This window comes from Dipteris shenzhenensis, chromosome 22, assembly GCF_047967505.1.
Source record: "Dipteris shenzhenensis isolate YYH24624 ecotype China chromosome 22, Dip_SZ_1.0, whole genome shotgun sequence".
Classification (NCBI taxonomy): domain Eukaryota; kingdom Viridiplantae; phylum Streptophyta; class Polypodiopsida; order Gleicheniales; family Dipteridaceae; genus Dipteris; species Dipteris shenzhenensis.
In genome coordinates, this window is record NC_141617.1 from 37,143,136 (window position 1) to 37,287,314 (window position 144,179).

At 41.5% G+C, this 144,179-nt stretch overlaps 3 protein-coding genes across 4 annotated transcripts; 2 read left to right on the forward strand and 1 right to left on the reverse strand.

Moving 5' to 3' along the window:
• Positions 1 to 27,201: 27,201 nt before the first annotated feature.
• LOC147888065 (uncharacterized) lies at positions 27,202 to 73,764 on the forward strand. 2 transcript variants are annotated; one of them, XM_087393744.1, is made up of 16 exons: positions 27,202 to 27,391; positions 27,566 to 30,234; positions 30,378 to 30,506; positions 30,632 to 30,823; positions 30,947 to 30,996; positions 67,475 to 68,376; positions 68,509 to 68,577; positions 69,853 to 69,948; positions 70,029 to 70,195; positions 71,005 to 71,220; positions 71,345 to 71,617; positions 71,725 to 71,872; positions 71,990 to 72,123; positions 72,216 to 72,302; positions 72,385 to 73,672; positions 73,737 to 73,764. In XM_087393744.1, exons 1-15 carry the CDS (start codon positions 27,247 to 27,249, stop codon positions 72,475 to 72,477), a joined length of 5,370 nt encoding a protein of 1,789 aa, XP_087249870.1. In that variant the 5' UTR covers positions 27,202 to 27,246; the 3' UTR covers positions 72,478 to 73,672; positions 73,737 to 73,764. The 2 variants fall into 2 exon arrangements, with proteins under 2 accessions (XP_087249870.1, XP_087249872.1); XM_087393746.1 differs by lacking the exon at positions 73,737 to 73,764 and having other exon boundaries at positions 29,429 to 30,234.
• A 35,981-nt stretch (positions 73,765 to 109,745) lies between these two features.
• LOC147888066 (histone H2A-III-like) lies at positions 109,746 to 110,839 on the forward strand. Its single transcript, XM_087393804.1, has 2 exons — positions 109,746 to 110,002; positions 110,270 to 110,839. The coding sequence occupies exons 1-2, from the start codon at positions 109,808 to 109,810 to the stop codon at positions 110,492 to 110,494; spliced, it is 420 nt and encodes a 139-aa protein (XP_087249930.1). The 5' UTR covers positions 109,746 to 109,807; the 3' UTR covers positions 110,495 to 110,839.
• A 9,511-nt stretch (positions 110,840 to 120,350) lies between these two features.
• Positions 120,351 to 121,159, reverse strand: LOC147888067 (uncharacterized). Its single transcript, XM_087393947.1, has 3 exons — positions 120,960 to 121,159; positions 120,718 to 120,819; positions 120,351 to 120,561 (listed from the first exon to the last, which is right to left on the reverse strand). The coding sequence occupies exons 1-3, from the start codon at positions 121,062 to 121,064 to the stop codon at positions 120,508 to 120,510; spliced, it is 261 nt and encodes an 86-aa protein (XP_087250073.1). The 5' UTR covers positions 121,065 to 121,159; the 3' UTR covers positions 120,351 to 120,507.
• Positions 121,160 to 144,179: the final 23,020 nt, after the last annotated feature.

Genomic DNA, 144,179 nt, shown 5'->3' on the forward strand with positions numbered 1-144,179 from the left:
TGACCTTCGTGAATATTGCTGAGGAGGGAAGAATCAAATCCTGTGTCAAAGAAGAAAGGTGAGGACAGAGAACTGAGGAGCATCCGTTTCCTACGTCGTTCTTATTTTACTGCTGATTTACATGTATCGTCAAACATTGAAAGCCAAGAAAGCGACTGTCTATGCATGCAGCTGGCCTGGTGTCGTGTTTAGCGAGTTGCATGATAGAGACCTGATTACTTGTTGGCCGAATCTGTGTTCTTGTCGATGCGTCACGCATGAAGAGGTCTCAAAAGGAGGGTCCATCCGTTGAGAAGAAGGGCACCAAAATGCTGAAAATGGGTTTTAAAGCAGTGGCTTCTCAAGCTTGCTTCAAAGGTGAATTTTGTGCTGGTTTTCTGGCATACTCTTTGGTTCACTCTTTCGATTTTCCGCTTGCTTCACGTTCGACCGTCGAATCTGTTTCTAATACAGATTGCACATATTTCCCAATGCTAGTGCTGAAGGTCCTACGACACCAAGGTGCACCTGCATGACTCAAATGCAAGATTACCTTTTATGTGGGCCCTCCCCTGTAACAGCACGTGGCATAGTGCATGTCACGCTCACAGCAATCTCAATAAAACGACGTTGTAATTTGCAAATCCGTGCGTGTTTGATTGTTCAGACTCCAACGCAGTAGGAAATGTACTCACAGCTTTGATTTCTGCAGCATGCTTCTCCCAATGCACACCTACATTCGCGCCTTCCTGTTTTCCTTCCACACTCTAAATGCTCCATGCTTTCATACTTCTGTCGCATGCTTCTGTCTCGAGTGAAATCTTTAATTCCTCTGCAACCTTCTCCCAATGCGTGCCCTGTTTGTTTCTCCACTCTTCTCTGCATCGAAATCTGACTCATGCTGTCCTACAAAACCTCTGCCCACTTTTGCTTGTTGCAGCATGCACAGGAACTTCGTGGCTGTGGGTAGTGGATACATGGTCCCTGACTCCCTGTGTCAATTCATGCAGGTGCCTTTGCACAAACACTCTTGGATCCCTTAAAAAAAAACCTTCCCCGCAACACCTCAATGCTCACCCACACATGCCTGTAGTGTAGAACTGCACTTGCGTAGTGGTAGACTCGTGCAAACTTTGATAAGCCCGATTCTATTCCCCCCCCTTCCAATTAATGGATTAAACAAACAATAAATTGATGTTCCCCTACAAATATCCCCCTCCCCAATAAGAACGAATTTACCAAAAAACCGAAACACTATACCTCATAAACACCCTCACAACATTGTGCAAACGGACATATCTCACTTTTCTCTCGATGCAATTGAATGTGGATGTGAATCAAACAATAAAACCATGCTACATCTTAGGATAATGCGTTGTAGACATAAAGGCATGCACACGTGTATTGATGTTTGCCCCTAATTCCGGCCACAGGAAAGGAAGTTGTTGAAAACATGGACATCCAAGATAACGCTACGAATGCGGTAGACACTACGCAGCACGATATACCAACCAATTCTCGAGCATTGGTGCCATCCACTCATAAAGTTGGACACTCCAACGCACTCCTAGTCCTGAAAATAGTTGAGCTATCGGAGTTGTGAATCATCGATTCGATTCGAGGGCCGTGTGTTGGCAAAATATGGAACATACAAAGCGAGGGATGCTCCCTATGCCACATACATGCATGTAGACCTCACTGATTCAGAATGCGATGAGACCATCATGCTCCATGTACCCCACAATTTTGTTTTCCAGTTGAAGGATTTTTTGGAGGTTGATGAGTTTTACCGTATAGAAGGACTGACCATAGCAAAGAAAAACAATGGTGAAGGCGGAACATGCAATGTAACCCTGCGTGTGGACGCAACAACTAGTGTGGTCAAAGAAGAACCATTCGACGGAATCCTTCACCTTGTGCCAGAGAAGACTATCAGCGCTTATGTGCCATGGGTCGTGCAACAAATGCAAACTGGGAGGGTCCCATTTACATCGGTGATGGAAACCCTTGCCTTTGTTGTGGTCAAGATAGACCTGGATATGTTCGCATTTGAGCAAATCATAATAGCAGATGGACCTAATCCAAAGGACCGTGCCGCGGTACTTTCCTTCCATGTAAAGTTTTTTTAGTTTATGCTAGAAAGACAATGCGGCTTACAATGTGTGCTTGAATGTTGTGTAGCTGATCGTCGCTTTATCTTTTTGTGGCTGATCCAAGAGTTTGCTGATGGGGGGGTTGTGATGTACATTGCCCGAAATATCTCATACATGCGTGCACGGCATGCTCTTTGATTTCACTATACTTACAGAAGTACTTGAGGGTAGACTCCACACAAGGCTCCTCTCCGCATTTGGCCGCCAGGTTTCTGACTTGGGCTATGACTAGAAGGTGAAAATGACTTGAAGAATCTGCTTTCTCCTCATTGCTAAGATATTAGTGCTACCAGTTTCTTTTTCCATCCTAATCCAAGCATGCATGTTACCCTCTGGTGCAGGTCAATGGTGTGCTACAGTTTCTCGACCTAAACTGACCTTTGGTGGAGTTCCAGTGTGCTGAATGTGCTGGGTCCCGTGTCAGCCATGAACCCACACACCCATCTTGCTACTTGTGCGGAATCCCGCAAGAAATCATACGAATTCCCTCACTAAAAGGTCATGTGCTCCTCCGTGGCGGGACCTTTGTCGATGTGAAGATCCGTGGGGGGTGTGTGGATGATGTGCTTTAGATGTGGCTCCCCTTATCGAGTACTACACACGCAGTGCTACTGCCACAAGGAACTTGCTTCTCACCCATCTGGCGATTTTACCATTAGCTGTGCTGGGTTCATTACAGCATTTGACTTCGGTGCTTAAGCGATCCGATTGCTCAAGTGCTACCTATTGTACTCACCAAATGCACATAAATAGTCGTCAATAAAACATGGTGAAATAATGTACCTACTGTCGCAGCAATGATGCAACATATTGAGCTTGCAATACTAAACTTTCGTTTGCCTATCTTCTGCTACAACGACTGAGAAATCAATCTAATGTGTGCATGTGTGAGAGAGATAATGTGTATGGCTTGAGCAAGATAGCACTGCATGTGTACAATCTGAGCGAGATAGCACTGCGCATGTGTACAATCTGTCCATGGCGCACTCGATGGATTTGTTTGGTGGTTGTGCGAACATCTGGTCCCTGTGAAGCATTGCATCCCACAAGAATCACCCTTGCATGCCACACAAACTTAGTGGGACCACCTCCACTACTAACCCTTTTGTTGCAGCCTTCCACCATCGCAGCTCGGCTGAGGTACACATTCAGGCAATGGCTAGCAATTCCCACGAAGTGGATAACAAGTTTGACATCAGCAAGTACAACCTTGCCTGGGATAATGAGTTCATCAATGAAAATGAATGTTGCACAGACATGATGCTATGCCTTGCACACATATTGAAAGGGCAATTGCATGAAACATTAAATCGGCATTGGCATGAGTACCTCACGCAAAATGAATTACGCACACAACTAGCCCACAAACAAGTCAACTCCATGGCATCCTATTCTAAGAGACTTGCTTGCAGCCATCTGGAATTGCAATTGCACATTGGTTTTCAGCAAGCTCTAAAGAGTTGTTCCACGCTAGCATAGCTCAGATCACTGGACTGAAACGATGCCTCCTGAGGTGGTGGACATTGGGCAGTGCACAACAAAGCCCATGCATGGACTATTCATAAATTATTGCCACTGCTCCCCGTCATGAGGAAAAGGAGATACACACCTTGGACCAAAAAAGATGAGTCTGAACTGCTTGCAACACTTCATGAAACCATTGGATTGACAGCGGGAGAGGTTGCAAACCATTTAGGTATTCTACTCATGCAGTTCGTGACAAGATCTATAGAATGTGGGCTTCAATGTCAGCAGCAACCACTACTACAAAAACTTTGATTGAGCTCTGCGCCTCGACAACAAAGGCGCCCCTCTCGATTGCACCGCAGAACATGGCACGCATAATTATTGACAATCAGCTAGCACGAAGGCCCAAAAGGAAAAGAAGAACAGCTGATCCACGCTCCATATACATGGAAAAGATCAAAGACACACCAAGTTTCCCCTATAGGTGTTGCAATAACTTGGAATTCTATGAGAAGCTGCAAAAGCTCACCCTAGCAAAATTATCTCTGTTCCAAAGTGTGGGTATTGAGCTCAGCGAGAACTTTGTTGACCAGCGTTGCGTCTGCTCCAATTGCTATGCCCAAGTTCCTCGACAGCTGACGTTTGGATCAACCCATATGTCCCTTGTGCCCAAGAGTCCGTACACATTTGTACTGAATCGAGTTGAGGAGCTATCCGCATACCTTTTGCACAGATCAGGGAGCTGACTTATGAAGGCCGATACGGTTTGCATGGGAGCATCGTAAATGTTTTTGTTGATACTGACAGGGCCCAACGTGTGCTACCAGGATTCCTTTCAAAAAATGCTACAGTCCTGGTGGCAATAAAAAGGAGGATGCAACCACTACATGAGTGGACTGGTGCGGCCAAGTACAACCATGTATGAGCTTGCAGAAACCTCTCTACCAAGAGAAAAAGATTAAAATGAACCCACTATGGTTGTCACATGCTCTCATGTTACAGGCAAAGCAAGCATGAGCAGGAAAAAGAGCATGAAAATCCAACTGGCCCGATCGAGCCGAAGTGTGAGACAGCAACGGACACCCTCATACATGAGATATACACCGGCCAACAGGTTGTCGACTTCCAAGACAAACCAATATGTGTAGCCCCCTCAGAAGTCTTCTCACCTCTTAGCCTTCTCAAGGACAAGCACTGCGAGGAGCTCGCTTTTCCAACACTGTTCTACGGGCAGCCTCGTGCGTATAGCATCCCGGAAAGAACAAGCTACCAAGAGATTGCAAAGTGGGAGTTGCAACATGTGGACAGACGATTTGCTACATGCATTGACAATCTTTTCTTCAAAACAATGAAGGTTCTTGTTTGGCAAGTTCTTTCTTCCACATGGGTGCACATGCGAAAAGGGCAACTACGAGGGTCAGTCCTGGGATGCAATTGTCGATACCAACATAGAGAGGCTACTCCAATAAAAAATTGGGTTCCGTGACTTTACATGCCTACGAACATCAGCTGACTACAAGCATCGCCTGAAGAGAGAATTGTTTGCAATGGTGAGGCAACTTGGGCCACCCACATTCTCTGTCACATTTTCGGTAGCGGAGCGGCTGTGGGAGCCTCTTCTTGAATGTTTGGCGAAGCTTCAAGGTACTATGCATAGCAGCTTGCATGAATGCTTAGCTAATGAAATACGCAACATGATATGATTTGACCCCATCACCACAACGCAATACTACGTGCACAAGTTTCAAGCTATGAAAGGTTTGATTAAGAAAGACCCTAGCATACTAGGTCACGTTGTAGATTTTTTATTTGTCACGGAGTTCCAAAACAAGGGAAGCCAACATGACCATGGTTTGCTATGGGTAGAGGATGCACCGATCTATTGGTCAGACGACAACAAATCGATTGAGGAGTTCATTAACAAGCACATCACTACAGACTCGTCACTTCTCGACCCTCTACAAAAATACATACAGAGCCACAGACATAGGAAAACATGTAAAAAAAGAGGAAAGCTATGCATATTCGGTGTCCCACGCCCACCAATGAGTGTAACAAGGATTCTCGAACCAGCGAGAATCGATGCGACTTGACAACACATAAGCCCAAAATGAAGGAAATATTAGAGATCCTTTTGCTACCATCCACTCTTGCGATGGACTTTGAGACATTCCTTTGCACGTTGCAAATTTCAAACGATGACTACTTAATGGCACTGCGTAGCAAGATTTTCGAGCCAACTATATTCTTGTGCAGGAAGCCCATCGACATTTACACAAACAAATAACAGCCATGGTTTTTGACGAGGGAAGCTACAATTCCAAATCCTAAGAAGCACAAGGGATCTCTCAAAAAAGAAGAGGATCTACTTGGACACTGCATGCAGCTCGAGGCACAAGCCTTGGCCTTTACAGCGAGTCATACTAGCTACTTGTTCACTTTTTTCTCTAGAACAAGTAGCTGCAAGGCTGATGGCACTCGCACAGGTTTGGGAGTTGTGCCTATAGTTTCACCTCATTAGAAGTTTCATTATAGCCCTTCCACATTCTGGACTATCTCTTCACATAGATTTCAAAATGGGTTGCTCATTTGAGACTGCTTAGCGTGTGGCTCGAGGGACCAATTGCATGCAGAGTGTGCAGCTCTAGCTCTTCTCTAGGGAGCACAAAACTGAGAGAAGCGGGAAGCCTCAATGGCCTGGTAGTATAGCTTTATGGAGGAGCACTATGTTCAAGCTCGCCTTATTCCATGATTCGCTCACACCCATTACAATTTGATACGCTCATGCCCAATAGACTCTAGTGCATCTATCCCCATGAGCCTCAATAGAATTACTCGAATGAGCCTTGTCCAATGTATCTCCTTCTCTCACTCAAGGCTGTCGAAAGTCTTGCTGGGAGCCCCTCTCGGAGGGTGGAGCAGGACTATTCAATGCTTTCTCATATGGGTTGTCCAAAATGTCCATATTGTGTAATGCTCTCTTTCATATGATAAGCTGAATATTTTCACTAAGATAACCCTTTTTTGTGTATTATGTCCCCTAGTACAAATGTATCACAGTAGGTCTTGTGATTTTGATCTCCGTTTGCTCTTATGTGATAGCGAAAATGAGAGAGGGAGAGAGACAGAGGAGTGCACAGGATATAGCTACCTGTACACTAAGTTGTATTGAACATGAACATGTAGATATATATGTGAACCCCTTAGGGTTAGGGTTAGGGTTAGGGTTAGGATTAGGGCTTGCCACAAGTATGGTGCAATTTACACCATCCTCAACACCTCTTAAATTGCACTGGGTAAGTAGAGGGTGCATGTACAAGACCTTTTTGTGTTTTGTTTGGTGCATATGATAGCATCCAAAACTGAAAAGACAATTGAAAGAAATTAGAGTAGTATGTGCATGTGTGCACACACTGACTACATAGCGGAAGCATGTACAATGAGTACAAATTAGGTGATCATGTACATAACGTGCATTTCCCCCTCTTAAGTTGTGGGTCATCCTTTGCCTTTAGGAACAAAACCTAGAAAATAGGCCAAAGGGGAGAGGAAGGAAATATGCAGAAAGTGAAGTCCACCTAGATTAAAGACTAGTCGATCGAAAGATGACTGCATGAAGAACGATGTGTATGGCTACATGATGAACATGTCAAAGCTGAACATGTCATAAGTCGCCGTGGACTATGCAGCTACTCTGTAAAAGAGGCATTTGGATGTGAAGCTAGTCAATGTAGCAATGGAGAAAGAATTCGGTAGGTTGTGACATATGAGGGTGTCACCACCAACCCAAAAGAACTGACAGCAATGGTGGAGGTATGCTGCAGTAGTGTAACCTCTATCAAATGATGTAGGATCATAAAATACTGCATAACTGGTGTGGACAAAGTGATCCAGGGTCTGCATAAAAGCTGGGGCCGAAGGTGCAGGTATGATACACCTCTACTGATGAAGAGACCCGTGAAATTGATAAGGTATGGCAACCTCTCGAACCTGTATGCTCAATTGTCATGAGCTGAAGGTCGTCTGATGTGTGCATAGCTAAACATCCATTGGCATGGGATGTAGCATTTGTTGTAGGCTCAAAGTGGAGCTCACAATGTAAAGGCCTATAAGCCTGAAATACATCTGAGAATGCATAAGATGTCCCTGCGGCATATGCGGTGCCGAATGCTAATGTAGGGATTGATCTGAAGTCATGGATCCAACCACAAATCTACATCAAGTATGGACTATATATAAAGCCATAAGTACATGATGAAACACTGAGTCTCCCCAGGTTGCGCCATGGCTATGAACCTGATGATGTCTATTGCACTGGGCCAGCACCGCACTGATGCATAAATATCCTCATGCTGAGGAATGATCTGCTAATCGAAAGAGGTGGTGATCATTGGAGGGCGGTGCAATGCAACATGATTGAGCCAATGCTGGAATGTCCTAAAGACTAATCTGTTGATCTGTACTACTAAAGGGAAGTGAGCCCAAGGTATGCTCTATGTTAGGGGTGAAGGCATTAGTGATGGATGCTAGAATGAAGTCACCTGAAGAGTTGAATGCACCGTGGCATATATCTCCGCATGCGGCTAGAGAAGTGAGTGCCTCATACTGAGGACTTACCTGCTGAATAACTGCATGATCACTGGTGAACTCCTGTTGAGTATCTACAAATGTGGTGGTAATAGATGGAGTTGGATCCATGCATGAAAGTGATGGTTGTGCATCACTGGAATCAGACTGTGCTGATGTAGATGAGACTCATACTAAGGACTTATCATCAACGATAAATGGTTGAAGAAGGTTCTCTTTCCACTCACAGATCTCGTCCATAGTCATGACTAACTAGTATATCATCAACTTGTGATGTGGATAACTGCATGCTAGAGGCCGGGTCTGCTAGTGCTCTATTCAAGAGGCTTACCCATGTACCGACGACGAGAATGTCTACCCATGAGAACACTATGTCAGAGCTACCACTAGGGGGCTTACGCTAAACGGTCAAAACCAAGTCATGTGAGAACTACTATGTGCCAAGGGTCAAGCCCATAGTGAAATGATGACAACTGCATGTTGGGAGTAGCCAAGAGGATGTACAAGGCTTATGTGTGTGTGCAGGAACCAATGCCAAAAAATAGTCTACAAATGTGGTTGTACATGGGTGGCATATGTGCGTGCAAGATATGTGTAACAATCCTAAATCTGAGGAAGATAAGTTTGCCAAGTGTCACACTAAGTGATGAACTGCTGAATGCCAAGAGACTAAGCTGGTATTAGTGTGTGAATGTGTATGCCGATGATAGATCTGATGGGACTGACCACAGTGGGAACTAATCAGGTAATGTAGCAATGGCTTACTTGGCTTGGTGGAGTTGTATCTCCTCTATGGCGGTGCTAGTCTACAGCTAGACTACACGTCAAATCACAAAATATAGCAAATGAATTTTATCTTGATTCACTTTATGTGCTGGGTATGCTGCAGTGCATCAAAAGGTGGTTCCAATGAAGAGGATTTGATGATGCTGACCTATGGAAAAATCATATGATAGATCTGAGATGCTCAACGCATAGAGCATGACCTAATGAGCAATTTTGCCCTTTGGAGCAGTGTGAAATTTCTTTTGTTTAAAAGATACGGCCCCCGAAATAATAGCTAGATTTTGATCGCAAGAGAGGGCAAAAATGATGATGGTGGCACAATGATGATGTGGCACTGTGGGTCACATGTTGATAAAGGATTGTGACTATGGAGAGGCAAGGGTGCCTAGCTGGCACTCTGCCACGTGGTAGTGTTGACTATGCAAGCTGAGTTGGCATGCTCACTAGGTAGGCTGACTGGGCATGCTACTGATTAGACAAGCTTACTAGACAGTCAGGGATGATGTGGTAATTGTGGTGATGTATCACTACTAAACTGGTAGATGATGTGGCAGCAGACTGTGAGTGCTGATGTGGCAAGATAAGGTTAGCTACCACATGGCACTTCACTGACCACTTTGGCTAACCTAACTAAACCATGGTGACATGGGTATGCTCTAGTGATGATGTGGCTGACTTTGATCCTAGACCCTTGTTGCACTAACTAACCCTATCTACCACATGGCATTGCTAGATGGCCCAAGGTGTCAAGATGAAGGTTCTGAGTTCTGAGGTGATGGTGACAAGAAAAGAAATGGTGTCGGCGTCATTGGCAAGGCGTCGAAGCGACGTGGCAAACTAGAGTGGCATGTAGCCATCGTGCATTGCAAGAGAATTCTTTAAGGGCATGGTCTGCTTCATCAGTTGTGTGCAGCCATTGGGGGTTAAGGAGGTTGTGAGAGAAGTCGACTATGGAGGCACGTTGTTACTGAGTGGTTGGAGGAGCTCGTGCGTGTAGCCCGCTACTGTTGGTCATTGTTGCATGCTCATCATTGAAAGGCTTGCATTTGACAAGGCATGGCGAGTCATTGAGCCTCTAGAAGTATGGCAGAGCCATTTGTTTTTGTAGAGCGAAGGTTACTGTAAACGTCAGTTTTGTTGAGCCAAAACCTAGGCTGGCAAGTTCTATGTCTTCGTCTACAACAGCCGCTCATGGAAGCGGATGGATTGATAGGTTGAGGCACCGTTGCCGAACTAGGAGCCTGTGCTGTGGATGTCGATAGCACATTGTGGTGGTTGGGAGAGTCACTGAGGCCACAGAGGCTGGGAGGTTCCATTTGGACATGGGAGCTAGTGGAGATGCCCGTTGTGCATGGTCTATCAGTGAAGCAGCTCCTTAGATGTGGAACCTAAAGGAGCCGTGATGGCCGAGAAGTTGTTCGTGGTCTCTGTATGCAAATCACATTGCTTGGCGGCCTTTGTTGAGGTTGGAAAGCCGTTTGTGGAGCCGGGCTCACAGAGTTTGGAGCTTTGTTGTTGGAGTCACCTTGTCAATACTTGCCTAGTAGATAACGTCACTGAATGTGGCTTGCAAGACGTTTGAGTAGCGTTCGCCGAAGCTACCAAGTGTAAGAGAGTCTCTTTCTCAAAGCTCTATCTCTGTCTCTCTAGAAAACTGAAGATGGCAACAAGATATTCGAAGGAGGCTCTCAAAACCTTACTATTTAAGAACTCTCAGAGAAAAGGTTATAGAAACCTCTGAAGCTTAAAACTTTGGAAATCTCTAAAATAGAATGAGAATGAACCACTCAAAAGATATAAGAAGCTCCGAATGACGGAAACTCTCAAATGGAAATGAACATATCTTAAGTTCTAGAAATTAGAATCACTGAAGAGCACGATGATGAGAGCTAGGGAAGTGATGAAGGTGCCTCACGGAGAGGGCTTGTGCCTTGACTGAAGCAAGGACTTGATGCCTTGACATAAGCAAGGGCTTGACTCTCTCTCGATGGAAAACTCTCTCAATGGAAGATGTCGAGGGTTTAACACTCACAAAGGGAGTGGGAGTACTAGTGCTCTAATACTATGATAGCGGAAGTGAGAGAGGGAGAGAGAGAGGAGTGCACACGATATAGCTACATATACACTATTTGTATTGAACACGAACATGAAGACATACATGTGAACAAGTTAGGGTTTGCCCCTATGTATGGTGCAATTTACACCATCCTCAACATTATGCATGTAGCTAGCTCAGCAAACTTTGGATTTTCTTAGTACAATGCACTGTCATAGTGAAGACTGCAAGAATGGAAGCATGAGCTAATAGTGATAACGAGGAATCGGTTGGTTGGCACCTTCTAGTAGTTACTATTTGCTTGTGTCACGTATTAGGAGATCAAATGCCAATTTGCTAGAGAAAACCATGTCAATACAGTCGGTATCCATTGATAGACAGCTAGTCTTGGATAATACAACACAGGGAAGTTTGGTAGCAAGGCCACACCCTACAATCGCATATGTGACTCCTCATACACTCTACGACCTCTGCATATTGCCACATATAACTTTGAACCTAACAAGCTCACATATAGTAATGAGTTATAGAGTTCTTGATTCTATCTCCCCTTCAACAATAAATGTCATTTGAAAACTCTTTCCACTTGCATACATTATGTGATGAAAAAGGAGTAGCTATGATCGACCAGGTGAGATGGTAATGGTACATAGGGATCCAACTAGGCATAGACATTTATAGTACCTCTACACAATCATAGTATGGTATCAACAGCTATGACAATGACATGCTTTAGCTAACCATAGGCAGCCGAGCAAGCATGACGCGTAGCTATATGAATAAGCAGCAAGACAAGATATCAATTGCGGAGCTACTCGACTTGGATCTAGCTAGTCTTGCATACTATTTGCCTCTAGCTCCATACATTAGGAATCATGCTTCATTAGCTACTGTAGTCAAATCCAGTTTGATGTTACTATTGGAAAAACTGCTTTATGCTACTGTTGCTCTCTAGTTCGATGCACTGAACTAAAGGGAGATTAAACCCAAGCAGACGCCTTGGATTGTATTTGCTTTTCCTTTGGAATAAAAAAGTGATTGTGCCTCTCTCTCTCTCTGTTCGGTTATTTTTTACAAACTAGAAATAATTTCTCTTTCCCCCCAAAGACTCGAGCTATGCACCTACACTACAAGGGTGGGGAAAGAGCCCATGACTATTAGGTGAACGGAGAGATTAATAGCAGAGGCTATGAACTGGAAAAAGTTTTTTGGAAAGAACATACTACAACACATGGATACTTTAAGTACTTTTGTTCTCTCATCTACACTCTTATGTGAGACATTTTATAGGTGGCATGCTCATAGAGGAAATTCAATTGCTATAGACTGGAAATTGTTTGTATCCCTGTTATTGCATAGTATTATTGCAAAACTTTCATCTTTTTGTTGTAGATATATTGCTTACTATTTTTTAGCCTTTGAACTGAAAAAAGGGATGTAAACATGTGGATGATATCTTGCCATATGTAAGCCTTAAAGGGCATGAGTTTTAGTGTAGGATACTTCTGGAAGCTACTGGCAAGTCCCATTCAAGGTTATTGAGGTAGCCCTTGCCTTACATTGAAGGTTAAAGAGTTCCATTAGTCAATACCCTCCATTGTTTGCAAAAATTTTTGCACTTTGGAAGGATCTCAGACTCTTTCTAATCCTCAATTAGATCAAGCACGAGTAAACAGAAGGATCTCTAACTTTCTCTCTTACATTTGATTGGTCTGCTCATATGCTCTTTTACTTTTAATGCTATGTTTTATATTTGACTTTCCATAAACCTTGAGTTAATTTTGAATAGTTATAAATGCCAACCTTGTTCATTTCTATGATGTTAGAATGCCAAGATTTTTATTAATGCTAGTCTAGATAGAATGATATGGATAACAATTGTGTGCCAGCATTGAAGCCTCGCTTTCATAGCTTAAATGAATTGTTCTAACTTTCATTTGGTTGTGATGGTGCTAGGTGAGTTGGCACACCTCTCTATCAGGTTTGGAAGTGGAGTCTTGGGCATGATGTTACGAAAAAGGATGTTGGCAACCTTAAAGAATATACTTGAGGGACTTAAGATGAGATATATAGTACTCTCAACCCTGTTGTGCACACTTACATAAATGTATCCATTTGCAGAGCAGTGAAAATTGAAATATGAACTGCTTTGAATCTTGCTTGATTTAGAAATTGTCTCATGGTTTTTACCATTGCAGAAACTGACAACAAACTGTTTTCTTGGATTCTCATTTTTTTCAAATGCAGCTAGAGTAAGCAAATGCATTTCTCTTTGCTTGTTGATTCTCTTTGCTACACCCTTTAAGCAATAACTTAATTGCGAACATAGTCTTGATGAAGCAATGGCCACGAGGGGCCTTCCAAGGCTTTGACTAAGAATGTGGAATAGTGGAGATGTAGATTCATTGAAGGAATAAGTCACACACACACACACACACACACACACAAGCACGCACACGCAAAAAACTATGGAATGGTGGCTCTTTTTCTAAGATGCACCCAATGCCCCTATAATAATTCCCACAAGTACTTCTTTCCTATGTATACATTATCATAAGTCAGGGAAGGCTATGGACGACAAGTACCTGAATGGCTAAAATTATGGATTGCACACCATCAAAAATCTCAAGCCCTCAAAATTGTTTGGCGAATCTTCCTAGCACAACATGCATCGAAGCTCCGCTTAGGGTGTTTAATAAGGCTTGTTGGAAATGGCAAGATGTGTTTCCCTTACATGTGGGTCTATGGGACAAGGCCTTGAATTCATGTGGTTGCTAAGTACTTACACCTACTAATGTGGAGATTTGTTGTTGTGGGTATGTGATGCGATCATAGGGCATATGCAACACATACCACTTGAGCACTATATAAAATTTTGATATGTGAATACTCTCCCATTTCTTGCTGCATTTTTATATCTCTTCTATCGACATCATGGCTACTAATCAGATCTATTTGTATCTTGCTTGCAGTGGCTTTTTTTTCTCTCCCAAGAATATTCTCTCTTTTTTTGTTAATATACATTTGCTTTTAGTCATTACCCCTCAGCTATGATGTATTCTTAGTTCTCTATTCTTATAATGTTTTGGAGTCCTCTATTGTATGCTTTATGGTCGTGTAGGTTTTTTACTTTCTTTTGTCATCTTCTTAACCAATATAAAGTAGGCCTTGCTAATATGGAAGCTCTATGTTAATCTTATGATATTTAATCATTTCATATTGATGATTGTACGTTACTGAAAATCATAATGTTGGTACAATGTAACTCAGTGTATTTTGTCTTGATAATTTATAATGGTCAAAACAAACTACTTGCAATCATTTCTCAACTGCAACCTCTCATATATCTTGTTATGGCAACCTCTAACTCTCTTAAGTATATGTTTTTAGATGATTGTTATCCCGTTTTTGAAGTTATGGCTGAGTTTATATTGGACAGGTTGAATCTACCACTTTAAGTTTCTTACTTGGCAGCATATATGTGGATAGATGATGTGCAATTGGAGCATATCATTTGAGCTTTAGATACATGTAGTGCGTGATTGTATTTGGATTTTTAAATGATAGGTTGGGAAATCAACTTATATGTCTCTACTCAAATTATAATATATGCTATGAAGTCTTGTTGACACTTTATTAGCCATCTTATTGACTTCCATAGGCATCCTCTACAAGACTGTTTATGATGTATTATTTACAATTGATCCATTGAGGACTCTTTTCTTTCATCTTGCGCTCCAATGGACAAAGATGTCTTTATTGGCAAGATGATTTAAATGTGGCAAACATTTTTTCAACTCTTGGTAATCAAGATTGTATTGCCGTATGTCCATGGGAGTACATCCAATCCTCTACAAGATTGTTTATGATGTATTATTTACAATTGATCCGTTGAGGACTCTTTTCTTTCATCTTGGGCTCCAATGGACAAAGATGTCTTTTTTGGCAAGATGATTTAAATGTGGCAAACATTTGTTCAGCTCTTGGTAATCAAGATTGTATTGCCGTATGTCCATGGGAGTACATCCAATTTGGAGAGTCCATTTGACTTGAAGGAAGATGAGTATGTTCACACTCTCATTTTACCTAGTTTAGAAAATCTATTGGTTCATGATTTTGGTGAGGTCTCAATGGCAAAATATTTATGGGATCTATAGAGAAGTCACTACTATTGTGGTTTAGTTTTTTTGCTCTAATTATGATCGTATGCCCATACACATGATATCTCTCTTGTAAAGGATTAGGTGTCACTATGTCACAATAAATCAGATTGGTAAGACCTTCCTATTTTCATAAATTCATATACCAACCTATGTATGTGATGAGAAAGAGACATTGATGTTTAAGATGTATTACAATCATGGAGTCATCTACTTTGATCAATACACTTCTCTATGTATGTGTTGTGTTCAGTTAAGACCATGTCTGCTAGTATATCCAAATCCTTTTAATACGCTTGATTACTAAAGGCTTCTCCTATTTTTCATACCACTTGATGTAGTGCAATACTGCTCTCTAAGATGATTGGATGATTGTATCTTGGATAGGATATGGATAGGTTCGTGGAGGACATCATTGCCTATTTTTTAGGTGGAACCAATCTATACTGTGTGGAGCACCTAGGAGCCTTATCATTACAAGGCTGATGATCAATACCGTCCTTATGTGATGATCCTTATCCTCTTTGAATTTTCTCCTTCATCTTCTCTTCTCTTCTCCCACATGAGATTTCTTCCAAGCACTCTCTCGTCCCCCCTTTTCTAACAATGATAAGGTTCCTAGGTGCTCCACACAATACACCAAGGTTCCACCTATAATATAGGCAAACAAGTCTCCACAATCCTATCTAAATCATATCCAAGGTGTATGAATCTCCAACCACCTTGATGATAAAATCTAAATAGCTCCATCATCACATACTACTATGTATGAAAGAAAACTCTTAAATTTTCCATAGAACTGTTGAATTTTTAAAAGAGGAATTCTAGATAGAAAAGTACATATGGTAACATATCTTTAAAAAATTATATATGGTAAAATATCTACAAAAAGAATAACTATAAAGAAAACTAAAAGATATAAGCTAACCATCCAATAGACAGGCTTTCATAATGCAAGAGTAGAGATCTCATAGTTATCGAGGGTTTGGAAGTCGTGGCCATCACGCTAGAGAGGATAAACGGTTGCAAGGTTGATAAATATTCCCTCTCCTACCTTTACTTAAGAACTCTAGGATTATATTGCTACCATATCCACTATTACATATTGATAATGATCCAAAATACTAGCTTCATGAAAGCTGTCACAATAGAGAGTATCTAGGAATATATATTGATGATAATTCAAAATACTAGCTTCAAAATACTAGATTCAAAATGCCATAGTAGAGAGAGTATGTACAATGTATGAGACTCAATAGTAGAGACTATCTACAATGCCATAGTAGAGAGAGTAACTACAATGTATGAGACTCAATAGCAGGAGTGAAGTTATAAGAAGACAAGTTGTATTGCGATAGCATATAATAAGAAGCATGTTGGACAGCTTTGAAAGAAGGCTTCAAGTCCTTGAGCTCTATACCAACACCAATGATTGATATGATAGCATGTATTGATGCCAGCACTAATGATTGATATGACTGTGCATATGTTGATGCCACAAAGATCATAGAGAAGTGCAGTAGGGAGAGGCGATGACAACAAGGCACAAGTGTAAGGGATATTTTTGAATGATAGGAATGATCCAAGAGTTGAAGCAAATGTGGCACAATTAAAGGGATGTGAAGAAAGATGATTTTTGCATTGGAGTTAAAGGTGAACACATTTTATCCCTATAACTATTGTGAGGGAGTCAAGAATTGGATTGAAAAATACGAAGGGGAAAAACAAGATGAGAGATGATTTTTGCATTAGAGTTAAAGGTGAACACATTTTATCCCTATAACTGTTGTGAGGGAGTCAAGAATTGGATTGAAAGATACGAAGGGGAAAAACAAGATGAGAGGAAGACAGAAGAGCTTTTAGAAGGGAGCAAAAGAGAGTTTAGGGATCCAAAAATATTTGTGTCTGGTGTGAAACTAAATGTCTCCAAGAAGCAATTTAAGAGGCCTATCAAAGAGGAGAGATTGTGAGTAATAGTGAATGAGAAATTGCCAAGGGTTGTGATCTTCATGTAAGTAATGATCTCTCCTTTTATAGTTCCTCATGATGAGGAGTTGGAAATGGCATGAAATGGCATTGATTTCTCTGAAATACTAACGTTTCTATTGACTTGATGTTTAGTATATTTTGTTCAATGTAGTATGGTCACATGGTGTCACTTTCGAGTAGGGAAGGTTGATGTGAAGCATAACATATTCGAGCATGGACTCACAACAAATGTCTCCTAAGAGAGTCAAGCTAGTGTAAGGGATATCCAAATAGTGGAAATTGAGCTGGATTATGTTGGTACTATGTACTACACAAGCTATCATGAAAGTGAGCTTTTGAGAATTAGAGTTTGACATGTTTAGAATGGATGTGAAATGATTCAAAGAAAATGTGAGAAAAGATTCAAATGGTCTTTTTGCTATTGACTCAACCAAATCTTGGGATGACCTTACATGGTCTTTTTGCTATTGACTCAACCAAATCTTGGGATGACCTTACAGATACATTTGTGCAACCTTATCATTGTGTGAATAGGTGTGTATATTTTTGTACTATTCTTATTGGATAGTTGGATTGGTGTCAACATTTTAAAAAAAAGATTCTAGCCAACCAAAGTTGCCAAAGTTCTTGAGCTTTGTTTTAATTCAATCTCCTTGATGATGGAGGCACATTTTCCAACTGCATCTTATTCTCATGTATTCTCGAGTAGTTTTCCACATTTTTCTAGTAGGAGAACACACCATGAGCAAGTGGATGTGAAATGGTTCAAAGCTGTATAGAGGAGCTCAAGCAACTGCGAGAAAATATTTGGCTGATTTTTTGCCATCAACTCAACCAAAATTTGTGATGACCTTATGGATATGTTTGTGCAACCTCATTATTGTGTGAATAAGCAAGTAAATTCTTCTACTATTCTTAATGGATAGTTGGATTGGTGTCAACATTTTGAAAACAAAAAGATTCTAGCCAACCAAACCTGCCACAGTGCTTGAGCTTGGTTTTAGTCCAATCCCTCTTTAGCATCCTTGAGAGTCACCAAGGAGGCACACTTTCCGATTACATCTTATTCTTGTGCATTCTCTAGAAAATTTCCACATTTTGTCTAGTAGGAAAACACACCATGAACAAGTGGAAAATATCTTCATCCATGTTAGGACAGCTCTTATAGCAACCATTCTTCTACTATTCTTAATGGATAGTTGGATTGGTGTCAACATTTTGAAAAGGAATACCACAGTGCTTGAGTTTGGTTTTAGTCCAATCCCTCTTTAGCATTCTTGAGAGTCACCAAGGAGGCACACTTTCCAATTGCATCTTATTCTTGTCCACACTCTAGCAATTTTCCACATTTTTTCTAGTAGGCAAACACACCCTTAACAAGTGGAAAATATCTTCATCCATGTTAGGATAGCTCTTATAGCAACCATTAGACCTTCCAATCAAAATAACTCTTGCATTTATCCTCAGCCTTGAGGAAAGACAAGCCATTGAGAGATCCTACAATTTATGTGATCATAAGCCTCTTTGAATCCAACTTCACTAACATGAACCTTTGATTTTGTATCAAAGCATAATTTTTATACAGAAGCAAATTGAGGATGGCTTCATGGATATTGCGGCATGCGAGAATTTGTACTACCGAGGATGCATGGATCTAGCAAAATAAACCTAACCTTGAGCGCCATGTTTTTATATGCCCCATTCAACATGGTCAAAGGATCCCAATCACTCGAAGAAAGCTTATTGGCTTGTTTAGGAATCAATTTAATTAAGACTAAGTTAACAAAATGAGGGAGCTAACCATTCGCAAGTGATTGAGAAGAGATTTCAAATCATCGTCACATAGCTCCCAATAGATCTTATATATATCCAAAGGGATTCCATCTAGCCATGTTTTTTGCCGCCATCGCCTTGGCAACATATTTGAGTTCATGTTAGTGAAAGGTCTTTGATGGTCAATAGCTTCAATGGAGGCAAACTTACAATGGAAGAAATATGACAAATAATTACACATGCAATTGCATCATCCCCATGCTATGGGTAGTTTTCCAATTGCTCTCAAAATTTGTATCTTAAGGAATTAATCAAATCTTTGTTATCCTTAATGAAAAGTGGATTTTTTGAAGGGTATAGTCAAGTATCCACCAAATTCCTTAATGGGGTTAAAAGCATTGCGACCCTTCTTCCCACAAAGTTCTTGATCCAAACCAAGTCATGAGCTAGATTGTCAAAAGGGAAAACCCCCTCCTCATATACCTCCACTACTTCCACCTAAGTTTTCTAGTGTTCTAGAGGTCACCCTAAATAGTATCCCCTTTTTGCTAAGCTTAAAGGCTAAAGTAAGATGATCGTCCCTTATAGGGTTCTCTCTATGCAAAATAGAGATCTAGATTGAGTCCACCCCCATGAAGTGACCCTCGCTTTTTAGACAATATGACTTCTGATGGCCTCCCAAGCAATTCACAAAGATTTTCGCAAATTTTTGCCCCTAGCAGAGCACACTTCAAGACTAAAAAGAGTAGCTATTCCACTTAGGAAAAAAATTTAGGCTTTTGTTTGTCAAGTTTCTTAGAAGAAGAATGAAAAAAGTTGAATACAAGGAGTTTAGAGCATGAAATATCCATTTTCAATCAACATTATGAGCCACCTACTAAATCCATGATACCCAAGCCACCTTTGCATTTTGGGAGGATGCAAAAGTCCCAATTCACTTGAGATATCTTATGTTTATTCTCATTCCCTCCCCATAAAAGTTATGATATAGTGGAGGAGGGCTTTAGGGCCCTTCATTAGGTAAGGTAATAAATGGCTACAAGATATAGGAGGGATATAGGTAGCAGTTCAACACCATCTTCATCCTAGTAGCTAAGTTTATTGATGGCCTTTCCATCCCTCAATTTCTATTTTTGATGTTACCAAGAACCTAGCTCCATTGCTCAGAGAGTTTGATCTTAATCGCATTGGGATTACCAATGGATTTGTCTCCTTGTAAGTTTGCAATAACCCACGCCTCAAAGAGTAGGGATGTCTTATCCAACAATGAGGCAAGTCCTATTTTGGAATGATTGATAATAGAACCAAATGTTGAGCAAACACAATTAAGATAGTCTAAGTTGCACTCCAAATCTTTGACTGAGTTCCTCAAACTAAGATTGGCATCTTAAGCATTGTTAATTTACCATTTTAGCACCATAAAGTGATTCCATCCCAGGCAAATGGTCAATTGAGATCTTGTGGTATATGAGCCAACCTAGATTATCTGTAGCAATTGTAAATAGTTGGGGAAGCCATACCTAATAGATCCTATGAGAAATGAACAAGGAAATAAACTTAATGGAACCCTTACTTGTAGAACCTTCAATGATGTCCGACCTCTAGTGTTGAACCCTTGCATTACATAAGAGATTCATTGAATTAATCGACAAGGATGGAGGTAACAAGCTTAACCAAAAGAACTAATAATAAAGCACAAAACACACACGCGCACACACACACACACACACACACACACAAACAAAAAGAAAAACAACATGACACGAAACATGAGCAAGGCCACTCAAACAACACACAAAAAAATGCACGACACACAAAGAAAAAGCACATAATGGGAATTCAAATGGTCATGTGGATGACCAAATTGTTATTAAACTTATTGACGATGATATTAGAATGAAACATGAGCAAGGCCATGCAAACAACGCAAAAGCAAATGCATGACACACAAAGAAAAAGCACATAATGTGAATTTAGATGGTCATGTAGATGATCAATGTGTTTTTAAACTTATTGACGATGATATTAGTTTATAGGAACCCAAGAGAGAGCCAATATTTTATGATATAAACTTATCAATATCTCTAATGTTGGTTGATGGAAATAAATTGCATACTATGTCATTGAGGGTTGTGAATAAAGACTCTTACTTTCCAACTCTATTGCAATAATAATGGAATGCATAGGTGGATGTCTCAAACCAATTTGAAGCCATTGTGAGTCATAACCCACTCCTTGAAGAATGCAATTCATTTGCTCCCTAGGAAGAGCAATTATTGACATGTCAAGGGCATCTTCAATGTCTCCTCCAAACACTCATAGGTCAAAGTCCAATACCTACTCTAATGGCATGGTCCATATCATAGAAAAAGCACTCCACATCATCCACCCTCCACCTGAGCCATACTGAGTAAATCATCCATGATATTGCCCTCCAAGTCTATAGTGACCATATGACAAAATCTCTTAATGAAAATCGTTGTTATAAACTTTTAAATTTGTCTTAGATCAACACTCCTTGTGAGTAATTATCAAGCTTTAATCCTAAGTCTTGCAAGCTCACATACGTATTCTATTCATGCTCTCCCATCTTTAACACGAAGCCTTTGGCAAGGCCTGCTTTGTAAATCTCTAGTATCATACAATTAGAACTACTTGGGAAGATCTTTAACAACTAACATTGTTAGCTTCATCTCCGCACGCCAGGAATTTCACATCACCAAAACCTCAATCACATGGCATTGCATGCCTTTTCTGTAAAGCTACCTCATCTAGCTATTCAATGTGTCTCTCCATGGTTGGAACTCTACGCGAATCAAATATTTCAAAACATCTTCTTGAACTCATAAAATAATATTGAAAATATATACCCTAAATTAGTATCCTAATGTTGTTACCTATTATTATAGCAAGTACGGTATACCTTTTGATGCGATCCTCTTGTGATTCAAGAGCTATGCAATAGTCCTGATCATTTTGCTCTTAAAAGTTGCAATTCATGTGCATATCTTTATCTTCCCGTTGGTGTCACCATAATTTGGTGAGGCTAAGCTCCCTTAAATAATAGTACCATAGCTTCCCTCAATATCACCAGATTTCAATAAGGTTAAGCTCCCAAAATAACAATACCACCATTAAAACTTTTACACGCTTTAAAATCTTTGAAAGGCCAAATAATAAAAATCATAATGGCAAGACAGGAAGAATGAAAATAACAAAACTTCCAAACCCTTTATACAATATACTCATTACAATAAGAAAATTTCCAAACCCTTTATACAATATACTCATTACAAGGACAAAGAAAAATGATGGATGCAAACCAATTAGTGAAAAACTATGTGCCAAGTCCTGTATTGCAATGCAAAATAGAGAATAACTTTCATAAGAGAGAAGAACATAAGCCACGTGATTAAGGCTTGAAGGACAACTAATAAAGCAGGTCAATGTAGAACAAGAACTGGTCCTCTTGAAGGGGAAAAGTTCATAAGCCTCCCATCATATCAAGGGGGGGCAAGGCATTTTTGACTAGGAAAAATAAGTGGAGTGTTGACAAGTTTGACAAATAAATAGAAAAGGCAATCAAACCAAACATACAAGTTAAGTAGAAGATCAATGATAAGATATAGGGAGTTGAGAATGAAGAAGAGAAAAGGAATGAGCGGAAATAAGAAGGTAATGTGCTACCTCGGAGTGTAGTGACACCATCAGCAAGATATGTTGAATTCGAGGCGAGTTATACAAAGAAGTGGAGAGCGCTTGATCTACAAGCAATAAAGAAGTCTCTCAAAGAAAAGTAGGAATGTCATTTTTTCTCCATCTTATAAAGGGCCTCAAGCCTACAATATGTCTACTTTGAAGCATGAAAAGGTCAAGGTGAAGGAGAGAACAAGCAGAGTCGACTCAAGGCATATAAATGATTTATGTGCCACTCAATCTCGTATCATCAATATTGCCTCATAGTTCAAAATCAATGCAAGTGGTGAAACTGGGCAAGCTACATGCCTTGTAAGACATAGTTCAAAGACTAGTTGTCCACTTACTCTTCATAATAGCCTAGTTTTCTTCTAGCCATCATTAAGGCAAATTCTACTTCTAGGACAAAAAATATTGTGGGGCTCCAAGTCTCATTTTCAAATGTCCACGTGGGGTGCTAAAGCCCATTATAACACCACCCCTTTGAAAACATTTAAATAAAAAATAAGATATTTTTTGTTAATATTAGTAAAATTGATTAAGGCAAAACATACAAATGCCACAATGACACAAACTAGGGCTTAGTTTGCTACAATGCCAAGGCTAGGCTTAAGATTAGTCAAATAGAGCAAGAAGATTAGAAGGACTCTCATCCCCTATAGAAGTAGACAAGGCATACGAGGTAAACAAAAGGACTACACACTTTTATATGTCATGTTGTCAAATACCACTTCACATAAACTAGGAACTAACATCTACAACATTCAATTTAGCAATATTGTCAAGCCATATACCAACTAAAGAGGGAATAATGTTTCTTAGTCCTACCAAATGGATTCACAAATCCAACAAATTCATTAGTATTGAAGTATTAAAAGGCCACATAAACTCCTAAGAGTTCATGATATAATGGTGTAGTCAAATCTTAAAATTTTAATTAGTTAGAGTCAAGGTGAAGGAAACAGTAAGTAGATAGGGGGAACGAGCTTCACAAAGATGACCAAGGGAAGAACTTTCGTTAATCATACCTATTAGTGGAGAGAGAGAGAGAGAGAGAGAGAGAGAGAGAGAGAGCATGTGGCTCTTAACTTTGAGTAGAGTAATCAAATATGGGTTATGTACTATAGCACATGGCCCGTACATTTTTTTGAAGATGCCATATCACTCTTTATTTTGCGTAGGATGATCAAATTATGGATTATCCACACCTACTTTTGCTACAAGGAAACATCATATGTTAGTAAGAGGAAATTTGGGAAAATCCCATCCATGCTTTCTTTGACACATGATATCAAGCTCACAAAATCTATGAAGTCTAACATTCTATGAAGTATTGACTCTTTGATATAGGTGTGCTATTAGTGGGTGATGGCTATGAGCTACGAAAGAGTTGATTAGAAGTGATCCATGAGTTCAAAGTAACTTTCTTCTAGAATATGCACATGATCACGTTGAACTCACATTTGGTAGAGCTTTGAGACTACTTGATCATATGTTAGATTTGGCTTATCATAGCTAAATTTATATGATATCTAATACTTAGAAGCCTCAGGTGATGATTGTATTGTGTTTGGCAATGTGTCATAAATAAGTATCGTATATATCGATTAGATTCATTAGATATATGTTAATTATATTATTTTGCAATACAATCATAGTAGTGCTTCTTATAACCTTCTTGAACCTTAAAAAAATCTTGTACTCCACACTACGTCTTCTTGTTCTGAACACCGTCAAATGTCGGCTTGATCTCTTTTAAACAAATCAAATCGAACAAACATCTTATGACCATATTAAGTGCGTTTAATCGAATGAACAATGCAATTCCCTGAAGATCTAATGTTAAATAGGATCAAATTTTCTTAGGGTTAAATGGATAGGTTCTTCAATCATTGGGAGATCAATAAAACTTCTAAATAATTGTAGAGCTACCTGCCTACCAGGGCAGCCCCCCTCGTACAAATCCCAGTAGCTTGTTACGTAGGCACTGGGTAGGGTGCCCCTCGATAGCACCATCGGGTGTGTGAGTGGGTGTGTGTGTGAAGAAAAGAAAAGAGTTGAAAGCTTTTAACATGTTTAACCTATTAACCATGAACACCAAAAAAATAAAAGAGGACATGTGGCAGCTTGGAAGAGCCTCCCTTGTGTCATAAAGAGGGAGCTCTTGGATGGAGGCTTGGAGGGGGGAGGAGGTGGAAAGATAAGAGGCAGCTTTAGGGGCAAGGAGGAGATAAAAGGTCAATGGAATGGAGGAGATGGAAGGTCACCTTCGAGGGAAGGAGGAGATTGAAAGTTAATGGAATGAAAGGAGGAGATGGAAGGTCTTAGAGCCATGGGTTAAGACTTAGCCAAAATTTAAGAATCAAAGATCGTGGCTGAGGATGGTCACGCATCTTTGCCTGTGCAAAGCACGGGTTCAGTACTCGTAATTTATCGTGTGGTTGAAAGAAGGCAAGAAACGCATATACGTGCAAAAAGCAAAATAATAGGTTGATGAACTCTAAATTCGACTACTTTGTACTATTCCTACATAGGACCAAAGATTGTAACATACACATTTTAGGTGACTTCAATCACTACACAACAAGGGAAATGTGAGCTTTCTTATCATGGCAAGATGCTAATATTAAATATCAGCATGTATAGAACTTGTGTGTTGTGGACCTAGGGAGAATTTATGAGGGCTTGTGGGTTGTGGACATAGAGAGAATTCATGAGACATGAAGAGAATTCATGACACCTGACTTTGGGGTAAAGAACGTTGGGTGCAAAGCAATGTGGCAAACTTAAGTCAATTTTTTTTGAAAGTAGGTAAGTGTATTCACAAAGTCATGACATGACTTTGCAACTCATGGTCTTCAATCACTAGTAGCTACCAATGAGCTTTGGTAATGGGCATTTTAGCTATTTGCTCGACTTGAAAATTTATATACACTCTTGACTTGCTCATCTAGCTTTCATAGAAGTGGTAAAGGGAAGTGATGTAGCTATGAACTTCTTGTAGAATGTATGATACTGGACAAAGAAAGAAACACATAATCTAAGTTGCTATCCCCTCCCCCCACCCCTTCCAGGCCCCTAGCCCATGTTGCCTGCCCCACCTCCTCTTCATACCCCCTTGTTTCCTCATCCTTCCAACCGATATATCCCCTTTTGGGTAGCCCTATTGCTTACATTTTGTTGTTCGTCCTTCTAACAAAAAAGAAGATTAATAAGCTCGCTATTTGGTGAATGACTAGGCAAGAGCCCATTTTTCAGATGGTTGGTTGTTATTTTTTAATCATTTAAGGACTTATGCACTACTCATTTGCACATATGAATAAAGATTACTTGGTTCTAAATAAAGCTAGAGTCTTGTATCATAACATGTGATTTTATTTTTTTGCACAATTTTTTTGGAACTAGATGTGTTGACGTTGCTAATTGGCGTGGTGTGTGCTAATGCAAGGTATGAATTCTTTTGTTAGCTAGTTTTATGATTTTTGGAATGGCATTTTAAAGTTGCATGCACATGGGCACGCATGCACATGCACATGCACACGCACACACACACTAGGTGAATATCCCCCCCCGCCCGCCCAAAACACACACACACACACACACACACATTTTTGGGTGGAAACGCACACCTTTTTGGGTGAAAACACACACATGCTTCTTCTTCTTTTTTGGTTTCTCACACTCATCGACCTATGACCCATTATGAGGGGCACATTTGCTTGGGGCCTATGCTACTAAGCAGTAGAATTTCGAACGCGAGTAGCCCGTAGGATTTGAACGTGGGTATCTAGCTCCGATAGGCAAATGCCATACTGCTTGAGCTATTACTACTTCGCGTGCGTGCAAACACACACACACACACACACACACACACACACACACACACACACACACACACACTTGCAATACGTAGAGCCAACATGTAATCCCGAGTGCTAAAGCAGGGTTTACTGTAAAGCCCGATGATCAACACACAACACAAAGGGAAAGCTTGATGATAAGTGCAGGACACAAAGGGAAAGCTGGGTATTGGGGATACGGTAAAGCTCGATGATGAACAAAGAACACAAGGGGAAAGGGTGTAAGACGAGACACCAGATACTGTAAAGCTTGAAGATCAACACAAAGATGAGATACGAGAAACGTGAAAGCCCCCAAGATGAACCGAGGCGATTGGTGTCAATATTGTGAAACTAGAAGGGGTAGGGGGGATTGAACCGGGGTTAAGAAGGGGATGTGGTTGGGTAAGCAAAATGTTTTATTTCATCTTCATCTTCATCTTCATCTTCATCTTCCACTTTGCTACCTTCTCTTCTTCTTCATCTTCATCTTCTTCATCTTCGTTGATTTTGCTACTGTTGCTTGTGTAGCTATATTTATTGCTCGATGCTTCCGTAGCAAGCTTCGCAAACGCCATAGCCACAAATCGTATCCCCCAGCTCCATCCCTAAGCTCTTCCCTTGCTTCATCCCCCCCCCCCCCCCCTTTCATGGCTTCCCCCCCCCCTTCTCCCTCTTCCACTGTCCCCCCCCCCCGCCTTTCAGCTCTTCTCTGATACGAATGGGCAGCACTCCCCTCTCTCTCCTGCACCGCCTCGTGGATGGGGCAGAAGAAGCGCTCCTTGGCTCCCCGCCACTCCCCCCCCTCCCACATCGGCTCCCTCTCCCCTGCTCCGGCTCCCGCTGCCCCCGACAATGCCGGATCGCCTCTCCCCACCGATGTCGAACAATGTCTGAATGGCTCAGGTTTGTGGCTCCTCCCTGCTGTCGATCTTGTGTAAAATTTCCGGGTATTGCGTGCATAGGAGGTCAGTGTCCTGCTGCAATTTTCGTTCGTCGTTATCCGATTGTTGAGCTCGAGATTTTAAGCTGCCTGATCGTGGGGGTTTCGTCGGTGAATTTTGCTGCTGGGGAATCCAGGAATTGCATGTTATGTGGACGGAGGTTGTCTGACGAATGGAGGACCAGTTGCCAATGGAGGAGGGGGGCTAGAAGCACGGAAAGGAGGAGTTGAAGAACTCTCAACTGTTAAGGGCGATTGCGAAAAGGCCCTTGTTGCTTTAAGGAGAGGGAACAGCACAAAATCCCTTAAACTCATACGAGATGCTTGCAATCGCTTCGACGGCAATGCTTTGGTGCAGCGTGTTCGCGGTCATATTTGCATGCGACTGGCCTCTCTTATAGAGGACTCGACGACCAAGCAACGACATCTTAAAGAGGCCATTGACGCTGCAAAAAAGGCCGTGGTACTGTCACCGGAGTCTGTTGAATACGCACATTTTCACGCACAGCTTCTGTTCGAAGCAGCTTCAGATAGCAAAGGCTACGACGAAGTCGTTCAAGAGTGCCAGAGAGCTCTTGCCATCGAGGATCCTGTCGATCCAGCCAAAGAGAGTCTCCATGAAGAAGGCCAACACAAGCTTCCAACCCCTGAGGCGAGGATTGCACACGCGCAACAGGAGCTACGAAGCCTTGTTCAGAAGGCCAATATCGCTTCCATTTCAAATTGGATGAAGACTCTAGGGAATGGCGCAAGTGAGGAGAAGCTGCGGTTTATACAAATGCGAAAGATGGTGGAGGACCCGATGGAGCAGCGAGTCTCACAGCCTAAGCGACCTCATGAAGTTAAGAAAAGTGTCAAAACTCCAGAGGAGAGAAGGAAGGAAATCGAGGTCCGAGTGGCTGCTGCCCGGTTGCTTCAGCAAAAGAGAGAATGCTCTCCTCCTCATTCGGAAGATGGAACAAGTGCATCTCCAAAGGGCGGTCCACGACTTGAACGTAGAAAGTCAGGCGGTTCAAATTCTAGAAAATCAGGTCTGGCTTTATCTACTGAGGAAAGGATCCAACGCCTGAAGCCATTCTGGAGTGCTGTTGGCTCTCACGAAAGAGAAACGATGCTAGACGTTCCAATAGATAGTTTGAAAAGTTATTTAGGGTCATCTAAACCCAGTTTGGCAACAGATTTACTTTCCGAGGCTTTAGAATTTGCACAAGAGAAAAAAACTTGGAGATTTTGGATGTGCTGCACTTGTGGGGAGAGATTTATTGACGGCCAAGAGCATGCTCAGCATATAACGCAGGAGCACATAGACAGCCTTCCTCCAAAACTGAGGAGAGTTATACCTCATGAAATTGAACAGGATATGGCAGATCAGATCATGGATGAAGACTGCAGGCCTTTCGATGGTCGGGCTGCTATTAAAATGCTTATCGAGTCATCTCGTGCAGTTATCCATGAAGAATCTGCACAGGAACAGCTTTGTTCTGCGATGAGCAATCCTGGGTTTGATTGCTCAAGTGATGGAAGTGATGCAAGTACCTCCTCAAGGGAGAGTCGACCAGATGATTTAGGGATTAATAATGGTGCAGTTGTCTGTGAGGCATCCTCCAACACAACGCTGAATGAGGACACAGAACAGGTTACTGACCGCAGAAATTCTCATATGTGCAATGGAGAATGTCAGAGACCAAAGACAGTACAACGAACCGTGAGGGAGATGCCTACGCATGAACTCCCTTATGCTGATGATGAAGAGCGGACAAAGCTATTGCAAAAAGTGTATGGCTTATTTCGGGTGTTGATAAGGAACAAATGTTTGGCATCTGATCATATGGAGAAAATTGTGCATTATGCTATTGACGAACTTCAATGCTTCATCCCAGACACGTCTGTCCAATATGAGTTCAATCAATCACCCCTCTATGTTCGATTTTTACCTGCACAGCAGCTCCGAAGGATTCTCAGATATTTACAGGAATTGGTTAATGTGTGTGGTTTGGCAGGGCACAGTATCCAATCAGCATGCTTTCAAGATGAGGATGATGATGTTATCCAGGACAGACTTTTTTTGAATGAGGACTTCACAACTCTAGCATTGGACGAGAGATTGTTGAAAGAGACATCAACAAAGCCTGTTGAAGCTAATGACAGCGATAATCCCAGGAAAAAACAGGTTCTTGGCAAGGAGATGGATGCACTTTGTGCTCAGCCTCTTCCTCTCATGGCCATGAAAGATGGCAAGAGCATGCCTCATGCAGACCTACAATTGTCATGGATTTATGGGACGGCTGAATATGAGTATCAGCCAGTAGGTTGGAAACAATTTAGGGAAGAGCGTGTTCAACAAGGTAGAGATGTGTTTAGGGCTCTTGAAAAGGAATTCCTAACACTTCAAAGCTTGTGTGAGAGAAAACGTGAGCATGTCCACTATGAAGAGGCTATAAGTGTGGTAGAAAGGCTTTGTATTGAAGAGCTAAATAAAAGGGAACAGAAAGTTGATGGGAGCTGTCAGAGTTATGAAGTAGTGCTGAAGAAACGACAGCAGGAACTTTTGGAAGATCGAGCAAATGGCCTGTCATCCCAGCGGAAGCTTGAGCTAGATATGATTGCAACTATACTACGAGAGGCACAGAATGTTAACTTGCCCCAGTTCCCATATGATGGCACTTTATCATCTGTCACGTCCTCCCGTTTGATTGACTCAGATGAAGAGGATGAAGATGCTTGGAAGGTACAAGAATTCATACACCGCACAGATTCTTGTATCGAGGTGGCCATACAGAAACAGAAGGAACATTTTACATCTGAGGTCTGTATACCATCTGTATCCTTCAGGTAGTCACTTTGTGGTTGTCTTTATCCATGCTCTTATCTTGATTTCGGGTAGGTCAACAAGCCGAACTTCTGTGTTTCCTTATCCATACTCTAGCCTCTTATCTTGATTTTGGGCAGGTGAACAAGCTGGATGCAAGGATATTGAGGGCCATGGATAATGTGCAAAGATTGGAGCGTAAGCTTGGGAATATTTCTGTCCTCGATTACAGATCAGTTGTTCTTCCTCTCGTAAAATATTTTTTAAAGGTCTCGACATAGTTTCATGACAGCATTGACCAATTAATTTGTATGATGTTCTTGATTTCTTTTTTGTATTCTAATCCATGGCGAAGTTGACTACTCACTTTTAGGATGGATTTGACACTTAGCAGGCTAGGCTGGAGAATGCAGCAGAGAAGGATGCTATGCAGAAGTCTGATGCTGTTCGAGAGGCCTTTTTAGCTGAACTTTCACGCGATGGAAAGGCTACTGCAGAAAGGATGTCTGATTCATTAAAACAATCAAAAGATAAATCTAAGGACAAAAGGAAGAGCAAAGATCAACGGAAGTCAAAGGATGGGAAGGTTAGAACTTCTGTTCTAGGATGGATGTAAGCTCAGTTCATTGGTGTACTATGTTGCTTTACCAGAATAATGGTAGCATCACACAAGGATTAATTCAGTACACCTTGCCTGTCTTGTTTGCAGCGGATCTCTGGGTCTGGGTTGAACCTTCAGCAGAGGAATGATATAGATGGGTGAGTCCATATAAGGGATGTGTCTTGGAAGTTGGAAATAACAGGGAATCTGTATTGCACGCTAGTGAGTAGTAATCTAGTTCTGCAGAAGTGCCTTTTGCAATAAGCTTATGTTGTTGCTTGATTTACTTCTAACGGTGTACTTCAAATAGACTACCAGGTTGTACTTGCTTTTGTTGGTGGGATGATGCAAGTGTGAGTACTGGACATTCTCCTTTGAGTTTGTCATCTGAATGTTGTGACCTTGTTTGGCAGTTTAATATTGTCATTCAGTGCTCACTGAATTGCAAATTGTTCATTCTTCATGCGATTGCATTAGGCTGTGCTCCATTTGCCAACAAGCCACCCTCTTGGATCATAGTTAAACACTGTTTGGAACTTTTCTTGTAGCATGCATGGAAGCTATTGGCAATTCTTCCATGCATGTCTAACTGATTAGATTGTGTAAGGCTGCTTATAAAAGCTGAAAGATATTGAGATGAATGCATGAACCTCCCACTCTCCCTTGCTGCCTTTTCCTTACACCTCCCTTTTCCCTCCTTGCTTGAAGGCAGTATTTACTTGTACAGCAGATGATTCCCAAAGGTTTAAATACAATGGCCCCATCCTGAATTGCTCCAGACCAAGGAGCGTCTTCTGTACTTTTTATGATTCTTTATACATCTTCTTGCTTCCTGGAAGAAAACACTTCTCGCCTGCTGGTGAGGATTACTCCATTGCCTAGTTGCTGCTCGTGCTCTAGAGCCAACAGATTTAGCTGTCCAGTCAGAGCAGCGATCGTGAGAGATACACAGTTAGTTTTACTACAGCAGGACTTAGAGCAGTCGGCCACATGAAAAGGAGGATGTGGTTGGACTAGTAAACGACTCTCTCTTTGTCAGGACCTGGAGAGCGGCGATCGTGAGGGATACACAGTTCGTTTTACTACAGCAGGACTTAGAGCAGTTGGCACATGGTTGGACTAGTAAACGACTTTCTCTTCGTTAGGACCTGGAGAGCAATACAAGTTCCTTTCATCATAGGAGCCCCATTCAGAAGAAGGAGTCTCTTCATTAAGAGGAGTCCTCAATCAGTAAGAGCACAGGCTCATTATGGATTCCTTAATCAGAACAGAGCAATGATCCACACGACTCACCGTTCTGACAATGGCGATAAGTACACATCTTAAGGATACATTGCTCAGAGGGTTCCAGCAGTCCGTTGGCAGTGGAGTGATCTTCAACTTTAGGGTAGTGTAACATGCGGGGACTTACTGTCATGGCATGCAAATATAGAAGTCAAGCACCAAGGACACACAAGATCTTTATAGTACACATGCTTACTTAGAATTTACAAATGCTGAAAAATTGCCTAAATCACTGACTGTACATGACTGCAATGGGATATAAAATGGATATAAAATGTATCATGCAGGCCACTGTTGATGCTAGATGAGTACTGAGCAGGAGACGCCCTGATCTCCATGCTCATGCTGTGATATGTTGGCTAGAATGGAGCAGCGAACTGTAGGTGATGGGGCTGATGCGGATGGCTGAATGTACATGAGGTGGAACTGATGGCCAAATGCCCAAAATGGGAGGGCTGAGACCCTTTTTATAGGGCCTGGACGAGCCGACTGGGTGAGCAGGTTGGCTGACCTGGTCAACTGACCAGCTGACCTGGTCAGCCCGACTAGGCCGACCTGGTCCGGCCTGATTTGGTTAGCCCAGGCTAGCCATATGGCCTGGCTACTTACCTACACTTAGATCTAACTTGGACAGACCCTGAGGACATACGTAGCTCGTGCCTGACTCGTCCTTGGACAAGGGCTCACATTGGGGCAACGGCATACAACAAAATATCCTGATTCGGGAAGTAATGCTGTACATTATGCAATTGATGATGAGCTTCGTGTGTCACAATGCACCCTAGTGCAGGGGTGCATGTGACGAGCCCTCGTCCTTGAACGAGTGCTCACAATGGGGCAACGGCATACAACGAAATATCCTGATTCGGGAATTAATGCTGTACATTATGTACTTGATGATGAGCTTAGTGTGTCACAATGCAACCTAGTGCAGGGGTGCATGTGACAAGCAGAGGGAGCACAGAGCAGTTTTGTCACTAAACTAATCCCTCATAGAACTGCAGGAAGTAGGAAAGTCATAGGCATCCACTGCCAACAAAGGGATGCAAATGACATGATTGACACTAGCCACCTTGTAGGTGCGGTGAGCGTGGGAGCAAGCACAAGATTCAAGAGTGATAAGCCGTCACGCCAACTGTTTTTGAGAAAAGAAAGTACAAGGTACTTGAAGGTAGACCCTAGGACTAAGTGTTCTAGGTGTCACATAGGACTAAATGTCCTATGTGGCATAAAAGGCACTAAAACACTAGAGTGCCTATAACTATGCCTACAAGGCACATACCAAGGCCCATAGGGCATCACTAGAACAGGGAGAAGATGGCCTACAAACCCCCCTCCATGGTATGGGCTGAAACGTCTCAGAATGCCTGGTATTTTCTGGTCATGGTGGTACATGTTCATCCAAAAGGATATAGCCACCTATGAATGTACAAGGTATGTCAGATCATGTAACAAAGGGAACCAAGTGTAAAGCATGTCGGAAGACTTCGAACTTGGGACGAGGAAGTGCCTTTGTAAACATATCTGCTATGTTGTCCTCTGTGGGAAGATAGGACAACTCTATGTCTCCTGCTGACAACCGCTCTCGAACATAATGATAGTGAACTTCAATGTGCTTGGTACACGCAATGGCCAAAGCACTTTGGCTGTCAGTGTAGACCATAGTGGAGGATGTGTGGCGAATACCAAGATCTGTAAGTAACTGTCGAAGCCAGACACACTCTACTGTAGTAGTAAAGGCTGCCCTGTACTCAGCCTCACAGTTAGATGTGGCAACTGTTGGTCGCTTCTTGCTGAGCCAAGAGATACATGAACTGCCAAGCAAAAAACAATTGCCGGTATGTGACACTCTGGCGTTGGAACAACGTGCCTAGTCACTATCCGTGTAAGCATGCATGGTAAGTGAACCTTGGTCACCATAGAAGAGGCCTAAATCATGAGTGCCTCTGAGATATTTGAAGACTCTCTTCATTGCCTGCCAATGCTATGAACTGGACATGTGCATGAACCTGTTGAGCTGGGATACTGCATACTGTAAGTCAGGTCTGGTGTGGCATAAGTAAATGAGACATCCAACAGCCTGCTGGTAAATAGTGATATCACATGGTGGTCTCCCATATCATGAGCTGAAAATTTGAAGCCAGGGTCCACTGGAGTAGAGATTGGCTTGCAATCCTCAAACTGAAAACGATCAAGGAGCTGTCCAATATACTTGCACTGTGACATCATGATACCCCCCTCAACATGAGCAAACTGAATGCCCAAATAATAGTGTAGCTGTCCCATGTCTGACATGTCAAAAACTTGCTGCAAATCAGCCTTGAAAGCTGCAATATGCTGAGTATCTGGGCCCGTGATTAGCATATCATCCACATGTAAAATCAGCACTAAAAAATCAGATCCACTCCCACGGACATAAAGAATGGGCTCTGTTGGGCTATTCTGAAAACCAAGGGATAGTAAGTGTGCATGAATTTTGGCATACCATGCCATGGGTGCCTGCTTCAAACCATAAAGGGCTTTTCTAAGCCGGCATACCTTGTTTTCAGAACCAACAACCTCGATGCCAGGAGGTTGTGTCACATAAACTTCTTCCTGCAGATCCCCATGAAGAAAGGTAGTCTTGATGTCAAGCTGGTGCACTTGCCAATGGTGATGAGCTGCAATGGCAATGACACATCTAATAGTAGTAATCCTGGAAGTGGGAGCAAAGGTCTTCTCAAAGTCAATGCCTTGTTGTTGGGCATACCCTTTTGCAACAAGACGGGCTTTGTGTCGATCTATGCTGCCATCAGATTTCCTTTTTAATTTGTAGACCCACCGGGTACCAATGGCATGCTTGCCGGGAGGGAGATGTACTAATTCCCATGTGTCATTTTTGGCAATGGATTGTAACTCAGCTCTCATTGCATCCATCCACTCTTTGCTGTCAAAAGCATCTTTATGGCACAAAGGCTCTTCATTGCAAGCTGTAGCAAGGAGTGCAAACTCCAGAAAGTGACCATGCATCTGTCTATTCCCTGATCTTGTCCGGGCAGCAAAAGGTTGATCTTGTTTGCTGTCCCTCAATGTATCAAGAAGCCATCTGGGAACTTGCCTTTGCCGTCTATTGACAGCTCTTTCTTCAATCACTGCATCATGAATAGTGGGATCATTTTGTGCTAGATGAGAAACCTGCAAATCAGCATGGGGTACTGGCTGATCATTACAGGTTGGAGGGCCTGCCGGAGGCTCATGTTGCTGGTCAAAGTCCCCCTCTGAGGAATGCAGAGGTAACCAAGAGTCAAAGGCATCAAACATTTCAACTTCTGGCTTAGCTTTGCAGTCCACAAGAGGAGAAGCCGAATGTTCAGCAAAGATTACATCTCTACTGACAATAATCTTCCGAGTATTTGGTTGGTATAACCGATACCCTCTGCTCTCCTGGCTGTAACCAATAAATATGCATTTGATTGCCTTGTAATCAAGCTTATGTCTCAGCTGAGATGGTACATGAACATATGCAAGAGACCCAAAAACTCTCATGTGTGAAAGTGAAGGCTTCCTACCTTTCCATGCTTCATAAGGTGTAACAGTCCTCAATGTCCTTGTAGGTGATCTATTCAGCACATAGTTGGCACACATCACTGCATCAAGCCAAAATTTATTGGGCAAGGACTTGGCCTTAAGCATGCATCTCGCCATCTCCATAGTGGACCTGTTCTTCCTTTCAGGAATAGGATTATGCTGAGGAGTGTAAGGAGTAGTGCACGAGTGAACAATGCCCCGTGAAGACAAAAATGCATCAAACTCCTTTGACATATACTCTATCTGTGTTGAGGGTGACAAGCTTGCATCCTGATTCATTCTCAACCATATTCAGCCACCTCTGAAAGCATGAGAACACTTCAGATTTGGCTTTTAAAGCATATACCCAGCAATATCTTGTGAAGTCATCAATGAGAGTCATGAAATATTTGTACCTCCCAATGGCATTTGTCCTCATTGGGCCACAGACATCACTGTGCACTAGCTGCAATTTCCTTTGTGAGAGTTTTGGACAAATCTTTTGAAAAGGAAACCGATGCATCTTACCCAAAAGACAACCCTCACATACATGTTTGGAAACTGTGTGAGTTTGAGGTACATCATTTGCCATGTCCTATGAATGTAACTTGGCAAGAGCTCTATAATTGAGATGACCCATTCTCTCATGCCAAAGATGAGTTTCAGCAAGCTGTGAATTTGAAATAGCAAATGCTTCAATAGAGAGTGCAACTGAGTGATCATCAAGGTGATAAAGCCCCTTTTTCAAAGTGCCAATGAGAACTATGGCATTGTCATCACGAAGATCATCTGTATCCATCAAAAATCACTGTGAAACCTGAAGTGGCAATTGCTGAAATTGAAATCAAGTTTACTTCAATTCTAGGCACGAAAAGAACATTAGTCAGAGTGACAGGATGGCTTGAAATGGATGTGAGTTGCACATCTCCAATTCCTTTTACAGCATAGGAGGCATTATTCGCACATGTGACAGTTCCCCCACGAGGTGCATTAGCTAAGGAATGAAACAACTGTCTGGAAGATGTGACGTGCTTGGAAGCACCACTATCAAAATACCAAGACTGAGCATCATTAGCAGTGAAGAATGCATCAACTTGGGAGGGATCAAAGGAGCAATGGACAGCCCATGCCCAATCATCCTGGAGAGCATGTGCACGTGAGGCATCTGCTGGCTCGTGGGATTCAATTGCATGTGAGGCATTAACTGTCAATCCTGCTTTCTTTTTCTCCAAAGCAATGCGCTTCTTGCATTCTGAAATTTCATGCCTAGGCTTGCGACAATAGTTGCATCTTTTCTTCTTTGACTTATCTTCTGTATTTTTAGATGCATTGGAGGAATTGCCATTGTTAGGTGCATATTTAGGCTTGCCCATAGGCTTGGAAGCCTCGCCTCTTTCTGTTTGCTGTGAAGCAAATGCATGATCAGGAATAAAATATTGTCTATTAGCACGACTTTGCTCTCCCTACAAAAGCAAAGTTACTAGCTGATCAAAAGAGTAGTGGTCTGGATTACCCATTGCCACTAATCGAAGGGTTGTAGCAAACCCTTGATATGTATCTGGCAGTCCATATGTGGTACCGACAAGCTGAGAATTGGCACTACCTCATCAATATTGGCAAGTTGTTCCATGAGGTCCTTGACCTTTGTTAGGTATGCATCCATAGAGTCACCTTCATTCATATTGACTTCCTGCAATTGCCTTCTTAAATATGCAACACGTGCCTCATTGCGAATCTGATACAGAGAAGCCAATTTGTCCCAAGCATCCTTTGCTGTCCTGCAAGACCGGATGTGTGGAATAATGATTCTCTTGCATGATAAAGCAATACAGGAATGTGCATTTGCATCTCTTGCATCCCATCTTGATTGTTCTTGAGTTGGGGAAGCAGCAGCAGGGGTGCTAGAGGATAAGGCATCAGGAGGAGTACCCTCTGCAGAGGGACCAGCAGTAGGGGCACCCACTGTAGCATTGGCTGGCCTCAGATCAACCCCAAAAACAATATTCCAAAAGTGCCTTGCAACAAGAATATGTTTCATGAGATAAGACTACATCGGATAGTTGGTCCCATCCAACTTATCATCTTCACGAAGAATGCCAAATAGTTCGTGATTGTTTCGAGCCATTGTAAATAGTACATATAGAAATGCACTGACAAAGTGACCAAAGGATAGCCTCAAGGCTTTAAACTGCAAAAATATGTCTTAATGTTCCAAATACCTGTGAGACAACAATAGATATTTCCAGGAGGCTGCACTGGGCCTCAAGGCAACACGGTGCCTTTTCTTGCTCAGATGATAAAATAGAGAGAGCAAATAGACTGAAAATATGAGCAGCAAGGTATAGGAACAGAGTTACCAGCTGAAATTGAGCTCCCAACACAAAAGCCTCAAATTTGGAAGGCCTGAGTGATGATGTGGCACAATGTGACAGTCCTGAACTTGAGTTTGACTGAAAATTTCAATTTTTGGAAGGATTTCAGTTGTCAACCTTGTCCAAAGTGTTGTATTGACAAGTTGAAGGTCCAAATGTCAAAAGCCCTAAATTTTCGTGTTGGAAATTAGGGTTTGACAGTCAAATACTGTCAAAATGCAGTAGGTTCAGCAAAGGGGGGCTGAAACTGAGGGTATCCTGTTGAGAACAGGCTGGACAACCCGAGAGAGGCTCTTGGATAACTCGCGTGGAGTAGGCGCCTGCTGTAGATGAGCATTCGCCACTTGGAGGTGCCTCGAATTAGAGCCTTGTGCAGATTGCGAGCTGGAAAAGTGTATCCAGCTAGTCGCCTAGCTAGTAGAGGTACCTAGGATGGAGATAGAGTCTCCAGCAGGGCAGCAGCAGCAAGTCGAGGTGAAGGAGCAGCTACAGGGTGGCTGGAACTGCCTCAAAAGGCTTCGAACTGAAGATGTAGCTGCGGAGGTCCCTGGAGAGTGCACTAGACAGGTCGCGATCTGCATACACTCGCTGTAGAAGTGACGCGAGGTGAAAGGACAGCCGTACAAGGCCTAAGCCAGCTGATGGAGATTAGTGCTGTAAACAGCCGCTTGTGAAGTCGCCTACCAAGAGAAAGCTGGAGAAGCCAAGTTACTGCGATGAAAAGCTCCTGGAAGTTCCTAGAACTGCTCACAATCCAAAAAATGAGCTGTTGAAACAGTCGACCAGCAAGTGACTAGCTCCCAAAGAGCAATGGAGGGGCTCGGGGATGTTGGAGAAGGTTGGGGGAGTGAGTAATGCCCGCTCTGATACCACTTTAGGTGCGGTGAGCGTGGCAGCAAGCACAAGATTCAAGAGTGATAAGCCGTCACGTCAACTGTTTTTGAGAAAAGAAAGTACAAGGTACTTTTGTTCAACCCCCGAACCCACCCCGTCCCAGGTTGACCATCCAAGAGGTGGTGAGATCAGAAGCTGATGTTCCACAAGGTACTGAGGAAGAGCAGGATGTTCCAGAAGCAGTTCCAGTTCCTCCTCCCACTAAGAAGCAGAAGAGGTTGCCCCAATGGTACCTACGGACATTGGAAGACTCTTGGGTCACCGAAATACCTGAGAGTAGTAGTTCTGGATTGCGACGGTCCCAACGTCTTCAGAAGACCCCATCCGTGAATTTTGCGTTGGTGGCTCAGCTTGAAGAGCCAAGGACCTTTGAGGAGGCGAAGGACCATCCAGAATGGCAGGCTGCCATGCAGGCAGAGATGGATGCTATCCTGAAGAACAATACCTGGGACTTAGTGGCCAGGCCCCCGCGACGGAAAGTCATCGGCACTAAGTGGGTATACAAACTTAAACACAAATTAGACGGCAGCTTGGATTAAGTATAAAGCAAGGTTAGTGGTCAAAGGTTTTGCTCAAACTAAAGGCATGGATTTTGATGAAACTTTTGCTCCCACAGCTCGCATGGTTACTATCCGGACAGTGATTGCCCTTGCTGCCCAACTCCAGTGGCCTATTTTTCAAATGGACGTGAAGTCCGCATTCCTTAATGGAACCGTGGAGGAGGAGATATACGTAGAGCAGCCACCGGGCTTTCAAGATCTAGGGTCCCCATTAAAGGTTTACAGGTTGAAGAAGGCACTATACGGGCTGAAACAGGCCCCAGAGCTTGGTACCAAAGGATTGATGTATTCTTTCAGAAGATAGGGCTAAGTCGAAGCCCTTCTGAGGCAAACCTCTACTTGTTCATTAAGAAGGGGTTGCGATTGGTACTCATTCTCTATGTTGATGATCTTATCTTGACAGGTGACCATGTCAAGAAGATTTCTCAGGTCAAGGAGCTACTCATGTCTGAGTTTGAGATGATTGACCTTGGGTTATTACACTACTTCCTTGGGATAGAAGTAAAGCAGGCCAAAGACAGGATCTTCATTTCACACGAGAAATATTGCAGAGAACTTCTCAAGAGATTTCAGATGGAGGATTGCAGGACAGTAGTAACTCCCATGGAGGTCGGGCTCAAGCTAAGTGTTCACGACACATCTCAGCCAGTCGATACTCCTTTGTATCGACGATTGGAAGTTTGCTTTACCTTACCAATACTCGACGTGATATTTGTTATGTAGTTGGGCTATTATGCCAGTTCTCTGCTTCTCCCAGGAAGAGTCATTGGGATGCAGGTTTACGGGTGCTGAGGTATCTAAAGGGTACTTGCACCTACGGGATCACCTATACCAAAGGCATCGAACTAGGCGGGTTCTGTGACAGTGATTGGGCGGGTGATGGTGACACCAAGAGATCAACAACAGGGTATTGTTTCTTACTTGCATCTGGTGCCATCTCTTGGCTGAGTAAGAAGCAACCCATAGTGGCCCTTTCATCTACAGAGGTAGAGTACCGAGCCGCGTGTACAGCAAGTTGTGAGACGAGGTGGGTTCTGGAGGACATGGACGTATGTCAGGAGGACGCAATAGTGCTGATGTGCGACAATCAGAGTTGCATAGCCATTGCCAAGAATCCAGTGTACCATGCACGGACCAAGCACATCGAAGTTCATTACCACTTTGTTCGAGAGCTCATCATCGACGACGTGATCGAGCTTATGTACTGCCCGACCACTGACAACTTGTCCGACCTCTTCACGAAGGCACTTCCTCGAGAACAGATGGAGCACCTCATCAAACAAATGGGGATTGGCCCACAATTGTGATATTGAGGGGGGGTGTTAGAAACTCACTGTGCCCACCTGTGAGCCCCCGATTTGAGGCGACAAGGGGCAGTGAGAGGTAGGAGGGCTGGAGAGAGAGAGACTCAGGTCGGCATCATAGGCAACCAGCACACGGGCTGGTTGCAGCCTGCAACAGCAGGTAAAACAGGTCTTTAGGCCCCACATGGAGGCTCCTGCAGCAGCGTAGACTGGCTGCACAGGGCACCCTTATATAGGGGCCTGTGGCAGGCCAAGTCGGCCCAACCAGGGCCACCGGCCAGGGCCAACCCTGGTCAGTTTTCTAGGGCCCATGTCGTCGGCCACCAGACAGGGTACCGACCCTGCTGGTCGGTCAACTCAAGGGGCCTGGGCAGTGCCTATAAAAGGCCTACTCCTCCATTCATTCCAGAATCCAGTGCAAGACTGAAAGCCTCTCTCCAAGGCTGTGTTCAGCACTCAGATCTGGAGTAGGTTGTGAGAGAGAGAGTCCATCAGCTTTCTCCAGCAGTCTGCTGTGTTTTGTACTGCTCCCTTGGAGCTATTTTTCTGCCCACCATCTGGTGGATGAATATACTCTCTTTCTCTCTCCGTCCATATTTATTTCTGAGAGAGTGTTTGTTGCATCTGTGATCATCTATCTGAGTTGAGTGTGTGTAAGAGTTGGAGAGATCTTGGGTGGAGGTTTGAGTGATTCATTCCCTCTTGATTTTTTTTATCAGACGAGGCCTCAGACCTAGAAGTTGAGAAAAGGGGCCATTTGCCTCAATCTGCTCCGTAGGAGCTATGTCCAGTGCCGCGAGAAGGCTGGGCTGGGATTGCGAGGAAGAAGCCGCAGCCTTGCCCTTGGCTCACCTCTTACTGTTCTTTGCAACTGTCTTACCAGGCTTTTTTCTCTCCAGATGGATGATTGATTGACTATAGACGGACAGAGGATTCTCCTTGGTGTTTTCTTCCCTTTTTGGGGTTTCTCTCGCAACAATATCATGATGTATTACTTCTTTCTCATTACAAACATCAGCCTTGGTAGGGTTGTCCACTTTAGTGGCCCCACCCTTATGTTTCATTGTGTTCGATTTTTTTGTCTCATAGACTCTTTGGTTTTTCATAGACCTTAATATTGCTTTCTTTCTTTCTTTCCACCTTGCACCAAGGCCCCTCAAAAGGCTTCACCCAAGGGGTCTGGGAGTCTTGTTGCTGCCTGGATGGATGCTAGCCTTTGTTTGTGTCAAACTCCCTCTACTACCCTTGTCGAGCCTGAGAAGGACGGTGGAGCCCAACCTTGCTCCTTGGGACAGCCCTGTTCCCATCTACGTGCAACAAAGACATTGGCAGAAACCTTAACCTCTGTCGAAGCTCCCCCCTTCCCGTTGAAGAGTCTCAAGAAGGATCTCCTCTAGAGGAGTCTCTGGGTCATCCTCAATCTCGAGGAGACGAGAGATGCCATCATCTGCCACAACCAAAGCTTCAGTTCTAGTTTCGAATGTAGAAAGGCAAGAGACTCCTAGGCTAGACGTGATCAATCGACAACATCTCAAGTTGAGGCGCGAACAACTGGGTAGCCCAAAGAAGGCAGTGGCACGAAAAAAAACGAACAACAAGCAAGGGAAAGGCAAGGTGAGGATGCTGGAAGAGGCCAGGAGAGGGCGGCCAGAAATGGGGGCAAGAGTGGCTATGGCTAAGTAAAGGAGCAGCGCGTGGACAGGGAGAGCAGCTGCCTTTTTTATTTTGCTTCTTGGGAATGCGCAGAATTGCAATCTCAACTCGATTTTCAATGGATATCTTTCGTTTCCTGCTGATACAAATCCATAATTTACTCCTTCTATCTCTTTTTGGTTTGAATCTTCCTTCCCAATCCGAAACGGTCATGCTGGTGTTATTTGGTGGGGTGGGGGAACCCACCTGTGAGGGTAATGATCTTCATATTGAAGCGAAGGAATCAAAAGTTACTAATGAACTAGATATATCAGAATTGAAGTGGCTTCAGTTCATGGTCAAATTAACGAGCCACCACCATTTTTGTATGTATAGCATCCTTATTTTCCTCTTATTCTTCCCCATTATAAATTGGTGGTAAGATATTTGAGCTTTTGTGCACCAACAACCTCAACAGTCAGTCTTTGGCCAGTTTACTCAATGCGAAATACAAAATGCTAATCAAACCTTACTTCAAAGTTCACACATCATATAGATTTAAGTTGACTGATGTTCGCCAAGTCATAGAAGGTCATGCTACATTCTTCCTAGAACGTAATAATCTTGTCCATCAAATGGCCAAACACGATGATCAAGTAGTTACTTGCATCTATGGAATCTTCTACCTTGTGAATGGGTAAAAATGTTTCCGGTCCAAGAAATAGAAAGGCCTTTGCAAAATCTTCATTAAACAGGTTGGCTGGGATTGGAGCAAGCCCTCTTGATCCTTAGGTTTGCCATTTTGTAGCTTCTTGATGGCGTCGTTTAGGCAGGCGTTTAGGCAGGCTATACTATGATATCCCATGGATGTCATTGTTGGAATATTGTAAGTTTTAAGGCAGTGGCCAATGTATTAAGTAGTTAGGAGGGTTAAGGACATTTTCCTTATAAACCCCCCCCCCCCCCCCCCCCAAAAAAAAAAAAAAAAAGGGTCCCACAGTTAGCGGTTCAGTGAGTTTTAACTCACCCTAGGGTTTTAGGATGTTTGTCATGTTGACCACCCCTTTGTACTTAATTCTTTCAATGTCAATCGAGCTCAGCTCCACGTTTTCTTGCTCTCTCCATCTTCCAACCTCACATTTGGTATCAGAGCAGGTTGCCCCTTGCTCCCCTGCACCTCCCTCCCCTTCTCTACCCTCAACAATGTCGTCGGTTGCAAGGCACTGCATTTTCATCGTGAAAACCTTCGCATCAGCCACCACCTTCTATAGGTGTTCTATAGCTAGGTGCCACTTCTAGAGCAATGCTATTGGTGTTTCCTGCCTGGGCAACCACTTTTTGGAAGATAAATCTCTGATTTCGACCTGCTACTACTGTGTTTATTTCAGCCAACCAGTTTCTGAGTCTTGGCTTAGATGAACATTCTTTTGATCTTGAGACCTCCTTCCATGACTTTGTTTGGATTGTCCAACGCTCAAATTGTGCAGCCAAACTGATTGAAGACTAACTTCATTTCTCTTTCAATCATTTGACCAACTGATAAGAGGTTTTGTGTTAGGGGAACAAAAAAAATCATTGTGTGTATTGTATTAAAAAAAACCCCTCCTGGCTGTAATCCACAACCTCTGTTATGTGTTTTACAGAGTTACCACCTCGGGTAGTGATCTAGGCAAAGACTATGATTAGTTTGTGACAGTAATGATCACCAAAGATACACTCCATCTTTTGAAATTATGTCGGACATGCTTATGCAAGACCATTAACAAACCTACTATGTTATATGTCTTATAGAGTGACCACCTGCAGTAATGGTCTAGGCAAAGACTATGGTTAGTTTGTGACAGTAATGTTCACTAGAGATACACCACCAACTTAGCCTTTGGATGTCAACCTTCAGCATGCATAAGATCACTGCATGCCCAATAAGCAGGGAGATGTAGAGACAACCTTTTTTTATTGTCTTGAGATTTCTGCTTGTCGCTCCCCCCCCTCCCTTTCTCTTCCCACAGAAATTTGAAAATATTCTATCTGGTTTGCTCACATTTTTCTGGTTGTCCGGCATCATGTTGTTTTAAGCAGTCTCTCTATCCAAGATATTTCATGCCTTTGAAAGTTCAATTGGCAGCTTATGCTTGGTACTGATGAGATTATAACTATATGGTTTCTTTAGAAAGGGGCATTATAACTATTGGTTGCTTAGTAGGTAGATTCCCTCTCTGATTTTGATTTTGGCATGCTTGTGTGTGTGTGCGCTGTGTGTGTGCGCGCGTGCATGCGTGTGTTCTCATGGAGTGGTGTGAGAGAGAGGTGCACAGAGAGAGAGAGAGAGAGAGAGAGAGAGAGAGAGAGAGAGAGAGGTTGAACTATCCTTCTTGTGCCCCTCCTGGGGTACCTTGCCGCCCGTCTATCTCCCCACCTTTTTTTATTGTCTTGAGATTTCTGCTTGTCGCTCCCCCCCCACCCCTTCTCTTCCCACAGAAATTTGAAAATATTCTATCTGGTACTGATGAGATTATAACTATATGGTTTCTTTAAAAAGGGGCATTGTAACTATTGGTTGTGAGCATATATAGTTGTGGCTGAGGGCTTTTCTGTGTCAACATGGCTGCCACTCAGATTGACAAGATCTATACTAGAGATGTAGTATCTCAGAACAAAAAGCCTAAATATGCAGTGGGCCAGGGTGGCCTTGTTCATGCCTCGAATGAGGTGCAGCTGGTTTTTAAGGTTATGCATGAGGGCTTTGAAGTATAAGGAAACCCTGCCCCTACAATGGGCAGAACTGTGGAGGTTGATGAAATTGTGCCGTTATTATCTTTTCCCAGGTCAAATGCCTGTAGCAGCTAATGTGGAAAATTGGTTGACAAGGACTTTAGGGGGAGGCTTTGTGCAAAAACTGCATTCTGCAGCCAAGGGGTTGTTTGAAGTAATTATTGCATATGAGCATATAAGCAAATGCTACAGGAACACTCTCCTTTTTATTATGGGCAGCAGATGGTCCATGTTTTGCCTTGGTCCCTACACGAGGCTATCCTTCGCTAATTAGGCATCGCTGTCAATGCTTGGAGAAACTCTTGCCAAAAGTTGTATCATCGTTGGGTAAGGTGGTGCGTCCACCCCGGCAAAATGGGAAATCTAATAGATTTTTCATATTGTGGGACATAGGTGTCCCCACGTCGGAATCTTATTCTGTCACTGTGAATAATGTTGCAATGGGCAGTGCTTTTTGTAAGCTTAAATGGGGTCTTTTTGTAGGTGTTTGTTTTGAATGCCACAAATTTGGCTACGTGGCCTCACAATGTCCCCTACCTTGGCACAAGATGCCCCAAGAAGCAATCTCCGCACCAGTGCGAAATAAGGATGCCCGTGGGATTTTTGGGCTTAAAATATTCTTGCTAGTAATGATAATGGGCAAATGCTCTCTGCAGCTCAAGTAAAAGCCATGGACAAAAATTTCAATTGAAGGTGGTAGACCGTGAGGAAAATAGTCTTAGCTAGAAGGACTCTTCCGTTTCATACATGGACTGGTGCATCATTTAATGGGCCCCTTCTGAGAATTCTGGCATGGGTATTACTTGGGCTGTAGTGAACATGAGTCGTACTCTTTTCCTGGAAGATGAAGTGCCTTGTTATTGCCTAGCCCATAAAATCTATTGTGACATGAGGATCATTCTGAGGTCGATATGCAGTCTTGATTTCACTTTTGGGTGTGACAATAGAGTTTGTACATATCGGTAAATATGCAAGCACAAGCGACCATGAAATTTTTTTGGGCATACTAGTCAAGAGATTGCAGCCTGATAGTTGCCTAACAATTGCATAATCAGCATGGTGATGCAGGCCGGACAGGGGTATTTTGCAGGATATGACATTTTCTATGTGGATGACAACTCATTTTCTCGAGTGGTAGTTCTTGTGAAACATGCTCTTCAGCTTGTTGTGGCCTTCAACGACTGAGAAGGTCGAAGGATTGTTATGCAATGTGAGAAATATTTCAGTTTGCCTCCGCCTATGTCCCGCAATCATCGCATCGTAGAACATTAATCAAGCAGGCCATGCAGTAGTTTCCTTGGAGGCAAAATGCTTTTCGTTATAGAGATTTTAATAATGCTATGCAGCCATGGTCATATGCATATGCTAGCCTCAGAGTCAGTGCAGTGGACTTAACTACTCCTTCAATTTGGTCTTGCTGAGCTTTGGAAAGAGACATGGGCTTTGTTTGTGCATTAATCTGGTGCATTCACTTGTGATTTGTGCCCTGATTATGCTTTCCCGCATTTGGTGGATCATACTGCACTTTTGTTGCAGCTATCTTTTTATGACATGCAACATAACATATTACCGGATAAAAGGATGAATAATAGCTATGTACATCAGCTCAGCCAGGGGGGTCGCAGGATTGCAGCAAAGAATGGCCCAGCCTACCCTCCTCTTCAAAATCACCCTCTACTCCAGCAACCTCCAATAGTAGAGCCCGATACGCCACATGTGCAGCCACGATGCCTTCTCCGTATGCACATATCTATGAACGAGGTGGTCTTTTTGACTGACCCATTATTGGGTATCATGAACAGATTTGCTACCTACAGGAACAAGTGAGAGAGCTGAGGATGCAACTAGCGGATGCCATAACTAGAATTCAATTTTTGGAAGGACCTGGTAAGAAGGAAGTCATTGACAAGGTTGTAAAGTCTTGTAATGCTTCCCCCCTACCCCCCAACTAGTCTTTGCAGTCAAGAACCTAGTTCAAACTGAAGTGCAGACAACCAAGCAAGAAGTGATTGTGGAGTTTGATACAAAGGTCAACAAAGTTGATATTTAGGAAGAGATTAAAAAACATGCTGCTAGAAAGGATAATGCTTTGAAAATCAGAATTGGTGGGCTTCTAGATGAATGGTATAAAGAAGAGGAATGTGTTCCGTCGCATCATCCTTAGCAAAATCAACATCAGCAAAGAGGAAATCATTCCAACTGAGGAAGATTCCAAGGACGAGGGAATGTCTCCACCAACATTTCAAACATTCAGTGCAACTAATGTCACAAGTTTGGATACTATGAAAGAGATTGCTGCAAGAAGCAGTACGACTGACAAGAGGTTCTTGCTGAGCTTCGGAACGTAGAGTACATGTTTTACCAATCCTTTTGTACCAGTGAATTTGTTCATAGGGATAATGTCCTCCCTTGAACTGGATTCGGTGTATTATATGTTGTGTAGATGACATTCTTTTGACCTTCTAATGGATTCAACTCTGTGAACCATTCCTGATGATGTGTCATGTAATATGATGCACCGCTGTCGATGTACCAAGGATCTTGATCTGCTGGGTCGACTTGATAGCTGAAATCCTCTTTTGGATTGCAATCAGTGTCTAGGTACACTGTATCAGTCTTCTGCATTTCCTCATTTGCAAGAAACATATTCCCATGTTTATTTGGAAAATGACTGTGACTCGAATGTCCACCACGATTATTTCCTCTTCCGTGCAAATTCACTCGATTGTTATTGCTGGATTGACCACCTTGGCACAAACTTATGACAGTAGTTGTATTGGATGTTTGACACATTGGTGGATGCATTTCCTCGTCCTTGGAACTTCCTCGATTGGAATTATTTCCTCTTTGCTAATTTTGATGTAGTTGAGGATGATGCTGATGTTAATTCTGATTAATGCTGATGATGACCACTTCGCTGGAATGATCTATCTTTGCCTCTGCCTCCGATTCTGTCTAAAGTAGAGACATGATGTGTGATGCTATTACTCCTCTTTGGCCACACTGCCTTACATGCACACTGTTGTGGAGGATGTTGCTAAGGCTAAAAGCACATGCCAAGACTTGACAGGAATTAGTCAGCTCCAGGAATCTCTTGCCGAGGCTACTTGCCCATGTCAGGCTACACATTTTTTACAATGTAATGATCGTAGGAAGGTTGAGAAACAGGAGCTGCAGGAGAGGCTATTCTGAAGCAGAGGAAAGGGGGCACAAGGAGGCTGCAGAAGGGGCTGAGCTGAAGCAGAAGAAAGGGGCACAAGAAGGCTGCAGCCTGAGAGCACGGAGGCAGGAGAAGCCTGAAGCGAAGAGGCAGGGGCCTGGGAGCGAAGAGGCTAGAGGAGCCTGAACCGAGGAGGCAGGAGCCTAGAAAAGAGGAGGCTGAAGGAGCCTGGGCGAAGAGGCAGGAACCTTGGAACAAAGGGAACTGTAGAAGCCTGGAGCGAGGAGGCAGGAGCCCCGAAGAGGGAAGATCTGCTGCGGGAGCGTGGGCAGCCAACTGAGCAGTTGAGAGGAGGCTCTGATGGGGATGGTCAGGAGCAGGCTGTAGACATGAGCCTTGAGGAGCTGCAGGGAGAAGTGGCGATGAGAAAGGGAGGGAGTCCCTTTTATAGGGAAGGCCAGGGGGGGTCGGCCAGATGGCCTAGACCGACCAGCCTGGTCGGTCAGCCAACTGGGCCGACCAGCTGGTCGGCCAGAGGCTGGTCGGCCAGCCTACCCCCTCTGGCCCCCCTGCTGCGTGGGAGCTGGTCGGCCAGCCCACCCTGGAGATGCCAGTCTCAACACCCCCTCTCAGCTCCAGGGTGTGGCACAAGACCTAGAGAGCTGGTATGACGTTGGAGAAGGGGAGGGAAAACATGTTTGGTAAAAATGTTGGCGACATTGTCGGAAGTGGTGCTGAAGAGGAGCAAGATGGTACCGTCAAGAACCTTCTCTCGCGTGTAGTGGTACTGAATTTCAATGTGTTTTGTCCGAACATGGAAAACCGGATTGCGAGCAAGGGCAATACAGCTTTGATTGTCACAAAAAAGTGTGGTAGGAGCGGGTTGCTGAAAACCACAATCGAGAAGAAGGCGCCGAAGCCACACAGCCTCACAGGTGGCACTACACATAGCCTGATACTCAGCCTCGGTGGAAGATAGGGCGACCGTGGGTTGGCGTTTACTGGACCAGGAGATAGCCGTAGAGCCAAAGGAGAAAACATAGCCCGTGGTAGAGCGGCGAGAATCGGGGTCGCCAGCCCAATCGGAGTCACTCCATCCTCGGAGAGTGAGCGGGGAAGGAGAGGAACCACCGGCAGTATAGAGGAGCCCGAAAGTAGAGGTCCCTTGAAGATAGCGGAGGAGACGTCGAGCAGCCTGCCAATGAGAAAGCGAAGGGGTTTGCATGAAGGTACTGAGGGTGCCGACAGAGAAGCCGAGATCCAGTCGAGTGTTAAGTAGCCAGAGAAGAGAACCAACAAGCTGGCGGTAGAGGGAGGCATCAGGATAAGCAGTGGACCCAGAAGCAGAGAGTTTAGAGTTGGGATCCATGGGAGAAGTGATGCCGACAGTCAGCCATGTGGAAAGTTTCGAGGAGCTCGTGAACATAGCGTTGCTGAGAGACAAAATACCCCCTCTTAGTCTGCCAAATCTCAAGACCCAAGAAAAAATGGAGAAGGTCCATATCCGTCATCTCAAATTCAGTTTGAAGAGCAACTTTAATGGCAAGGATATGATTGGTATGACTCCCAGTAAGGATTAGATCATCCACATAAAGAATGATGAAGGTATGAAGCTGTCCTTCATGAAAGAGATAAAGATTGGGATCAGCCAGAGAGCGATGAAGTCCTTGGCGGCAGAAGAAGGTATCAATACGCTGATTCCAGGCCCGAGGAGCTTGCTTGAGACCGTAGAGGGCCTTGCGAAGGCGACAGACCATGGAAGAAGAACGAGAATTAATGAAGCCGGGTGGCTGATCCACATATACCTCTTCATGAAGATCACCATTCAAAAATGCAAATTTGACGTCCATTTGAAAGATGGGCCACTGATGGTGGGCTGCAAGAGCAAGGATCGTACGGATGGTGCTCATCCGGGCGGTAGGTGCAAAGGTCTCCCCATAGTCGATGCCGGGTCGTTGGGCATAGCCTTTAGCCACAAGCCGAGCTTTATACTTGTCGACAGAACCATCAGAGGCGTATTTTGTTTTGAATATCCACCGGACACCGATTACGGAACGATGTGAGGGACGAGGAACAAGGTCCCAGGTGTGGTTCCGAAGAAGAGCATGAATTTCCGCTTCCATAGCCTGTTTCCAATGAGGCTGGGCCAGAGCCTAAGGAACGGTAGTGGGCTCGTGAGTGGCGAGGATGCGAGACATAAGGGCGTAATTGACATGGAGGGGATCAGAAGAGGATGGCGGGGGGTGGCGATGAGAGCGACGAGGCCCATCATCAGGGTGTGGTTCGGAGTAGGGATCCTCAAGACCGGAGGAGCGGAGAGTATCAATGAGCCATCGCGGAACACGTACCGTGCGGGGTTCCAAAGGAGGAGCAGACGAGGGTGGAGCCGGAGAAGGAGGCGGAGGAGAGAGAATAGGAGGTGATGTAACGGGGGACGAGGCAAGTGGAGGGAGAGAGGGCTCCGGGGCATCGGACGGATCTCCAAGAACAGGAGGAGAGTCGGAGGATGGCGGAAGGACCTGCTCGTTGAAAAGGACATCCCTGCTCACGGAAATAATGCGGCGGCGAGGATCATATAGGCGATATCCAGTGGAGACGGAGTTGTAGCCTACGACGTGGGACTTAGGATCAAGCTTTCCACGATCAGATTTAGGAATATGAACATAAGCATCACAGCCAAATACCCGAAAATGGGAAACATCGGGCTTAGATCCATAGTAAGCCTGATAAGGGGTCATGCCTGGGACTGCTGATGTCGGAGAGCGGTTAAGAGTATGGATTGCGGTCATCATGGCCTCGGCCCAGAGAGACTGAGGGAGTTGACTGTGAGTTAGCATGGTCCGAGCCATTTCAACGCCGGTACGATGTTTACGTTCAACCACGCCATTATCAGAAGGGGTACGTGTGTTGGCAAATTCCCGTTTGACACCATGACTACTCAAGAACCGATCAAACTCGAGAGAGGTGAACTCACCACCCTTATCAGCACGAAGAATTTTGAGGGAGTGGTTGGATTCTTTTTTCACCATGGCTAGCCAGGTCTGGAAACGACTGAAAGCCAGATCCTTGTGGGAAAGAAAATAGATCCAAGAATAGCGACTGAGGTCATCAACAAGGAGCATGTAGTACGAGGCTCCCCCCAGTGACATAATCTGCATAGGGCCACATAGGTCGAGGTGAACAAGACCAAGCGGAACGGTGGCACGGCGAGAGGCATGATGGGCGAACGGCTCGCGATGTTGTTTGCCCAATATACAAGAGGGACAGAGACCTTGGCGAGTGCCGACGTTAGGGAGGCCGAGGACAAGCTGATCACGGAAAGCACGATGGAGAGCATCAATGTGTAGATGACCAAACCGATAATGCCAAAGGTCGCCAAGAGAGGTTCCTGTAAGGGAGGGAAGGGCGACAAGCTTGTAGATACCATTAGTAGAATGGCCGGTCCAAACCGGCTGTCCGGTAGCACGATCGCGGATGGTAACAGAGGCCGCTTCAAACTCAACCTTCATATTGTTTTGACAAATCTGATGAACCGAAAGGAGATGAAAGCCGAGAGACGGAACATAAAGAACACGAGAAGAGTGTTTACCCCCTTTGCCATCAGGAATAATATCAAGAGAGCCCTCTGAATGAACAGGAATAGAGTGCTTATCGCCGATGCAGACACGACCAGAATGAGGGGTGAGATCCTGGAGCAGCGAGGAGGAGGGGGTCATATGCCGAGAGGCCCCACTATCAACAATCCATTCACGAGCATCGGAGCTATGGAGAGCCAATGACTCTACTACAGGAAGGGGTACCGAATTCAAGAGCTCAAGGTGAACAAATGCAGGAGTGGGGGTAAGGGAGGCATCAGCTGCAGCGGCCAGGGGTGCGTCAGCTCGTTTGTGTTTGCGGTAGGGACAATTGCGCCAATAATGGCCAGGAGTGCCACAGTGATTGCAATTACCTTTGGGAGCAGGACGGTCACTGGAGGGATCTGAAGGAGATGAGTTATTGGCAGAGGACGGGGCATTCTTGGATCGAGATTTGGGAGGGTGGGCCACAAGAGCCTCAGAAGAACCATCAGAGGTTTTAATGAGCTGTTCCTCCTGATCCATCATCATGGGGACAAGTTCCTCCCAAGTGATGGTGCTGAGGCGGCCAGAGGTAATAAGAGAAGAATAGAATGCTGCATATCGACTGTCAGTAATAACATGAGATAAGAGAGTAATAGCCATATCTTCGGAGGAGATAGCCTTGCCTGCATGGAGGATGTCCTGATGCATGCTCTGCATTTTATTGATGTGGTCCCGTATGGAAGGGGAAGTAGCCGGATCGAGGCGACGAAGCTGAACTTCCAAGGAGATACGTTTCATGGGAGTGACGCGAAGATACATGCCATCAAGAAATTCCCAAATAGCACGTGCAGAAGTAAGGTGCTTGATATGATTGAGAACCCCTGGTTGACAATTGAGAAAGATGAACGAGCGTACACGAGCATTCAATTTATCCCAGATAAGAGAAGCATGTGGCTCCTCCTCAGGTGACGGACGAGGGATCCCGGGATCAACAAACTCAGCAAGATCATAAGATTCCAATACAGACGCCATCTGAATTTTCCAAAGAGAATAGTTGGTCCCATCTAACTGCCGAGCATTTGGAAATGTAGGAAGAGTGGGAATACGTACAGGCTTGTCAGACTCTTGAAAGAAACTGGACATAGGGGGAACGCGAAGATCCGGAGTAGAATCCTTTGTTTCATCACCCATAACTGAAACCAGGGAGTGGACAGCAACCAAGGGCTGAAGAGAACGGGGCTGGTGAACAGATCAAAGTCTAGAACAGGGCTGCCGACAGGCAGCAAAAAAAAATATATATAGGGGGGAAGAAGAGAGCTCTGTAGTCAGTGGGAAAGAGAGTTGTGGACGAGGACAAGCTTCTTCAACTTCATCAATACAGGAGTTCCAAGATCAGAGAGTATTCTGGTGCTCTGATACCATATTAAAAATGGCAGCGGAAGATGCAAACAAACTGAAGCTATAGAACCACACAGAGAACACTAGAGATAACAAAATGTGCCACAACTCATCTGCTCTAACTCAGCCCCTAAACCAGGGCAGCAACTGAAATACAAGGTATCTTGAACAAGATAAGAAACAGGAGCTGCAGGAGAGGCTGTACTGAAGCAGAGGAAAGGGGGCACAAGGAGGCTGCAGAAGGGGCTGAGCTGAAGCAGAAGAAAGGGGCACAAGAAGGCTGCAGCCTGAGAGCACGGAGGCAGGAGAAGCCTGAAGCGAAGAGGCAGGGGCCTGGGAGCGAAGAGGCTAGAGGAGCCTGAACCGAGGAGGCTGGAGCCTAGAAAAGAGGAGGCTGAAGGAGCCTGGGCGAAGAGGCAGGAACCTTGGAACAAAGGGAAATGTAGAAGCCTGGAGCGAGGAGGCAGGAGCCCCGAAGAGGGAAGATCTGCTGCGGGAGCGTGGGCAGCCAACTGAGCAGCTGAGAGGAGGCTCTGATGGGGATGGTCAGGAGCAGGCTGTAGACATGAGCCTTGAGGAGCTGCAGGGAGAAGTGGTGATGAGAAAGGGAGGGAGTCCCTTTTATAGGGAAGGCCAGGGGGGGTCGGCCAGATGGCCTAGACCGACCAGCCTGGTCGGTCAGCCAACTGGGCCGACCAGCTACTGGGCCGACCAGCTGGTCGGCCAGAGGCTGGTCGGCCAGCCTACCCCCTCTGGCCCCCCTGCTGCGTGGGAGCTGGTCGGCCAGCCCACCCTGGAGATGCCAGTCTCAACAGACCAAGGCTAGGCATAGGGCATTCATTGATAAGGGCTGCTCCTCCTAGGAAATTTTTAAAAGGCTTGCAACATAAGAGGCAAAGTGAAAATATTTGCAGGGAGTGTGGGTGGTAACTGGACCAATTCACGAGCACGACTTGGTAAAGCATGTGTTAGCAGTCACTTTGCTAAACAGTTTGAGCATATTTTTTCTTTGTCACATGATATGATCTTTGCAAGGTAGAAACATCTTCAGCATATTAGGTCATGAAAATTAAAGTTCCTTTCAAGGATAGAGAATTGAAAGATGTCATCAGATCATGTGGCAAATGAAAATCCTGGGTTTGGATGGTGTTCTTTCTCCAATATCGAGATGCCATTTCTCTTGCACTATTATTTATGGTTATTCATGCTTGTGAAACACAACAAATGCTAGCTAGCTGGAAGAAAGAGTTGATTAATAATTTCCCAAGAAACATTTGTGTAAGTTTTTTGCAGATTGGAGGCCCATTACACTCATGCTTGTCATCTATAAGTTGGTTGCTAAGATGATAATGAGCTGTATCAAACGTTTCTTGCATGATGGGTTACACCCTTGTCATTTCTGGTCGAAATATTACAGATAATATTGTCAATGCTTATGTAGGGATTGAATATGCAAAGTAAGCTGAGAAGGCCGTTCTCTTATTGCAAGTGGATATTGCAAAAGCATTTGATACAGTACAATGGGATTTCATGTCGTGGACTATGCGATCTTTAAGATTTGGGAAAAAAATGCAGCATCTCATTTATTGGTTGTATCAAGATAGTAATGCTATTGGCACTGGCGGGTGATCTTATTGATGAATGGACTCTTTGTTTCTTAGCATGTCAAGGCTGCCCGTTTATTGCATGATTTTATGCAATAGCTACTCATCCAATGCTTCAGTACATGGGTCACTTAGTAGCTACAGGTGCATTGCATGGGTTGGAGATACAGGGAAGGTCGCTGATTGCGCAAGCGTATGCTGAATATCAAACGGGATCTTCACTCCACAGAATATTGAACGGGATCTTTTGCGCCTCATGCTTGCATTCTCTTTATATGGTTTGGCAGCTGGTCTGCAAGTGAATTTTCGCAAGTCTAAGCTTCTTCCATTTCATGTGAAAGATTGACATCATATTTTAAGGCCTTGGGGAAAGTGTCTTACCTATGCAGCTTGTGTGTCACCTTGGTTACCCTTTGGGGTGGACAATTACTCACCGCCAACAAATAGACTGGGTGCCTGACAAGCTGAAAAAGTAGTAATACTGAAAGTTGGTTACCTGGCCATTACACGATGTTATCGCTTAGTCCAATAAATCCTGGTTGCCTGAATATATTTATTTGCCCATTATGATGTTTGCTAAGCAGATATCTCATGTTTCATGTTTGTTATCATGGAGCTTTTCTGGTAGTCACATCATCAACGTAGAGCCCTCAAGATACTTTCTGTTGATCATCTTTACTCGCGAATATGCATGGGGGATTGAATATTCTAAATATTCATATGCATGTTCTAGCTCATAAGGAGAAAATGATGTTTCAGTTTATGCAGGGTGATCAGCCATGGGTGTACGTGATGTGACGCTTGCTTTTGCATTTATCTACTGCAGCATTTGGTCACTGGTAGGTTACTCAATGGGATTTTCTCTTGGGTCACAATGATGGCAAGATTAAGGGATGCCCTTTTGTCATTGGCTTGCTTTGTAATTGGAAGCACATACTCCCTCATCTTAGATGGAATGGTGTAGGGATTCTTATGTTGGAAACTCTTTGCGTGCTAAGTGCCTTCATTGGTCAAAGGTGTTTGCACATCTGTTGGCATTGTAGGATCCCCGCTGCTCTTACTTTATTTGGTCTAAGGGCATATGCCTTGTGGGCAATGTGCTTGATGATACTGGTATGGTGTTATCTTTTCCTGCAACAGTCAGAGAGTTTGGCTTGGGTCAGCATTAGAAATCCCTATGACACTTGTCAGAGATGCTTCATGACTTTCAGCCTTTGCCTCGTCTTAAGATATGGAGCGCCTCAAAGATTGAGCTCTTCCCCTCATGCATGATGAAATTATGACTTGCACCTAGATCAATCAACGCATTTGTTGTCGTCAATGTTCACTTGGATGATCTTACTTGTTGTTCGTTGCTGTTAGATGTGTTAGAAATTACCCAACAGAGGGTAAGCACAGCGGAAGACTTATAGTAATGCCCAGGAGCTCACACAGTGTGTGTGTGGGATGTGGAATCACAAACTTCTTAACTTAATGTGCATAATATAAATGTGCAGACTCATCAATAGACAATGAACCAGCCAGATAGAGAAACCACCAAAATAATATGTTTTCGTCCAAATCTATGGACACAATACAAAAGAGATAGATCGAGAGTCCCACCAATGGTGTGGTCCTCTGATCTAACCACAAGGTCCTCCTACTATCTGCTGGCTATCTCTAGACTCGAGCCCGCGTGCTCCACCTCGAGCGTCTGTAGACTTTCCATCCAGTGTGTTCTTCTCCACCTTACTGCCTGTGAATCAGCCTAGGTGGGCAGCCCCTGCCAAGCTTTGTATGCAGCACACAGGTCCCTGTTCCACTGCTCCAACCTGCTTGTGAATGGCTGCTCCAGAAGGTATCATGATCTCAGCACCTTGCTGCCCTAGAAGACAGCCAAGGTCCAGCCTCTCCCTAGAGCTAAGTCTGCAGCACCTGTTGCACTCTCTCACCTCCTGTAGATAGGCCCAGAGAGTAGGCTTCCTGCTGCTCCTTTCTGCCCTGGAACTGCTGGTTGCTGGATGATAAATGAGGCCACAAGCCTCTCCTTTTATAGGCCCCAAGGGCCCCTTGAACTAACCGACCAGCCAGCCCTAAATGGGCCAACTGGCTGGTCTGTTTGGGCCGACCAGTCTGCCCCAAAACAGCCCTTTAAGGGCTCACAAAACTAGGGCCCTTTGGCCCACACTTCTAGGGCTTTTGGCCCTCCAATCAAGGCAGGGGCCCAGCCTATATAAGGCATGCCACTGCCCACTGGCAGCCCCATTTGCTGCTCTACCAGGCCCCATGCACCTGCGCTCCTGACCTGCCATGTCAGCGCCTGTTTACCATGTTCTCCCGTGTGCGCCTCAGCTCTGTACTATTCCGTATTATTGCTGACGTCATCCGTGGTCTCTTCTCTTGGGTCCCTACTGCTGTCCTCTGCTCCGCCTTATGCTCCTGCAGATCAGCCAGGTACCCGCCTCTCTTCTTTTGGGGCACATCCTGCCCTAGGTCTCCCTCCCCCACGCTCTCCTCATTTGGGGGCTTACAGATGGGGAGGTGACCTTTCCAACAAGATGATGTCACGGTTTTTATCCTTGTATAAGGTTTTACTGCCTCTTCCTTGGTTTCTATTCATGTGAATCGCATGGGGTCCATGACACGTGGTTGTCGGTGGTTTGCAAAACCCTCATCGTCAACATATTTTCTTATGGGGAGTTTTGCTTTGAGTTCTTCCTTTTGAACAGATCTTGGCTCACTGACTGTCATGTGCATGGTGTACCTAGGGTTGGATAGCAGGTGAACGTGGGTTACAGGATAGCATAGGACTGGATGGCTATATTTAGCCGAGATTGCTATATATAGAGATTGATTCATATATAGTGCTCGCTTTATATGGAGGGAGCTATTCATAGCATTGTGCTATCTATAGTGGGTTTCCTTCTATATAGAGGGAGGGCCAATGCTATTGTGTAGATCAGTTGAGCGCTACTCAACTGATGGATGGGGCTTGGACCCAAGCCGGGACTCTGGCCATCTGCATGGCGGATCATAGGTGTGTATCGAAGGTCCTATGGACGGGCTTAGGTGGTATGGGACGCTTGGGTTAGATACGAGCCTATGGATGAGTCGAGCTGTAGCCCGCGTGCTCTGGGGTGGTTGGGAGGATTGAGGTGCCTACGCTATGATTCTGGTTGGATTGAGGACGGGATTCTAGGTCAGTGATAGGGTTAGATCCTGTGGGGTTGTGTCATTTGGTATCAGAGCTGTCCTTTCACGACAGGTAGAGAGGTGAAGTAGCGCAGGAGATTTCCAAGTACGGTTTTGAAGTAGCGCAGGAGATTTTCAGGTACGGTTCTCATATTTACGTAGGATTTTCCATATTCTCTTTTGTTCTAGACGAATATATGGGTTCGGTAGTTGCGCTGGTAACTAGTGAAATCGTTGGATTTCTTTGACTAGTTGGGATTCCTCTGTGGCTCGCCTTTAGAGAAGGAATTTTGTAGGATCGTTTGAAAAGAGAGTGCAGGTTGCAAAAGAGTCGATGCATTAGCCGTCACGTCAATCTAGGATAGTAGAAAAGAAAGAGTACAAAGTACTTGTACCTGGACCTAGGACTAAGTGTCCTAGGTGTCACATAGGACTAAGTGTCCTATGTGGCCTAAAAGGCACTAACACTACAAGTGCCTATATTTATGCCTACAAGGCACATACCATGGCCTATAGGGCATCACTAGAACCACCAGGAGATGGCCTACAAACCCCCCGCCATGGGATGGGCTGAAGTACTCTGGAAACGTCTCAGAATACCTGGTATTTTCTGGTCTGTTCATCCAAAAGGATATAGCCACCTATGAATGTACAAGGGATGTCAGATCATGTAACAAAGGGAACCAAGTGTAAAGCCTGTCGAAAGACTTCGAACTTGGGACGAGGAAGTACCTTTGTAAACATATCAGCTATGTTGTCCTCTGTGGGAAGATAGGATAACTCTATGTCTCTTGCTGACAACCGCTCCCGAACATAATGATAATGAACTTCAATATGCTTGGTACGCGCATGAAACACTGGGTTACGCGCAATGGCCAAAGCACTTTGGCTGTCAGTGTAGACAATAGTGGAGGATGTCTGGCGAATACCAAGATCTGTAAGTAACTGTCGAAGCCAAACACACTCTACTGTACTCAGCCTCACAGCTAGATGTAGCAACTGTTGGTTGCTTCTTGCTGAGCCAAGAGATACATGAATTGCCAAGCAAAAAACAATTGCCAGTATGTGACACTCTGGTGTCGGAACATCCTGCCCAGTCACTATCCGTGTAAGCATGCATGGTAAGTGAACCCTGATCACCATAGAAGAGGGCTAAATCCTGAGTGCCTCTGAGATATCGGAAGACTCTCTTCACTGCCTACCAATGCTGTGAATTAGGCATGTGCATGAATCTGCTGAGCTGAGATACTGCATACTGCAAGTCAGGTTTGGTGTGACATAAATAAATAAGGCATCCAACAGCGTGCTGATAAAGAGTGATATCACATGGTGGGCTCCCATCATGAGCTGAGAATTTGAAGCCAGGGTCTACTGGAGTAGAGATTGGCTTGCAATCCTCAAACTGAAAACGATCAAGGAGCTGTCCAATGAACTTGGACTGAGACATCATGATACCCCCCTCAACATGAGCAAACTGAATGCCCAAATAATAATGGAGCTGTCCCATGTCTGACATGTCAAAAATCTGCTGCAAATCAGCCTTGAAAGCTGCAATTTGCTGAGTATCTGGGCTCGTGATGAGCATATCATCCACGTATAAAATCAGCACTAAAAAGTCAGATCCACTCCCACAGACAAAAAGAGTGGGTTCTGTGGGACTATTCTGAAAACCAAGGGATAGTAAGTGTGCATGAATTTTGGCATACCATGCCCTAGGTGCCTGCTTCAAACCATAAAGGGCTTTTCTAAGCTGGCATACCTTTTTTTCAGAATTAACGACCTCATAGCCAGGAGGTTGTGTGACATATACTTCTTCCTTCAGATCTCCATGAAGAAAAGCAGTCTTGATGTCAAGTTGGTGCACTTGCCAATGATGATGGGCTGCAATGGCAATGACACATCTAATGGTAGTAATCCTGGATGTGGGAGCAAATGTCTCCTCAAAGTCAATGCCTTGTGGTTGGGCATACCCTTTCGCAACAAGACGGGCTTTGTATCTATCTATGCTGCCATCGGATTTCCTTTTTAATTTGTAGACCCACCGGGTTCCAATGGCATGCTTGCCGGGGGGGAGATCTACTAATTCCCATGTGTCATTTTTAGCAATGGAATGTAACTCAGCTCTCATTGCATCCATCCACGCTTTGCTGTCAAAAGCATCTTTGTGGCACAAGGGCTCTTCATTGCAAGCTGTAGCAAGGAGTGCAAATTCAAGAAAGTGACCATGCATCTGTCTATTCCCTGATCTTGTCCGGGCAGCACAAGGCTGATCTTGTTTGCTGTCCCTCAATGTATCAAGAAGCCATCTGGGAACTTGCCTTTGCTATCTATTGACAGCTCTTTCTTCAATCACTGCATCATGAATAGTGGGATCATTTTGTGCTGGAAGAGAAACCTGCAAATCAGGATGGGGTTGTGTCTGATTATTGCTTGGTGGAGGGCCTGTAGGAGGCTCATATTGCTGGTCGAAGTCCTCTTCTGAGGGCGGCAGAGGTAACCAAGATTCAAAGGCATCAAACATGTCAACATCTGGCTTAGCTTTGCAGTCCACAAGAGGAGAAGCTGAATGTTCAGCAAAGATTACATCTCTACTGACAATAATCTTCCCAGTATTTGGTTGATATAACCGATACCCTTTGCTCTCGTGGCTGTAACCAATAAATATGCATTTGATTGCCTTGTCATCAAGCTTATTTCTCAGCTGAGATGGTACATGAACATATGCAAGAGACCCACAAACTCTCATGTGTGAAAGTGAAGGCTTCCTGCCTTTCCATGCTTCATAAGGTGTAACAGTCTTCAATGCCTGTGTGGGTGAACTATTCAGCACATAGTTGGCACAAATCACTGCATTAAGCCAGAATTTATTGGGCAAAGACTTGGCCTTAAGCATGCATCTGGCCATCTCCATTGTGGACCTGTTTTTCCTTTCAGAAACAGGATTCTTCTGAGAAGTGTAAGGAGTACTGCATGAGTGAATAATGCCCCGCGCAAATGCATGATCAGTAATAATGGCTTGTCTATTAGCTCTACTTTGCTCTTCTTGCAAAAGCAAAGTAACTAGCTGATCAAAAGAATAGTGGTCTGGATTACCCATGGTCACTAATCGAAGGGTTGTAGCAAACCCTTGATATGTATCTGGCAGTCCATTCAATGTGGTATTGACAAGCTGTGAATTTGGCACCACCTCATCAATGTTGGGAAGTTGTTCCATGAGGTCCTTGACCTTTGTCAGGTATGCATCCATAGAGTCACCTTCATTCATGCTGACTTCCTGTAATTGCCTTCTCAAATATGCAACACGTGCCTCATTGCGAATCTGATAGAGAGAAGCTAATTTATCCCAAGCATCCTTTGCTGTCCTGCAAGACCGGATGTGTGGAATAATGATTCTCTTGCATGATAAAGCAATACATGAATGTGCATTTGCATCTCTTGCATCCCATCTTGTTTGTTCTTGAGTTGGAAGAGTAGTAGCAGGAGTGCTAGAAGATGAGGCATCAGGAGTAGTACCCCCTGCAGAGGGACCAGCAGTAGAGGCAATCACTGTAGCATTGGCTGGGCTCAGATCAACCCCAGAAACAATATTCCACAAATGCTTTGCAACAAGAATATGTTTCATGAGATAAGACCACATCGGATAGTTGGTGCCATCCAACTTATCATCTTCACGAAGAACGCCAAATAGATCTTGATTGTTCCCAGCCATAGCAAATGTGATACCCTGAAAGAGACCTGAAAACTCAAAAGCCTCAAGGCTATCACTGCAAAAGCTGGTTGTCCAAAAAATGACAGCAAATATTTGCAAATTTCCAACTCAAATCAAAGGGCAAATGTAGATCTGACCCAAATGTGACTGTGGCAGGCAATGTTCACTGCAAAAACAGCAAATCTAGCAAAAGCCCCAAATTTAATGAGGGCAAATAGGCCAAAAAGAGGGCAAATGCAGAAAAACCTCAAATTTTGCTGAAATTTTGCAAATGTGACCCAATGTATGCAAATCTGACTCAATGTCTTGCAGAAAAGACTCAATGTTCTGCAGATGTGACTCAATGTTCTCCAATCTGTCCCAATGTATTGCAATCAAAAGGGAAATTGCTGATAAAATCCAAAAAAAAATATAGCCTCAAGGCTTGCAATTGCAGAATTAGGACTTGCTGTCCACAAAATGACTGCAAAAGTGCACATGTCCCAAGGTATGGACCTAAAAAATATAGGCTTTCCAATTTGTTGAAATGTCTTGAAATGATTTCAAACAGTAGAAGGAAGATAAGGATAACAAAAATCCTTAAAAGCCTCAAATTTTGATAATGTATTGTAAAGTACAAGCTGTACGGACTGCAGGTACAACATGCTGAGCAAGTGCGGACTGCAGTGTACGGAACAAGTACCTGCAGTGTACAGATGCAGGTACCTGACTGTACGGATGTAGGGTGTACGGCGATGTAGATTCAAATCTGTACGGTTGCTCAAGTATGTTGTAAGGTTGTGCGAAATGCAGATTCGAATCTGTACGGTGGTTGAAGTACAAAACTGTACGGAGTAGGTATGACGGTCAGTACGGATAGTACGGTGATGCAAGTATTGATCTATACGATAGCGTAGGTACGGTGGCTTTGGTACGGGGCAGACAAGTACGGTGCAGGGACGTAAACAAGTACTGTGTACGGAGTCCAATGTACGGTGGCACAGATACGAAAGTTGTACTACGTAAGTACGATGGCAGGTACGGATCTGTACGATGCAAGTATGGGATCTGTACGACGCAGGTACAAAACCCAGAACAGACAGGTATAGCAGGGAGTCCAGGGGCAGGAAGACGAGTCAAGACTAGCTCTGATACCACTGTAGGATCGTTTGAAAAGAGAGAGTGCAGGTTGCAAATGAGTCGATGGATTAGCCGTCACGTCAAACTAGGATAGTAGAAAAGAAAGAGTACTAAGTACTTGTACCTAGACCTAGGACTAAGTGTCCTATGTGGCCTAAAAGGCACTAACACTACAAGTGCCCATATTTATGCCTACAAGGTACATACCATGGCCTATAGGGCATCACTAGAACCACCAGGAGATGGCCTACAAATTTGACGCTGGATTATTGTATGAGAATTTGGAATCGTTGATCAGCTAGTTGTTTGAGGAAGGTACCTAACGTAGGAGATTCGATGTGAGCGCTAGGTAAGCTCTTGCGATGGGGATGATAAAAGGGGAGGATTAGGCCATATAGGATTGGAGAAGCCGGGTGCGATTATCCAGGGCTGGATTGGGCTTATGAATTGGGATGAAGGAGAAATTCGCTGCTGATTGTTACGGGCTGCGATGCTTTTCTGATGATCTACCACAGCATAGCTGTGATTTCCTTGTTTGGGCTAAACGCAAGGATTGGGTACGAAAAGCAACGTTTTCCAACAATAACTGCACGGTGCAAATCTCGTCCAAATGCCTTGTTTTGATCGTCTCTATTTGATGCACCAGAAGCACCTTTCTTCTTCGGGGTATTAGCGCAACAGCATGGACATGCCATGTGTGTTGCGTGGACTACTGCATAGGAGATGGGCGAGGTGAGCTTGGCGTTTAGGGGACCATGGTCTTTGAGATCATCGCTTAGTGCCTCACTACTTTTTTTTTTTTGGGATTCGGCCAAGAATAGAAAAGCAACGCTGTTTTTGGCAGCATGCTTTTGGAAAAGTGTGAATGAGCTTTTCCTAAAAGCCCTTGTGTTTTTTGATTCAAACCATTAGGCTTTTGGGATTCAAGACTCCCACCCTTGCTCTGTTTATCCCGATCTCCCCTTCACCCTCTTCGTTATCTTTCCTCATTCGTTGCTCTTCACACCTAGTTCGCTATTCCTATGGAAGGCCATCAAAGCAATCAAACTCCATCGCTAGACTATTTCTTTATTGAGATGGAGGATGAGGCTACATGGAAGATTATTCCTCGTAGACCTCTTGACCTGCCACAGAGATGGATTCCTTGATGGATGAACTCTGGGCAGCTCTTCACTACTGTAAAAGCCCTCAGTACTAGAAATATATTGAAGAAGGCTCATGCTGTTCTAAATATAGATAGCTTGTTTTAGAGTCTTTATACCGCTTTCGAGTTATCGAGAAGCGATGAAGAAGTTGAAATCCTCAGTTTTGACTGACACCTAATTATTTTTTGCTCGACTGGATCTTTTGAACCACTCTTGGTTAAAGAAGCGTCCCAATTTTGTATGAATTATGTTTAAGTTGTCTTGTTATTAAATTGACCAGGTTTTGGTTAATTTGGTTTTGATTTGTAACTAGGTGGCATTAATAATTTGATTGGTTTTTTCAAATTATATAACGTGTACTTTTGTTCCATATATCTTGAAGTTTTTTTAGGTATATGGTACATTGAGGATGCCTGAGACTTTGTTACATCTTAAACTGGACTTAACTAAGACAATTGGATTTCCCTTTCTCGAATTTTGGTGAATAGATTCCTGTTTGGTTTCTATTTGAAGTTTTGATCTTGATGTGATTGTGAGTTATGACGTTCCTTCGAGTTACCGTTGGACATATGAAGGTTCTTATTGATTAGACCACGATGCGTCTTGTCGGATACCTTCTTTGAATCATGTCCAAAGGCGGGGTCATTGTGATTCTTACTCTTTTGGCTCGAGGTCATGGATGGTCAAAGATTCAAGAGTTGTTAGGGATGCTACCTGCTTGTTTTCTTCTTTGACCTATTGGTTGGGATATTGTAGCACAAGGGGATGATATAATCACATTAAGAAAAGGATTGAGAACGGATTTGCCACCCTGACTCAATCTGGGATGGTCTGAGTAAAGAGGGACGATTCACTCATATTGTCCATTGAGTTTTTTATTTGCAGTATACTTTGGTGGTATGGGACACTAAGGTATGTTACATTTAAGATTCTTTGATGTGGTGGTATAGTCCAGTGTGAAACAATACCCAAGGACCTCTAGGGTGAAGTACAAGTAAGCTGAATTGAATTGGGGGCAAACTGACTATATTTTTTACGAGGGCTGACTAAGATTCTTTACCTCGAGAGAAGCCATGTATTTTTTTTGGGTTCAACCCTGGAGCTCCATAGTCTAGACTCAATCTCAGGGAGGGTTACCACATCTCTTCTGATGATGGTCAGTCAGTGCCTTGTTTGGAACTTGATGTTCCTAGATAAGAGATCCTAAGAACTGGATGATCTTGTGATCGGAGCGGTTTATTGTGCACAAGTTTATACAAGATATTTGATAGTGGATCTTGTTTTAAGATATTTCGGATTGTATGTTTCCGTAGTCTTTGGATCACATAGGATGTTATTCCTATGATGGTTGACTATATACATATCTAGAACAGTATCATTGACTGGATATAGCCAATTGAATTTTTATTGATTATCCTCATGTAGAGGCATTTCGAGGATAGATAAGGGGGACCATATCTTCGGTCAGGATTTTGCTCATATCTTTGGTCAGGATTTTGCCCATTGATACTTCCATGTAGATTCTTCCATCATGAGTAATGAACTGATAGCTAATTGTTATGCGATGGAAATTCTATCATGTATTTCAACCCAAGAATTTTAAATACTAGTAATTTTAGAAATTAGGGTTGCTATAAATTGCAACCCAGAAATTGACCTCGAGGGGCTCAATTGATGGGGTTGTTTGAACAATGATTCCTCGATCTCAGCCTAAGAATTTTGAGTTAAAGGGTATTCAACATGATGAATTTTTTTTGTGAATTCCGAGTTAGAACTCAATAGATAAGGTTGATAGAATCATTTACCTTTAGGTACGGATTTTACCATGCTTGTGTATGGCAATGTCAACGGAACTAACTCTGTGGATTCAAGAGTTACTTGATTTCTCGAGGAGAATACTCGACGATACGTAACCTTGTTTAGATTGAGAGATTTACTTTCCTTGGGTTGGTTATCAAAGATTGTGGCTTTGGCCTTAGATTCTCTTTGATTTGATTCTGTTGGGAAGTAAAGCACACTCAAACTAATAGTCAGAGTATAATTATTGGCATTGACTCATCTTCACAGAGAGTCTTCTCGTGAACTCAGGAGTGAGTTCTTAGAGGAAGGGGAGTATGTTAGGTGCATGGTGTACCTAGGGTTGGATAGCAAGTGAACGTGGGTTACGGGATAGCATAGGGCTGGATGGCTATATTTAGACGAGATTGCTATATGTAGAGATTGATTCATATATAGTCTTGCTTTATATGGAGGGAGCTATTCATAGCATTGTGCTATCTATAGCAGGTTTCCTTCTATATAGAGGGAGGGCCAGTGCTATTGTGTAGATGAGTTGAGTGCTCCTCAACTGATGGATGGGGCTTGGACCAAGGCTAGGACTCTCGCCATCTACATGGCGGATCATAGGTGTGTATCGAAGGTCCTCTGGATGGGCTCAGGTGGTATGGGACGCTTGGGTTAGATACGGGCCTATGGATGAGTCGAGTTGTAGCCCGAGTTGTAGCCCACGTGCTTGGGGGTGGTCGGGAGGATCGAGGCGCCTGCGCTATGATTCCTTGTTGGATTGAGGACGAGATTCTAGGTCAGTGATAGGGTTAGATCCTGGGTCGTGTCACTGACATAATGCTCTTGCTACTTGTTGCCGATGTTTGTCCTGGCAAGAGTCTATGCCTGGCGGTGCCCTGATTCTCGCTGGCTTTTTTTTTGCTACTGCAGCATTTTCAGGCCCATTTTCCTGTTGCTTGTAAGCTCTTCTGGTTCATCCTGTTAGGGCAGGGTATGAACTTTTCTAAGCACTAGGAAGGACCGAAACCATAGTGTCTTTGGTGATCCGTCCCTGGCTAAGTATCACTTCTTATGGGCATCTCTATGGCAATCCTTCTCTGACTGCCTGTATGCGCGGGATCTTGATTATCCTGCTTTCTTGTCATATAATGAGACCTTCTGATGTTGTAGCTGCATGTCTTTTTCTTGGGGACTGTTTTTGTAATATAAGAACACATAAATTTCACCCAAAAAAAGAAATGTGTGTGAGTGTGTGCTGCCGCCCCCCCCCCCCCCTTTCTCTCTCTCTCTCTCCATTTTTATCTTTCAATAATTCTTACCACTAAGGTCTGTTAGTTTTTTCTCAATGTAATGGTAAAAAAGAGCAAACAAATAAAAAACGATGTACATATTTGTGGGAATGGATCTGTGTGTGTTTATATATGCCACATGTATTTTTGCATGCATGCATGCACACACAATAGCGGAAGCAAGTTAAGGATCAGTGTAAGTGTATATGCTAATGATGTTAAGCTTGTATGTCTTCAAAACTTTAGGTTTCTGGTGCTTTGGGGTTCAGAAACAATGGTGTCGAATGCTTCTAGAGTATAATGATTCTGATATGACAGTAGTTGGTGAGCAGGTCTCTCGTGGATCAAGGGAGTGAAGAAATTCTCGATGATGAAGACGGACTAGACTGGGAGGTTGGTGAGGAGACCAGGCAGGAGCAGGAGGCAGAAATGAGGATGCAGGCAGAACTCGAAGCTGAAGAAAGGAAGCTTGCCGAGACTTTGGAGTTGCAACGGAGAGTAGAAGAAGAAGCAAAGGAAAAGCTCATTGCAGAGCTTAAAAAGAAACAAGCTCAAAAAGAGGCTCGAGGGCATAGCCCTACCCTAGAAAATAGTTTGACTCTTCATAACAGCAATGCTTCATCTCAAGCTAACAGTAGCTTGTTCTATGAGAACTCTCCATTGGGTTCACTTCCACAATTTGCAGCACTTAATATATCAGAGGTCACCCACCCATCCTCCCATGCATTGGAAGGACCGTTTCTTTGTACCGTAAACACTAGTGACAATGTAGTCTTTGGTAGCACAAACTTCAGCAACGTTGAAGCTGTTGAAAGTCTTCCATCATCTTCATTGCAACTTACTGCAGCCCTACCTATTGAAGAACAATCACATGCTGTGTGTCTTACAGACGTCAAGGATGATAAATATTATGATATGGACGTCAGGCAATTTAATAGTGAATTGGCAGTTTATATAGAAAACTCTTCTTGTAAATCACTTACTTCACCTGATTCTGAAAACCATGGCTTGAATCCTTCAAGATCTAAAAAAAGTGGAAAGAATAGGAGGAAAAAGTTAACTCAGACTCAAGGAGACAGCAATCACAGCATGCCCAAAGAAGAGCAAATATTAAGTGCTCATTCTTTGGAACGGCGCAAAAATGCTGCTTTGGATAGTAAAAATGTGGCGTCCTCAGCTGATGAAGAAATAAAATTGCCTCATCTGAGAGCATCCATGCAAACAGGCACTTCAAGTGAGTGAACAATTGACGAAGCTTTGAACATCGCTTTGTGTTTGTTCCCTGTAGTTTTCTTATCTTGTTCTCATCATTTTCATGCTTCTTTGCCACTTCCTAGTGTACAAACTGATATCACAGGTTTTGCAGGTAGTACTTCAAAAAGGGATAGCAATGACACTGACAACATTTTTCTGGAAAAGTCTGGACACACAGCACGTAAGAAGTTTATCCTTTCTGCTTGTAATGCATGCTTACGTTAGCTGTTGGAATGCTTGTGTCGTCTGTCAGAATTCAATCCTTGGAACTGTATTCTTTCTAGTCAATCCCTTTTTACTTAGGTGTTTCAAATTAGGTGCAGTTTCATTTTTTCCCGACCTGGTTTTATTACATAAGTCTCACCTCTGACAGTGTATATCATGTGTCTTTGATGCACCTTGTAAATCTCAAACATGGATCGACTTTAAGAGATCGGTTTTTAGGTTGGACAGCATATTCAGAAAAGAAGCAATCGTGTTCCATAACCTTTTTTTAATTAGCAATGGACATAGACATTTGTATAGCAGTTTTGGTCCTCTTGGAGTGCTGATAGTTCTCTGTTTTCTGGTTGCTGTTCTAATAACCAAGCATTTACTCCAGTCATCTGCTGTAGTGACTAGCCTTTCTACATTGGTGAAGCTGACCATCTAGCATGCATGCTTACAACTTCCACCCTCCATGTTGTGGTGATGAGTCTATCTTATGTTTTCTATCTCATCCACATGCAACAGTGTTAAGACATTAGGCATCCTCTGTGCAATGATGTCTTGGCCACGGATTTCCTGGATTTCTGTGTCCATCATGGTCACAATACCTCCAATGTGAGCCTTCATGTGGAAAGGGATACAGAATTGATGAGCTAGACTAGAAGTCACCTAGATACTTTGGTGCATATAGTCAATGCAAGTTGTGAGACAAATTAATTTGTTCATCTTTTGTAGATGTGTTTGACTGTCAACAAGAAAATCCCCCCCCCCCCCCCCCCCCCCTACCCCACACACACATTATTTTAAAAAAAAAAAACCCATGGGGTTTCAGGGAAGGGACTTCACAGTGGCTGTCCGAGTATTTGGAATGTCATTCATAGGAAAATTATGAAGCCTGGGTTTGAGAGCAGTATCTGTTTGAATGTTAGGAGGATGCTGTTTGGTTTTTGGTCTTTTGTCTTTTTATAACTAAAATTGTGAAATAACATGAAGATATTAATTACGATTTCTTTATTGTTTTTTCTTCTTTTCGAATTTAGATTACCATCAACTTTATTGTAAACATAAAGCTTAAGAGTGTGGGCTCTGTCCCAGGGAGAAAGTGTTTGCTTTAGTAATTTGTTGCTGCTGCTCAGTTTTTTGCTGTGGCTGAATATTTCGTCATTTGTGTAGCTTTGTTAGTGCCTATGAGTCCACTAAGAGAAGTGAGGTGCTTATGCTAGTGGTCTGAATCAACTTTTAATTGCAGAGAATTCAAGCAAGACATTGAGGCAGCTGAAGGCTGAGCAAGATGCTGAAGAGCGTTTTCAAGCAGACCTTGAGCAAGCAATGCGGCAGAGCTTAGGTAATCATGGAGCTACAAGATTCAACTTTTATAAAAGAAATGGCAACACAGCCCCTCTAATTTTGATGTGTTTGTTTCAGCTAATGTTGCAGACCCTCTGTCCGACAATTCTCAAGGAGAATCTATAAAGGACGAGTCTCTTGCATTAATTGTGTCAGAAAACCTGAGAAATCGATCAGAGGAGGTTGGCAAGGGTTTGCAAAATGAAAGTGGCCAATACAACTGTTTCTTGAATGTGGTGATACAGGTATGGTTTCTTTACAAAAAAGAAGGGCTGTTGGTGAGAAGCATTGGTCTTAAGGTCTTGAGTAGTACTCAATACAGCTGAATTTGAGCAGCTTCTTTGCAGACATTTCGTTGTTGTCACGAGTAAGTTTTGTATTTGGATGCATGTATGTTAACTGTACACAGCATGCACATAGTTGTTTTTGTGGATACATGTATGTGTACTGGTACAGAGCATGCACACAATTGTAGATGCCAGGCATGAATAGGGATAGCTTATTGTCATACACTTTGGAAAGCATACAATGATTCTGTATAGAATTACACTCATGTGTGAGTAAGTGGGGGACATGTGTGCTTGTGTAGCATATCATTTTTATAGAATTATCTACACCCACCTAATGGTGCTTGTTGACAGTGGTGAGGATTTCATCAAAGTATGGTGAGGTTAACTATCAGGAGGCTAAAGCCTGCACTTCTATTTTCTTTTTAATAGTGTGGGGCATAATTTTTATTCATCTAGATGTACATAGTCTATACTGTGCATGGTTGTATCATTGTTTGCATCACTGTCTCAGAACCCTTCATCACGAGTGCACACTGTATTGAGTTGGTGCACACTTTTACCATGAAAAGTGTCAGTAACCATGAAATTGAAAGCTTGCTTCTCAAGGTGGTGGCGGGAAAGAAGATTATAAAGTACAATACTTCTTGAAGATATATTCAAAGTACAGCAAACTATATTATTTGCATGGTGACGGTTTCAGATTCTTTCTTTCTACACAAATAGGTGATATGAATTTTTAATTTAGAAAGTTGTTTCATTTTCAGTCTCTTTGGCATTTGCGAAAATTCCGGGAGGAGCTTCTTTCTGCTTCAAGCATACGTCATTTTCACGTTGGTGATCCATGTGTTGTGTGCGCTCTTCGTGATATTTTTGTGGGTTTAAGTCTCCCGTTATCAGAAACAAGCAAGGAAGCCATCTCTCCGACCACCTTAAGAGTTGCTCTCAGCGCTCTTTATTCCCAAAGGAATTTTTTCCAAGAGGTGCTTTTCATACTATTATTCTTCTTGTGCAGATGCGATGGTTATGTTTCTTGTGTGTGGGTGTAGTTGATGCTTCTGGTGGTGCACATCTGCTTTCACCTGACACAGAAAGGCTGCTATGCAGGCTCAGATGAATGATGCGTCTGAGGTGCTATCAGTCGTCTTTGACTGCCTTCATAAGGCATTCTCCTTGAATGCTGTTCCATCAGATGGTGACTCTGAGACTAGCAGTGGAATTGGTTGCTGGGAATGTCATACACCTTGTATTGTACACAGTCTCTTTGGGCTTGATATCACTATGCAGATGAACTGCCGGGGGTGTGGATTAGAGTCGAGGCATTTAAAATACACCTCATTCTTCCACAATATCAATGCCAGCTCCCTACGCACTGCAAAGGTAAGATTTCCCATGTGAAGCATTCTGATCATGAAGTAGTGTTTCTACGGATGCCTGTTTTTGAATTTCCCTTCAATGCGCTATAATTCATGACTTCTTTCCTTCAGATCATGTACCAAGAAAGCTCTCTTGATGAGTTGCTTAAGCTTGTAGACATGAACCATCATTTACCTTGCGATGTGGATACTGGTGGCTGTGGCCGTCAGAACTACATCCATTACTTACTTCGTGCAGCACCGCAGGTTTTCACCACAGGTTGAGTACAGAGGCTCCTCTTCAAAGCAGGGATATTCACCTTTAATCATTCTCATTTCTTAGATCTGCTAGTTAAACAAGAAGCACTGTTGTAATAGGTAGTGGTATCTTTTGCAGTTTTAGGTTGGCAGAATAATCGAGAGAGTTTGGAAGACATTTCTGCAACTGTGGATGCCATTGAAGTAATTATGGATGTTGGTGTGGTGTATCGTGGACTTGATGAGGGGTTCAAGCATCACTTAGTCTCTGTGGTTTGTATTGCATTCAACTCACATTATCCTGCCTAGATGCGATTTATGTTTCTAGGTTTTCAAATGGCTCCTTGGTGGTGATTGTTGTACAGGTTTGTTACTACGGACAACATTACCATTGTTTTGCTTTCAATTATGATGTTGGAAAATGGGTGATGTTCGATGATACAACTGTCAAGGTACTCTTTTAGTTAAGTCATCTGAAATCGATCTGTAAAATTCTCTCCCTTGGAAGTTTCATAATGTTCTAGTTTTGAGCAGGTAGTAGGCAATTGGGAGGACGTGGCAGACACTTGTCGGAGGGGCCATCTGCAGCCACAAGTTCTGTTTTATGAAGCAGATCCCAGTCTATGACGCAGGAAAGTTGTATTTTGGATTCTGGATGGAGTCTTAGTCTGGCTGTCTTGATGATGACGAGATCCATTGTTTTGAGTAAAGCATGAATTTCCTTCTGATCCTGGGGAAGAAAGTTTTGGATTCATCCACAGCAAGAATGCTGCAAGGATATGGGTAGTCATGCCCTCTGTGAAACATGGAATTTTTCTTGTGCGAACTTAGTCCTGGGATATACTGAAAGAAGCAGAGGTAGAGAGCATCCTGCATTTCCCCAGATGGTGCTAGCTAAGGTTCTGTTCTATGAAGTCTTATAGAGTTTCCCTCCCACTGGTGGAGTGGACACCAAGAGGCCTAGCGCTCTTGTGAGCACGTGAAGTTCATGGGAGCATTTTTTACTGCGAGGCCAACGCGACTTGAGATCTCAACCTGACATCTGAATTGTAAATTGTGCAAGGCCTGTGTCTTTAGTGCACGGAGGAATGTTGGGGAGTTCTATAGAGTAGGGACTTCTTAAGAGGGTACGACCTTGAAAATTGTGGTTGTAAATGTATAATTCCATTTGCCTGGTGTGGCAATGTCTCAATGTATCAATATCGACAGTCAAAAAACTTGTGAACCATGATGGAAGCTTAGCTGCTGCGAAAGGTGTGGAGACGGGTTAAGGATCAAGATACGTTGGTGGAGTTGGTGGAAGCGATGGTACATCTTAAGTATCCATTGTTAGATTAAAGGTGTTCATGAGATACGGTGGACTTCAAACAGGTCATGAATAATAAATCACGAGAGGTCACATATATGACCCCTTCTTTACTATGTATTTTAGAACAAAGCAAATAGTGGAGAGCAGCCCAATTGGGGAGCCGTGTTGTACTGGTCAAAGTAGTATCCTGTTTCATTCTATTGTGTTCAACGTGGAGTTATTATCTGGGTTGCTTCTGTGCAGCAAGGCTTTTGTTGAGATTCATATAGCTAGCTCTGAAGGCTCATAGGATGGGGCCTGCTGTTTCAAATTGAGCTCATGCTCGAACCCTAGGAGTTAACAATTGCTGACTTGGTGGTTTTCACAAGAACCACTTATGAGCGGATGGCTACTTGTAAGGAGCTAGTTGGCCATAATGCTAATTGGCTAAACTGGTAACTTAATCTATACAGGCAACCAACCTGGTTTTGAACCTTACCTGAAGAGGTTCAGGCTTTCCTTTTTGTTCGGTTGGTCTCTCTTCTGTATGAAATTAAATATTATCTTTTTATGGATAGTTGATTTTTATGGAGAGTAGATGCATTGTGATAATGCATTAGCCTAATGTTGTGAATTCATAACCGTTTGTCTTTTGTGAGTGCATGTATCATAATAATGTACAGATGCAATCCATATACCATTTGCGGTTCCAGTCTCACCTAGATTTAGTGAATCCATTCATGCTGAAGACTCTTTAAATGGACGTTCTACTTGGATAATGTAGTCATGTCATTGGCACTATTATTATTATTCTTGATGTGTGTGGGGGCTTTGGGTGTGGGGGTTTTGGGGCATGGGCGGCATCTAATACGCTAGATACAGCTTGCAACATGTACTGTCACATCGGCATATTTATTGGAGGATTCATGATTTCGACCATGGGAGTTGACCATAGAGATTGCAAATGTCTTGATTTTTGCATTTACAAACAAGCTCTTACAAAAACCTGTGTATTTTTTATAGTATCTCTTTCGCACCATGATTGGCTATAATGAGGACTATGGTTCCTTCTGTTTAAATGCCATATTTCCTTGTATTGCAAGCTGTACTATATATTTATTTATATTATCAGAATCCAATTTCATGGAAGGATTTCCTTCTTTGAAAAAAAAAAAGCCTGAGTATGTGTTCCAATCAAAGCCGTTAAGTGATAAATGTGTGTTTCATTTGGTTTTGGTAAATATTCGCACAAAGTAACTAACATGTAGGTGTTTACTGATCTATATGTAAGTGTTGTTTAATTGATATGTACTATATATTAATTGATATATAATATAATCCTATTTGATTTAAGTAGTTTCTTCTCGAAGGTGAGCATGTGTTCCAATCAAAGTCCTTATGTGATCAATGAGAGTCTTGGTAAATATTTGTATATGTGATTAACACTAGTTCGGTAACAGGACATCAAAGCGTTCTAAGACATAAAAATGTCCTACTAAGTGGCCATGTTTGAGGGATTTTCACGATTTGCACGCAATGTTTTTTCATATCTTACATTCATGATGTCCTTTCTTATGGTCCAAATTTTATTTAAAAAATAGTTTAAGTCAAAGCAACATCCTAAAACAACAGCTTGAGGTTTTGTGAAAAGTGGGTAGGATTTAATTGCAATTTTCTCTTATTTTTGTTGTCAAACAAGCTAAAAAATGACTCATAATCAATGATTTTTTTCTCAAAAATAGGTATTTATATTTTGAGGTTTCTATACATGGATGGAGAATTCTTTGTATATCAAAGATAATGTTACATTTTTCAAGTCCTTAAATTGGTTGAATGTGAGGATTATCTCATTTAAGAAAAGTTTCATGTCGGGCATCGTTATACATAGTAATATGGGTTATATAAAATACATTTTCACACTTTTATAGTAATATAAGGCCATTAGATGAGATATAGAAGGTTTCAATGGCACATAAACTCCATTGTAATAGACTGTGAGCTTTTGAAACCTAATTGAGTGGTCAGAATATGATTTCTCGTGAATTGATGTTATATTATATCATGTAAAACAAAATTTTAAGGTTTAAACTTTGTGTGTGTAAGATGGAGGTTTCATATGTATATAGCTTTGAGTATAATGTAGCAAACGATGAAACACATATTTTTAAAATTTTAAATACCATAATATGTATTTAGTATTGAAGGTTACATCCAAATTTATTTTCTCAACTAAAACTATGTTCCAAAAAATTAATATCACTAGAAGGAGATTTCTTTTAAGAGATATATGCTTGAATTTCGTTCATTCAATAGTTTGGACGAGTCAAAACAACCACACAAGTTTTGCAAATAAAATGGAGGCTTTGTCATAGCTTTTTCTCTATGGATGTATTTTTACCATGTTCTTGAATAGGTCAAAAATATATTTCTTGAATTGTGTAGTCTCAACAGTGACTCACGTGTCGTAGGGATCTTGAAGGAATGCTGATGGAGCCTCCACTACAAGCTACTCCTTGTGAGAGCACGCGTCGTTCGCATGTGTCGCTTAAGCGACTCTCGGACTGTTGCAATGTGTTTCCACGAAAGAAAGGGAGGTACTTACATTGGATAGAGATTAAAACTACAAAAAATAAATTTGGAACCCTAAAAAGGACACTTTTATGCCCTGTTGAGCTACCAAACTAGTGTTAATATGTAGATGTTAATGGATCTATATGTAACATTATTTGTTTACTATGTTTTGAGTGAAACTCATACAAGTTGGTGATGGACACGTGTGTGCACGCACACGCATGTGCACACGCAGACACAAATCACCTTGACATGCACAAATCACTTGACATTGAAAATTTCCTAATATCTTCTCTTCTAATTTAATAGCAGTAGATGTTAATGGATCTATACGTAACATTATTTCTTTACTATGTTTTGAGTGGAACTCATGCAATTTGGTGATGGACACGTGTGTGCACGCACACGCATGTGCACACACATGCAGACACAAATCACCTTGACATGCACAAATCACTTGACACTGAAAATTTCCTAATATCTTCTCTTCTAATTTAATAGCAGTTGTTAATGCTAATATTCTTTTTTGAATTTATTAATGGCTTATAATTTTTTACAAGATTAGGTTAGCTACTCTTTTTGGACAAGTAGACTTGAAAGATTTTGATGTTTTGGGTCATGTAAGTCATATTTGGATAGATTTGTGTAAAATAGTCTTACAAAATGTCTCAGCCATGTAAGCAGCTTATTTAGGCCATCTAAGTAATGAAGAGGCGAGATGTACTGAAAAAATGGAGCGAGAGAAGCTTTGAAAAAACAAGCTGTGATAGATTAACACTGTGAAACTTTGCTCAAATATCTGAAAGCACCAAGTGGTCACAGTCAATATGACGCACATAAATAGGATAGAATAGTTGATGGGCCAAGTCTTGATGACGCGACTTGCATGGGGCAATCATTAGAGGTGGACAATAGGGGTGCCATGCTACATTTGAATTATGAAAATGATGTCGCTTATGAACCATTGGTAGCTAAATGGACACAAGTGGATTTCCTTATATAATGCCTATGAATCAATTATAAGCCACTAGACCTTTCCCTCCTTGAGAATCCAAACTACCTTTTAAGTGTTTAGGATAAGTTTTGCGTCGCTTGCTTTTTGGATCTTGAAAAACCCAAAGTCTTTGAGGAGATGAACAAAATTAATGACTTATAATTTGTGCCTTGTATGACTAAGGGATTACAAGTATATACCCTTATGGCTTGGGAAATAGTTTCTTTAAGTGGTGCACAAAATATCTCATTAAGACGTGCTTGAAATAGGTTCTCAAAAGCATTTGGGCTTTTAGAATATGTGAGATAAATAGCCATAAATATGCTCTTAGCAAAACAAACATTCATGGAGAGAGGCGTGTGTATGGAAAAGGCCAAAATTTCCTCTTATGGTCAACCGACCAAGCCAGTTTCTTTACCCAAATGCTACACATTGCTATAAAATTTTCCTCTTATCTGGCCAAAAGCATTGCCTCTACATCATGCCTTTACATACAGGCTTTGCAGATGCTATACCACATCTCAGCACGACCAAGTTATGTAAAGGTTTGGAGGGACCATGACCTTGAAAGTTGTCTTGGCGGCTATTTCGTTACCATTGCCAGAATTTCTCTGTATTGCTACTGCTGCAAAGGTCTTCAAAGGAGGCTACTGGTTTTTTCTCTATGGGAGGACGGCTACTTTGCTGCCTTTTTCTTCATGAAGTGGCAGCTCATCAGTTCATTTGCCAGGCTACTATTTCTCAATGTTCATTGTCGCAGTTGTTCCTATGTTATCACGTTTTATGATTTACTACGTCAACATTTTTTGAATTTTTCCATTTCACTGGGAATGATTGACTGCTAGTCATCTGTTCTGTTGCCAAGTAAAAGTCATGATACCCTTGATGCAATTGGGTTATTTCATTAAATCTGCTCAACGCCTAGTGCTCTGAAGGGCCGTGCCGTGCCGTGCCATATTGTATTCTCTGCTCGGCTAAGAGTAATTCATTGTGACAACGAGCTGATGCATATATATACTCCTTCCACTACTGTTTGAGCAATTTAAGCAAAGATTCGCAACCCCAGAAGTATTCAAGCATAAGCAGCAGAGGAGCGAATCCAAGCGTAAGGCGTAGAAGAGCTGAATCGTTGTGTATTGAAACCAATAGCCAGAGGCTATGGTTCTCACATTTGACTATTCCACTGGCTCAGGAAGGCTCTAAAACTCGTCACTCCAAGATCGAATCTCTTGTTTGTCAAGATTCGGGTGTGGAGCTCTCTTTACAAATTCGCGACGTCGACCACGTTTCTCTGCAAGTTTTTCTCAAAGGTTTCCTTCAAAGGTTCAAGGATGGCTCTAGTGCGGACAGAGTTTCCAAAGGCTCTATTTGTAAGTCAGCTGTAAGGTTGACTTGAGCCAATATTTGACGTTGGGAGTTGCTTTTGAGGAGCTAGCTGTTGTTGCCTTCATTATCTGCATATTTTTCTCTTCAACAATTGTATTTTCTTTTTTTGAAAAATGGTGACAATTTTTTTTAATTTTGGTCATATCAAGCCATTTGATGGAGAGGGGTTCCAAGTCAAGTATTTGTTGATGTCCAAAGGTTTGTGGCCTTATGCAAAAGGCACGAAGCAGATAGACATCACCACATATAATGAGGATATTGAACAGCAAGCATTGGCGTTCATTGCACTTAACCTTAATCTAAAACTTATTCACTTGGTGGCGGGAGCCATGTCATCGAAGACAGCTTGGAATGAGTTGGATCGAATCTATGGAGCAAGTGGAAAGCATTCTCACATTGCACTCAAGGTCAAGTTGTTTGGTTTACACTTTTCTGAAAATGAAAAGTTAAGCGTCTTTATAAGTGAGCTCCATAGTATTACAACACAATTAGCCACTATTGATGCTAAGGTGGAAGAGGAGGACGTGATTGTTGTGCCTTGAAGAGCATGCTTTAGCCATATGAGCACCTTCACAACCTTAAAGCATCTCCCCGACCCTAATTTGGAAAGCATTATTAGTGCTTTACTTGATGTAGAGTGCAACATCAAGACAAAGAAAGGAGAGGGTGTACCTACATGAACTCAAGGGCAGGCCCTATCGATGGATCATGGCAAAAAGAAAAAATTGAGCCTGCGAGGCCATCTTGGGAGGGATTTATGCGGACTTCGGATGGAGAGTCAGTGTTCAGCGGATTTGATTACTGCAATGAAAGTTTGTCGGAGGTGAGGGAGGATGCAGAGCTGGAATGCATGGGGCTAGACGATCTGGTGGGATTCACTGCCGGAGACTGGGGCAACAATTTTCGAGCAATTGGGGGAACCAGAAGAGCTGCAGATCGGAATTCATGGAGGTCCAAGGAGCTTGTGAGCAAGACACCACCAATTGCTGAAAAAGAGAGGTGCGATCTGCATCTTTGTGCGTTAAATAAGGCATCTCTCTATAAAATTATTCTTAAATAAAGAGATTTTCAAATTTCACTTTCATTAGTGATATATCTTTATGAGCTCTGTTACACTAAGGCATTCATAAAATTTATGAATAAAGTGGACATCTAAGGATATATGTTGCCCCTTGTTAGAGAGGTTACATTCTTTACAACATACAATTTAGTCCTCAAACATGTATCTCTTATCAAGGTGTGCCTTGCTAAAGTGGTAATATTATTAGATTTTTGTAATTCATAGATTATAGGTTCCTTTAATATAACTTTCTTTTTTTCATAATTATTTTAATATAGATGAGTATAATGACATTTGATCCCTCATATAGTTGTTGAACTAGTCATGTAGTTCTCTTAGGCCCTCATAGGACTATTACGTCCTTGTGTGACTGTTGTTGTTTTTTGATGATGTGTCACCCTATTGCTTTGGTGGTCAATAGGTCTTCCTTTTGTTTTTGGCCCTGCAAGGGTCCAGAAGGGTTAACCAACTTTCATGACCCTAATGTGGCTCATCCGTGTTTTTCGATTTGGTTTGGTCAAGTTGAGTTGACTAACCTTGATCTCTCTTAGAATCTAAAGTTTAGGATATTTGACGGCATTTAGGTTCTCTTTTTACGATAGGCAGCCTCAAGACATGTTTTGGTTTTGAGATCCCTCCTTGAACCACGTGTCCAAGGTCTTAGGTGTTGATCTTAAAAATCGAATTGCATTATTTTTTACTACGATGGCTTTTCTCTTCGCTTTATTTTTATGGGAAAGTTGAAAGATCTCATCATCGGCCCTGCAAGCACTCCCTTATAAAATGGCATCTAGAGACATCGAAACAGTTTACTGCTTTTACTCAAAGTGAAGCCAGTATGGACCTCTTCCGGTGTGAGATCGCGTGATCCAACGCGGGTTGATTAGGAGGATGAGTACAGTGTTGAGGTAGACAGAGAGGCATAACAAGAGATTTGGTGCCAGTTGGGATGTGGAGGACGCACGCAAAGAGGCATGAGGGGGGTTGAGGCATGAGAGGAGTTTTAGTGCGAGTCCGGTTGTCGAGGATGTAGATAGAGAGGCATGAGCGAGGTTTTCGTAAGGCATAAAGGAGCAGGGAGTAAAGTGGGTACGAAGAGAGAGGAAGCGTGCAACTGCAAGGGTTGAAGACATCGTGGCACGAGTTATTTTGTAGTGTTTCTGTGCAAATCATTAGTCTACATTTGTGTGAAGTGTCCGTGGTGTTTTTTCCGTGTGAAAGAAAGGAGGGGATGTTTGTAATTCTGTGATTCCTGTGTGCATTTGTGTGTTGGTTTGTAGTGCAATCGTTTGATGGCAGGCTGTAGCATGGGTTTGTTTGCTTCTGTTGGAACTTGGAGATTTGGTTGCATTGTATGTGATGAGTGCATGTGTGAGATTGTCATGAGTAGATTGGCATATAGGTTACATGTCCCCACATTTTAATTTGTAGTATCCCATATTGGAGACACAAATCCAAACCAATAAAGATAATGTAATTGCATGAAGAAAAAGAGAGTACAGACAAACCGATGGAATGGAATGTACTTTGATGGAATGCCCCCTAAATTTTTGTTTGCATGAACGTGTAGTACATGATTCATGTCTATTGATTTAAAAATGATAAAAGAGGCTTTAAATCGAAGTTAAGAAAACTAAAGAGATTCGTAATAAATCTTATTCTACTTCAACAAATACACAGAAAAGCTGGTTCTCAAAACAAAATAATGTAGATGTACCCTTCTCTTTAACTTGCCTTTACACTCCACTGAAAGCAAACAAGAAAGAACGATAGTAGCAGAACTTGCGCTCTTGCATTTGAAGTACATTCCGATAGCTTGGTTGTGTAGGTAATTGAGTTGTGAGTTGTTTGATTCAAAATAAATTGCAAGTATCGATATGAAATTCTGATAGTGTAAACTTTTGTGAAACAAATGTTGCTCCTCGACCAAAGAGAGATCACATCTTTGTAGTTGAGGTGTCTCCTTTGAGTGTCAATGTCATTAGTCCATCTCTCATAAGCAGTGTTGCATCTCTTTTGAACTGGCTGCCCCTCCTAGCTGTTAAACAACCCGTGACTACAAAAGTATCTCCGAAGAGGAAGCTGTGTGATGAAAATCACCTTGATGAGAAGAAAACCAAAGTAGTGGAATTGAAAGAGGAATACCCCCCTTATGTAGAGGATGTCAATGTGTGATATTGATCACCTTGATGAGAAGAAAACCAAAGTAGTGGAATTGAAAGAAGAATGCCCCTGTTATGTAGAGGATGTCAATGTGCCTGCCTTGCATGAAGCCCATAATTGGTGTGGCTAGAAAATAGAGCCCATGGTTAAAGTGGTTTAATTTTTGATACATCTAGTTCCTCTTGTGTATAACCCACTTTCATAAATTTAAGCCTCTCTTGAAAGGTAAGTGGTATCCTAAGAGGATCCCGAGGTAGTTACCCTATACTAACTGGATGCTCAAGTTGGGATATTGTTCAAGGAAGTCGAGGAGGAGTTGAACATGCTCTTCGGCCAAGACATGGTCAAAGACATGGCCAGTTAGGTCCAAATCTAAGAGCCTATATTTTTTTTCCCCAAAAAATAAAAATAAAAGCCTACATTTGTGCCAGTCCTCAGTGCTTCGATCAAGCTCTCTAAGCCAACCTGTGACACTCCCCCCCACAAAACTAGACACCTCAAATTGCCATTCCATTTTAAAAGAGCCCCTGCCAACCCATCCAAACCTTCAGTTTCATGATGCCAAGATTGCCAGATAGCAAAGCCTTCAAGTGGGCAATTTGGACTCTCTAGACACTCTGCAAAGTATCTCCATTGATTGCCACCTCCAATGCAATCCCAAAATCCAAGGTTGTGCGAGTTCAACTTCCTACTCGTGCGATTTGCCTTCAACCAACATGTCACCTCTTCTACCTCGCCTTCTCTCAATGGGATGTCCTAAAAAACTATGGTTGAAATGCTAGAGTCAAGACTCTCCAATGTTCTCCATATGGTATCCCACCAATCTATCAGAACTTCCCTACCCTGAACCTAGAATGTTGTGAGGCTACAGGCTTGGCTAGTGATGTAATCATGGATTATTTTCCAATCACTCTCTTTGGTAATTTTACGCATCACACTAGACATATAATTTGATGGAAGCTCTTCTATTGACTCAAGCACTCTTTTATCCACAAGACCAGAAGTATCAAGAAGAATTGTATAATAAGTTTTCTATTAAGGGTTTTACAAATCAGAATTTGGAGAATAAGTGTCACATTTAGTAATTGTCTAAGTGTGCATAGGAGTAGGTGTAATAGAAGAATTGTGCTTTACTTCAACAGCTTGGCATACTCTATTAATGAGGTCATCTGGCAATGTTTCAACAAATCCATACAAAGGCACATTCCCTTTTACCTTTGCCTAGGGAGGTGATTGATTTGAAGCATGTAATAAAATCTTTGCAGTAGCTTTCTCCCTTGTCAAGGCATCTTACTCTAGGTTATCTGTAAAAGGAAATAAACAAGAGACTTTATTCTTTGGAGAAAATTGGTTAAAGATGTGGGGGGGGGGGGTGGTGAGAAATAAAAATTTAGAGCTTTAAGAAAAAAAAAAAGGAGGAATCAAGAAAAATTAGGGAGTGTTTGTGAAAAAGAATTGGAAAAATAGGAAAAGGTAAAATTAAGAAATCAAATGCATGCAAAAGGAAAAGGAGAGTAGTGTGTGTGTGTGTGTGTGTTTTAAAAAAAGAAACCTCTAAACAACATGGCACACGATGCTTAGAAAAGGGTGGAAAAATCTTTATTTTCAAAATTATTTGACATATGGATACTAATAAGTATAAAGCATCGAATCAATACTCTCCACTCTGAGGTTGGGGTCCACTTACCTGCCACCATCCACACAAAACAATGTGTTAGAACATTATAGTTTCGTGAGGGAACACAGGTAATGCCTGTAAACCCCAGCTTGTTATCGCTTATACCAAAGAGCAAGATACCTACTAGGATTCTGAAATGAAAACATATTGTCATCAAATTATAAAGTATAAGAAGGGGGATCCTGCATCTTTACACGAGATGATTAGCTTCCTCTCTTTAGAAGGAGGAACTGGGGGGGCATCTCATCCATATTACTAGAACATATTTAATAAAAAATGATTTGAAAAAGAATATCTTGATACTAGGAGGAACATATATCTAATATATGAAAAATAGATTAAGCAAGGATATGATTGCATTGGTAAATAGTGTTTACGATACTCGGCCAAAATCATCCTTTGAAAAAAATGCTGGTACCTTGAAAAAATCCCTTCATAGGCACCTGAAATGAAATAGAAAAGATTAAATTGAAAAGAAGAATCTCTAACACTAATAATTAAGTAATGAAAACTAGGCTATAGTCTATGGTAATTATTGTTTTTTATGTTCTAGTGAGCCATGGGGTATATTCCAAGGCCACTATGTCCATAAAAGCAAAAATTTTCCATAGAAACGATGTAGAGAATAAGGCATAACCATGATATTTCCAAGAAATTAATCATTAAGCTCAGGTATATACTTAAAAAGAAAAAAATTCAAACGAAAACACACTATTCAAAATTTTTGGACTTTCTCTCTTGGTTTGGACTTTTTTTTGGAGCATATCCTCTCCACTCACTTCACTTAGTGAGCTAAAAAATTGGGTTTTTTGAGCACTTAATCGGTCACTTATATACAAATATGGCCTTATTAAGCTAGTAAAAAGTCAAGTGGTAACCTCTAATTTTTTTAAAAATGGCTCGCTGAAGCCATAATTCCCAAACTCATGCATGGTGCCCCCATCCAATAACTATAATAATAATAATAGTAGTCTCCTAACTCAAGTTCAATTTTAACACTATGAAGTGAAAATATGACACCATATGAAAAGAGTTTGTTGAATTCAACATATAAGTGGTGTATAGATACACCATTTTTTTGAAAAAAAAGAGCTTGTTGAATTCAATACATAAGTGGTGTATAGATACACCCTTTTTTAAAAAACAAACCATACAATAAATTATCTTATTGGTGGTGTATAGATACACTATTTGTATGGAAAAAAGCATACAAAACATTATCTTATGCATCTGAATCTCGTTCAGAGTCATCAGATTCATGTAATGTATTTGAGCTTGATGGGTCAAGTCTTGCCAAATGATGTTTAATATGGACACGACTTGGATTAGGGATTGTGATACATTTTTCAACATTGTATCCATGCTTCTTTTTAAAACTTCGTGTCCTCGATTTCCAGCAATGAATAATGCTACTGACTTCCACCTCTGTTAATCCCTCATTATTTGGAACCCATTCACGTTTCTTTTGCAAGCATCCCTCATAGAGTTGTTTTATTGTATATCTTCTCGGGAGATTTTTTAATGGCTTTGGTTCATACCATAAAGCTGTAAATGTTATAGGAGTTCCCTTGTCATCCCTTTCTATCTTAGTAACCTTTGCAACCCAAATTGGGCCACCTTGGTCATCCAACTCTGAACCCGGATCAGATGCCCAAACTGCAACAAATAGACCCTCTTCAATCTCATTACATGGTATAAACTCTGGTAAGGGTTTGTCTCCCTTCTTGCCACAATATTTTCGAGGTAAAAGGCATTCCTCTACTTCCTCCATATCTACTAACATATTTATATCCAAAGGAAAACTTGGTGACATAGCTTGTTCCGGCCAAAAGGATTTAGAGTATTCAATGCTCATTAAGTTTTCTTGTCTTTCTAAAGATTGGATAAGTGCTTTAGTTGATTTAATTGTCTCCAAATTCTTAGTTGATTGCTCAGGATATTTCTGCATCATACTTTGAAGATGTTTAATGAAGGCTTTCAAGCCTTTCATTTCATCTATGTCAAGTGATTTGTTTTTTGCAAGAACAAATCTAGTTTCCTCCAATGGAATTATTCGTTGTAATAAAACATATGACTCACTCCATAAATGATCTCCATCTACTAAGTAGTGCTTCCATTGCATCACTGGAATATTGTTATATGCATGTGAAACCGAAAGTAGTGTGGATTTGTGTGTCCTATTAGGGCATCATCTCCCGTTTGTAAATGTGGCTCTATAAATGCTCTCCAATCTACCATCCTCTCTAAGATAGCCACTTCTGATTCTTCCTTTCAAGAACCTCCAATTTTTTTCCCAATTCGAAATAGCATATCCTCCATTGTCAAAACATCCACTGCCTTCAACTCACCAGAGATAACACTGAAGATTTGATCTATGTCTTCATGTGTATGGCCGACAAGAAGAAAGCCAACTTCCACTTCTTCAAATATTTTCAAACCAACAAACATAGAGCATAAAGCAAATATATATTTATTCTTGTTCTCTCTCCAACAATTATCAGCTTGTATTCGCAATGTGTTAGGCAAACATCCGCGAGCATCACTGACCTTTCTTATTGCTTTCATGATTGATGTAACAACGTGGTTACTATCATGGTCATGCAAACTATCAATCCATACATCACAAAAGATTCGGTATCCATGTACTAATACTCCATACAAGTGTGTTTTTAGTCCACGTTTGCCCTCCAATGCCGGTGGGATACGTCTATATCGTGGCAAAGTGGTTGTATTCTGGTCCATGCCATCAATGGTGATGCACATGGACTTATCGACATGTGAAATAGCTTCCTCTCTCCAAGAAGCATACAACTTTTGAGCATCCTGCACATGACGTAAATGGATTGATCGCCATTTAATATATCTTCCTCGCTGCTGCTTACATTTACTATGTTCAATGGCATTTTTTAATTCATCACATGTCTTACATTTTGACATCCTTTGCTTTGATGGTGTCTTGACATGGCAAAAATCTCTACGCCAAATTTTGTACAAGGTTGATTGTGAAATCATGCTCTCGTCTCTGTCTTGTAAAGTTTTATTGACAATCTCTAGGACGACCTTCTTTGTCATTCCCAAAGGAAGATGTTGTTGGCATTCGACACGTCCATCTAGCATTGTTTGTTGAAGATGAGGCTGCGGTAATGCATGGTCTTCGAGAACTTGCTTTAATGCGGTTGCATTTATAGTGCTTCCATGGCATTTAAGCTTGTAGGTATTTCCATGAATTGTATGAATAACTTTTTCTTTCACCTCTGCCAAGATGGTCCAATATGTGCCATGTGATAGTCCACTTAACCATTGATATCCTCGATTGCAAATGGGTCTCCCATTAACCATGGGTTTCAATCTAGGTTTACAGTGTCCTGTGCTCAAATCTTGATTAGTGCCTTGATGAAGAAAGCATGAAAACTCTTGAAGAAGATAGTTATGTCTATTAGGCGCTGTCTTACTCCAAATACCAAGGCGTATGGCTGCACAATCATCTTTCCCAACTTTTCTAATGCAAAGTCTCTTGCAACAAACTCGCATAAGCATCCTTTCCATATTCTCCTCGGATAGCATCACATGTCTCTTTGGTTCTGGAATTGATGCCATGATTCTTCGCCTCTTCACACTCACATACTTTCTTTTTGTAAATAGTGTCTTGCGTTTTCTAGTTGTAAGACCATCAAACCTCGAATCCATTTCCCTTGAATCTTCATCTTTATAATCAAATGCTGTGTAGGCTTGAGAATTATTTGATACCTTATAATATCTTGGAAATGGCAATCTGGTCGACATGTTCATTGATGTCAATTTGTTGCCAATGCCTCTTGAATTTTGTGGTTGAACTGTTTCTCGTTCGTAACTCAAGATTCTCCCATCTATATTCTCTGGCATGCTAGCAACAATATTCTCAGATTCTCTGCCCCTTTTGCCTTGTATTCGAGTGGTAACATCATGATCATTGTCACTAATATCATCAATTCCTGTTATTGCATCACTTATCCCATTGATCTTTGCGTGTATTTTTCTTTGTGGTCCCATCTTATTATTCTCAACACATCTTTTGTCTTTTATATTAATAAGCATGTTTGAGTCACTTGCAGCACAAGACAAGTCTTCTATACCAGTGAGCCTGTTCGAGTCACTTGCAACACAGGATAAATCTTCTATACCAGTGAGCCTGTTTGAGTCACTTGCAACACATGACAAGTCTTCTATACCAGTGAGCCTGTTCGAGTCACTTGCAACACAAGGCAAGTCTTCTATACCAGTGAGTATATTTGAGTCACTTGCAACACAAGAAACCTTTTCTACATCAACATCTGTTACTATAATGTCCTCGATACCTGTGAGCATGCCACTATGATACTCTTGATTACTACTATAGCTTCTTATCAATTTGGATCCCATTTGTGTTATAGTCTTTTTCTTCTGATAATATTCTGTTGTGTATTCCATGACATTGAAGGAAACTGTCTTGGGCAAACTTGATTTCAAGAAAGCTAACCCCCATTTACAAGTACTATGAACTTGTAGTTGAGACGTAGTATTATGGATGTCTAATTGTGAAGTACTATCCATTGCATTTTGAATGACACCTGCACTAGTCAACTTAATTATCTCCACTATACAGAGAAAACTCTGAGCATAGCCCTTAAAGTTGCCAATTGCTAAAACTTCTCCGGAGCGAGATAACATCTGCACTTTTTCCCCCTGGATATAAGTTTTCTTGATATCTTGAAAGTATGCCTTTGGAACAATTTCGTCTTGGTCCCAGAGTGTTCTGTGTGCTTGCATATCAAATATGTCACATTGTAAGATATCTCCCAATGTTTCAAAGTCTCCATGTGGATATTTTAAATGTACTTCACGATTTACAACGTTGGTGATTATCACTACACATCTTCTCTCACCACAACGTTGAAAATGACACACATTCATAGGATCAAAACTATGAATTCATCCAAAAGCCACCACTTCATTCTTCTTATATAACACCACATCCATACCCTCTGTTAGGGTGAATACCTGTTTTATGTATAAAAGTAAATTAGCAACTCAAAATGAACATTTAATAAATAATCATTGAGCTTATTATTACTTAATAACTTCTATATCAAAACTAGCAGAGAAGGCATTAACCTAAACCCTACATCCTAAACTTTAAATAATTAATACCAAAACATCTTAACCACCGTAAATCCTAAACTTTAAACATTTAATTCCTAAACCCTAAATCCTAAACTCCTAAACAATAAATCCTAAACCTTAAGCCCTAAACTCTAAATCCTAAACCCTAAATCTTAAATCCTAAACCCTAAATCTTAAATCTTAAACCCTAAACCTTAACCCTAAAATACAACCAAAATTTAATGAATTTTTTTAATTTGTGCAATAGGTTGGATATGTCCCCCAACTTGTTGCTTGAGCAACCGGTTGGATATATCAAGTAAGAGGTTGGGGGATATATCCAACTTATTGCACAAATCAAGAATTTTTCTTGTTTGTGCAACAATTTGATATACAATTGGGGAATATATCCAACCTACAACTGAAAAATCTTGATTTGTGCAAGGTTGAGCAGTAGTTGGATATATCCCCCAAGCAACAGGTTCAACAGTTGGATATATCCCCCAAGCAACAGGTTGGAGGCCTGTTGTTGGATATATCCCCCAACCTGTTGCTTGAGCAACAGGTTGGGTGGTATATCCAATTTGTTACACAAATCAAGAAAATTCTCAATTTGTGCAACAGGTTGCATATACCCCCCAACCTGGAGGCCTGTTGTTGGATATATCCCCCAAGCAACAGGTTGGAGGCCTATTGTTGGATATATCTCCCAACCTGTTGCTTGAGCAACAGGTTGGCGGTATATCCAACCTGTTGCACAAATCTAGAAATATCTCCCAACCTGTTGCTTGAGCAACAGGTTGGCGGTATATCCAACCTGTTGCACAAATCTAGAAAATTCTAGATTTGTGCAACCTATTGCACAAATCTAGAATATATCTCCCAACCTGTTGCTTGAGCAATAGGTTGGCGGTATATCCAACCTGTACCCCCAACCTGTTGCTCAAGCAACACGTTGGGGGGTATATCCAACATGTTGCACAAATCTAGAATTTTCTTGATTTGTGCAACATGTTGGATATACCCCCCAACCTGTTGCTTGAGCAACAGGTTGGGGGTATATCTGACCTATTGCACAAATCTAGAATTTTCTCGATTTGTGCAACAGGTCAGATATACCCCCCAACCTGTTGCTCAAGCAACAGGTTGGGGGTATATCTAACATGTGCACAAATCGAGAAAAATCATAAAATTTTGATTGTATTTTAGGGTTAGGGTTTAGTATTTAGGGCTTAGGATTTAAGATTTAGTGTGGCTTAGGATTTAAGATTTAGTGTTTAGGGTTTAGTGTTTATGATTATATTTTAAAGGTTTAGGGTTTAGGATTTAGGGTTTAGGGTTAAAAATATAGGGTTTAGGGTTTAGCTTTTAGGGTTTATGATTATTGTTTTAGGGTTTAGGATTTAGGTTTTAAGGTTTAGTATATAAGATCATGAGCTTAGAGTGTAGAATCTAGGGTTTAGAATTGAAAATTAGGTTTTAGAATTTAAGTTATAGGGATTAGGATTTAAGGTTTAGGGATTATAACTATTATATAAGTTTAAGAGCTTAGATTATATAACCTAAGATTTAGGAAACTTTAGGATTTAAGATTTAGGGGGTAAGATTTAAGATATATAGAGTATATAAAATATGCATTCTAAAGTATTTAGTTTAGATATATATAGACTATATGTTATATGCTTTCCAAAGTGTTTTGTTTATAGGTACGATACATTGGAAAGGCTTTACTTTAAGTAAGTATAAGTCTACCTAGTCAAAGTATCCTACTGATTGGGGATAAGCACATAGGCTAAAAGCACACCGATTCATATTTTTTTACATTCATGCTGCATGGTGTATCAAAAGGTATGATCCTTTGCAAAGGCTTTACTTTAAGTAGTTACAAGCCTACCTACTCAAAGTATCCTACTGATTAGGAACAAGTACATAGGCTAAAAGCACACCGATTCGAAGAAGTGATGTATGCACACTGATTAGGAACAAGTGCATGGTGTATGAGAAGAAATGAAAAAGTATTTGATAAGAAATATTCGAAGAAATATATATTCCATATCATGGACATTCTAAGAAATATGTATTCCATATCATGGATACCATGGATATCTGGTGCTTGCTAAAGTAAAAAAAATGATATGGATGCAATGATACTGTAGTCTTCTAGATTCTATGGTTTTAAATACCTACCTTACAAATACATTATCTAGTTTTGCATTCTTTTGACTAACTAACAAGTATTATACACATGGAATCATGGATATCTGATGGTTACTCCTTTGAGTGTCAATGTCATTAGTCCATCTCTCATAAGTAGTGTTGCATCTCTTTTGAACTGGCTGCCCCTCCTAGCTGTTAAACAACCCGTGACTACAAAAGTATCTCCGAAGAGGAAGCTGTGTGATGAAAATCACCTTGATGAGAAGAAAACCAAAGTAGTGGAATTGAAAGAGGAATACCCCCCTTATGTAGAGGATGTCAAATGTGTGATGTTGATCACCTTGATGAGAAGAAAACCAAAGTAGTGGAATTGAAAGAAGAATGGCCCTGTTATGTAGAGGATGTCAATGTGCCTACCTTGCATGAAGCCCATAATTGGTGTGGCTAGAAAATAGAGCCCATGGTTAAAGTGGTTTAATTTTTGATACATCTAGTTCCTCTTGTGTATAACCCACTTTCATAAATTTAAGCCTCTCTTGAAAGGTAAGTGGTATCCTAAGTGGATCCCGAGGTAGTTACCCTATACTAACTGGATGCTCAAGTTGGGATATTGTTCAAGGAAGTCGAGGAAGAGTTGAACATGCTCTTCGGCCAAGACATGGTCAAAGACATGGCCAGTTAGGTCCAAATCTAAGAGCCTATATTTTTTTTCCCCAAAAAATAAAAATAAAAGCCTACATTTGCCAGTCCTCAGTGCTTCGATCAAGCTCTCCAAGCCAACCTGTGACACTCCCCCCCACAAAACTAGACACCTCAAATTGCCATTCCATTTTAAAAGAGTCCCTGCCAACCCATCCAAACCTTCAGTTTCATGATGCCAAGATTGCCAGATAGCAAAGCCTTCAAGTGGGCAATTTGGACTCTCTAGACACTGTGCAAAGTATCTCCATTGATTGCCACCTCCAATGCAATCCCAAAATCCAAGGTTGTGCGAGTTCAACTTCCTACTCGTGCGATTTGCCTTCAACCAACATGTCACCTCTTCTACCTCGCCTTCTCTCAATGGGATGTCCTCAAAAACTATGGTCGAAATGCTAGAGTCAGGACTCTCCAATGTTCTACATATGGTATCCCACCAATCTATCAGAACTTCCCTGCGAATGTTGTGAGGCTACAGGCTTGGCTAGTGATGTAATCATGGATTATTTTCCAATCACTCTCTTTGGTAATTTTACACATCACACTAGACATAGAATTTGATGGAAGCTCTTCTATTGACTCAAGCACTCTTTTATCCACAGGACCAGAAGTATCAAGAAGAATTGTATAATAAGTTTTCTATTAAGGGTTTTACAAATCAGAATTTGGAGAATGTCACATTTAGTAATTGTCTAAGTGTGCATAGGAGTAGGTGTAATAGAAGAACTGTGCTTTACTTCAACAGCTTGGCATACTCTATTAATGAGGTGATCTGGCAATGTTTCAACAAATCTATACAAAGGCACATTCCCTTTTACCTTTGCCTAGGGAGGTGATTGATTTGAAGCATGTAATAAAATCTTTGCAGTAGCTTTCTCCCTTGTCAAGGCATCTTACTCTAGGTTATCTGTAAAAGGAAATAAACAAGAGACTTTATTCTTTGGAGAAAATTGGTTAAAGATGTGGGGGGGGGGGTGAGAAATAAAAATTTAGAGCTTTAAGAAAAAAAAAAGGAGGAATCAAGAAAAATTAGGGAGTGTTTGTGAAAAAGAATTGGAAAACTAGGAAAAGGTAAAATTAAGAAATTAAATGCATGCAAAAGGAAAAGGAGAGTAGTGTGTGTGTGTGTGTGTGTTTTAAAAAAAGAAACCTCTAAACAACATGGCACACGATGCTCAGAAGAGGGTGGAAAAATCTTTATTTTCAAAATTATTTGACATATGGATACTAATAAGTATAAAGCATTGAATCCATCCAATACTCTCCACTCTGAGGTTGGGATCCATTTACCTGCCACCATCCACACAAAACAATGTGTTAGAACATCATAGTTTCGTGAGGGAACACAGGTAATGCTTGTAAACCCCAGCTTGTTATCGCTTATACCAAAGAGCAAGATACCTACTAGGATTCTGAAATGAAAACATATTGTCATCAAATTATAAAGTATAAGAAGGGGGATCCTGCATCTTTACACGAGATGATTAGCTTCCTCTCTTTAGAAGGAGGAACTGGGGGGGCATCTCATCCATATTACTAGAACATATTTAATAAAAAATGATTTGAAAAAGAATATCTTGATACTAGGAGGAACATATATCTAATATATGAAAAATAGATTAAGCAAGGATATGATTGCATTGGTAAATAGTGTTTACGATACTCGGCCAAAATCATCCTTTGAAAAAAATGCTGGTACCTTGAAAAAATCCCTTCATAGGCACCTGAAATGAAATAGAAAAGATTAAATTGAAAAGAAGAATCTCTAACACTAATAATTAAGTAACGAAAACTAGGCTATAGTCTACGGTAATTATTGTTTTTTATGTTCTAGTGAGCCATGGGGTGTATTCCAAGGCCACTATGTCCATAAAAACAAAAATTTTCCATAGAAACAATGTAGAGAATAAGGCGTAACCATGATATTTCCAAGAAATTAATCATTAAGCTCAGGTATATACTTAAAAAGAAAAAAATTCAAAGGAAGAAGTATTAAATTATCTCCCTTAAGAGATAGCTGCTGTTAACTTCAAAGAAAATAACAGGGGGGAGAAAAGAAAAGAAACAAGAGAGGGGGGTAAAAAGGATTTTTAAAAAAAGGGGTTTTTTTTCCATGTATAGAGGGGGGAATGAAAATAAAGAATGGGATAGGGGGGGCGTCAGGGTGGGGGCAAGCACTGTCAGTGGACTAGGGAGCAAAGGGTGGAAGAGGAGAGGGGGTAAGCATAATTAAAAATTAGAAGGTGGTTAAAGAAGTAGTTAAAGGATACTTGAGTATCCATGTGGGCCAACAGTCGAGGCACAGACACAAAATCAATGGGCAACCATGTTCAATCAAGAGTCGTGAGCAGTGGGTCGTAGTGCGAATTCATGAGCCGTGAGTAGTCGTAGGCCAGTCGTGGCGACGTGAACTCCTACCGCGAGGTTATGTCAAGAGAAGAGGGTAGAGGCTCTAGTATACGTACGGGGAGGGAGGGAGGCGAGGTCACATGGGAGAAGTGATTGAGGATTATTACGGACTGTGGCAGAGAGCAGGAGCAGCGCGTATTGACTAGGAGCAGCGAGCAGGACATACGATCACAGGAGTAGTAAGCAGGGCATATAATCATAGGAGCAGCGAGCAGTGGGAGATCTCGATGGGAGCGGTTACGCCATACAAGGTACGGGAGGGAAGCATAATGATCAAGGATATGGGACTCTTAATGGGCATTTGGCTGCTACAAACATGCAGAGCCGTGGGCACTGGGCAGAGTACAGTGAGATTAGTGCAAGGGGTCTAGTACAGTAGGCTACTGTGGGAGCGTAGTGTGAGGGCAGTAGCTGGTGAGGTGAGAGGAGGGTAGTTTAGTTACTTTTATAGGCTCCATCGTCGGGTAGTCGAGTATGTAGGTATGATCTAGGTAGTTAGGTTGCATCATCTTTTTTTAGGGGAGGGGGTTCCATAATTCTTCTAGAGAGGCGGGCCAATAAAAACCTTTAAACTAAGTGCCACTTGTTAAAAATGCGGTAGGTTGGCGGGGGGGGGGGGTTTAGGATTTTTTCTCTTCTATAGTAATCAATTTAAAAGAAGGGGAGAGTAAAGGGTAGATAAATAATGACATGCCTTTTTTAATTTTATATATATATATATATATATAAAGGGGGAGGTTTTTAATTTCTAAAGGAAAGTATGGGGGGGTTTGTTTTTTGTTTTATTGACTATCATATGGTAATGAAAATTGGAGAAAAAGGAAGAATTAGGAGGGGTTTTTTCCTTAAGAAGGACAATGTGTGAGTGTGTGTGTACCTAAAGGGGGTATAAAAATTTTTAAAAAAAAGAGAAATTTATATTTTTCATCATAATTATGTTTATCACCATAATTGTGATAGGGACGTCTTGGGATTTTTTCAAAGGAAGTACAAGGCAAACTTAGGGGTCTTTTCTTAACAAAAAGAAGGGAAATGTGTGTGTGCGTGTGTGTAATTTTTATTTTCCAAAGACAAGCAGGGAAGTGTGTGTGTGTGTGTTTTTAGCCGGAAAAGTTTTCGAGATCAAAGGCTAGAGACTAAGTATGGCTACGCTCAAAGGCCATAGAGAAAAGGAGATCACGAGGGCGAAGGGATGTCATAGGGGTGAACAAGGAATTAGAAGTGGAGGGAAGGAAAAGGGAGACTATGACACAAGGGGAAAGGGAGAGGGGGAAGAGAAGCATGTACATGATAGGAAGAGGAATGTTGAGATGTAGACATCAAGGGAAGTGAACCATACTTTATTGGAAAGAAGGGATGAGAGGAAAATATCAAAATACTAGCTAGGTGGCTTTACAAGAATGAGCGTGTCTCATCAAGGAATAGCCCCTTCCTTTTATAGCCAAAAGAGGGGGTCTCTCCACATTAATGTATCCTCCCACATGCATGGTGTGTGTGGAAAAGTCTTCCATGTGGGCTAGGTGGGTACGCACTCTCAATTGTGTGCGACAACCCTTTGCCTCCATTTTCCACATAAATCAAGCCCCATATCTCAAGTCTATGATACTCCTTTGGTCTCTTTCCAATTTTATAATAGGTTCAAACCTCTAGGAGGACAAGTGGAGGGTTGGCACAAGGAATCTTGCCACCTCATCCTACTTTCCCCATTATTTAACTAGCTCTGTTTGTCCTTCTATACCTCCCCCACATGGGCCTATCCCATATGGAGGGAATAACTCAATATAATAGCCATCTCCACCCATTTTATATTGCTTCTCCCATGGACTTTGAGCCATATCTCAATTATTGCATCCTAGGTGGAGGGGTGGCACATGGAGGAGCCATGCCACCTTGCATTTTATAATATTACTATTATGGATTATGTACAATACACCTTATGGGTCCTCTTACATGGAAGGGTGGCACATGGTCATGCCCTGCCACCTCAACCTTGGGCCCTATGCACACCATATTTGATTATACTATTGCCACATATACAAACACACATACATATTAATGCCTTTTTCCTTAGACAATTTTATCCATAACAGTTCCCCCCCCCAGGCAGGGAATGCACAGCATTTCCATGCCTGGGACCATCACGCACAAAGAAAGGCTTGAGGTAACGCTTGTTGATCACCTTCTTGCCATATGGTTCATGCAGCTCCTGAACTTGTACAGACCCATTGCTACGTTCTTTGATGACTTTGTATGGACCAGCCCACAGTGGCAGAAACTTCTTATCCATTTGGTGGTCCAATCTGTTATCAAAGCATAGCACAACATCCCCCTCAGCAAAGTGTCTTACCCATCCCTTGCGAATCTTAGCATCCAATCGGGCCTTTTGTCGATTCTTTTGGATCTCTGTTTGGTGTAGTGCATGGCGTCAGGTCTCATCTAACTCTTCAAGTTGTACCAATCTGGCCTCTACATGTTCATCTTCTGTCATCCTCTGTTCCTGTGCCAATCTCAAGGCCGGAATCTCTATCTCTAGTGGTAAAACTGCCTCAGTACCATACACCAACTCAAAAGGGGTGTGACCTGTAGATGTTTTATGAGTGATGTTGTAAGCCCACACGGCTTCAGTGACCTTCTGATCCCATTGACTCCTATTCCCTGCGGCCATTTTTCCCATGGTTTTACAGAGGAGGCCATTGGTCCGCTCTGTTTGACCCATGGATGCTGGATAATAGATGCTAGAAGTGTGATGATCAATGCCCATGCGATCCATGAGTAACTCCACTGCTTCATTTAAGAATGGACTCCCATGGTCAGAGACTATCTCCATGGGTGTCCCAAACCTTGTGCAGATATGTTCAAATATGAAACTTGAAACTGCCTTGCCATTTGCAGTAGAGAGAGTGATAGCTTCAGCCCACTTAGTGACATATTGAGTGGCTACCAAAAGATACTTCTTTTTGCGGGCAGTCATGGGCAAGGGCCCGACAAAGTCTATTCCCCACTTCTGAAACGGATGGATGGACATCACTGGGTGATGTTGCTCGGGACGCAAATCCTTCCTACTGAAGAATTGACATGGTTCATAGGTTTTGCAATACAAAGTGACATCCTTGAACAATGTCGGCCAATAGTATCCAGCATGTAAAATCTTCTTAGCTGTATAGTCACTGGCATAGTGGCCTCCACAAAACCCATCATGATAATGCTTCAATACCTTAGGCACTTCATCTGCATCAATGGCCCGTCTGAGTACCCCATCCATGCCTTGACGGTACAACACCCCATCAAGGAGGGTGTAGCGCCTACTATCTCTGCGGATCTTCTTTCTCTCATAGCTAGTACTTTCTGAAGGAAAGGAGAAAGCGGTCAAAAACTTGTAGATACCACCATACCAAGGATCCCCAACTTCTATGGCTGCTACAAGGGTTACATCAAGGCACTCCTCTAAATCAATCAAAGCATTCTTCAAGTTGGAACAACCCCCTTTTACAATTTTGAAAGAAAAATCATATTCTTGTAGAACTGCCAACCATTTGGCCAACCGGCCCATGGGATTTGGTGATTGAAGAACCTGCTTTGCAAGACCAGTGCTAGTGAGTATAAAGAAGGACTTTCCAGCCACATAATGCTTAAATTTCTCAATGCAAAACACCAAAGACAAGGCATGCTTGTCGGCCTCCGAATAGCGTCGCTCAGTGTCGAGCAATTATCGAGAAGCAAATCGAATGGGATACATGAACCGATCCTCCCCTTGCTGGAGAAGAATACCTGCCAGAGTGTGCTCACCAAACCCAGGATTGATATAGAAGGTCTTTGACCAGTCTGGATTGCGTAGAATGGGTTCTGAAGCCAGAGCATTCTTGATTTGTGCAAAACCATGATCACAATCCTCATCCCAAGAAAAATCAACCCCATCTTTTAATAGCATAGTCATGGGCCGTGTCAAAGTAGCATATTGATCAATGAAGCGGCGATAGTATCCTACTAGATTGACAAATGAGCGTACCTGACGTTTGGTTGTAGGTGGGGAGAGCTTGAGGATGGCTTCTACCTTCTCGGGGTCAGGCTTGATGCCCTCGGATGAGACAACATGTCCCAATAACCTCCCTTGAGTGGCTCCAATGGTGCATTTCTCAGGGTTGAGACTGCCATTTGCATCATTGACCCTTTGAAAGGCCAATCTAACCTTCATGATGTGCTCCTTATGTGATGAGAATATACAGAAATCATCTAAAAACACCTCCAAGAAATCCCCCAAATAAGGAGGAAACACCATCTGCATAAATCTTTGAAAGGTGGCAGGAGCATTGGTGAGGCCAAATGGCATTACTTTGAATGCAAATGTCCCCCAGGGTGTGGCAAATGTGGTTATAAGCACATCTTCCTCGGCAATTCTGATTTGATAAAACCCAGAGTAACCATCACAGAAAGTATACATCTCATGACCACTTACCTTCTCAAGAATGAGGTCTTGAAAGGGTAGAGGATGATGATCCCTCTTGGTGGCAGCATTGAGCTTCTTATAGTCGATGCAAACCCGCCACTTGTTGTTTTTCTTTGGGATGACTACCACTGGTGAAACCCATTCAGTGTTGTGAATTGGAACAATAAACCCAGCCTCTACAAGCTTCTGCAACTCTGAGTGCAAAGCGTCGGTCTGCAAGGGCCCTAATCTCCGATACTTCTGAGCCACAGGCTTTGCATCAGGCTTCAGCTCTATCTTGTGCTCTATGGCAGTCACATGGCGAAGGTGGTGGTAGCTAGTTGCAAAGAGGTCAGGGAAATCTTTGAACATTTCAAGAAACTCATCTTTCTCACCTGGAGTGAGGTCTGGAGAAAGCATTGATTCGAGCTGTTGAGGACTAGCTGTTATCTTTTCTGCAGGTGGCAGGGTCGGAGACACCCCCATCATGTAAACTTCCTCCTCTGAGAATTCCTCCCCCTCGTCTGATTCTTCCACATGGACGCAGACACTGAAGATGAGAGAGTATCACTGTCATGCTCCTCTTCTTCTTCCGGTTCCATGGCACCAGGTTGCACAGGGATTTTCTCCTTGGAAGCACCAAAAGACATGTAACCTGTCTTCCAATAGCTGACTGCATCACTTTTTCTCAACCATGGTCTCCCGAGTATGGCTGGGTAACTTCTGCCTGTATCTTCAATGTCCACTACATAGAAATTGACAGTGGTGGTCAACCCATTGACAGTGATGGGCAAATCCTCAATGACTCCCATGGTGGAGAGTCGTCGACCATCTGCTACCCTTGATTCGAGTGGAGGAACGCCTTGTACATTTCAAATTCAATTTCTTCATGATGCGGGGCACCATGATACTACATGCAGCTCCCCCATCAGCACACACATTTTTGACACGACAATTATCTATGATGACATCAACTGTGTGTGGGTGCCGATCAATTTCTTCAGAGATAGAAGATACCTCTCGTACCTTTCCCTTCTTCTTGCTCTTCCTTGTTGAGAGACCCTGCTGCAGCTCACGTCTCACCTTAGGGCTTAATGCTATTAGTTGAGGGAGTGTGATGCTCAAAGACCGATGAGCAAGGTCCTGAACGATCGAATAGTCCTCTTGCCCTGAGCCGATGGGAAAATCCGAGGGTGACCACTTACTCCTGCGAGATCTTTTAGTCTTCTCTGTTGGTGGGTCTGCCATCTCAGCATCTGAGGGCTCTGAGAAGGACACCTTCTTCTTGGGGCGGCCCGGTCCACGGTTTGGAGAGGGGTCCGAGGTAGCACGAGTTCTTTTCCCGAGATCAAGGATCTCCACATCAGAATCCTCAGTGCCTGACTCACTTAGAAGATTCACCCTTGGAATATTGGGGCATTCTGTGCGATAATGACCCTTCTGGTGGCACTCGTAGCATACAACATTAGCACGATCTCTTGGAGGGCGGTTGGCTTGATTTCTGATGCCCACCATCTCAAGCCGAAGATCATTCAGGGCCTTGGCTAGGTCATTGACTCCAGGTTCTGTTGCAGGGGGGGCCTCTTTAGTTGGAGGGGCCACGGGAGTAGAGAGGAGGGGGGCTCGTGGGCGAGGCTGGGGAAATCTTCGAGGCGGAGGATGAGGATATCCACCTTGTTGAGGGTAAGCATCTAAGGGAGGACCATACATCTGAGGTGGAGGCAGTGGATACATCCCTGAGGGGTGGGGGTATGCCCCTGAGTTAGACCCCCCAGGTTGTTGTTGCAGGAATGGAGGGGGATGCGAAGGGACAATCGTCTTCTTTGAAGCGGGGTCAGACTGAACTTTGTCAAACTTTTGAGCAATCTCATGTGCTAGCACCATAGTTTCTGGATTCTCCCATTTAAGCTTGAGGCGGAATTCATCACTCGCTCCTACTACAAGGTAGCCCAGCACATGCTGAGTCATTCCAGCTCGAAATCCGGCATTGTCCTCCTGTGTGGCAATCAAACGGTCCAGGAGCACGGTCGCTCGATCCACATATCGACGCGCCGTCTCACCTTCTGACTGCTTCAAATTTGCCACCTGCAGGTACACATTCTCCGGCTCCTCTTCTTTGCCGAAATACTCAATCATTGCTGCTGTCAACCTTGGCCAGCTTTGGCGAACATCTTCGGTTTGCTTCTCATACCACACTTGATCCAAACCTTCTAGAAATGTGGGGAGAACCAATAGCCATCTGTCTTCAGTAAGAAAGTTGAGAGAGACACAACGGTGTTTGAAAGCCACAAGATACTCATTTGGATTTTCTTCTACCCGTCCACAAAACACGGGAATGTCAGCCATGCTTGGCCTGGTTAGTATAGGGTAACTACCTCGGGATCCACTTAGGATACCACTTACCTTTCAGTAGAGGATTGAATATATGAAAGTGGGTTCTACACAGGAGGAATTGGATGCATTATACGAGGTACCTAAAATGGTTGATGACATTTTGCCTTCACCACCATGCCCAAGCATCATTAGTCTAGGTACTAAGAAACCCATGAAGTTAAGCTTTAAGGCCTCTGGAAATGTTTAGGAGCCAACATGTTTGATTGGGTTGGATATCAACAATCCCCCTATGGATGTTGGTGCCCACTGTGCCTTAATGGAGCTTAAAATAGAGGAGTTCAAATTTTCTTTTGATTGGTTTGGATTTCAACAATCCCCTTATGGATGTCAGTGCCCACTTTGCCTTGATGGAGCAGGAGCTTAAAATAATGGAGTTCAAATTTTCTTTTGATAAACCAATGATAGGGTCTCTTACTTTAGAAGTGTCCTATGGTAAATCCTAATGAGATAATTCACATACCTTTCTTGGATACTAAAGCATTGGATGATGTAGTACAGAGGTTAGAGATTAGAGGTGCATAGTAGTAGGTGCAAGGGGTTGCACAAACTAAACTAGACTATTTCATAGATAACCTTAGTCCAAGTTGATGTAGCATTGGCTCAACTTAACTCTTCATTTTCTATAGTATCACGGTTTTACATGCACAAAAGGGAAGATTGCAAAATGTGGATGAGCTAATGGATGAGTTTGCCACTGAAATAAGTATGCACTAGTCTTTTAGATCTGGGCATGAGAAATTCAAAAATCATATGCACAACAAGGTTGCAAGGTTGAAGTAAAAAATTTGATCCCTTAATGAAGAGAAATCCAAATGGTGTAGGAGAAAGATGCTCTAGTCAAGATGACAGAAGATGCCAAGAAAGAGTCTGAGTAAAAAATAGAGGAGTCCAGTCTTCTATTGAATACTTGTAGAAGCAAAACAAATTGATTGAATAAAGACCCTAACAGCTATAGGATCTGCTCACTAGCAAAAGCACCATGGTAGAAGATGTACAAAAGTGGCTAATCTAGCTCCTGTGTGGATAATTTCTCCTCTGAGTACATGGCAAATTTATATTCTCCTTTGAGTACATGGAAAATTTATGGTGAATTCCTATTCTCCTTTGAGTATATGACAATATCCAAGCTCTAAATACATGGCGGTATCTAAGCTAATTTCTTGCAGTTTTTTGTGATATGCAAGTGATGCTCATATAGTCCGTTGATCTGAGTTATGGGCATACAAAGCCATTGTTTACCTACTAATACAAAGGACCTTCGAGTGTAGCCTTACAAAACATCTCACAAAGATGATGGTCTATGTTCATCCAGCGCCGAATCATGCAAACCATATCCACCTACTTGGCGACATGTTGAGGTTGAAAGTGAGCAATCAGCCGAAGGTAAAACTTATAAGGAGCTTCAATAGTGAAACACAAGTGTCAACACGGGTGGATAAGGATATGTTTCCTAGCTCAGGTATGTAAAAAACACTTGCATGTGTTTTTCTATCATCTTGTATAGGATAAAGTCGTAGCAAAGCTCTATGGGATTACCTCCATTTCACAGGTTGCTTGAGACATCATGGAATAAAACTAAGGAGAGCATCCTCTTGCATGGTCCATGCAACAAGTTGGCATCACTGCTAGTGGGCCCCCCGTGGTGATACAGATTGACACTCCTAAATGATCATTCGAGGATATTTTGACGTCAAAGGCCATCACTATGTGCTGACCTCTTTGGTTGAAGCCCCTGCACTAAGCGTGCCTTGAATATACAAGAAGATGACAACATACGAGGGGAGTGACATCCTTGCTTGAGTCCTCGCCTAGCATGATGAAAGAGTCACCGTAACAATCCTAAGCTCAGAGAGAATACATGACCTTTTACATATAGCTAGCACATTCATAACCTATGCACCAAATTGACAAAATCAGGTTAGATTTTGGTCATACACAATGAATTGATAAGAACACTTTGTGTTTATGCTTGACTTAATGGCTTTTTTCGTTATTGCATACAAGCTTCCCTAGCTTTAATGTACAGATGTATATCACAATGCCATGTGGACTATCTTTTGTTTATCTGCCTTGACTATGCTGGCCAAGGAGAGACTCCTGAAGAGGGGAAATAGGGACTGCACCTTACCAAGGAGAGAGATCACATAGCCAATGAATTAAACACCTTTAATAACCATATGGAGAGCCACTTGCTGGTCTATGTAGTCCATGGGTCTATATGAACACTTGAATAGGACCGCCTGTTAACCTGAGTGGCATTAATGGTGCTATGACTTAATGACCATGCCTTACATAATTCTTGCTATAGTGATCTGAAGGAATTGTTCCTGCTCTAGATGTGTTGTGGATTTGATACTTACACAATGCCATGTGTATTAATGGTTCCAAAGATGTGCTTACTACTAGCAAAAATTAAGTGCCTCGATTATAAGGAACTGACAAAATTTGTGAATTACCATAATTGATTAGAGAGTCAACCAAGTTAAGCTATGAGGAAGAAACTATATAAGGATTTGGCGCACCAAGTGATTGGCAATTGACGCTCCAAATTATTGCAAAAGAAACTATATAAGGATTTGGCGCTCCAAGTGACTGGCGATTGACATTCCAAATGATTGCGAAATAGCCTTGATGGAACCGGCCTAGTCTTTTAAAATAAAGAATATGGTCCGACTTAGTTGTCCATATTTATAGAATGACTATATATATGCCTAGCTTTGCATGGCAAATCCGTAAGAGGATTTACAAAGCCTCTTGTGAGGATGATTGCTTCTAATCGCGAGCTTTTGTGTGGATAATTTCTCCTCTGAGTACATGGCCAAATTTATGGTGAATTTCTATTCTCCTCTAAGTATATGATGATATCCAAGCTCTAAATACATGGCGGTATCCAAGCAAATTTCTTGCAATATGCAAGTGATGCTCATATAGTCCGCTGATATGAGGCGCGGGCATGCAAAGCCACTGGTTACCTAATACAAAGGACCTTCGAGTGTAGCTTTACAAAACATCTCACGAAGATGATGGCCTATGTTCAACCAACGCCGAATCATGCAAACCATCTACACCTACTTAGAGACACGCTAAGGTTGAAAGTGAGCAAGTGGTCGAAGGTAGAACTTATAAGGAGCTTCAATAGTAAAACACAAGTGTCAACACAGGTGGATACGGATCTGTTTCCTAGCTCAGGTATGTAAAAAACACTTGCATGTGTTTTTCGATCATCTTGTATAGGATAAAGTCGCAACAAATCTCTATGGGATTACCTCCATTTCGTAGGTTGCTTGAGACATCATGGAATAAAATTGAGGAGAGTAGCCTCTTGCATGGTCCATACAATAAGCTAGCATCATTGCCAGTGGGCTCCCCACGGTGATACGGATTGACACTCCTAAATGATCATTCGAGGATATTTTGATGTCAAAGGCCATCACTATATGCTGACCTCTTTGGTTGAAGCCCCTGCACTAAGCATTCCTTGCATATACAAGAAGATGACAACATACAAGGGGAGTGACATCCTTGCTTGAGTCCTCACCTAGCATGATGAACGAGTCGCCGTAATGATCCTAAGCTCAAAGAGAATACACGACCTTTTACATATAGCTGGCAGATTCATAGCCTATGCTCCGAATTGAGAAAACTAGGTTAGACTTTGGTCATGTGCAATAAATTGATAAGAACACTTTGTGTTTATGCTTGACTTGTTGGCTTTTTTTGTTATTGCATACAACCTTCCCTAACTTTAATGTATGGACATATATCACATTGCCATGTGGACTATCTTTTGTCTATCTACCTTGACTATGCTGGCCAAGGAGAGACTCCTGAAGAGGTGAAATAGGGACTGCACCTTACCAAGGAGAGAGATCATGCAGCCATTGAATTAGACACCTTTAATAGCCATATGGAGAGCCGCTTGCTGGTCTACGTAGTCCATGGGTCTATATGAACACTTGAATAGAGCAACCTACTGACTTGAGTGGCATTACTTATGCCAATAACAAAACTTTCACAATTCGCCAACGTTAAGGTATGGTAATACACCACTATGCATAAAGGACCTATTGTATACAATTGCAAATTATGTATATAATGTTATATAATTTGGTGGAAATACATGTATGATGGTTTTAAGTTGCTTAGACTCAACTCTTGACAACTAAGAATGCAAACAATAGACCTATAGATGATCTTTGTGTGGGGAATGATGTTTCCTCAAAAACATGGGGAACATGTGTTTTACAACTTGTCCCCAAAATACATGGGGAAGGATATATCCTCAAACACATGAGGATTAGGCGGGCTAGAGATATAATTGCCCTCTGAGGCCAATTGGATGAATTAGCCCCATTAAGTTGCGTGCTACTTATAGTGATGATGGCCTAATGAAAGATCTCATCTTATTAATTTGATAATGGCATGGCAATAGAGTGGCTTTGGTGATTTATTGTTTAAAAAAAAGGGGGAAAATATCTTGCACATTAACTGTTGAATACTCAATGGGGTACTCATGCTACCTCCTTTATGGTCATACTACCATGTAGATGTTGGTGTCATAAAAGACTTTCTTAAAATATGTGAATGACTTTAAGGTGTGGGAACTTCTTATGGAACATTTGGAAGCTGATGACTCAAAAATTGAGTTACCTTATGATGTACCTCTTACTAAGGATATATCTATTATTTGATTTGTAAATGTATTTGATATTGTGACATCGATAACAAGTGGAACTTTGCATTGAAGCCTGTAGTCCCAGAGTAAGAGGTTTTTGTTCTAACATATCTTTTTGTGGATGGATGCAGGTGAGTGGAGCTCCTTCAATTTCATTTGCAACGTGTTACAAGCTTATCAAATTGAGTTATCCTTGCCTTTGTGTGTATATAATTAGACCCCACATGCTGAGTCATGGTTATTTTGTAATATACTTTTGAGTATAGTCTTTGTTTGAAGAAGTGAATGCAAGTGTGTCTGTTTTTGACACACACACACACACACACACACACACACACTTCACTTTTCCCCTTTTTTGCAATAATTCTTTGCTACTTCCCTACACCACAATACTCCACTATATTTACCCATCAATATAAATGATAGTTATTGATGGATTTTTTCATGAGAAAATACACAACCTAATTCTAATTAAAAGTATGATTTCTAAGATGACGTTACTTTTTGTCTCTTTCATTTCTTCACGTACACAGCCCAAATTCACTACTCTCTGCACTTTTATCTACATTGCAAAAGTCCTTACTAACCATGTATGCCCCTCCAACTTTAGTATAGCTCCCTTTATACCTCATGTAGGACATTTATCATTGTTGTTTTGCAACCCTCCAATATAACAATCTAACGTCCCACCCTTCAAGCGTCATGTCTCTTTGCTTTCCATCTCAATTGCTAACTCCCCTCTTGAACTCCAATTTCCCCTTGTAACCGATGCTCCCCCTACTATATAACCTTGCCTTCCTCCTCTATGCCCACCCTTCCCCTTACCTTACACCTACCTAACGACATCCCTCCCATGGCTTTTGCAAATCTATTGCCATACCTCCACAACCTGCAAAGTTGTCATCTGATTCTCTTTAACAAATTGCAAGCCTATTAAATCCAATCTTCTTCACTACTATGGATCTTCTAGTGCCATGAATTCTTGGGTTTGTCAACCTCACTTGCTGACAAAAGATTTGCTCTTCTATGTTGATTCTCCTCAATGTTATACTCCTTTGCACCCACTGTTTTCCTTCTGAGGTATCCTCCTTTCCTTCCAATGACATTAGGTCTATATGAATATTTCCTTTCTTTGTTGGGAATTGTGAATCGAGTTCAAAGATAACCTTTAGTACATCCTAGAATACAGCGCAATAGTTTCTTATGATGATAAGTGCTTGTTATCTTAAAGAAAACATTGTATGTAACATTCCATTCCTTAGATCTTCTATGAAATGATTTTACGTATTCTATTCTAAGCATGATAGAAATCTTCATCATTAGCAATGACATATTGGCTTAACAATCATGAGATTAATGCTCTTTCCTGAGCAAATTCATGCTCTTTCCTTTGTTACTTAACACTTATTTGAGATTTGGTGAATTTTCTCCATAATTCGTAATGCTTTCACCATAGATGTTTATGCCCTTCTCTGTATACTTATGCTCTCACTTACACTTCTTTATGATATACACACACTTAAACTCCTTTATGTATACTTATGCTCTCACATACACTCCTTTACGATTTACACACACTCTCTTTTATGCAAACTTTGTCTTTGTTGCTATATAATAATAGCCCCTCCTCTCTCTATACTAAGACAACTTCTAGGAGACATTCTTAATCAAATCTTAAATCTTCCAAATTATTCATCTCCCTCAAGAGATATGCTCCTTATTTCTTTACATTCAAGCTACTATAAGCATGCATTTTTGAGCAATTTTTTATTGTGACCCAAATAACAAGGAAGGAGTTTTCATATATGTTTCTTGTTGGATGGCGGCATGTATTCAAACATGCCTCTTTAATTAAAAGTTTGTTATACTACTGCTTATGAAGTTCACTAGTCACTCTTTTCATTACAAACTCCTACGTTGTTCGAGGAAATATGTAACAAACATTTTGCCAAAGAGTTTCATTTTGACATTGCCTTTTACTTATCAAAAGAGCTCTATTCTTTGTTACAGAATTTCCCTTATTGAGAAAAACTTGACTATGGAAATGGTCTTCTATACTCTTAAAGTTAAGGATATACAAGCTTGATATAGGTATTCTTCTTTGTTTCTCTTACTATATAACCAAGCAAAAATGTTTAACTCTTAAATTTCAGTACAAAGCACTTAATGGATTCATTTCATTTCCTCTTTTTTCCAGCCAGTGGATAGCTTAACTGTGGTACTGGCAGATTTCTACTGGAGTGGTCAATGGACAGTTCATACTAGCATTACTAGTAGACAAATATTGAAAATATGTACTTAAAATAAAATTTTTGATTTGTTACATTACATTGACAGTCAAGTAGATAGTTCTTTACTGCCAAGACTGGCACTTCTAATAACAAAATTTACATGAGAAAATATTCTTGCCAGTTGACAGGTGAAAACCTAATAGTACTCGTTTATTCACTTGCAATAAATCATGTAATCTGGGAGCAATTAGTCTATGAATAAAAATTTGGAGTTTTTATTTGTACGAATTTATATGGTTTGTGTTTTTGAATTAAGGCAAATGACTTTCAATTGGAGTTGTAGAGGATAGTTGACAGTAGTCTATGTGTTAATTATGGCTTCAAATTTTTCTAAAATAGATCAATGTGTTGATGAGAAAGACAATGCTCCCTTGTCCCATGAGTCTTCCCCTTTAACTTCTCAGAATACCAGTCCATCTTTGCTTCATGGAGTTGCCTCATTGTTAGCTGCCTCCCCTCCCCCCTCTTTGGTAGGGTCTCCAAGCCATAGGGTCTTTGTCAAGCGATCCTTGTATGAGAGTCTCGCCCTTGCGGACAAGAAAGCCAAAACATTGGCATGTCCCACTGAGACTTCAAACAATTCCTCCCATGTTGAGCCATTGCCCTTAACTTCTGCCCAATCATTGGAAAGATGTGGAGAAACCAGCAATTAGTGCTCCGTTAAGTAGTAAACCTTTGTGCATTTAGGATGTATACTTGTCAATTAAGAATGGAGTGTTTGAGGGTAGGGTGCTAAACAAATAGGGTACTTACATGCTCCAAAATGTGACATACCCCAAGTCCCTAAAATGCTTCAAATAGGGTACTTATTTGCTCCAAAATGTGACATACCCCAAGTCCCTAAATGTTGCCTTTCTTGATCGAAAAGTTATTGGTTGCATCACTCTTCATACAGATGAGGTATTCTACATAGAGTCTGTTAAAACATTGAATATGGGAGGCTATATGCGCGTTGTCAACTTCTCTGTTTGTATGAAGAACACGAGAAATGATGGGGGAACAATCGATACACCCTCCCCTTTGATCCCTCCCCCCGCATACAAAGAATTCCTGCTTTCATTGTAGAACCCTATTTCTTAATCACCACGGATTTGTTTTTTTTAGTTTCATGATTATTATGTAGAAGCACTTGTTCTAGGAGGTTGAGAAGAGATTGTACATGGATACTTGGTGGCTTATAGATGGCGACAACCATATATTCAATCTAGAACTTTGATATGTGAGCTTCTATGATTTCTATTCCATTTGATTGATGGAGGGTATGGTGTTTGAGAAGGACACTCTTACTTTGAGAACACATGAACCAAAGGAGGAGTAGTTATGTATTGCATGGAACTTATTAGGCATGGATGATTGGAGCTTATTAGTAGGAGTAGTTATGTATTGCATGGAATTTATTAGGCATGAATATTCCAAATATTTTTGTTTGTGTTTCTTGTAAGCAGATCACATCTAATTCTATGAAGAGATGTGTTTGTTGTATGTCAACTTTGTATTTTTTGAAAGATCTTGTGTTCAATTAAAACTTTGTGATTTGAAAGTTTATTCTCTTAATGTCTTCCATCGTTTCTATTCCTTGTTGGACATCTTTGTCAACATGTTGGTTTTCTTTTTGTAAAGGTTCCAACAAGTAAAGATTCTCAAAATTTTTAACACATGTCAAGGATGTGTAAGCTAAGCCATGGCCACGCACATTCTTAAGAGAGGATGCCAATCTTTCCATTATGAGACCTTGAGATCTATAAATTGTTCTTGTCGCTGCCAGTTGAATGGGAAATTGCTCTCTTGTGAGTATGCTAGTTCTAGATGGCCCAGTTTAAACTTCCTTTGCAATCCGAAAAATTGATGTCTAGTTGTTGTTTACAAAGTGCCGTGTATTTCAACATCGATAGGTACAAGCAAAATTCTCCTTCAACGAAACTCCTCTCTCTTATGAGCAAATACAATTTCCACATGCATCTCGATGTTCCAACCACAGTGTATGGAAGCCTCCTTGACCACAGCTGGACAAACATTCGCAACTACAGGAACTTCATATGCTTACTGGATAGACTGCTCTATTACTTTTATACGCACATAAACTAAAAAGTAACAAAAAATTGACCCTCACATCTCAATGTCTTCTAGCAAGGCCTATGTAGCTTTGCCACCTTGTTTACTCTGTAGCAACAATGCTAAGTAGCCTACAAGATTGATCTACAGTGGATCCGAGGATCGAGCACACGCAGAGCGACAAGATCACAGCACGATATACCAGCAAGTTTGCTTTCGATTCACACGCACAATGACAAGATCATAGGAGGAGATGAGCAAGTTTGCTTGGAGGGAGTGGCAAAAATGTTGGTTGTGGTGGGGGAAGAGAGAGAGAGAGAGAGAGAGAGAGAGAGAGAGAGAGATGGAAAAACGAGAGGGGGGAATTTTGAAAATTCAAAAAAGTGGGAGGACACGTGGAGAGTTGGGATTGGAGGAGAGGGGAAGGGAGCGGATTAAGGGAGAGGGAAGGAGGGCCGTAGGATAAGAGGGATGTGAGCCGCAAGATGTAGGGCCTGTACTATATATGCAACTTTCTGTGAAAGACAGGTCATCATCTTCTTCTTCTTCTGTAGTGTTTTGACAGATCTACAATCAGTAGCTTCACATTTCCCTTCTCCATGGATTCTAAGGCTGCTTCTAAAGGAGGCCGTGGTAAGGCCAAGAAAAAGGCCGTCTCCAAATCTGTCAAAGCTGGCCTCCAATTCCCCGTCGGTCGCCTCGCTCGTTACCTCAAAAAAGGTCGCTACGCTAAGCGCGTTGGCACCGGTGCCCCTGTCTACCTCGCTGCTGTCCTCGAATACTTGGCTGCCGAGGTTTGTTTGCTTTTTTTTTTTGGGTGTTCCCCTTCGTGGGCTTCTCTTGGTATAATTTGAAGTCTTGGTGCTTGAATTTTGGAAGCCGTGTTGCCTCGCTCTTGTAATTTGAGTTCTTGAGCTTGGCACTCTAGTAGGCGTGTTCTGAGTGCTTAATTTTGAGGTTTGTCGATGTGATCTCGCCGTGTCTTCAGTTGTGGGTTTTTTGTTTTCTTGCTTTTCTTTTTGGGTGTCGCTCATCCCTTCTTCCGCCTGGATGTGTAACAGGTTCTTGAACTTGCCGGGAACGCTGCCCGTGACAACAAAAAGAACCGGATCATTCCTCGTCATATTCAGCTTGCCGTAAGAAATGACGAGGAGTTGGGCAAATTGCTCTCTGGTGTGACAATTGCTTATGGTGGTGTGCTTCCCAACATCCATCAAGTCTTACTTCCGAAGAAGTCAGCCGAAAAAGCTGAGAAGGCAACCCCAAAATCTCCCAAGTCAAAGTGAGGTTCCAGCAGGTGTTTCAAAACGGTGTTTAATAAACACCACCCATGTGGAGAACTGATCTTTCTTGTGACGACATTGATGAAGCGACGAGGTTGAAAATTAGGGGGGGTCTCTTGCTGCCGTGGATAAAGTTAGACTTGCAGGAGGAGTGGAAGTGGGTGGGGATGCCATTGTTAAAATCAGCTCTCGTTTCGTACTCGTTTGTCATAACTGCTCATGTGTTGGATTTTATAAAAGAGGAATTGGAAGATTATTGCATCGTAGATACTGGATTTAGACTGTAAATTAGTGTATTTTCCTATGTATAGTTCTTTAAATTTAGTATGTTCCTTCTTTGTGGACTCATCTTTTAGTTATTTGGCTCTCGGTCTTAATGTTCTATGTTCAAAGAATTTCAAACATCATGCAAGTGGACAAATGTGTTATCATTTGAATTATATTATGAAAAGTAAGATATGAATGCCCAATAATTGACAAGTAGCTTAGTCTAATAGTAAATTTAAATACTTCTCTTTCCTCTTTCTTAGTTTGTTTGAGGTGCTCATGGCCCTTTGCTTGGTTCATGGCCCTTTGTTGCTCTCCTCAAACTTCCCTATCAATGGGTGTTGGTTTGACAAGATTAATTCTATACCTCTTTCTCACATGGAGAGCATTGATGATAATTGTGTTCCAAGGAATTGTATTTTGTGTGGGTGATGAATAACCTCATTGTAACTATTTAGTAATTGGAATTAAGGTGTGCTATATAAGTGAACAAGGTGGTAGGCTAGTGGTCCTTAAGCTCAAATCATTTTTCACATAGTTTTCTTGGTACAAGTAATAACTTCAAATGGATAGTTTAAGTGGCAATTTTTGATATTTAGATTGCCCTTGGATGTAGCAAGAAGACGCTTTCTTGTTTAGCTCTCTTGTTGTATGTTTGAAGACACCTTTCTTTGATGTCATTGCTTTTGGGGATGCAAGGTGTTGACATGACATAAGTTGGGTGTCTTAGTTTCCAAGCCTAGTAGCCAAGTGATTGATATAAGTTGACTACATGTAACTTTGTTAAAAGTGTTTAGATTTACATCTGAATTGTCAAATTTGGTAGTTAGTTAGAAATCCTAGGGATCTTGTTGACATGGTGGATTTAAGCTAAGTTCAAATCATACAGATTGGGAAAGTATCGCTTCAATCAAGGATTATATGCTTTTGAGAACCTTGTAGAGAACAATTTTTGTAGTAGATTGTTTGTTGTTGGATATTTATTATTAGGCTAGTGTAGGTAAAGAGCCTTAGTTAATTTTCCTCTAGCTACTTTACAAGACATATTGAGGGATTATTTAGTAGGTGCCACAAGAATCAATGTACTTATTGCTCACTCATTTTACAGCCTCGTTGATTTTTGGAAAGATGCACTATTTGTATTCTTATTGAAAGAAATACAACTCAAGTTTTATTTATACTCTAGGTGATTGTTTTAATTTTCTTAAACATATGCATTTTTAATTGAGAAGATTTTTTTTGTCAAGCGAGCTAAGGGTCTTTAGTGTTTTCACTTTAAATGTTTGCTTTATCTAAAAATTCCTAAGTTTAGTTGTTGGACAAGTCGTCGAATCTTCTTGGAAAGAGGTTCGGTGGGGGTCTTGTTGTTGAGGCTTGCATTTCTTGCTATCTTGCATTCTTGTTGGATGTGATTGCACTCAAATCATTGAGCTTGTAGATCAATTTGTATGCAAGTGTGATATTTGTGCATTTAGGAGATAATTGTGATGTTTGGCGAGGGTCTCATTGTTGAGGTTGTAGCCTCTTTTGCTGATTCATCTTGAGTTGTGGCATAGCTTCTTATCTTGCTTGTGAATTCATTGCATGCTTTGAGAGTATGGAATGAAAGTATGTACTATTATTGATGCAATCTATTATGTGCTTTTGCAAAATCGTGTGAGTGCACATGATCTGTCGATTAGGTAGGGACTAACTATATGCTTATTTGTGGGATTTCATAGGGCAACTAAGACTCAATCATCCTTAAGTAAAAATTGATTAGGTCTTCTTATATGTGCAAAAAATGTGCATATGCCAGTGAGTGTGTGTGTAACAATCTAGTGTAAACTATATGTGCAAAAGCGTGCATATGCTAGTGAGTGCACGTGTAATAATCTAGTGCTAACTATTGGAGACTTAGGGTTCCCAAAACTTTATTATTGTCAAGGATGGCTTGCGTGTTGGTGTAGTATCGCTTCAATCGGCTCCCATTTATGGTTGTTGACTTGGATTCCATCCAATGTTTGTAGAGCTGCACAGCTTCGAAGGAATTCATGTTTCTTACTCGATAAGGTCCTTGACCTAGATACTTGAGTCTGTCCTTATGGACTTCTCACAAACTATTGGTGGCCAACACTTTGGGCAAATGCCTATGAATATGTTAAAAGTTGTAATGTATGCCAAAACGGGCTACTAAACCACAACACAAGGACTTCAATCCCCTAACAATAGTTCTTACACAAAAAATTTGAAAAATGGAGGATTGATTTTGTGGGTTCCATCCCTCCAGCAGTAAAGGGAATACAAGCATGCTACATCATTGTTGCCACATTGATTACTTTACCAAATGGGTTGAAGCTAAAGCAATCAGAAAGGCAAATGCCAAAAGCACATCAAGGTTCTTATACGAGAATGCGATCACCCGATTCGGACGCCGCATTGAAATCGTTCCGGATAGAGGCACGCATTTTGTCAATGAGGTTACCCAAGAACTCTTGTTTGGCTTTATGGTAATCCATAGAAAAAGCACTCCCTACTACCCTCGGACAAGCCAAATCCACCAACAAAATATTATGCATTATCCTCACCAAGGTAGTAGAACAACGCTCTGATTGGGGACAAAGAAACTAAATGCATCCCTATGGGCATACCAAACCACACTCAAGGTCAGTACAGGCAATACAAATTTTCAATTGGTGTACGACCTAGAAGTTGTGGTCCCACTAGAATTTATAATACCAAGCGTACGCATAGTAGTACAAGAATACATAGGAGATCATGCATCCCTGAAAGAAAGACTCTATCAATTGGAGAAGCATACAGAAAAACGCAGAAGAAAGACATGGTTTGATAGAAACCTTAAACCAAAGACATCAAGGAAGGTGACCTGGTATTACTATACAATGCCAATAATTCCACTAATGTATGGTGCAAATTTTGGTATTTTTGACACCACCGGTGCATTTGGAGTGGGCTAAAACCCTCGGAAAGGCTTTTGAAACATAAAAAATGCCCCCCCGGAGGCCTAGAAAAGGCCAAAAAGGCCCGAAAAGCAACTTGTACAAATGAAAGAGATTTGACAGGTTGGACCTGGAAAGACTTTTGAAATGCCTGAAATGGGTCCAACCTATCAAATCGCTTTCATTTGTACAGGTTGCTTTTCGAGCCTTTTTTGCCTTCTTCGGGCCTCCGAGGACCCGTTTTCGGCGTTTCAAAAGCCTTTCCAAGGGTTTTAGCCCGGACGTGCCGGTGGTGTCTGAAATACCAAGAAGTTTTGAAAAATTAATCAAACAACTCTTGAATTACGAAACATTAACAATTGACATTATGTTTGGCGATAACGAAGTCCAACTGTCATCGTTTTAGCAATGCCCAAATAGAGCTGTCAAATGGAAAAGTTGTTCAAATTGATAAGGTTTACTATATTCTCAACATAGCGAATAATCTCATCTCCGTTAGCAAGCTACTGACCCAAATACATTCATGGAGTTCCATTACACTCATTGTACAATACACCATTGTTTATTAGGCCGGATGTACGTTGTCAAATATGGGTGTCTAGAGTTTGTGGGTCACACAACTCTAGTCACCGATGAGATTCACAGTCTCTCATGAACATTCACACCCTTATAAAACACTCCTATGATATTTTCACCTTGGACCTCTGAACATTCAAACTGATAACAATGTATGTTTAAGGGGTAGCCATGGTAGTCATGTACTTGTTGATAGCAATTATTCGAGGAAAGAAGAAATATACCTGCCAACCAACCAAACAATAACAAAAGTTAGGAATTTACTGGTTATTGAATGGGTGATAGGTATCCAAGATTTCTTCCCTCGCTTGTCATTGTTGTCACGAATAATAATCATCAAACATACAAGAACCTAGGCTAGTAAATGTCATATATCAGGAAGTAATTACAAAAGGGTTAGAACCTATTAGGTGTAAGGAACATAGACATCACATTATTTGGAGAAATAAATTAATTTCATAGTCTTCCATAAAGGGGACATGATAAACAATCTTTTTAACAAATTAAAAGCCTACCATATAGGAGACACAGTAAATTATAGGTAAATGAAATAATTTCCTAGCCTACCATAAAGCCTGGCATTAAGATAGATCATGTACTTACCAAGCCTGCCATAGAGGAGGCATAAACAAGTTAAAGAAAGTGATTTATTAGCCTTCCATTGAAATACAAGAAAGGGTTAGAACCTATTAGGTGCAAGGAACATAGACATCAAATTATTTGGAGAAATAAATTAAGGGCCTTCCATAAAGCAGGCATGATAAACAATCTTTTTAACAAATTAAAAGCCTACCATATAGGAGGGACATTAAATTATAGGTAAATGAAATAATTTCCTAGCCTACCATAAAGGAGGCATTAAGATAAAAATGCACTTCCTAAGCCTACCATAGAGGAGGCACAAACAAGTTAAAGAAAGTGATTTATTAGCCTTCCATTAAGGAAGCACATTAAAATTTTGAAAGTTGCAGAAATAGATAGAGAGTCTTAACAAGAATCAAAGTTAGAATTTCATTGCATGGGTGACGAGTGCCCACACATTGTCCATGCATGCTATTAATAGTCCATCAAGGGTTACAAGAACTCTACAAGAATAACATATTATTTAAGAGGAAATAACCTACAACAACTAAAGGCACCAAAGAATTACATCATCTTTTTACAAGGACACATAGAAGCATTTAACCATATACAAAGCTCAAAAAGAAATTATAAATAATACAAAAGGGGTACTAATACGTGGAGTGCATGAGAGGTTAATATTGAAAAAAAAGATTAGCATATGGTTTTGAATTATAGAGGGTAGGGATAGTGTATAACCTAGAGGCGCACATGTGGGACGCAAGGCAGAAGCAACCAGAGCCTTGGAACAAGGAGACAGCACGGGACTTGACGCTAGCCAAAGACCAGCAATGCAAAAGCTAGAGCCTTGGAATCAAGGAGACAGTGAAGGACTCGGGCAAAAGCAAACACAGCTTTGGAGCAAGGAAAAAGCGCATGACTAGACACCGACCTATGATAGCTTCACAGAGCTTATACATGACTATGAAGCAGTGCATAGCTACGACACTCCAAAAGAAATAGGCTAGCTCTACCATGCACTCCCAACTCAAAGCTACGCCAAGTATTGAATGGGCAGTATACAACGATCAACAATGCTAACACTACTAAAGCCAAGATAGGAGCCAGGCAATAGACGGTACACGACTAACGCCAATCCTTCTTAGGCAGCAAGATGTGATCATCATCCGGTGAGTAGTAGACAAGTACGTAAAAAGCGTAGATAGGCAAAACAATAAGGCTGTGCTAAAAAGACTACGAAACAAAGCTAAACACACGTCACTACGTTCGAGCACCAGAGGGCATATCGTAGGTACTGTGTTCAAACCAAGCTACATGTAATCAATAATCACGATGACAAAAATGCTTGCAAGGGAGGAGTCGTTTGGGTGTAGGAGAAAGAACAAAGGGATACTGAGGGTGACGAGAGAGAGAGAGAGAGAGAGAGAGAGAGAGAGAGAGAGAGAGAGAGAGAGAGAGAGAGAGAGAGAGAGAGAGAGAGCACATGCTATGCTATACACCTGAGGAGGAACTACGGTCAAATAATACTCCAGCTCCTAAACGATATAGAGCGAAAAAGCATGCAAGGGAAAATGCCAACTATGAATAGTGATGTGACTTTGTGGGAAAAAGAGCATGAGGATATCACAAGTAATTGAACCGAGAGAGCAAATGACATGCACCTGATTGGACGCCATAGCATAGACATAGCAAGGCGTTAGTTGAGTCGTAAAGGGAGATGGAGTAGAAGAAGAGATTAGGAAGTGAGGGAGGAAAGGTAGAACAAAGACATAGATGGAGTAGTCGCGGCCGAGGAGGATAGAGGTTGAGTAGGATATAGCTAAATAGTTAGCTATAAAGCATAGAATAGTAAGGTCACCTAAATGTAGGTAGATCAACCCTTATCCTATGATTAAATAGAGGAGCATCTGTAGGTAGAACATTTTGCAAGCCCATGATGGGGTTAAAAATTCAATTACATAAGTTCTTGCATTTGCAAAAAAAATAGGGTTGCAAAATTAGTAGTAATTACAAAAATAATCCAATCAAAAGAAGATAACGGTTACATTGACATTTGCATATGGCACCATTATCCGTACCAAGTGCTACTCATACCATAAGCTCTAGGTAAGCTGCATCATAGCGACACAATATGTTAATAAAATGTGTATTGTATTAGGAGTGACAATGTGTAAGTGTGCTCATGAAAACATACCATAAGTGTGTGTGTGTGTGTGTGGGTGTGTGAGCGTGTGTAAATATGTGCATGTGTTTGTGTATGTAAGCGTATGTAGCCTATGTGTGTGTGTGTGTGTGTGTGTTTGTGTAAAATCCCAACACCGCCAAAACCTGAGACATGTGTATATATCTTAAGGAGAGGGTGGCACAATGAGCTTCGGAGGCTTTGGAATTTACCGACTGTTCGATCATAATCTAGGCGCGATGACCACACATGGCAAAGGGACGCAGCCAGAACCCTCCAATTATAGAGAGTCCATTGAGTGGACTGACGGGACCAGGCAGTGCCCACGCTCATTGAGTCACTGTTGATGCACGTGATGGATTGCCACATGGCATGTGGGCACGATGGGCCACTTGGGTGTACCGGTGGAGTCAGTTGACTGAAGACAACACATGGTCATCACTATGCAGCGTGCTGCCACTCAAGGCTGGTCTCTGCTACTGCAGTTTGCATAGTCAGTGCAGTCCCCATAAGTTGCCCACACGTTATATTGCAATCCGTGGCCCAAAGTACTCTGTCCTACATATCTTGGCCCCCGCTACGTTCGCCACATCATCTCTGCTATGGGGTTGGTCCCTGACCTCTCTACTGCCTTCGCCACAGTCATGGATGTGGCAGAGCAGAGGAGAAGGCAACACAGGCAACACAACACAAGATGACATGGTGAAGCAGAGGAAGGCGTGTGCAAGATAACGTGTCAGACACATGGACACAGAGAGATTGACAGAGAGACAGATAGACAGACAGAGACAGACAAACCGCAAAGAGAGAGAGAGAGAGAGAGAGAGAGAGAGAGAGAGAGAGAGAGAGAAGAGGAAGTATATATATATATATATATATGCATGTGTGTACACACACACACACATATATATGTATATATGATACATTAAATTTATATAGATATAAATAAATATAAATATATTTATATCTATATTTATTTATCTTTATATATGACTATATAAACATGTACATATAGGTGGCATGCGGAGAGGTGGAGAGGGGGAGAGAGAGAGAGACGGGGAGAGGGGGGTATATATATACACACACACACACACACACATATACATATATATACATATACATATACATATATATATACATATACATATATACATACATATACATACATATACATACATATACATACATATACATACATATACATACATATACATACATATACATACATATATATACATATACATATATATACATATATATACATATATATACATATATATACATATATATACATATATATACATATATATACATATACATATATATACATATACATATATATATGATACATTAAATTTATATAGATATAAATAAATATTTATTATAAATATAAATATATTTACATCTATATTTATTCATCTTTATATATGACTATATAAACATATACATATAGGTGGCATGCGGCGAGGTGGAGAGGGAGAGAGAGAGAGGGGGGGGGAGATAGGTGTATGTGTGCGTGCCCATGCATGCGTGCGTGAGAGAGAGAGAGATAAGTGTGCATATGCCTGTGTGTGTACGTGTGTGTGTGTGTGTGTGTGTGTGAGAGAGAGAGAGAGAGAGAGAGAGAGAGAGAGAGAGAGAGAGAGAGATTTACAAAACTACCCAAAAAAGATCTCCAATGATTACTAATTGCTCAAATGATGCCCTGGCTTTACATAAGGCTTTTTGACAGCCATGAAAGCTTCGGCTTTGATCTTTATTGGATTGAAGGAATTGTGCAGGTGAAGGGGATGATTGCCACTAACAAAGAAACAAAAGAAAGAAGGAAGTTAATCCTACAAAGGCGATAGGACACATCAAAAGTAAGTTTGGACCTTAGCAGAATCCCAATAATGACTTAAAAATTATTATTGAACAAGATAGTAGGCAGACACGTAAGTGACAAAAAGTGAGGGGGGAAGTAAATGCAACAATTAGGGGGAAGTCCATGCAAGAGAGTATGAGAGGAAAACCCATTCAAGCTTATAGTTTAATTGACTGTAATAAGAGGGCTTTGTGTTGCAAGGTTACGACTTTGGTTTCGCCTTGGATGAGTGAAGAAGGAAGTAGAACGTAGATAAAGCATAATCACCTAAGCAGCTTCCAAAAGCAACTTCAAGCATGTGCTTAAAAGCTGGATGCCAAGTCACCGTAATATTTTCTAATGACGCATACCTTAACACGGCTATTAAGATCTTTGATAAATTGGAGGATTCATAAATATAGTTCATCATTGTTTACCCCTAAAATTATGCGCATATATTAGATGTTCTTCAAAGTTTCAATGCAGCTGTAAGTTGATTTTTTTTCTAACCAAGACTCTTCAAGTGAAGTTTGCAAGATCCAATGTCTACGTGGAAGAGGAGATTTATGATGTGAGATCTATTAAACAAGCCAAAGTTTGGGGACTTTTTGATCTAAAGCTTAGACCCGTGAGAAATAAGATGTTAGTAGGTAGGTAGACAGCCGAGCTCAATTTGTTCCTTGAAATTAAACATAACCTTAGATCCCAACTTCAAGACCGATTTTCAAGGTAACCTTAGATCCCACCTTCAGACCTAATGGATGCAACCTTCAATCCCGTCGTAGACGGCCTTCGTACACAAAACCGCATACACAGACCAGCAGAAATTGATAGCATCTCCATATGAAACTATGAAACAAACCGCCTTCGTACATAAACAGAACCATCTCCATACATACACAACAGGACCGTCGCCATACACAGTCATTGATAGCATCTCCGTATGAAACTATGAAACAACCCGCCTTCGTACACAAACAAAGCCGTCGTCATACACAGATCAGAGTTGATCGCCATACACACACAACAGTACCGTCGCGGCCATACACAGACCAGAAATTGATAGCATCTCCTCATGAAACTATGAAAATTGATAGCATCTCCTTGTGAAACTATGAAACAAACCACCTCCGTTAACAAACAGAACCGTCGGCATACACAGATCAGAATTGGTCGACTAACCGCATAATATTAATGCATTGGTCACCGTATAACGTATGGAGGGGATGGTCTGAACTAATCGGTATATTTACAAGAATCCGCATTTAATTACACCGTTTCACGAATGAACGGGATGATTTTAACAAATAATCAGTACATATACGAGAGAGAGAGAGAGAGAGACTCGCATTTAAATGGGGAATTCCCCTCGCTTCATATATGAACAGGATGCTCTGAATTAATCAGTAATATGTAAGAGAGAGAGAGAGCTTGCTCAATAAGAAGATTTTTCATTTCATTTCACTTCCATATCAAATTAACCATCTCCATACACAGCAGAACCGTCTCCATACAAAGAAATTGAACTGTCTCCATACACAACAGAAACTGATCACGACTAACGGCAATAACTTTCATGCCTCAAAACTGTCACTTCCTCGTGCATAAGATTTGACGCCTTCCACATTCAATTTCCTCCGCCCGTCACTTTGTGCATCGCATTCGTCACAGCATCTCCAGCCTGAAACAATCAGCTAAGATACGTAAATATTCCAGATGCTGCGCCGCAACATCACATTCAAAAAAGTCCAGAACGTTCATCGGTTAGATTACATTGACAACATTTACCGATTGAAAGCACATCGCACCCTACCACGATCTATAACGCAAGCATTACCTGTTGAAGGGCGTTTCCAGCTTGCTCTTTACTCTCAGCAGCCTTCTCCTGGGTGGTGTGAGCTGCCCCGGCAGCCTTGTCTTTCGCTGTCTGGGTCATTCCCTGCACGTCGGAACACAACAACCCACATCAAACCACATCGCTGCCAGCAATGCGAGCCTTGGGGCAGCTGATCACAGAGCGATCTGAGCGAGATCTGAGCGAGAGCCAGCCAATAATAAGACGATTAGAAGTGTCAAAACCTGGGCATTATTCTGGGCCTCGCCGGCCTTCTGCTGCCCATAACCTTTAGTTTCCTCAGCCTTTTGGGCAGTGACATCCTTGGCGTGCTGAGCCTGATCAGCCATGGCAAGTATGGGAGTAAGGAAAAGTGACGGAAGACGAGGGCGGTAAGCTTTAATTGAGAAACTGAGAAAATGTGGAATTCTAGAGCAAGGATTGCTACAACTGAATGTACGAGAGGAGTGGGAAGGCAGTGTAGCTTATGTAGTGAAGAAGGCGAGGGTGCGTGGCAAGCAAAGACGAGAGAGCTTGTTCAAGGGTGACACGTCCTTCCTCCCATGCAGCCCTTTGACACGAGTCGCTTCACAAGCTCTTTAATTCTTGGATATCGGATAATACACGATACGATATCCGATAATACCCTCTTACATCATGCATGGCTCTTTCGGAAGCATTTTTGTCTCTTCAAATGGGGAGGGTGGTTAGTTGTAACTCAGTACACACTGCCTCATGCCCACCCATGCGAGAACACGGGCAGACGGTTTGTGACAGAGACAAACAAAAAGCATTTCTGACAAGCTCGCAAATTCCTATTGGCTTGCAGGCAAGCATACAGGTTTCTAGTGGCATGCAGGTCGGTTGTAAGTGATGGGCTTGGCTTGGGCAAGGGAGTCTTGGCTGCCCACGCTCATGGGCGCCCTCCATTTCAGACATCCAACCATTTTGAAGCACGTTGAGGATGGGGCAAATTAAAATCCTGCAAAATCGTGGGCAAGCACCAATGTGTAACTGCCCTAAGAGTGTTATCATGCACAGCCTAGAATCGTGGAGTGTATTAGGGGGAAAACCAACCAAGTCAACACGCTTCATTGTAGAGGGTTAAGCAATTGGAGTACATGCGACCACATGCATGGTAGTGCCTCAAATTCCCTATGGGGTCATTGTTTGCTTGAGTGTAGCCATTTTTGCTGAGGTTCACGGACTTTTCTATATATAGGTATCTTGCATGACCCATAACTTATGCATTGCTCAATGGAAATCGGCAAACTTTGTCTTCAAGTTGTAGTACTACACATTCCAAACTTGAACATGAGAGCAAAAAATTATGGAATAAAGATTTGGAACGAGACTGTTAAAGCATTACAAGTCCTATGTTGCATGTGAAGCATGCATCCTGAAGACTATAGGATATAACGATTTATTCAAAAACATCAAAATTTTGTTCTATACATACATGCAACCAAGTAATCATTCAAAAGTACACTACGTGAGCTTCTCCTCAACCCAAAGACACACCTAAATGAGAACATTAGGCATGGATTAACAGGCCATGTTGTCCTAAAGTGATGCATACCCATTTGAGGGCACGCTCCATAACTTTTTTTTAATTTGTTAAAAATCAAAACGGATTGAAAATGGAATCCAAACTAGTGGGACTACTGCATGGTGGTCTTAAAACATTGATAGTTGTTGGTATTGGTATCTAGATTCACCCTAAAATGGAAGAAATTAAAAAAGTACAATTTGTGCATGTGCAAAGATCTTTTAATAAATCCAACACTATTTATTTGAATTGTTTCTTTTTCCATGCACTTGCTTGCTATATGGCTCATATGCATGCCAAGGGTCATTGCATTTCATCATACATAGCATCAAACCTGGTAGCGTGCCCTTTGGCCTATTTGTGTTTTGAAGCATTTTAGGCCACATTGCACTTGTTTGGGATATCCAATTCTACAAACGTGTATCACCGGAGGGAGGAAAACCGGTGGCTGAAAATTTTGCTACTCCCATGAATTTTGAAATTTCACACCTCCCTCCCATCAAATCGTGAAAGATTAAGTACTTGCAACCTGCCCCTGCCCTGCAAATGCCTAGCAACCCGCACGCACCTCGACGTGACCTTGCGTGGACTTTGGTTTGTCTTCTTTCGGGTAAGTTGTATTCTATTCTTTGCTTGCCTCACCAGCTAGGTTCTCTGGGTCTATTCTGGACTGATCGTGGCCATGGAATCAATGGCAATTTGCAGCTCGCCATGGCTTGCAAGAGAAGCAGACAGAGGCTGTGAGACAGGAAAGCTGAAAAGCTGGATCAAGGCACAAGGAATAGAGTATGGGTCGAGTAAAGTGCTGGCCAGCACGGTATCCAAACGACAACAGAAGACACTTTTGCAACATCTGCAAAGGGAGAAACAACGAGTAGAAAGAAGACTCCTTGTAGAGCAGCAGCAAGAAGAGATTTTGCAGATGCATGCATTTGATCATTGCCATCGGAGCAAAGAACATGAGTTGTGGTGTCATGATTGGTGGGAGCATTCGAGGCAGCAACATCAGGCCATTCAAGTGTTTACCACTCTTGAGTCTTCACAAGCTTTATCTTGCACCTTAAAGTTCGTAGAGGAACAACCCTACCAACACCTCAGGAGATGAGGCGATGCTCTCTAAGGTGAGAAATGGCCTACAGAAAGTGAAAGGGGTGCATAGCTTAGATCAACTAGTTGCAAAGAGGGCGACATTAGCTATGTTGGTGTGCCCTGAAACAAAGGAGAAATGGCTTGGGCACACAATGTCGAAGATGTTGTCAATTAGAAGGACCAACGTGGCTCCAGCGGCGGTTGAATATACAACAGAAGCAATTCACGATCATCCCGATCTGAGAAGTTTGTGGGCTTCAACAGAATGCAAGAAAAGGAGAGATAGCCTAAGTGCAAAAGTCATTGCTACAATGATGACATTTTAACACGAAAATACGAGGGTTTTTCCAAATAGAAAGGACATCTGTAAAAAGCAGATGGCATACAAGGTGTTTGAGGAGCACATCATAAACATGCTAGATACAATGCAGGTTAGTGGTGCCTAAACCAGCCCAATGATTGTTTGTGAGTGAGCTTTGGGATAGTTTACTTGTTTCATTTCTTAAACCAGGCTTGGACTAAATGTGATTCTCCTAAAATTACCCAGTGGTTGGAACATCATGCAACCGTGGGCTGGTTCAGCTCAATCGCCCGTTATGTGATTGTCCTAAACCGGCATGGTTGAACAGACATTAGTTGTTGTCCATTCCAGTGGCGTGGTTGAGCAAAAATTAACAACAATATATTTTGCAATAGAATAGCAATATAATGTTATTTTACTAAAACATCCCAGTGGTTGGAACATCATGCAACCGCGGCTACTTTATCTCAATCACCAGGTATGTGATTGTCTTAAACCAATGTGGTTGAACAGAATTTATTTATTGACTAGCCTGGTGGTTGAAATTATTATGTTTCTTAGTACTTAAATTTGTTAAATTTAATTTCCTGCTATTCGGGTCATATACCACTCCTATACCACTATTTCTAGACTGGGATGGCTTAGACTTAATGTGATTGTCCTAAACTAGCCTGGTGCTGGTTCAAGACAAACGGTTCACGACGACAAACAGCAATCATTGGTAGTTAGAGTGCTATTGTAGTAGCACAGAGTGTCACGGGGAGGTGAATTTCATGTGGAGCTAACCTTGTGGCTACTTCCGTGGCCGCTTTGGCCGAGGGGACTGGCCTAGAGGAAGCATCGGTTATGCTCAAGATGAGATAATACGACCTCAGGGATCAGTGGACATTTTCCTTTAGAGGATCAATTGTCGCATTAGCACTTCTTGTAAATGGTCAAAGGAATCGGTGTCAAGGTACTTGATGAGGGTGATATGGCACGGACTAGATGGGTCTAAGCCTATGGGTCTCAAATGCATTACATGTGTAAATGTGCCTAGGGGCAAGTGAATTTAATGTGCTCCCAAGAGAGGGGTAAAAGATGCATTTAAGAGGTACCCTAGAATGATGACATGTGGCAGACTAGATCCATCTAGGAAAATGGGGCTTTGTTGATTAGCATGTGTGTTCTAAAAAACACGTGTATTGTTCTTGTAAGGATGCTGACACAGAGATTTGGCTGGGAGGTTAAAGAGCATGCCATCACCTGTGATTCCCATAAGAGAGACTGAGTTGTGAGTTGAGCGTTTCATTTGGTATCAGAGGGCAGGGATATGGGTTACTGCTTCATTTGTCTCATCGCTTGTGCTCCTTCCCATTGTGGCGTAAGACAATTTCTACTGTTGTCAGCTACTGAGCGTTACTGATATGAATTGTGATTGAAATTGTGAAATTTAGAAATGAAAAGCAATACATTGTTATTTTCTAATTGTGAAATTCAAAAATGAAAAGCAATATACTTATTATTGTCTAATATGTGAAGTTGAGACCGTCCGGCTAAACCATCTCGGTGGTTGAAATTGTGACAGTGTCCTAAACCAATCCGATGGTTGAAATTATGACCATCCTAAATGTGTCGGCTGACCTAGCCCGGGTCTTAAACGTGTCCTAAACCAGCCCGATGGTTGACTGTCTTAAATGTGTCCTAAACCAGTCCGGTGATTGAAATTGTAACTATCCTAAACCAGCCCAGTAGTTGAAATTGTGACTGTCCTAAACCAGTATGGTGATTGAAAATTGTTTTGCTTTATTATACACTTCAATTAGACTGTGTTTTGTCTTGTTTTCGTAGTGCAAAATGGGGGCTCACTATTCTATTGTTCCCGCATGTTGGGTCAAAAGACAGAGTTATATCTCAAGTTTATGGATCACAAGCCGGACATTTCAATTGGGCAAAGGAGCTTTGAGCATTGTAAGCCCTAGTACGTCAAGAAACTCAAAGATAGGAATGTATGTTGTTGCAAAACACACATAGACTTTGACCTGGCCCCGACAAGCTATTAATGACTTGAGATCTGGTCGTGTTGGAGCATTGCTCCATGGGGATTGATGCCCATGCCTCCCCGATGAATGCGCAGTTTGTAGGCCACCTAGATCCTCATCATGTGTTGCAAGGGAGGGCAGGTTTTGTAGCCTAAGGTCTTTGTGGGAGCCATTGGTTTGTCCAAAGGGAGACCGTGAGTGGCACCCCATTGAATGCATTTGTGGCACATGCAAGCATTACAGTTTGAAGCTGAAGAAGAAGACATTCAATGTCTGTCCAAATGAAATGAGGGAAGACAACCATGTTGCTCTAAAATCGAGGAGATTTGAAAATGTCAATGTTGAAGGATCCAATAAAAAGAGATGGCTACTGTCATATAAGAGCACTCAGACAAGGGAGCTTATAGGTCACGTGGTTCAATCCATCCCAATATGTGTGCTTCACAATTTCACAGCCAGTTGATAAGCAGTTCAGGATGTGCCTTGCCAATTTCCCCCATGACACTATTGTCTCTGTATTAGATTTTGCTGAACACTATTAATTTCAAGAACAAGATGAGATACAAAGTGCTCATTGGTACAACAAGAAGATAACAATTCTTGTGCATATCATGTATAGTCATTTTCTTGATTCTTCCATGCCTGATGCCAATCTCTTGCTGACTCACAGGAGTCCAGGTTAGTGCAACGCACATACCATTTATACATTTCAAATGATAGGGAACATGACACCTTATTTGTGTAGCATGATTTTCTACTGCATTGGGAATGGCTGAAAGAGGAAAATCCCCACGCAAGAAATATAAAACAACATCGACTGTGGTTAGATGGTGCTGCCTCTCAATTCAAATCAGCTCATGGATTCCACTTCGTCTCAAGGTTCAAATCCTTAACTGGTCTAAACATGATGTGGAATTTATTTGGGTCTAGCCATGGCAAGGATGAACATGATGGATGTGGTGCTGTAAACACCAATTAAGATGCCCTCAAGAAAAACTCAACGATAGCCCATGATGTTGTAACATGGCTTACAACCAACCTCTCCACATGCACACATTCAACATACAGTAAACAAAGCCTTAAGAATACTATAGTACGTAGAGGGTTCCATGAAGTGAAAGTGAATGAAGTGCAAAGGAGAAGCCGACACGATTGCAAGAAAATAAAAGGAGTTTGTGGTCTGCACAGCATATGGGTCTTTTCAAACAACCAACTAATTAAAAGAAGAATACTTTCTTGTTTTTGCAGTGCGTGCATCATAGGGGATCATGACGATTGTGAGAACATTGCAACTGTGAAGACATGGGAGGGAGTTCAAGTTTTCCCTCTACGTTCAAATGGAGTGACAAACAATAAAGAGACAAACGACTTGCCATAGTTTGGGCAGATTTTCGATGACCCTCACTGAGACTGTCTGGAAGAGGGGGATAACTTTGTAGTTGTCACTACATCTAAGGAGAGCGAGGAAGATGACCCATACTTTCTGTTGCAGTGCACAAATCCTAAGCACAAGGTTGATGAAGCATTTAGGATACTTGGGGAACAACCTATGAGAAGTGGGATGTAGTAGTCGGAGCTTTTTGGTACAAAAAGACATCCAAGAGAGGACGCAATTACGAACTACTACATAAGAGTCCACAAACATTTGTGTACTCTCATCTAGTAAGAGCTACTAAGTTCCAGATGCAACCTGTGCCACAACGAAAGAAGGGCAAGAGTGTCTTGAAATTGGATTTAGAAACGCATGAGCATATGTTGGGGATTGGGGTGTGTTGGAATGGTGGACGAGGATGACTGAGATAGTACTAAGAAAATGTAGTCTCATTGCAAAGAAACAATATTCCACTTATCCTGAAAAATGAAAAAATGTATTTGAGACTATGCTTCTTTTATTAAATCCCAAACTAACCATTGCACTTGTTTTTGTAAATCCCAAATGATAAATCCCATGTTTTTTAGTATATCCCAAACAACCACCATACTGGTTTTATTAAATTATTTTTGTAAATCCCAAATGGTAAATGCCAAGCTTGTTTTTAGTATATCCCAACAACCACCGCATTGGTTTTATTAAATCCCATAACGAATCCACACATCCACAAATTCATTCATCTTGTAATAATAGAAGCAAACCACCACGCTAGTAGCTGTTAATATCCTAGTGCAACCAACCATCGCGCTGGCGATCACTTATCTTGCACTACTACTATGCACTACTACCGTGCTATCCTAAATTTGTTCTGCAGTGCTATACTAAAACAGTCCCCTTTAGACTGGTTATCTTTAACCATTAGATTTCAACCACCGGGCTACTTAAAACATTTAAGTACTAACATCAAAGCAGGTCGACACAAAATCAGGTCAAGAAAGTCCACAAGTCGAAGAAATGTCTACAAGATTTCTACTTTTTTGAAATACAATGACATTTTGCGGCTCAAGGAAATTCCAAACTCCCAACTATCTTATCAACCTCTCTACAGCAAGCATCTACCAGCTCTTTAGGCCACTCTGATGCACTATGGCAGACCTCTTCACACACTGCTTGCTTGAATCTGACGACTTGTATGCCCATAGTAACTCCTTTCGCTGGGGTCCTCTTCATCCTGGTCTTTGCACTCTATACAACTTCGTGCATCCATCATGTCCTGCCAAAAGAAACCTACATCATGAGCTTGACAAGTACCTTAAAGGAGTAGGAAAAACAATAGCCAGGGAAATTAATATTCACCCTCTATGCCGACTCCCAAGTAATACACCCACCACCAAAGCATGTCCTCCTTGTAGCTATTTTCCTCCTTCTCCAAGTCTGTTTCTGTGAGGAGGTCATCCAACATCGTTTTCAGATAGAACAAAAGCATTCCAAAGTGTGTTGGGTATGCCATTGATTCGCAGTAGGTGGATTGGTGTACAGAGTTTTGGGGCTAGATTTCATAATGGGCTCTTAGTTGTTTCTGCACTGCACTTAAATAGGGAGAGTTCATTGAGCCCAACCTTCTCCTTCTTCAGTCTCACATTAGTTGTCTAATCGAAATCTTTCATTTCACATGAGTTGTCTTATCAAAATCTTTCGTCTCACATTAGTTGACTAATCGAAATATTTCAGTCTCACATTAGTTGTCTAATCAAAATCTTTCGTCTCACATTATGGTCCTTGGCGTGTCAAAGGACACTATCTAGTCACATAGTTGAGAAAACATTGCCTAAGTAAACTCTGGAGAAGATTAACAATTCAATAGATTACACACAGATTACATGGATTACACCTCAAAGACTCCTTTCTTTCAGGGGACTGGTTCCACATTGCTTTGAGCAGGTCAACTTTTTGAGCTCCGTGATTCCAAGCTCGGCCCTCCTTGCTCCTTTCCAGATGGGGCTTGTTCCTTCCTTCAAGGGCCTAGCCCCTCCCTTCATGTCACTTCCTCTTTCCTTGATTTGAGTTTCCTGGTTGCAAGCTCGGCCCTTCTTGCTCCTTTCTTGAATGGGGTTGGGTGGTTCCTCCCTTCAGGCTCCTTTTCCTCACAGTCTTGGCCTTCTTCAATTTGAGCTCCTTCTCTTTTGCATTTTTTGCCCAAATGGCAAATTGAGCTGCAGCATCTACTTTCTTGTCTTACATAGCTATAGCAGGCAGGCACATTTGATCTATCCAAAGACCTGGGCAATGGCAAATGGCATTCTCTATATAGCGATCTTGCATGCACAAACACCCCAAAGCAAAAAACGTGCATAGGGTGGTAGCATGCAGGCCATCAGATCATGCAGTCATCTATGATGGGGGTATGGCAAACCATGCATTTAGGACCCTGATGCATAGCAAAATAGGCATCCAATTTAACTATTGTGGCCATCAATACCACAATCTTGCTTTGTACATGACGAAGTTACTTCTTGATTCCTTCCTCCCTTATCCTAAGGTTGCAGATGTTCTCCTTCATCTCCTCCACTCTTTGCTCACTTTGTGCAACAACTTCATCTTAATCCCTCAGCATCTGTTGAAGCTGCTTAAATTGCTCCGAAACATTAACATGGGCCGTTTCTAAGCTTCCACTCTAGTTTGGAAATCTCTCAAGACGACGGACTACTTTTCAAAATTGTCAAAAGGCACGGCAAGCTCATGTATAGCCTTGTTGCAAGGTCTTCTAGCTTACTCTTTGAAATTCCAACAATGTTTCGAAAAAACAACCCTCACCGTGGCTGCTGCAACTTGCTCCACCATGGCTGTTGCAACTTGCTCCACCATGATTTCTCTCTACATCCATCCTGACTTGGAGAGCTGCCTCATTGTCTTCTCCACCACGGCTGCTCTCTGCCCCATCCTTCATGGCCTTGAAGCTCTCCCGCAGTTCCTACATCACCTTTCTGGTTTCTGCATTCTCCCTTTTTAGCTCCTCCATCATTTGGTCTTTTTCAATGTTCAATGTGTTCTACATGTTGTAGAGCCATTTGTAAAGACCCTCATTTTTATCTCTCTGATCTTCAAGCTCCTTTCACATCATTGCTAGCTCCTTGTTCGTGATGTTCCCATCACTTCTCGTTTCTTCAAGCCTATCTCGGAGCTCCTTGATGTGCTTCTCTATTTCTTCTCTTCTTTGCCTTTCCATGTTGACTATTTTTACAGTGGCCTCAGCTTGCTCTTGTGCCTGTGCAAGGCCCTCGCTTGTGCCTCCTCTACCTTGGCTTCTGCACCCTCCCTGAGAACTTTCTCAAGTTGCGCTGGCCTTTGCTGGATCGGTGGCTTTCTTTTGTAGAAAATTCACCTTCTTGTAGAAAATCCCTTTGAGGGTAGATGCCATCAGGTGCATTGCAACTCCACTGAACTGAGATGACAATTTGGATTTGCCATCCATGCAATTCTTTAGGTTGGTTATCACACTCTTAGAGATCGCCCTTGAGAAAGATACATCACATCCTTTCAGTTGCTCTACTGCTGCTTGAATTTGCCAAAACTTCACGGTTCCTCTCATATTAGGAAAGAAGTGAATGGTCTTCTTCAGCACATCTTGGAGGTCTGGTGGCAAGCTAGAAATCATGACTCCACCATCTTTACTAATTTGAGCATTGGGGTATACATCTAGAATATCATGTCTCTTCCACTGCTTCTCAAAGAACTGTGCTTGCAAATTGCCTCCAGGAATGCCTAGCGCATTTTCAATGACGCTTTCAGTGATGGTAATCTTCTGACCTTAACAGACTAGTTGCCCCTCCTTCATCTTCACCCCTTGTACCAACTTGGTGAAGTTTTTGAGAGCATCCAAATTGGGCTTTTGAAGAGCAAGAGAGGAGATCCGATATGTCATGATTTCAAGATCAGGGGAGGAGAGGCTCTTGCACTGTGCTGCAGAGGAGGAGGAAAGATTGTGTGAGGACTTCCCGGATTGTGCAGGGTCCATTACGAGAGGGAATAGAAGTTGCAGGAAGAGTGCAAGGGAGATAGAAATGGTCAAGAGGGATGGAATATGAAACAGTGAAGGAAATGGAATAGTGGAGGCTTGAGTTTGCACTCTGAGTGCAAGAGAGAAAGAAACGGTTGAGAGGGAAACAGTGAAGGAAATGGAATAGTGGAGGCTTGAGTTTGTAGCTTGAGTGGAAGGGAGAAAGAAATGGTCGAGAGGGATAGAAGAAGATACAGTTAAGGGAATAGAATAGCGAAGGCTTAAGTTTCTAGCCCAACTACACTGTCAAGGTGAGAGCCACCGTGGTGGCTGGCCCGAATTTCGATTAATTCAAGGCGACAGTACTACCTTGCATGGTAATGAGTGATTAGAGGTGGTGGCATCTAAGATTCCCAGCCACGTCTATGGTGGTAGAGCTAAGATTCCACCAGGCTCGCAGTTAATTACCAGCCACTACAGTGGCCCGCAATTACTCACCTTCCAGTTAGCACCACCGGGCTTGCATGCATGATTGCTACAAGTGCAGTAAATTACCAATCATTGGGCTTGCATGCTCAGGAGAGTACTAGAGTGCATGGTAATGAGTGATTAAAGGTGATTAGGCTTCATGATTTACTTTCATGGAAATTACTACCCGTTGGTGGTTTCTCTCATCAGCCACATCTACCATGGCTATGATTTCACCGGGCTGGTAGTTAATTACCAGCCACTGTAGTGGCTTGCTCACCCACCATCGGGCTTAAGCATGCATGATCACTAAGAGTGCAGTAAAAAATACCAGTTATTGGGCTCACATGCTCAATAGAGTACTAGAGTACATGGTAATGAGTGATTAGAGGTGATTAGGCTTCATGATTTACTTTTGTGGGAATTACCACCTGGTGGTGGTGGCTCTCATCAGCCACGTCTGTCGTGGCTACGATTCCAACAGGTTGGCAGTTAATTACCAGCTACTGCAGTGGTCTGCTCACCCACCATCGGGCTTAAGCATGCATCCATGATCACTATGAGTAGTAAAAATTACCAGTCACCGGGCTCACATGCTCAGTAGAGTACTAGAGTGCATGGTAATGAGTGATTAGAGGTGATTAGGCTTCATGATTTACTTTTGTGGGAATTACTACCTAGTGGTGGTGGCTCTCATTAGCCACATCTGTCGTGGCTATGATTCCACCGAGTTGGCAGCCACCACATGATGTCTACTTCATGATTACTGGGCCATGTGGGGTGGTGCCTAAGATTCCACTGTGGTGGCCTGCAATTAATATGGATGGAACCTTAGGCTCCAACCACCATGGTGGCGCGCACTTTAGAATATATAATATATAAGATCTATGGCATTTGGCATTTTACTACGTTGCTCTCATCCACACCTAGCCTACTACTTTGCTCCACACACCCTGCTACTTTGCTGGAGACCCCTCCTCCAACTCTTTTCTGCCCCTGCTCTACTTTGCTCCATGCTCCCTCCTCCAACACTCATCACTCATCTACTCCCCTACTCATCTGCTGCTACTCACCCACTCATCTTCACCATGCCTACTACCACCCCCCCTTGATGCACTGTGATCCCAATGTTATCTTCCTTCTCATATAAGGTGATTGTGTTTCAGTCCATCATGGTTTGTAGATTTGTCAAATGTGGTTTTTTTTGAGCGGGTATCTATGCTATAGTCACCACTACAGCTTGCTTTCAACAAGGTGGTACAATCACTAAGTCCTCTTTTAAAGAAAATGTAAAGCTATAGCTCGAATAAATATTACAATTAAATTTTCCAATAACTTATAAAAGGGAAACGAAAGGTGTATGAAAGAGAGGTAGATGAGTGAAAGGAGAGGGGAGAAAAGAGATGAAAGAGGGCATAGGCCATTGAATATGAGTGGGGACGTGGCTATTTTGGCAAGAGACCCTCATTTCACATGCTTTTAATAAAGGTGGTGTCATAGAAACTAAATGATAAAATAATTTACTACCTCTCATCCACATAGAGTGACAACATCACCAAGGGGGGGTGATGATATGTTGTAATTATTACATCAACCACCTTGTAGTAGCCTATGGATATGGTGCCAAGGGGGGGTGTTGAATTCTATGGTGCCATGGAGTGAGTAGTATTGCTAGACAAGAGGATGCTACCACATGAAAAGGGCTTTATCCCACATAGTGAGCAATCAAAGACAAAACACTTATTTCATTAATTTTGGACTTGTCAATGTACAAATTCATTTTTACATATACTTTTGGATTATTTTTCAGATAAAATTTAAGAAAAACTCAATCTTCAAAGCACATATAAAAACATAAAAACAAGCATTTTTTTATATATTTTTTAAGAACATGAAACTAAAATTATAAAATTTAACGCAGCTTAGATAAGTTACATGAAAAAATAAGATTTAGCAATTGTAAACTCTCTTAATATTTAATGGTGTTAATAAACACCTTCAGAAGTTACAGTATTAAAGAAACTCTCACCATATTTATAATAGAATTTGACAAATACCAAAAGTTACAATAAGCCTGAGATAAGTTACACAAAAAAGAGTGGTTCAATAATTGTAAACTCTCTTAATATTTATAATAGTGTTTAGGAAACACTTTCAAAAGTCACAAGTGGAAGTAGCAAACTCTCACAATATTTATAAAGGTGTTGAAAAACACCAAAAGTTACAATAAGCCTGTCACTGGAAGGCAAATCTATTTTCAAGACTGTAGCCTAAATTCAACCCATTCAAGAGCTGAGCTCATCTCATCCTCATCGATGTAGTTAAAATTATAGAAGAGAAGTAAGGATTGATGAATTTTCTATTTTCAAGACTTTAGTCTAAATTCAACCCATTCAAGAGCTGAGCTCATCTCATCCTCATCGATGTAGTTAAAATTATAGAACAGAAGTAAGGATTGATGAATTTTCTCCTGCATAACACTTTGTTTATTCCGAATGGCTTGCACTTCCTGGGGTGGAAATCTTCCATAACGAGCCACACGCGAAGATATCTCACTTTGAAAGTCTATCAGCTCTCTCCTATATGACTGCAATTTATCTATTTTAGTAGTAGCCATACTTATTTTTCTTTTCTCTTCCTTCTCTAAGCCCTTCTAACAAGCAAAGTCATCCTTCTCGTACTGGGTTAATGGAGGTGGATTTTGCTCTCTCCTCTCTTTCCTTGGTTCTCGGCAATCCATACTTTGATGCTGCTAATGGCTTGCTCGACAGAATCGATTACCTTAAAAAGATCCATAAAAATGAGAGGAGGAAGGTAACGAGAGTGAGGAAGGTAACTAGATGAGGTAAGGCAAGATGAAAGGAGTATGCTTGAGAAGAGGAGGTAAGGCTGCGAGCAAGATGAAGGAGCAAGCTTGAGGAGAGGAGTAATGTAAGAAGAGCAAAGTGGAAGAAGTGTTTGCTGCGAGTGATATATAGAAGACAAACAAGAGGAGGAAGGTAACGAGAGTGAGGAAGGTAACTAGAGGAGGTAAGGCAAGATGAAAGGAGTATGCTTGAGAAGAGGAGGTAAGGCTACAGGCAAGATGGAAGGAGCAAGCTTGAGGAGAGGAGTAAGGTAAGAAGAGCAAAGTGGAAGAAGTGTTTGCTGTAGGTGAGATATAGAAGATGAACGACTACTATGGGATTTATAGAACTGCAGACTCATAATGTGGGATGAAAGATTTAGAATAAAGAATTGGTAGAGGCTGAGATGACTAGATTATCCGAAGTAACAGATGCAAGACCGTAATGCGAGACATGTGAGACATGTAAGATAGTGAGTACATTGAAATCTATAAAATAAAATGATGAGATGCAAGACCGTAATGCGAGACATTTGAGACATGTAAGACAGTGATCAGTACATTGAAATCTATAAAATAAAATGATGGAACACAAGAATGATATAATTATTAGAATCTCATCATGAGATATTTTTTTAATATAATATAAGTTAGACTTGCTGATGCAAGACCGTTATGTGAGACATGTGAGATGATAGATTTTGAGCACATTGAAATCTATAAAATAAAGTGATGGAACATAAGAATGATATAATTATTAGATTCTCATCATAAGATATTTATTGTATATAATAAATTAGACTTTCAAAAAAGTAAAACCGATTTAATAAATTTAGAGAGGTGAGTTGTTCATTGAAAGAAGTAAAAAATAAAAGACCATAAATGTGAGAGACACATGAGATTATAGATTTTGAATCAGTTTAAATCTATGATATAAAGTGATTAAAGACAAGAATAATATAATTAGACTGCCTTCTTTCGTCCATCCTAGTCCTTCTACAAGCACATTCTTCGTTTATCACTCTTAATTTATCATCTCTCCACCCACCATGGATGTCCTTGGCATCGTCGGAGACGTGGAGTCTGGAATCGATAGTCTCAAACAATGGGTTGCTGACCAAGGAGCAAGGAGAGATGCAAGAATTCGACAAGGCTCTCCACTCACACGGATGGAGAGAGAGGAATTCGACACACAGAGGCGGATAGAGAGGGAGGAGACTCAGAAGATAGCAGAGAGCGAAAGACTTTTACAATGTATTATAAAAGCACGACAAGATCTCTTGGACTTCTTAAGCAACCTACATTATCGAAGCACTCGGTATGGTCGATTTGATCGGGATGCTGAAAGAACAATAAAGGCCTCCCAAAGAGATTATAAAGAAACAATCAGTGGCTGTTTGAATTTCTTCCTTCATTGTAATTATGTTGACGATATGGAAGTGGAGTCCGTGGAAGATTGGATTGTTAAGAAGATAAGAGATACTAATGATGAGATCTTCTAGTGTGATCTCGGCCTCTAGCCTGTCCAGTGACTACTTGAATTTCTTCCTTCATTGTAATTATGTTGACGATACGGAAGTGGAGTTCATGGAAGATTGGATTGTTGAGAAGATAAGAAATACTAATGATGAGATCTTCTAGTGTGATCTCGGCCTCTGTGGCCTGTCCATCATGATTGCTTGAATTTCTTCCTTCATTGTAATTATGTTGAGGATATGGATGTGGAGTCTCCGGCCTGTCCATCATGATTGCTTGAATTTCTTCCTTCATTGTAATTATGTTGAGGATATGGACGTGGAGTTTGTGGAAGATTGGATTGTTGAGGAGATAAGAGAGACTAATTATGAGATCTTCTAGTGTGATCTTAGCCTCTATGGCTTGTAATAGTTTTGTATTCTCTGCAACAAGTCTGGTAGGGCTGAGTAGATCATATTAGAATTGCTAATACAATTTATTTTTTTAGAATTGCTAATACAATAATAATACAAATCGAATAAATATCATAAGTAAATATCCTAATGTATTGTAACGTTTAACATAAGTTTAAAAAACACTATCATTAGTCAATACAAACAAGATAAAAATATTCAAGGACTCATGTTTCTTTCTACATGTTTTACAATTGAATAGAGTCTGATGAGTCCTCTTGAGGCTACGATTCTCTAAGAGTACATTGAGTCTCTGCTTCTTGTGTGGATGGTGTACATTGAGATTCTACTTCTGGTGCAATCGGGATGAACTCAATCTCTTCCTCCTTTGCAAGATGTGATGTTGTAGATGCACATTGAGTCTCTACTTCTTGTGTAGGAAGAATGCATTGAGTCTCTAATTCAAGTGGAGACTATAATGCTTCTACTTGAGGCTGTGATGCAGAAGGAGATTGAATTGTCTCTTGTTTTTCTTTGGCTCCCTCAGGTTCTTCATTGAGTCCATCATGTTGTTTCCCAATGGTAGCAGTTAGGTAGTGAACAGTCTTAGCCATAAAATCTTGTAGCTCAAGCTTTGTATATGCTTCTATTGAGACATGTTCAAAAATTTCATTGAGGAACAACATGAAGTTGTAGGCAATTCTCCACCCACTACTAAACTTGTCTTTCTGCTCCACTGCAAGGCTGTCTGGAAATTTGGTTGGTGTTGATGCTCCCTGATTTTCATAATCACAGAAACTAACTTGTTTGCAGACCTATCCATCATGACATATGACAAAGTGAATTTGTGTAGTAAATAGTAAGATGCATGTTCATAATGATATGATAAAAGAACACTTACTTAAACACCCCGTGAAAGCCTGTAAATGAATTGACTGACCAACAATGGTTGTCATCAAGATCCCATACTATCAGGCTCCAATGTGAGCTACATCACCAATAAAGAGCAATAAGATTTATCACAATATTAAGTATTAATTGACACAATATTACAAATAAAAGAGTAAAAGAAAGATTGAGACGATACTTACTTCTCATAATATGGCATAAAGACAACTAGTATGCCATCCAAGTCTAAAGGTTGTAGCATTGAACAAACATCATCTACTGTCTTCTTGGTATCACTAAGTACATTTGAAAGGAGAAAATCAAGCATACACACGTGATTCTATACTGATTTAGGAAAGTGAGATATAACCGTACTACAGCAATAAATAATTTACAAATGTTAGAAGTAGATTGAATCAAATGATTGAAGTATCAAGCCAAGACATGTTCATATCAAACCTGAGGATGGCCATCATGACTTTGTCATTAGCCTCTTTCAAAGGGTCGGAGAGGATTGTAACTTCCTCGCTACCAAATGTCAAAACACGAGGTTGCTTGCTAATGATAACCCTAACCTCAAAAGAGCTCCCCATTTCGTCCAATACAATGGTTACATTAGGACAACTTATGGGTGTAGCAACCAATGTGTCCTCTGGATGCTCCACCACGCTATCAATAAATGTCGTAATGATAGATGACATAAATACATATAGATGCAAGTCTGTATATGTCGACAATGAGGTTTCACCGCCGCTCAAATTAAAAATTTGAGCAAGGAGCAAAAAGTAGTTATATCCGACTCTCCACCCACAATTATGGTCATCATTCTACTTTGTTGCAGGGCATGTTACATACTCTATTTGATCTTCTAAGTCACCTTCCATTTGCATAAGTGCATCTAGAGCACCTACCAACTTTCGAGCCGATCTACACATCAAAATAGAAAACATAAATGAATGTGCGCATTGCATAGGATGCATCTCATTGACATAATTATGACACAAGTAGGTTATACTTACTCTACACACTGCCATGGATAGATGCTATTGAATTGACAAAGAAACATTGCTTGGCTAAGATGTCCACAATCACCAAGCTCTAATGCGAGCTACATTATCAATTAAGAATAATTATTATTTGATATAATCCTCCACAATGTAAGAGATAAGCTAGGTAGGGATTGATACTCACTCCTCGTGATATGCAGTAAAGATAACTCGTGCTGCAGTCAAATCAACAGGTTGCAACCACTTAAAAACATCATCTATGGTCTTTGCATATTGCTAAGTACACTACAAACAAGAGGATCGACCATATATGCACATCTCTATATATATAGGGGAAGCTGTTCTACAACCATACTGCAATAAAAAGAAAAGAATATTAGTTCATTTGATCCAATGGAAATACAAAAGCATAAAGTCAATAAAAAGTTTGTGTCAAACCTGAGGATGGCTATTATGACCTTGCCATTAACCTCTTTCTTGAAGTTTATAAGGATTGAAATGTCCTCTTCATCGAATAGAAAAGTAAGAGGTTGTTCTCGAACTTGAAACCTAACTTGAAATGACTTCTCCATTTGCTGCAATGTATGATTATTTTCTAGAGTCATCCGATGGATAGCCAGAGCAGCTTTGCTTTCTTGAGATGACCTTTCTATATTCTCTACTCCAGCTATGTCCTCCTCATCCTCCTCCTTTCCCTTCTCCTATAAAAGGATAAAATAATTATGAGATTCAAAATTTTAAATTAATTATAAATTTAAAAAGGCCTTTAAATGAATAAAGAAAATTAAACATAAGTTTTCATACCTCTAGATATCTTCGTGGTCTTTTTATGTAACCTTCTGAGGCAAGGTCAGTGTCATATCCATCTTCTTCAGTTTCTTTACTATTGCTGGTTCCTCACTATCATATTCAGAGCTTTTAGCATTTTCATCATCTTTCTTGCTCTCGTCATACATGACCATCTCTATGTCAGCGTCCTCTTCATGTGAGATCGGACCTTTCTTATCATACTTTATCGTGAGAGAAGCCACAGTATCAAGGTATTCCAAGCAAGCAAGGCTCTCAATAATATCTACATGGTGTCCTTTTCTGATAAGAGCTTCAAACAAATGTCCCATTCGACACAATGTGACTTCCCATCCAAACGGTAGCAAAAATTCCATCATACTAATTAAAAGATCAGCACTTTTTGATGGCCTTTCATAGTGATTTGCATTGCAATGGAGGGGACTTGGAGCTTCATGCTCTTCCAGCAGTAGTTGCAATCTCTTTGTATTCCCTCTTATGTTGTTCTATAAGGAGTGATCATTGTAAGGGCTCTTCATGCACAAGAAAAAGCTTTCAAGACTCTGTATCTTAAGACCGCATTCTCTCGTCCCTTTTTCTTGAGTATATACCATTGTAAATCTTAAGCTCATTGCCATATTATTTTTCTAAGGTAGCAGACATTTTTTCCTTGTCATCTTTATCAGCAAATATGACTATGTTACATAGTCCCACTCTACCAATGGTGGTATGTAATATTCTATCAAGGAGTTGACGAATGTCATCCGATGATATTTCATAGACAAAGAAAAACACTCTTTCCAGACTCTGAAATGATTTCATGTATGAAAAAAAAGCCCTTGTTCAAAGTTTTTTCTTTTCTGAGAGTGTGCTTATTGATGACTTTTTGTGCATATGCAAACACATTTTCCGGAATGTCACTTGTCATAAAAGGAGTAATTTCAGATCCATCATCTTCTACCTTCACCCATTTATGCGCCCAAGCCTTCTGTTTAGCCGACGGTAAAGATGATGCCATCTGCCTCACAATGCTATAATCAATTTTACATTGGCTAATTGGAATATTTTTTTCTGCCAACAAATATTCAATTGCACTCTTTACTGCATCACACTTGACCTGTTGGATGATGCAATCTTCCATGCAATGATCTTTATCCTTTTTGCCAAAAAACCATTCTTTGGACATTAATTTCTCTGCAGCAAGGCTTGCATATTTGTCTGGTAATTTTCTTAGAGGCCTCCACATCCGAGCTGTCATCTCTTTTTTCTCAATCTTCTTTGCCTTGTCTTTAATCAATGATGGAGCCTCATATGTGACATCTCCCTTCTCACATGCAAGACACACATCTTTGATCTGATGAAAAACTTCATCACTATGGAAAAGTATGCTTGTGTAGTCTTGATACCTATCCCTTACTGTCTTAAAGCTTGTAATCACCTCTGCTCTTTCCTGCTTTCCCCTTGGTACATGGCACTCAAGCATGTGTAGAAGTCAACAAGATTATCCGCTTCCACTTTAGTTGTAGTTCTTTTGAGAGTGGTCACAGGAGAATGAAAAGTTCTCCATATGGTCCTAGCTTTGAGCAAAATCTCTGAAGTGGAGGTGATTTTTCATAGTGCATAAATGTCATGATTAAGTCTTTCCAACTCAATCAAATATTTTTTCTCATTCTTGAAGATACAAATGCATGCAGAAAAGTAGTGAAATTGAGGCACACTCGCGAAGGTTTGATAAGTAATTTCTCCTTTGTTGTATGCCTCTCTAGAGCACTCATTACAAGCATAGGCATAGTGCTGACCATCTATTGCCTCAAATGTGCAATGAGCTAAGAAATTTCTCTTGGCATCCTTTATATGTCGTTCTGGATCATTCACTGAACTCTGTCCTTCTTGAAGTGAGGGAACTTGTTTTCCGAGGAACTTAGTGAATTGCATCTCAAAATCTATAGGCTAAGAGAAATTGATGGATTGACTATAATCTCCTCTAACTGGCCAAAATGCTCTTGGACGGAGTACCAAATTAGAAACAACTAGTTTTTTTCCATTAATCAAAGCGTGAAAAATCTTTTTAGCATAGACAATATCTAAGGTCCTGCTGTTGGTGAAGACACTTTCTTTGACCGCCATTGAAGCATGTATAACTTGAGTCTTCTGGCCCCATATATATCCTAGATCCTCATCTGTCATAGCCTCATTCAAGCGAAGATTTAGGTTCTTCATTGATAATATTTCTACTTCTAAATTTGACTCCATTTCAAGACCCTCTGCATCCTCTTCGTGTTCTTCCTCTTCTCTTCTTTGCCCTCTCTTTGTATATGAACAACCTCTTTTTCGAGTTATAGGACTTGGAACTGTGGCTCGTGAAGTACTTGCCTTTTGCATTTGACGTCGGGTTTTATTTTTTAGGGGCTCTACGTGAACCACTTTAGATCACCCTACTTCTTCTTCTATTGCCTCAACTTCAGGTATACTTAAGGGCTTCACTTATTCTATTATTCCATCAACTTCATGAGTTACACCATCTAAGTGAGTAATACTATGAACAAGAGATGTGTGTGCATGTCCTGTCTTATCTGATGCATGTCGTGTCTCACTCAATTCAATTTCTATCTGAGATGCATGTGCATGTCCTGTATCATCTGATGCATGTCCTGTCTCCACCAATTCAATTCATGTCTCAGATGTAGATCCCTTGTAAGCATCCACATGCACAAGACCCTCATCCAATGCTACAATGTGTTCTGTCTCATCCACTCCAATTCCTCTCTCATTTGTATTACCATGAACTAGGTCTACATGGCGTGTCTCATCACTTCCTTTCTCATGTGTGGATTCTTGCACCTTAGGTCCCTCTAATGAAGTTGAACCTTGTTCAATGACACCCTGAAAGTATTCAAGAATAATCTTTGACTGCATTTTTCTTGATTCCTCAATAAGAAATTCCTCCCACACATGTTGGAGAATCTCCAATGCAGGAACCAATTCAGGAAATCTAGGTGCTTTTGGCGGCGACATCACAAAGGGCATTGCATCTTTCTTAGAAAGAAGAAACAATCTGTTGCTCATTCTTGACTTTGTATAAATCATCATTGTACTGCTATCTTTTTTAATTTTTATTCCTAGTAAGGTGCCCCCTTGAATCAAATTGCTCTTTGAGAAAGATACATTTGATGCCCACTCATCTTTCTCCAACTCTCTCTTTGTCATCACTAGAATGAGATTTCCTTTACTTAATACCAAGAACCATGCTTTCTTTGTTGTGTCAACAATGGTCCAGTTTGTGAAGTCCTTTGGGGCATAAATTCTTCCATTGTATTTAAGTGTCATACCATTGACAAATTCTGTAGCCTCAAGATCCATCCTATATTAAAGCACAACAAAAATTTTAGGTACTTTGACAAACTACAATTACTTTGATAAATCAAAAGTACAATGAGTCCCATTAATACACCTCAAGTTTTTATTCTTCCCAATCGTATAAGTGTCAATTTCATGCTTTGGGAATAGCCTAAAAGGCTTAGACACATGCATAAATGTGAAAAAAAATAAGGATTTACAATGAACTCGTGGATAGTGTAAAATGAAATAAAGTACAATCGAATGCAAATTTGAAGTCTATCAGATATAAGTGCAAAATGCTCTGTCAACTCCCGCAACTGATATAAGTGTAAAATGTTCTGTCAACTCCCACAACTAGTACAAATATAATCTGCTCTGTCTAGTCCCTTAATAACTGATTCAACTGTAATCTGTCATGTCCACTGATACAACTTTCAATCATCTTGAAAGTTTAAAAACCTTGATCGTTGCTTAAATGGTAGGGTTGTTGTGAGTGTGAAACCGAATGTGAACGAATGGACTAACTCTGATTAGGAACTAGTCGAGAAATTTTAAGCATGGCTTTGATTAGTTTTTTTGGAGTTCTCTCCTCTAAGGACAAACTATTCTATGCTAATCTAGACTTACACCAACCATCAAAGCGAAGAAAAGCAAGAAATAATTTATTTTCCATTGTTCTTTTTAATATGCTTAGGTTGCAAATTAAAAGCAAGAAATAATCTATTTTCCATTATTCTTTTAATATACTCAGGTTGCAAGTTCAAAAAAGATAAAATTTATATTTTTAAAAACTAATTTACTTACAACTCATAAGAATTGAACATTCACATTAATAAGAAGTTAAAATCTTAATAAATTTGAATTTAAATAATAAAAACTAGAAATTTAATTTGACTCCAAACCCTAAACGCGAAACCCAAACCCTCAAATCTTAAAACGTGACCCCAAATCCTGAACCCTAAAGCCAAACCCCCAAACCCTGAACCCTAAACCCAAACCCTAAACCCTAAACCCAAATCCCCAAACCCTAAGCCCTAAACTCCCAAACCCTAAACCCTAACCCCCAAACCTTAAAACCCTAAAACCTAACCCCTAGACCCTAAACCCTAAACCCAAACCTCAAAACCCTAAACCCTAAACCCAAACCCCCAAACCCTAAACCCTAACCCCTAAATCCTAAACCCTAATCCCTAAACCCTGAATCTCAAAACCTAAACCCTAAACCCTAAACCCTAACCCCTAAATACTAACGTCCTAAACACTAACCCCAAACCCAAACCCTAAAATGTAAACCCCTAACCCCTAACCCCAAACCCTAAGCCCTGACTCCGAAAACCTAAACCCTCATCCCCAAACCTTAAACCCAAACCCCCAAACTCTTTTTTAATTCAAATTAATTTAACTTAAAACTAATAAGAATTTAAAATTCACAATCATAAGAAGTTTAAACTTTGACAAAGTAAATTCTTATTAGTTTGAAATCACAAAATTTGAAATATAAATAAATTCAATTTAACTTAAAGTTTATGAAAAAATAACGTAAAATTAAGAAAATAAGACTTAAAATTAAAATTTTAATATTTACCTAGAAGAATATATTAATTCTCCCTAAAAAGAAATAAATTAAAGTAATAATAATGAATGTAAGTTAAAATACTTTTAAAATTTTTAAAAATATAATAAAATTAAAATTATACTTTCTATATTCCAACACAAAATGCATTTTTGTAAACTATATTTCAAAAAATTTAATTGAGAAATTAAACTAGTAAATTGAAAATGGAAGTGAAACTCATTTTAAATTTAAAAAAAAAGAAAATTTTAAAATTCAAGTTTCCATAAGTTTTCCTTTTCGCACATGTTTGTCTTTTCACACTTTTCAAGTTTCCACACGTTTGTCTTTTCAAACACAAGGTTGTCTTTTATCACAATTTT

Excerpts from the sequence above, each read along its gene's own strand:
- LOC147888065 (XM_087393744.1), top strand. The coding sequence starts at position 27,247 with ATGGGGCAGAAGAAGCGCTCCTTGGCTCCCCGCCACTCCCCCCCCTCC. Across the intron at positions 69,949-70,028 it reads AGCAATGCGGCAGAGCTTAG|CTAATGTTGCAGACCCTCTG; the intron begins GTAATCATGGAG and ends TGTTTGTTTCAG. Across the intron at positions 72,303-72,384 it reads TCGATGATACAACTGTCAAG|GTAGTAGGCAATTGGGAGGA; the intron begins GTACTCTTTTAG and ends AGTTTTGAGCAG.
- LOC147888066 (XM_087393804.1), top strand. The coding sequence starts at position 109,808 with ATGGATTCTAAGGCTGCTTCTAAAGGAGGCCGTGGTAAGGCCAAGAAA. Across the intron at positions 110,003-110,269 it reads TCGAATACTTGGCTGCCGAG|GTTCTTGAACTTGCCGGGAA; the intron begins GTTTGTTTGCTT and ends GATGTGTAACAG.
- LOC147888067 (XM_087393947.1), bottom strand. The coding sequence starts at position 121,064 with ATGGCTGATCAGGCTCAGCACGCCAAGGATGTCACTGCCCAAAAGGCT. Across the intron at positions 120,820-120,959 it reads AGGCCCAGAATAATGCCCAG|GGAATGACCCAGACAGCGAA; the intron begins GTTTTGACACTT and ends TCCGACGTGCAG. Across the intron at positions 120,562-120,717 it reads CTGGAAACGCCCTTCAACAG|GCTGGAGATGCTGTGACGAA; the intron begins GTAATGCTTGCG and ends TGATTGTTTCAG.